The sequence below is a fragment of the Microcebus murinus genome, chromosome 13 (genome assembly GCF_040939455.1).
Source record: "Microcebus murinus isolate Inina chromosome 13, M.murinus_Inina_mat1.0, whole genome shotgun sequence".
Classification (NCBI taxonomy): Eukaryota; Metazoa; Chordata; class Mammalia; order Primates; family Cheirogaleidae; genus Microcebus; species Microcebus murinus.
In genome coordinates, this window is record NC_134116.1 from 613,488 (window position 1) to 735,383 (window position 121,896).

The window sequence follows — 121,896 nt, forward strand, 5'->3', positions numbered from 1 at the left end:
GGTTTGGAGGAGCAACTGATGCCCTTTGCACTTTGGGTAGCAAGTGTCTGAGGTGTCCCTGATCCCTGCACCATGGCCGGGGGGCGGGGGGGGGAGCAGGAGGAGGGGGGGCCGTGACCTGCAGTCGTGTTCCCGGGGTGGCACGGCATGTGGCTTCTTCCACGGGCTGCTTGGCCTGGGCCCCCTGCACCTGGGCCTTTGGAAGACTGGCCCTGTGCTTGCCAACACTTCCTGCAGGGACCCAGAGCTGGGAGGTTGTATCTCTCAGCCCTGGGTCGGGCAGAGCCCCAGCGGGCCAAGCCCACAACCTCTCTCAGCACGGGTCCCCCAGAAGGCTCCTTTGGGACCAGGATTCTCTTGCGGGTGACTCTTTAAGGTCTGGCCCCTGGATGGAGGGGCACCAGGAGTAGAGGAGCAGGAAGGGGAAGGGGGTGGCCATGCGAGGGCACACTTTCAGGCCAAGTCCCAGCTTCAGCCTGATCCTCCTGGGAACCCCGGGATGGACATCACACCCCCTGGTTGTCCCGCTCTGAGACCAGGAGCCGGGCTTCGCATTCCCACAGCAGCCAGTCGTGGGCTGAGGACACCTGGGGCGTTGGGAACTCCCTGGCCTCTCCTTGGTTTAACATCTGGAGCTGCTTGTGAATCGTGCCGCCACACACACCCGAGTGCAGGTGTCTTCCGCACAGACTGCGGGCCTCGCTCTTCTGAATGCCGCTAGCTCGCGACCCACCCACGGGTGAACCTGGTCAGGGTACTTTCTCTCAGGGGCAGACTCTCATCCGGGCGGGCTACCGGTGTCTCTGTTTGCTCCTTTCTTTCTTCCATTTCGGGAAAGGCTTCCTTACTGGGTGTGGAAATCTCCTATGCCTTTCCTCGCCTATTCTGTCAGCTTTAAAATTCTCTTTCAGGCCGGGCGCGGTGGCTCAAGCCTGTAATCCTAGCTCTCTGGGAGGCTGAGGCGGGCGGATTGCTCGAGGTCAGGAGTTCGAAACCAGCCTGAGCAAGAGCCAGACCCCGTCTCTACTGTAAATACAAAGACTTAATTGGCCAACTAATATATATAGGAAAATGAGCCAGGCATGGTGGCGCATGCCTGTAGTCCCAGCTACTTGGGAGGCTGAGGCAGAAGGATTGCTTGAGCCCAGGAGTTTGAGGTTGCTGTGAGCTAGGCTGACGCCACGGCACTCACTCTAGCCTAGGCAACAAAGCGAGACTCTGTCTCAAAAAAAAAAAAAAAAAAATTCTCTTTCAGTTGCCACCCTCACAGATGGATTAGGAAACTCTTTCCGGTGCACTCATTAGTGAAATGACCTCAATGAAGCTGGAATCCAATATCTAATCGCCGATTTTTGGCGAGTCCACACGCCAGGGTGGTTGGGGTCCAATGCAGCCCCGGCCAGGCCCAGGCCCCTTGGACTGGGCCACAGGAGGACACAGAGGAGGGTCCCGGCCCCCACGGTAGCGGTGCAGGCAGTTCCCCAAGGGCTTGGGCGTTTTCCAGAGGTAGGAGATGGAGGGGACTGATTTCTTCAGCGCCCCACAGACCAAGCCACCCCACCCCACCCATGGGACACATCCCGAGAGAGAGACGCCCCATACACTGGCTCCCCTCCCCCATGCGCTGTGCCCCAGCCCTGACCCGGGGGAATAGGCGGCCGCCCACCCACAGGGCGGGGGGCACAGCTGAAAGGGGTTGTGGGGGAGGGCGGCCCCTGGCTGGGGTCAAAGGGCGAGCGCCCCGCGCGCGTGCGCAGTCATTGGCTGCGCTGGGGGTGGGGGGCGGGGAGGTGAAGGAGGCCAGGCGAGGAGAGGAGGGGGGCTGGAAGGTCTCCACCTTGGCGAGTCCAGCCGTGGAGGCGCATCTTGTGTGAGTGTGAGTGAGTGTGAGTGTGAGTGTGAGTGAGTGTGAGTGTGTGTGTGTGTGTGTGTGTGTGTGTTGTCTGTGTGTCTGTGTGTCTGTGTGTGTAGAGAGACAGCCCCCCACCCCGGCCCGCCCCTCCCTGCCCGCCCCGCCCCGCCCGTCACCCCCCGTCCCTCGGAGCCCGACCGACCCGACCCGGCCGGCAAACTCAACAGGCCCCCGCGGGGCCTGGGGCGGGAGGAGGCGGCGGGGAAGCGCAGAGAGGCTCGGCTTCTTGAGCGGGGCAGGGGCGCCCTCCGCCGTCTACGGCCACACCACCCCGAACGCGCCCCATCTCGTCTGATCTCGGAAGCTAGGCAGGGTCGGGCCTGGGAATACCGGGTGCCGTAGGCTGCTTCTTTTTTTTTTTGGCCTCTTGTTCTGTCCCCTTTCCGGGAGCGCCGCGGAGGCCCGGGCTGGGGGTCACCCCCACCCTCAGCGCCCGCCGCGGTGCCTGGCGCCCCAGCCCGCACCGTGGGGCCTCCTCTCGTCCCGAGCCGCGACACCGCCGCCACGCGGCAGCATGCGTGGCATCTGGACTGTCAGGTCTCAGACCAAAAGTCTGCTCTGTGGGAACCGACACGCTGGAGGAAACCTTGAGAGGCTGAGAGGGGAGGGAGTTGCAGAAGAAGGCCAGGATGTCATTTTGAGGGAGTATGTGACCAGAACTCGTCCCGTTGCGTTTGGGGTTCTACGGGCTCCACGTAGGAATCTTTGGTGGTGGCACCTGATGTTGGGGGATCCGGAGTCACACCCAGACCTGCTCCACAGGCCTCCTTTGACTTTTCTCTTCGGATTCATTATTTTTAAAAAGTGTCTCTTATCTCTATTAGTGCATTTTCTTTTCTCTCTCTTTTCAAGCAGATGATGGGAGTCCAAGTATTCAGGTGACATGTGCTGCCCGTGCCCCCCTGCCCCCTGTGTTCTTATTCATTTACCTCTCATGTTGTTCCGGCGTATTGTGGGGGCACCAATGTTAAGGTCGGGTACATCGCCCTCTCCCCGCCTCCCCCCTCGGGTCAGAGCTTCAAGTGCGCCCATCCCCCAGTGGGTGCGCACCCACCCCATTCCTAATGGATGTGTATGCCCATGCCCTCCCCACGCCCGCCCGACACCCACCCGATGAAGGTGATTCCTCTGTGTCCACTTAGGTGTCCATCGGTTCGTACCCATTTGCCGGTGAGCGCGAGCACGTGGTGCTCGTGTGTCCATTCTTGGGATACTTGGCTTACTGGAACGGGTTCCAGCTCTGGCCAGGAGAACCACGAGAGGTGCCCTCTCACCGCTGCTCCTCATAGCCGAATGGCACTCCGTGGTGTCCACGCGCCACATTTTATTCACGCACTCGTGGGTCGATGGGCACTCGGGTCGCTTCCAGGTCTTTGCCATTGTGACTTGTGCCCTGACTCTAACCCTAACCCTTACCCAGGCCCCTCCTCGGCCCCTGCCTGACTGACTCCTTCCCACCCGGCCTGTCACCTGTCACCTGTCACCGTCCTCGGCCCCTGCCTGACGGGGCTCCTCCGTCGCCTGGGCCTTCCAAGGGCTTGGTGTGGACGCTGGTTCCAGGAGGCCCTCCCAGGAACCCGGTAGCAGGGCGGCCGCAGCGTCTCGCGCAACCCAACCGTCCGCCTGCCGCCCTCGCTAAGTGGCCTGCGGGGGACGTGCTCCCGCTGTGCCGCGGGGGCCCAGCCTGGTGTCTTCTCTGAGGCCCCGCGGCTGCCACTCCCCGCAAGGGGAGAGCCGCGCAGGTGGGGACCGCCTCCTCATGGGGACGTACACCCAGCTCTCCACGTCGTCGGATTCCGGGGCTCTCTGTCCTGGCAGAAGGCCCAGCTGGCCTGCGGGTCCTTAGAGTGGCAAAAACATCCGAAAACTGAGATTGAGGGTCCGGTGGGTGTCTGCACTTTTGTGCTGGGCACCCCAGGGAGGCCCGGGGGCTGGCTGGACAACGCGGTCTGCTGGGCGGGGGGTTTGGAGGAGCAACTGATGCCCTTTGCACTTTGGGTAGCAAGTGTCTGAGGTGTCCCTGATCCCTGCACCATGGCCGGGGGGCGGGGGGGGGAGCAGGAGGAGGGGGGGCCGTGACCTGCAGTCGTGTTCCCGGGGTGGCACGGCATGTGGCTTCTTCCACGGGCTGCTTGGCCTGGGCCCCCTGCACCTGGGCCTTTGGAAGACTGGCCCTGTGCTTGCCAACACTTCCTGCAGGGACCCAGAGCTGGGAGGTTGTATCTCTCAGCCCTGGGTCGGGCAGAGCCCCAGCGGGCCAAGCCCACAACCTCTCTCAGCACGGGTCCCCCAGAAGGCTCCTTTGGGACCAGGATTCTCTTGCGGGTGACTCTTTAAGGTCTGGCCCCTGGATGGAGGGGCACCAGGAGTAGAGGAGCAGGAAGGGGAAGGGGGTGGCCATGCGAGGGCACACTTTCAGGCCAAGTCCCAGCTTCAGCCTGATCCTCCTGGGAACCCCGGGATGGACATCACACCCCCTGGTTGTCCCGCTCTGAGACCAGGAGCCGGGCTTCGCATTCCCACAGCAGCCAGTCGTGGGCTGAGGACACCTGGGGCGTTGGGAACTCCCTGGCCTCTCCTTGGTTTAACATCTGGAGCTGCTTGTGAATCGTGCCGCCACACACACCCGAGTGCAGGTGTCTTCCGCACAGACTGCGGGCCTCGCTCTTCTGAATGCCGCTAGCTCGCGACCCACCCACGGGTGAACCTGGTCAGGGTACTTTCTCTCAGGGGCAGACTCTCATCCGGGCGGGCTACCGGTGTCTCTGTTTGCTCCTTTCTTTCTTCCATTTCGGGAAAGGCTTCCTTACTGGGTGTGGAAATCTCCTATGCCTTTCCTCGCCTATTCTGTCAGCTTTAAAATTCTCTTTCAGGCCGGGCGCGGTGGCTCAAGCCTGTAATCCTAGCTCTCTGGGAGGCTGAGGCGGGCGGATTGCTCGAGGTCAGGAGTTCGAAACCAGCCTGAGCAAGAGCCAGACCCCGTCTCTACTGTAAATACAAAGACTTAATTGGCCAACTAATATATATAGGAAAATGAGCCAGGCATGGTGGCGCATGCCTGTAGTCCCAGCTACTTGGGAGGCTGAGGCAGAAGGATTGCTTGAGCCCAGGAGTTTGAGGTTGCTGTGAGCTAGGCTGACGCCACGGCACTCACTCTAGCCTAGGCAACAAAGCGAGACTCTGTCTCAAAAAAAAAAAAAAAAAAATTCTCTTTCAGTTGCCACCCTCACAGATGGATTAGGAAACTCTTTCCGGTGCACTCATTAGTGAAATGACCTCAATGAAGCTGGAATCCAATATCTAATCGCCGATTTTTGGCGAGTCCACACGCCAGGGTGGTTGGGGTCCAATGCAGCCCCGGCCAGGCCCAGGCCCCTTGGACTGGGCCACAGGAGGACACAGAGGAGGGTCCCGGCCCCCACGGTAGCGGTGCAGGCAGTTCCCCAAGGGCTTGGGCGTTTTCCAGAGGTAGGAGATGGAGGGGACTGATTTCTTCAGCGCCCCACAGACCAAGCCACCCCACCCCACCCATGGGACACATCCCGAGAGAGAGACGCCCCATACACTGGCTCCCCTCCCCCATGCGCTGTGCCCCAGCCCTGACCCGGGGGAATAGGCGGCCGCCCACCCACAGGGCGGGGGGCACAGCTGAAAGGGGTTGTGGGGGAGGGCGGCCCCTGGCTGGGGTCAAAGGGCGAGCGCCCCGCGCGCGTGCGCAGTCATTGGCTGCGCTGGGGGTGGGGGGCGGGGAGGTGAAGGAGGCCAGGCGAGGAGAGGAGGGGGGCTGGAAGGTCTCCACCTTGGCGAGTCCAGCCGTGGAGGCGCATCTTGTGTGAGTGTGAGTGAGTGTGAGTGTGAGTGTGAGTGAGTGTGAGTGTGTGTGTGTGTGTGTGTGTGTGTGTGTTGTCTGTGTGTCTGTGTGTCTGTGTGTGTAGAGAGACAGCCCCCCACCCCGGCCCGCCCCTCCCTGCCCGCCCCGCCCCGCCCGTCACCCCCCGTCCCTCGGAGCCCGACCGACCCGACCCGGCCGGCAAACTCAACAGGCCCCCGCGGGGCCTGGGGCGGGAGGAGGCGGCGGGGAAGCGCAGAGAGGCTCGGCTTCTTGAGCGGGGCAGGGGCGCCCTCCGCCGTCTACGGCCACACCACCCCGAACGCGCCCCATCTCGTCTGATCTCGGAAGCTAGGCAGGGTCGGGCCTGGGAATACCGGGTGCCGTAGGCTGCTTCTTTTTTTTTTGGCCTCTTGTTCTGTCCCCTTTCCGGGAGCGCCGCGGAGGCCCGGGCTGGGGGTCACCCCCACCCTCAGCGCCCGCCGCGGTGCCTGGCGCCCCAGCCCGCACCGTGGGGCCTCCTCTCGTCCCGAGCCGCGACACCGCCGCCACGCGGCAGCATGCGTGGCATCTGGACTGTCAGGTCTCAGACCAAAAGTCTGCTCTGTGGGAACCGACACGCTGGAGGAAACCTTGAGAGGCTGAGAGGGGAGGGAGTTGCAGAAGAAGGCCAGGATGTCATTTTGAGGGAGTATGTGACCAGAACTCGTCCCGTTGCGTTTGGGGTTCTACGGGCTCCACGTAGGAATCTTTGGTGGTGGCACCTGATGTTGGGGGATCCGGAGTCACACCCAGACCTGCTCCACAGGCCTCCTTTGACTTTTCTCTTCGGATTCATTATTTTTAAAAAGTGTCTCTTATCTCTATTAGTGCATTTTCTTTTCTCTCTCTTTTCAAGCAGATGATGGGAGTCCAAGTATTCAGGTGACATGTGCTGCCCGTGCCCCCCTGCCCCCTGTGTTCTTATTCATTTACCTCTCATGTTGTTCCGGCGTATTGTGGGGGCACCAATGTTAAGGTCGGGTACATCGCCCTCTCCCCGCCTCCCCCCTCGGGTCAGAGCTTCAAGTGCGCCCATCCCCCAGTGGGTGCGCACCCACCCCATTCCTAATGGATGTGTATGCCCATGCCCTCCCCACGCCCGCCCGACACCCACCCGATGAAGGTGATTCCTCTGTGTCCACTTAGGTGTCCATCGGTTCGTACCCATTTGCCGGTGAGCGCGAGCACCTGGTGCTCGTGTGTCCATTCTTGGGATACTTGGCTTACTGGAACGGGTTCCAGCTCTGGCCAGGAGAACCACGAGAGGTGCCCTCTCACCGCTGCTCCTCATAGCCGAATGGCACTCCGTGGTGTCCACGCGCCACATTTTATTCACGCACTCGTGGGTCGCTGGGCACTCGGGTCGCTTCCAGGTCTTTGCGATTGTGACTTGTGCCCTGACTCTAACCCTAACCCTTACCCAGGCCCCTCCTCGGCCCCTGCCTGACTGACTCCTTCCCACCCGGCCTGTCACCTGTCACCTGTCACCGTCCTCGGCCCCTGCCTGACGGGGCTCCTCCGTCGCCTGGGCCTTCCAAGGGCTTGGTGTGGACGCTGGTTCCAGGACGCCCTCCCAGGAACCCGGTAGCAGGGCGGCCGCAGCGTCTCGCGCAACCCAACCGTCCGCCTGCCGCCCTCGCTAAGTGGCCTGCGGGGGACGTGCTCCCGCTGTGCCGCGGGGGCCCAGCCTGGAGTCTTCTCTGAGGCCCCGCGGCTGCCACTCCCCGCAAGGGGAGAGCCGCGCAGGTGGGGACCGCCTCCTCATGGGGACGTACACCCAGCTCTCCACGTCGTCGGATTCCGGGGCTCTCTGTCCTGGCAGAAGGCCCAGCTGGCCTGCGGGTCCTTAGAGTGGCAAAAACATCCGAAAACTGAGATTGAGGGTCCGGTGGGTGTCTGCACTTTTGTGCTGGGCACCCCAGGGAGGCCCGGGGGCTGGCTGGACAACGCGGTCTGCTGGGCGGGGGGTTTGGAGGAGCAACTGATGCCCTTTGCACTTTGGGTAGCAAGTGTCTGAGGTGTCCCTGATCCCTGCACCATGGCCGGGGGGCGGGGGGGGGAGCAGGAGGAGGGGGGGCCGTGACCTGCAGTCGTGTTCCCGGGGTGGCACGGCATGTGGCTTCTTCCACGGGCTGCTTGGCCTGGGCCCCCTGCACCTGGGCCTTTGGAAGACTGGCCCTGTGCTTGCCAACACTTCCTGCAGGGACCCAGAGCTGGGAGGTTGTATCTCTCAGCCCTGGGTCGGGCAGAGCCCCAGCGGGCCAAGCCCACAACCTCTCTCAGCACGGGTCCCCCAGAAGGCTCCTTTGGGACCAGGATTCTCTTGCGGGTGACTCTTTAAGGTCTGGCCCCTGGATGGAGGGGCACCAGGAGTAGAGGAGCAGGAAGGGGAAGGGGGTGGCCATGCGAGGGCACACTTTCAGGCCAAGTCCCAGCTTCAGCCTGATCCTCCTGGGAACCCCGGGATGGACATCACACCCCCTGGTTGTCCCGCTCTGAGACCAGGAGCCGGGCTTCGCATTCCCACAGCAGCCAGTCGTGGGCTGAGGACACCTGGGGCGTTGGGAACTCCCTGGCCTCTCCTTGGTTTAACATCTGGAGCTGCTTGTGAATCGTGCCGCCACACACACCCGAGTGCAGGTGTCTTCCGCACAGACTGCGGGCCTCGCTCTTCTGAATGCCGCTAGCTCGCGACCCACCAACGGGTGAACCTGGTCAGGGTACTTTCTCTCAGGGGCAGACTCTCATCCGGGCGGGCTACCGGTGTCTCTGTTTGCTCCTTTCTTTCTTCCATTTCGGGAAAGGCTTCCTTACTGGGTGTGGAAATCTCCTATGCCTTTCCTCGCCTATTCTGTCAGCTTTAAAATTCTCTTTCAGGCCGGGCGCGGTGGCTCAAGCCTGTAATCCTAGCTCTCTGGGAGGCTGAGGCGGGCGGATTGCTCGAGGTCAGGAGTTCGAAACCAGCCTGAGCAAGAGCCAGACCCCGTCTCTACTGTAAATACAAAGACTTAATTGGCCAACTAATATATATAGGAAAATGAGCCAGGCATGGTGGCGCATGCCTGTAGTCCCAGCTACTTGGGAGGCTGAGGCAGAAGGATTGCTTGAGCCCAGGAGTTTGAGGTTGCTGTGAGCTAGGCTGACGCCACGGCACTCACTCTAGCCTAGGCAACAAAGCGAGACTCTGTCTCAAAAAAAAAAAAAAAAAAATTCTCTTTCAGTTGCCACCCTCACAGATGGATTAGGAAACTCTTTCCGGTGCACTCATTAGTGAAATGACCTCAATGAAGCTGGAATCCAATATCTAATCGCCGATTTTTGGCGAGTCCACACGCCAGGGTGGTTGGGGTCCAATGCAGCCCCGGCCAGGCCCAGGCCCCTTGGACTGGGCCACAGGAGGACACAGAGGAGGGTCCCGGCCCCCACGGTAGTGGTGCAGGCAGTTCCCCAAGGGCTTGGGCGTTTTCCAGAGGTAGGAGATGGAGGGGACTGATTTCTTCAGCGCCCCACAGACCAAGCCACCCCACCCCACCCATGGGACACATCCCGAGAGAGAGACGCCCCATACACTGGCTCCCCTCCCCCATGCGCTGTGCCCCAGCCCTGACCCGGGGGAATAGGCGGCCGCCCACCCACAGGGCGGGGGGCACAGCTGAAAGGGGTTGTGGGGGAGGGCGGCCCCTGGCTGGGGTCAAAGGGCGAGCGCCCCGCGCGCGTGCGCAGTCATTGGCTGCGCTGGGGGTGGGGGGCGGGGAGGTGAAGGAGGCCAGGCGAGGAGAGGAGGGGGGCTGGAAGGTCTCCACCTTGGCGAGTCCAGCCGTGGAGGCGCATCTTGTGTGAGTGTGAGTGAGTGTGAGTGTGAGTGTGAGTGAGTGTGAGTGTGTGTGTGTGTGTGTGTGTGTGTGTGTTGTCTGTGTGTCTGTGTGTCTGTGTGTGTAGAGAGACAGCCCCCCACCCCGGCCCGCCCCTCCCTGCCCGCCCCGCCCCGCCCGTCACCCCCCGTCCCTCGGAGCCCGACCGACCCGACCCGGCCGGCAAACTCAACAGGCCCCCGCGGGGCCTGGGGCGGGAGGAGGCGGCGGGGAAGCGCAGAGAGGCTCGGCTTCTTGAGCGGGGCAGGGGCGCCCTCCGCCGTCTACGGCCACACCACCCCGAACGCGCCCCATCTCGTCTGATCTCGGAAGCTAGGCAGGGTCGGGCCTGGGAATACCGGGTGCCGTAGGCTGCTTCTTTTTTTTTTTGGCCTCTTGTTCTGTCCCCTTTCCGGGAGCGCCGCGGAGGCCCGGGCTGGGGGTCACCCCCACCCTCAGCGCCCGCCGCGGTGCCTGGCGCCCCAGCCCGCACCGTGGGGCCTCCTCTCGTCCCGAGCCGCGACACCGCCGCCACGCGGCAGCATGCGTGGCATCTGGACTGTCAGGTCTCAGACCAAAAGTCTGCTCTGTGGGAACCGACACGCTGGAGGAAACCTTGAGAGGCTGAGAGGGGAGGGAGTTGCAGAAGAAGGCCAGGATGTCATTTTGAGGGAGTATGTGACCAGAACTCGTCCCGTTGCGTTTGGGGTTCTACGGGCTCCACGTAGGAATCTTTGGTGGTGGCACCTGATGTTGGGGGATCCGGAGTCACACCCAGACCTGCTCCACAGGCCTCCTTTGACTTTTCTCTTCGGATTCATTATTTTTAAAAAGTGTCTCTTATCTCTATTAGTGCATTTTCTTTTCTCTCTCTTTTCAAGCAGATGATGGGAGTCCAAGTATTCAGGTGACATGTGCTGCCTGTGCCCCCCTGCCCCCTGTGTTCTTATTCATTTACCTCTCATGTTGTTCCGGCGTATTGTGGGGGCACCAATGTTAAGGTCGGGTACATCGCCCTCTCCCCGCCTCCCCCCTCGGGTCAGAGCTTCAAGTGCGCCCATCCCCCAGTGGGTGCGCACCCACCCCATTCCTAATGGATGTGTATGCCCATGCCCTCCCCACGCCCGCCCGACACCCACCCGATGAAGGTGATTCCTCTGTGTCCACTTAGGTGTCCATCGGTTCGTACCCATTTGCCGGTGAGCGCGAGCACGTGGTGCTCGTGTGTCCATTCTTGGGATACTTGGCTTACTGGAACGGGTTCCAGCTCTGGCCAGGAGAACCACGAGAGGTGCCCTCTCACCGCTGCTCCTCATAGCCGAATGGCACTCCGTGGTGTCCACGCGCCACATTTTATTCACGCACTCGTGGGTCGATGGGCACTCGGGTCGCTTCCAGGTCTTTGCCATTGTGACTTGTGCCCTGACTCTAACCCTAACCCTTACCCAGGCCCCTCCTCGGCCCCTGCCTGACTGACTCCTTCCCACCCGGCCTGTCACCTGTCACCTGTCACCGTCCTCGGCCCCTGCCTGACGGGGCTCCTCCGTCGCCTGGGCCTTCCAAGGGCTTGGTGTGGACGCTGGTTCCAGGAGGCCCTCCCAGGAACCCGGTAGCAGGGCGGCCGCAGCGTCTCGCGCAACCCAACCGTCCGCCTGCCGCCCTCGCTAAGTGGCCTGCGGGGGACGTGCTCCCGCTGTGCCGCGGGGGCCCAGCCTGGTGTCTTCTCTGAGGCCCCGCGGCTGCCACTCCCCGCAAGGGGAGAGCCGCGCAGGTGGGGACCGCCTCCTCATGGGGACGTACACCCAGCTCTCCACGTCGTCGGATTCCGGGGCTCTCTGTCCTGGCAGAAGGCCCAGCTGGCCTGCGGGTCCTTAGAGTGGCAAAAACATCCGAAAACTGAGATTGAGGGTCCGGTGGGTGTCTGCACTTTTGTGCTGGGCACCCCAGGGAGGCCCGGGGGCTGGCTGGACAACGCGGTCTGCTGGGCGGGGGGTTTGGAGGAGCAACTGATGCCCTTTGCACTTTGGGTAGCAAGTGTCTGAGGTGTCCCTGATCCCTGCACCATGGCCGGGGGGCGGGGGGGGGAGCAGGAGGAGGGGGGGCCGTGACCTGCAGTCGTGTTCCCGGGGTGGCACGGCATGTGGCTTCTTCCACGGGCTGCTTGGCCTGGGCCCCCTGCACCTGGGCCTTTGGAAGACTGGCCCTGTGCTTGCCAACACTTCCTGCAGGGACCCAGAGCTGGGAGGTTGTATCTCTCAGCCCTGGGTCGGGCAGAGCCCCAGCGGGCCAAGCCCACAACCTCTCTCAGCACGGGTCCCCCAGAAGGCTCCTTTGGGACCAGGATTCTCTTGCGGGTGACTCTTTAAGGTCTGGCCCCTGGATGGAGGGGCACCAGGAGTAGAGGAGCAGGAAGGGGAAGGGGGTGGCCATGCGAGGGCACACTTTCAGGCCAAGTCCCAGCTTCAGCCTGATCCTCCTGGGAACCCCGGGATGGACATCACACCCCCTGGTTGTCCCGCTCTGAGACCAGGAGCCGGGCTTCGCATTCCCACAGCAGCCAGTCGTGGGCTGAGGACACCTGGGGCGTTGGGAACTCCCTGGCCTCTCCTTGGTTTAACATCTGGAGCTGCTTGTGAATCGTGCCGCCACACACACCCGAGTGCAGGTGTCTTCCGCACAGACTGCGGGCCTCGCTCTTCTGAATGCCGCTAGCTCGCGACCCACCCACGGGTGAACCTGGTCAGGGTACTTTCTCTCAGGGGCAGACTCTCATCCGGGCGGGCTACCGGTGTCTCTGTTTGCTCCTTTCTTTCTTCCATTTCGGGAAAGGCTTCCTTACTGGGTGTGGAAATCTCCTATGCCTTTCCTCGCCTATTCTGTCAGCTTTAAAATTCTCTTTCAGGCCGGGCGCGGTGGCTCAAGCCTGTAATCCTAGCTCTCTGGGAGGCTGAGGCGGGCGGATTGCTCGAGGTCAGGAGTTCGAAACCAGCCTGAGCAAGAGCCAGACCCCGTCTCTACTGTAAATACAAAGACTTAATTGGCCAACTAATATATATAGGAAAATGAGCCAGGCATGGTGGCGCATGCCTGTAGTCCCAGCTACTTGGGAGGCTGAGGCAGAAGGATTGCTTGAGCCCAGGAGTTTGAGGTTGCTGTGAGCTAGGCTGACGCCACGGCACTCACTCTAGCCTAGGCAACAAAGCGAGACTCTGTCTCAAAAAAAAAAAAAAAAAAATTCTCTTTCAGTTGCCACCCTCACAGATGGATTAGGAAACTCTTTCCGGTGCACTCATTAGTGAAATGACCTCAATGAAGCTGGAATCCAATATCTAATCGCCGATTTTTGGCGAGTCCACACACCAGGGTGGTTGGGGTCCAATGCAGCCCCGGCCAGGCCCAGGCCCCTTGGACTGGGCCACAGGAGGACACAGAGGAGGGTCCCGGCCCCCACGGTAGCGGTGCAGGCAGTTCCCCAAGGGCTTGGGCGTTTTCCAGAGGTAGGAGATGGAGGGGACTGATTTCTTCAGCGCCCCACAGACCAAGCCACCCCACCCCACCCATGGGACACATCCCGAGAGAGAGACGCCCCATACACTGGCTCCCCTCCCCCATGCGCTGTGCCCCAGCCCTGACCCGGGGGAATAGGCGGCCGCCCACCCACAGGGCGGGGGGCACAGCTGAAAGGGGTTGTGGGGGAGGGCGGCCCCTGGCTGGGGTCAAAGGGCGAGCGCCCCGCGCGCGTGCGCAGTCATTGGCTGCGCTGGGGGTGGGGGGCGGGGAGGTGAAGGAGGCCAGGCGAGGAGAGGAGGGGGGCTGGAAGGTCTCCACCTTGGCGAGTCCAGCCGTGGAGGCGCATCTTGTGTGAGTGTGAGTGAGTGTGAGTGTGAGTGTGAGTGAGTGTGAGTGTGTGTGTGTGTGTGTGTGTGTGTGTGTTGTCTGTGTGTCTGTGTGTCTGTGTGTGTAGAGAGACAGCCCCCCACCCCGGCCCGCCCCTCCCTGCCCGCCCCGCCCCGCCCGTCACCCCCCGTCCCTCGGAGCCCGACCGACCCGACCCGGCCGGCAAACTCAACAGGCCCCCGCGGGGCCTGGGGCGGGAGGAGGCGGCGGGGAAGCGCAGAGAGGCTCGGCTTCTTGAGCGGGGCAGGGGCGCCCTCCGCCGTCTACGGCCACACCACCCCGAACGCGCCCCATCTCGTCTGATCTCGGAAGCTAGGCAGGGTCGGGCCTGGGAATACCGGGTGCCGTAGGCTGCTTCTTTTTTTTTTTGGCCTCTTGTTCTGTCCCCTTTCCGGGAGCGCCGCGGAGGCCCGGGCTGGGGGTCACCCCCACCCTCAGCGCCCGCCGCGGTGCCTGGCGCCCCAGCCCGCACCGTGGGGCCTCCTCTCGTCCCGAGCCGCGACACCGCCGCCACGCGGCAGCATGCGTGGCATCTGGACTGTCAGGTCTCAGACCAAAAGTCTGCTCTGTGGGAACCGACACGCTGGAGGAAACCTTGAGAGGCTGAGAGGGGAGGGAGTTGCAGAAGAAGGCCAGGATGTCATTTTGAGGGAGTATGTGACCAGAACTCGTCCCGTTGCGTTTGGGGTTCTACGGGCTCCACGTAGGAATCTTTGGTGGTGGCACCTGATGTTGGGGGATCCGGAGTCACACCCAGACCTGCTCCACAGGCCTCCTTTGACTTTTCTCTTCGGATTCATTATTTTTAAAAAGTGTCTCTTATCTCTATTAGTGCATTTTCTTTTCTCTCTCTTTTCAAGCAGATGATGGGAGTCCAAGTATTCAGGTGACATGTGCTGCCCGTGCCCCCCTGCCCCCTGTGTTCTTATTCATTTACCTCTCATGTTGTTCCGGCGTATTGTGGGGGCACCAATGTTAAGGTCGGGTACATCGCCCTCTCCCCGCCTCCCCCCTCGGGTCAGAGCTTCAAGTGCGCCCATCCCCCAGTGGGTGCGCACCCACCCCATTCCTAATGGATGTGTATGCCCATGCCCTCCCCACGCCCGCCCGACACCCACCCGATGAAGGTGATTCCTCTGTGTCCACTTAGGTGTCCATCGGTTCGTACCCATTTGCCGGTGAGCGCGAGCACGTGGTGCTCGTGTGTCCATTCTTGGGATACTTGGCTTACTGGAACGGGTTCCAGCTCTGGCCAGGAGAACCACGAGAGGTGCCCTCTCACCGCTGCTCCTCATAGCCGAATGGCACTCCGTGGTGTCCACGCGCCACATTTTATTCACGCACTCGTGGGTCGATGGGCACTCGGGTCGCTTCCAGGTCTTTGCCATTGTGACTTGTGCCCTGACTCTAACCCTAACCCTTACCCAGGCCCCTCCTCGGCCCCTGCCTGACTGACTCCTTCCCACCCGGCCTGTCACCTGTCACCTGTCACCGTCCTCGGCCCCTGCCTGACGGGGCTCCTCCGTCGCCTGGGCCTTCCAAGGGCTTGGTGTGGACGCTGGTTCCAGGAGGCCCTCCCAGGAACCCGGTAGCAGGGCGGCCGCAGCGTCTCGCGCAACCCAACCGTCCGCCTGCCGCCCTCGCTAAGTGGCCTGCGGGGGACGTGCTCCCGCTGTGCCGCGGGGGCCCAGCCTGGTGTCTTCTCTGAGGCCCCGCGGCTGCCACTCCCCGCAAGGGGAGAGCCGCGCAGGTGGGGACCGCCTCCTCATGGGGACGTACACCCAGCTCTCCACGTCGTCGGATTCCGGGGCTCTCTGTCCTGGCAGAAGGCCCAGCTGGCCTGCGGGTCCTTAGAGTGGCAAAAACATCCGAAAACTGAGATTGAGGGTCCGGTGGGTGTCTGCACTTTTGTGCTGGGCACCCCAGGGAGGCCCGGGGGCTGGCTGGACAACGCGGTCTGCTGGGCGGGGGGTTTGGAGGAGCAACTGATGCCCTTTGCACTTTGGGTAGCAAGTGTCTGAGGTGTCCCTGATCCCTGCACCATGGCCGGGGGGCGGGGGGGGGAGCAGGAGGAGGGGGGGCCGTGACCTGCAGTCGTGTTCCCGGGGTGGCACGGCATGTGGCTTCTTCCACGGGCTGCTTGGCCTGGGCCCCCTGCACCTGGGCCTTTGGAAGACTGGCCCTGTGCTTGCCAACACTTCCTGCAGGGACCCAGAGCTGGGAGGTTGTATCTCTCAGCCCTGGGTCGGGCAGAGCCCCAGCGGGCCAAGCCCACAACCTCTCTCAGCACGGGTCCCCCAGAAGGCTCCTTTGGGACCAGGATTCTCTTGCGGGTGACTCTTTAAGGTCTGGCCCCTGGATGGAGGGGCACCAGGAGTAGAGGAGCAGGAAGGGGAAGGGGGTGGCCATGCGAGGGCACACTTTCAGGCCAAGTCCCAGCTTCAGCCTGATCCTCCTGGGAACCCCGGGATGGACATCACACCCCCTGGTTGTCCCGCTCTGAGACCAGGAGCCGGGCTTCGCATTCCCACAGCAGCCAGTCGTGGGCTGAGGACACCTGGGGCGTTGGGAACTCCCTGGCCTCTCCTTGGTTTAACATCTGGAGCTGCTTGTGAATCGTGCCGCCACACACACCCGAGTGCAGGTGTCTTCCGCACAGACTGCGGGCCTCGCTCTTCTGAATGCCGCTAGCTCGCGACCCACCCACGGGTGAACCTGGTCAGGGTACTTTCTCTCAGGGGCAGACTCTCATCCGGGCGGGCTACCGGTGTCTCTGTTTGCTCCTTTCTTTCTTCCATTTCGGGAAAGGCTTCCTTACTGGGTGTGGAAATCTCCTATGCCTTTCCTCGCCTATTCTGTCAGCTTTAAAATTCTCTTTCAGGCCGGGCGCGGTGGCTCAAGCCTGTAATCCTAGCTCTCTGGGAGGCTGAGGCGGGCGGATTGCTCGAGGTCAGGAGTTCGAAACCAGCCTGAGCAAGAGCCAGACCCCGTCTCTACTGTAAATACAAAGACTTAATTGGCCAACTAATATATATAGGAAAATGAGCCAGGCATGGTGGCGCATGCCTGTAGTCCCAGCTACTTGGGAGGCTGAGGCAGAAGGATTGCTTGAGCCCAGGAGTTTGAGGTTGCTGTGAGCTAGGCTGACGCCACGGCACTCACTCTAGCCTAGGCAACAAAGCGAGACTCTGTCTCAAAAAAAAAAAAAAAAAAATTCTCTTTCAGTTGCCACCCTCACAGATGGATTAGGAAACTCTTTCCGGTGCACTCATTAGTGAAATGACCTCAATGAAGCTGGAATCCAATATCTAATCGCCGATTTTTGGCGAGTCCACACGCCAGGGTGGTTGGGGTCCAATGCAGCCCCGGCCAGGCCCAGGCCCCTTGGACTGGGCCACAGGAGGACACAGAGGAGGGTCCCGGCCCCCACGGTAGCGGTGCAGGCAGTTCCCCAAGGGCTTGGGCGTTTTCCAGAGGTAGGAGATGGAGGGGACTGATTTCTTCAGCGCCCCACAGACCAAGCCACCCCACCCCACCCATGGGACACATCCCGAGAGAGAGACGCCCCATACACTGGCTCCCCTCCCCCATGCGCTGTGCCCCAGCCCTGACCCGGGGGAATAGGCGGCCGCCCACCCACAGGGCGGGGGGCACAGCTGAAAGGGGTTGTGGGGGAGGGCGGCCCCTGGCTGGGGTCAAAGGGCGAGCGCCCCGCGCGCGTGCGCAGTCATTGGCTGCGCTGGGGGTGGGGGGCGGGGAGGTGAAGGAGGCCAGGCGAGGAGAGGAGGGGGGCTGGAAGGTCTCCACCTTGGCGAGTCCAGCCGTGGAGGCGCATCTTGTGTGAGTGTGAGTGAGTGTGAGTGTGAGTGTGAGTGAGTGTGAGTGTGTGTGTGTGTGTGTGTGTGTGTGTGTTGTCTGTGTGTCTGTGTGTCTGTGTGTGTAGAGAGACAGCCCCCCACCCCGGCCCGCCCCTCCCTGCCCGCCCCGCCCCGCCCGTCACCCCCCGTCCCTCGGAGCCCGACCGACCCGACCCGGCCGGCAAACTCAACAGGCCCCCGCGGGGCCTGGGGCGGGAGGAGGCGGCGGGGAAGCGCAGAGAGGCTCGGCTTCTTGAGCGGGGCAGGGGCGCCCTCCGCCGTCTACGGCCACACCACCCCGAACGCGCCCCATCTCGTCTGATCTCGGAAGCTAGGCAGGGTCGGGCCTGGGAATACCGGGTGCCGTAGGCTGCTTCTTTTTTTTTTTGGCCTCTTGTTCTGTCCCCTTTCCGGGAGCGCCGCGGAGGCCCGGGCTGGGGGTCACCCCCACCCTCAGCGCCCGCCGCGGTGCCTGGCGCCCCAGCCCGCACCGTGGGGCCTCCTCTCGTCCCGAGCCGCGACACCGCCGCCACGCGGCAGCATGCGTGGCATCTGGACTGTCAGGTCTCAGACCAAAAGTCTGCTCTGTGGGAACCGACACGCTGGAGGAAACCTTGAGAGGCTGAGAGGGGAGGGAGTTGCAGAAGAAGGCCAGGATGTCATTTTGAGGGAGTATGTGACCAGAACTCGTCCCGTTGCGTTTGGGGTTCTACGGGCTCCACGTAGGAATCTTTGGTGGTGGCACCTGATGTTGGGGGATCCGGAGTCACACCCAGACCTGCTCCACAGGCCTCCTTTGACTTTTCTCTTCGGATTCATTATTTTTAAAAAGTGTCTCTTATCTCTATTAGTGCATTTTCTTTTCTCTCTCTTTTCAAGCAGATGATGGGAGTCCAAGTATTCAGGTGACATGTGCTGCCCGTGCCCCCCTGCCCCCTGTGTTCTTATTCATTTACCTCTCATGTTGTTCCGGCGTATTGTGGGGGCACCAATGTTAAGGTCGGGTACATCGCCCTCTCCCCGCCTCCCCCCTCGGGTCAGAGCTTCAAGTGCGCCCATCCCCCAGTGGGTGCGCACCCACCCCATTCCTAATGGATGTGTATGCCCATGCCCTCCCCACGCCCGCCCGACACCCACCCGATGAAGGTGATTCCTCTGTGTCCACTTAGGTGTCCATCGGTTCGTACCCATTTGCCGGTGAGCGCGAGCACGTGGTGCTCGTGTGTCCATTCTTGGGATACTTGGCTTACTGGAACGGGTTCCAGCTCTGGCCAGGAGAACCACGAGAGGTGCCCTCTCACCGCTGCTCCTCATAGCCGAATGGCACTCCGTGGTGTCCACGCGCCACATTTTATTCACGCACTCGTGGGTCGATGGGCACTCGGGTCGCTTCCAGGTCTTTGCCATTGTGACTTGTGCCCTGACTCTAACCCTAACCCTTACCCAGGCCCCTCCTCGGCCCCTGCCTGACTGACTCCTTCCCACCCGGCCTGTCACCTGTCACCTGTCACCGTCCTCGGCCCCTGCCTGACGGGGCTCCTCCGTCGCCTGGGCCTTCCAAGGGCTTGGTGTGGACGCTGGTTCCAGGAGGCCCTCCCAGGAACCCGGTAGCAGGGCGGCCGCAGCGTCTCGCGCAACCCAACCGTCCGCCTGCCGCCCTCGCTAAGTGGCCTGCGGGGGACGTGCTCCCGCTGTGCCGCGGGGGCCCAGCCTGGTGTCTTCTCTGAGGCCCCGCGGCTGCCACTCCCCGCAAGGGGAGAGCCGCGCAGGTGGGGACCGCCTCCTCATGGGGACGTACACCCAGCTCTCCACGTCGTCGGATTCCGGGGCTCTCTGTCCTGGCAGAAGGCCCAGCTGGCCTGCGGGTCCTTAGAGTGGCAAAAACATCCGAAAACTGAGATTGAGGGTCCGGTGGGTGTCTGCACTTTTGTGCTGGGCACCCCAGGGAGGCCCGGGGGCTGGCTGGACAACGCGGTCTGCTGGGCGGGGGGTTTGGAGGAGCAACTGATGCCCTTTGCACTTTGGGTAGCAAGTGTCTGAGGTGTCCCTGATCCCTGCACCATGGCCGGGGGGCGGGGGGGGGAGCAGGAGGAGGGGGGGCCGTGACCTGCAGTCGTGTTCCCGGGGTGGCACGGCATGTGGCTTCTTCCACGGGCTGCTTGGCCTGGGCCCCCTGCACCTGGGCCTTTGGAAGACTGGCCCTGTGCTTGCCAACACTTCCTGCAGGGACCCAGAGCTGGGAGGTTGTATCTCTCAGCCCTGGGTCGGGCAGAGCCCCAGCGGGCCAAGCCCACAACCTCTCTCAGCACGGGTCCCCCAGAAGGCTCCTTTGGGACCAGGATTCTCTTGCGGGTGACTCTTTAAGGTCTGGCCCCTGGATGGAGGGGCACCAGGAGTAGAGGAGCAGGAAGGGGAAGGGGGTGGCCATGCGAGGGCACACTTTCAGGCCAAGTCCCAGCTTCAGCCTGATCCTCCTGGGAACCCCGGGATGGACATCACACCCCCTGGTTGTCCCGCTCTGAGACCAGGAGCCGGGCTTCGCATTCCCACAGCAGCCAGTCGTGGGCTGAGGACACCTGGGGCGTTGGGAACTCCCTGGCCTCTCCTTGGTTTAACATCTGGAGCTGCTTGTGAATCGTGCCGCCACACACACCCGAGTGCAGGTGTCTTCCGCACAGACTGCGGGCCTCGCTCTTCTGAATGCCGCTAGCTCGCGACCCACCCACGGGTGAACCTGGTCAGGGTACTTTCTCTCAGGGGCAGACTCTCATCCGGGCGGGCTACCGGTGTCTCTGTTTGCTCCTTTCTTTCTTCCATTTCGGGAAAGGCTTCCTTACTGGGTGTGGAAATCTCCTATGCCTTTCCTCGCCTATTCTGTCAGCTTTAAAATTCTCTTTCAGGCCGGGCGCGGTGGCTCAAGCCTGTAATCCTAGCTCTCTGGGAGGCTGAGGCGGGCGGATTGCTCGAGGTCAGGAGTTCGAAACCAGCCTGAGCAAGAGCCAGACCCCGTCTCTACTGTAAATACAAAGACTTAATTGGCCAACTAATATATATAGGAAAATGAGCCAGGCATGGTGGCGCATGCCTGTAGTCCCAGCTACTTGGGAGGCTGAGGCAGAAGGATTGCTTGAGCCCAGGAGTTTGAGGTTGCTGTGAGCTAGGCTGACGCCACGGCACTCACTCTAGCCTAGGCAACAAAGCGAGACTCTGTCTCAAAAAAAAAAAAAAAAAAATTCTCTTTCAGTTGCCACCCTCACAGATGGATTAGGAAACTCTTTCCGGTGCACTCATTAGTGAAATGACCTCAATGAAGCTGGAATCCAATATCTAATCGCCGATTTTTGGCGAGTCCACACGCCAGGGTGGTTGGGGTCCAATGCAGCCCCGGCCAGGCCCAGGCCCCTTGGACTGGGCCACAGGAGGACACAGAGGAGGGTCCCGGCCCCCACGGTAGCGGTGCAGGCAGTTCCCCAAGGGCTTGGGCGTTTTCCAGAGGTAGGAGATGGAGGGGACTGATTTCTTCAGCGCCCCACAGACCAAGCCACCCCACCCCACCCATGGGACACATCCCGAGAGAGAGACGCCCCATACACTGGCTCCCCTCCCCCATGCGCTGTGCCCCAGCCCTGACCCGGGGGAATAGGCGGCCGCCCACCCACAGGGCGGGGGGCACAGCTGAAAGGGGTTGTGGGGGAGGGCGGCCCCTGGCTGGGGTCAAAGGGCGAGCGCCCCGCGCGCGTGCGCAGTCATTGGCTGCGCTGGGGGTGGGGGGCGGGGAGGTGAAGGAGGCCAGGCGAGGAGAGGAGGGGGGCTGGAAGGTCTCCACCTTGGCGAGTCCAGCCGTGGAGGCGCATCTTGTGTGAGTGTGAGTGAGTGTGAGTGTGAGTGTGAGTGAGTGTGAGTGTGTGTGTGTGTGTGTGTGTGTGTGTTGTCTGTGTGTCTGTGTGTCTGTGTGTGTAGAGAGACAGCCCCCCACCCCGGCCCGCCCCTCCCTGCCCGCCCCGCCCCGCCCGTCACCCCCCGTCCCTCGGAGCCCGACCGACCCGACCCGGCCGGCAAACTCAACAGGCCCCCGCGGGGCCTGGGGCGGGAGGAGGCGGCGGGGAAGCGCAGAGAGGCTCGGCTTCTTGAGCGGGGCAGGGGCGCCCTCCGCCGTCTACGGCCACACCACCCCGAACGCGCCCCATCTCGTCTGATCTCGGAAGCTAGGCAGGGTCGGGCCTGGGAATACCGGGTGCCGTAGGCTGCTTCTTTTTTTTTTTGGCCTCTTGTTCTGTCCCCTTTCCGGGAGCGCCGCGGAGGCCCGGGCTGGGGGTCACCCCCACCCTCAGCGCCCGCCGCGGTGCCTGGCGCCCCAGCCCGCACCGTGGGGCCTCCTCTCGTCCCGAGCCGCGACACCGCCGCCACGCGGCAGCATGCGTGGCATCTGGACTGTCAGGTCTCAGACCAAAAGTCTGCTCTGTGGGAACCGACACGCTGGAGGAAACCTTGAGAGGCTGAGAGGGGAGGGAGTTGCAGAAGAAGGCCAGGATGTCATTTTGAGGGAGTATGTGACCAGAACTCGTCCCGTTGCGTTTGGGGTTCTACGGGCTCCACGTAGGAATCTTTGGTGGTGGCACCTGATGTTGGGGGATCCGGAGTCACACCCAGACCTGCTCCACAGGCCTCCTTTGACTTTTCTCTTCGGATTCATTATTTTTAAAAAGTGTCTCTTATCTCTATTAGTGCATTTTCTTTTCTCTCTCTTTTCAAGCAGATGATGGGAGTCCAAGTATTCAGGTGACATGTGCTGCCCGTGCCCCCCTGCCCCCTGTGTTCTTATTCATTTACCTCTCATGTTGTTCCGGCGTATTGTGGGGGCACCAATGTTAAGGTCGGGTACATCGCCCTCTCCCCGCCTCCCCCCTCGGGTCAGAGCTTCAAGTGCGCCCATCCCCCAGTGGGTGCGCACCCACCCCATTCCTAATGGATGTGTATGCCCATGCCCTCCCCACGCCCGCCCGACACCCACCCGATGAAGGTGATTCCTCTGTGTCCACTTAGGTGTCCATCGGTTCGTACCCATTTGCCGGTGAGCGCGAGCACCTGGTGCTCGTGTGTCCATTCTTGGGATACTTGGCTTACTGGAACGGGTTCCAGCTCTGGCCAGGAGAACCACGAGAGGTGCCCTCTCACCGCTGCTCCTCATAGCCGAATGGCACTCCGTGGTGTCCACGCGCCACATTTTATTCACGCACTCGTGGGTCGCTGGGCACTCGGGTCGCTTCCAGGTCTTTGCGATTGTGACTTGTGCCCTGACTCTAACCCTAACCCTTACCCAGGCCCCTCCTCGGCCCCTGCCTGACTGACTCCTTCCCACCCGGCCTGTCACCTGTCACCTGTCACCGTCCTCGGCCCCTGCCTGACGGGGCTCCTCCGTCGCCTGGGCCTTCCAAGGGCTTGGTGTGGACGCTGGTTCCAGGACGCCCTCCCAGGAACCCGGTAGCAGGGCGGCCGCAGCGTCTCGCGCAACCCAACCGTCCGCCTGCCGCCCTCGCTAAGTGGCCTGCGGGGGACGTGCTCCCGCTGTGCCGCGGGGGCCCAGCCTGGAGTCTTCTCTGAGGCACCGCGGCTGCCACTCCCCGCAAGGGGAGAGCCGCGCAGGTGGGGACCGCCTCCTCATGGGGACGTACACCCAGCTCTCCACGTCGTCGGATTCCGGGGCTCTCTGTCCTGGCAGAAGGCCCAGCTGGCCTGCGGGTCCTTAGAGTGGCAAAAACATCCGAAAACTGAGATTGAGGGTCCGGTGGGTGTCTGCACTTTTGTGCTGGGCACCCCAGGGAGGCCCGGGGGCTGGCTGGACAACGCGGTCTGCTGGGCGGGGGGTTTGGAGGAGCAACTGATGCCCTTTGCACTTTGGGTAGCAAGTGTCTGAGGTGTCCCTGATCCCTGCACCATGGCCGGGGGGCGGGGGGGGGAGCAGGAGGAGGGGGGGCCGTGACCTGCAGTCGTGTTCCCGGGGTGGCACGGCATGTGGCTTCTTCCACGGGCTGCTTGGCCTGGGCCCCCTGCACCTGGGCCTTTGGAAGACTGGCCCTGTGCTTGCCAACACTTCCTGCAGGGACCCAGAGCTGGGAGGTTGTATCTCTCAGCCCTGGGTCGGGCAGAGCCCCAGCGGGCCAAGCCCACAACCTCTCTCAGCACGGGTCCCCCAGAAGGCTCCTTTGGGACCAGGATTCTCTTGCGGGTGACTCTTTAAGGTCTGGCCCCTGGATGGAGGGGCACCAGGAGTAGAGGAGCAGGAAGGGGAAGGGGGTGGCCATGCGAGGGCACACTTTCAGGCCAAGTCCCAGCTTCAGCCTGATCCTCCTGGGAACCCCGGGATGGACATCACACCCCCTGGTTGTCCCGCTCTGAGACCAGGAGCCGGGCTTCGCATTCCCACAGCAGCCAGTCGTGGGCTGAGGACACCTGGGGCGTTGGGAACTCCCTGGCCTCTCCTTGGTTTAACATCTGGAGCTGCTTGTGAATCGTGCCGCCACACACACCCGAGTGCAGGTGTCTTCCGCACAGACTGCGGGCCTCGCTCTTCTGAATGCCGCTAGCTCGCGACCCACCCACGGGTGAACCTGGTCAGGGTACTTTCTCTCAGGGGCAGACTCTCATCCGGGCGGGCTACCGGTGTCTCTGTTTGCTCCTTTCTTTCTTCCATTTCGGGAAAGGCTTCCTTACTGGGTGTGGAAATCTCCTATGCCTTTCCTCGCCTATTCTGTCAGCTTTAAAATTCTCTTTCAGGCCGGGCGCGGTGGCTCAAGCCTGTAATCCTAGCTCTCTGGGAGGCTGAGGCGGGCGGATTGCTCGAGGTCAGGAGTTCGAAACCAGCCTGAGCAAGAGCCAGACCCCGTCTCTACTGTAAATACAAAGACTTAATTGGCCAACTAATATATATAGGAAAATGAGCCAGGCATGGTGGCGCATGCCTGTAGTCCCAGCTACTTGGGAGGCTGAGGCAGAAGGATTGCTTGAGCCCAGGAGTTTGAGGTTGCTGTGAGCTAGGCTGACGCCACGGCACTCACTCTAGCCTAGGCAACAAAGCGAGACTCTGTCTCAAAAAAAAAAAAAAAAAATTCTCTTTCAGTTGCCACCCTCACAGATGGATTAGGAAACTCTTTCCGGTGCACTCATTAGTGAAATGACCTCAATGAAGCTGGAATCCAATATCTAATCGCCGATTTTTGGCGAGTCCACACGCCAGGGTGGTTGGGGTCCAATGCAGCCCCGGCCAGGCCCAGGCCCCTTGGACTGGGCCACAGGAGGACACAGAGGAGGGTCCCGGCCCCCACGGTAGCGGTGCAGGCAGTTCCCCAAGGGCTTGGGCGTTTTCCAGAGGTAGGAGATGGAGGGGACTGATTTCTTCAGCGCCCCACAGACCAAGCCACCCCACCCCACCCATGGGACACATCCCGAGAGAGAGACGCCCCATACACTGGCTCCCCTCCCCCATGCGCTGTGCCCCAGCCCTGACCCGGGGGAATAGGCGGCCGCCCACCCACAGGGCGGGGGGCACAGCTGAAAGGGGTTGTGGGGGAGGGCGGCCCCTGGCTGGGGTCAAAGGGCGAGCGCCCCGCGCGCGTGCGCAGTCATTGGCTGCGCTGGGGGTGGGGGGCGGGGAGGTGAAGGAGGCCAGGCGAGGAGAGGAGGGGGGCTGGAAGGTCTCCACCTTGGCGAGTCCAGCCGTGGAGGCGCATCTTGTGTGAGTGTGAGTGAGTGTGAGTGTGAGTGTGACTGAGTGTGAGTGTGTGTGTGTGTGTGTGTGTGTGTTGTCTGTGTGTCTGTGTGTCTGTGTGTGTAGAGAGACAGCCCCCCACCCCGGCCCGCCCCTCCCTGCCCGCCCCGCCCCGCCCGTCACCCCCCCGTCCCTCGGAGCCCGACCGACCCGACCCGGCCGGCAAACTCAACAGGCCCCCGCGGGGCCTGGGGCGGGAGGAGGCGGCAGGGAAGCGCAGAGAGGCTCGGCTTCTTGAGCGGGGCAGGGGCGCCCTCCGCCCCTGTCTACGGCCACACCACCCCGAACGCGCCCCATCTCGTCTGATCTCGGAAGCTAAGCAGGGTCGGGCCTGGGAATACCGGGTGCCCTAGGCTGCTTCTTTTTTTTTTGGCCTCTTGTTCTGTCCCCTTTCCGGGAGCGCCGCGGAGGCCCGGGCTGGGGGTCACCCCCACCCTCAGCGCCCGCCGCGGTGCCTGGCGCCCCAGCCCGCATCGTGGGGCCTCCTCTCGTCCCGAGCCGCGACACCGCCCGCGGCAGCATGCGTGGCATGTGGACTGTCAGGTGTCAGACCAAAAGTCTGCTCTGTGGGAACCGACACGCTGGAGGAAACCTTGAGAGTCTGAGAGGGGAGGGAGTTCCAGAAGAAGGCCAGGATGTCATTTTGAGGGAGTATGTGACCAGAACTCGTCCCGTTGCGTTTGGGGTTCTACGGGCTCCACGTAGGAATCTTTGGTGGTGGCACCTGATGTTGGGGGATCCGGAGTCACACCCAGACCTGCTCCACAGGCCTCCTTTGACTTTTCTCTTCGGATTCATTATTTTTAAAAAGTGTCTCTTATCTCTATTAGTGCATTTTCTTTTCCCTCTCTTTTCAAGCAATGATGGGAGTCCAAGTATTCAGGTGACATGTGTTGCCCGTGGCCCCCCTCCTCCCTGTGTTCTTATTCATTTACCTCTCATGTTGTTCCGGCGTATTGTGGGGGCACCAATGTTAAGGTCGGGTACATCGCCCTCTCCCCGCCTCCCCCCTCGGGTCAGAGCTTCAAGTGCGCCCATCCCCCAGTGGGTGCGCACCCACCCCATTCCTAATGGATGTGTATGCCCATGCCCTCCCCACGCCCGCCCGACACCCACCCGATGAAGGTGATTCCTCTGTGTCCACTTAGGTGTCCATCGGTTCGTACCCATTTGCCGGTGAGCGCGAGCACCTGGTGCTCGTGTGTCCATTCTTGGGATACTTGGCTTACTGGAACGGGTTCCAGCTCTGGCCAGGAGAACCACGAGAGGTGCCCTCTCACCGCTGTTCCTCATAGCCGAATGGCACTCCGTGGTGTCCACGCGCCACATTTTATTCACGCACTCGTGGGTCGATGGGCACTCAGGTCGCTTCCAGGTCTTTGCCATTGTGACTTGTGCCCTGACTCTAACCCTAACCCTTACCCAGGCCCCTCCTCGGCCCCTGCCTGACTGACTCCTTCCCACCCGGCCTGTCACCTGTCACCTGTCACCGTCCTCGGCCCCTGCCTGACGGGGCTCCTCCGTCGCCTGGGCCTTCCAAGGGCTTGGTGTGGACGCTGGTTCCAGGAGGCCCTCCCAGGAACCCGGTAGCAGGGCGGCCGCAGCATCTCACGCAACCCAACAGTCGTCCTACCGCCCTCGCTAAGTGGCCTGCGGGGGACGTGCTCCCGCTGTACCGCGGGGGCCCAGCCTGGTGTCTTCTCTGAGGCCCCGCGGCTGCCACTCCCTGCAAGGGGAGAGCCGCGCAGGTGGGGACCGCCTCCTCATGGGGACGTGCACCCAGCTCTCCACGTCGGATTCCGGGGCTCTCTGTCCTGCCAGAAGGCCCAGCTGGCCTGAGGGTCCTTAGAGTGGCAAAAACATCCGAAAACTGAGATTGAGGGTCCGGTGGGTGTCTGCACTTTTGTGCTGGGCACCCCAGGGAGGCCCGGGGGCTGGCTGGACAACGCGGTCTGCTGGGCGGGGGGTTTGGAGGAGCAACTGATGCCCTTTGCACTTTGGGTAGCAAGTGTCTGAGGTGTCCCTGATCCCTGCACCATGGCCGGGTTTCGGGGGGGGGGGAGCAGGAGGAGGGGGGGCCGTGACCTGCAGTCGTGTTCCCGGGGTGGCACGGCATGTGGCTTCTTCCACCGGCTGCTTGGCCTGGGCCCACTGCACCTGGGCCTTTGGAAGACTGGCCCTGTGCTTGCCAACACTTCCTGCAGGGACTTTTCTCTTCGGATTCATTATTTTTAAAAAGTGTCTCTTATCTCTATGATTGCATTTTCTTTTCTCTCTCTTTTCAAGCAGATGATGGGAGTCCAAGTATTAAGGTGACATGTGTTGCCCGTGCCCCCCTCCCTCCTGTGTTCTTATTCATTTACCTCTGATGTTGTTGCAGCGTATTGTGGGGGTACCAATGTTAAGGTCGGGTACGTTGCCCTCTCCCAGCCTCCCCCCTCGGGTCAGAGCCTCAAGTGGGCCCATCCCCCAGTCGGTGCGCACCCACCCCATTCCTAATGGAGGTGTATGCCCATCCCCTCCCCCCACCCGCCCGACACCCACCCGATGAAGGTGATTCCTCTGTGTCCACTTAGGTGTCCATCGGTTCGTACCCATTTGCTGGTGAGCGCGAGCACGTGGTGCTCGTGTGTCCATTCTTGGGCTACCTGGCTTACTGGAACGGGTTCCAGCTCTGGCCAGGAGAACCACGAGAGGTGCCCTCTCACCGCTGCTCCTCCTAGCTGAATAGCACTCCGTGGTGTCCACGCGCCACATTTCATTTACGCACTCGTGGGTCGCTGGGCACTCGGGTCGCTTCCAGGTCTTTGCGATTGTGACTTGTGCCCTGACTCTAACCCTAACCCTTACCCAGCCCGTCTCCTCCTCGGCCCCTGCCTGACTGACTCCTTCCCGCCCGGCCTGTCACCTGTCACCGTCCTCTGCCCCTGCCTGACACGCTCCTCCCCGCCCGGGCCGTCACCGTCCTCGGCCCCTGCCTGACGGGGCTCCTCCGTCGCCTGGGCCTTCCAAGGGCTTGGTGTGGACGCTGGTTCCAGGACGCCCTCCCAGGAACCCGGTAGCAGGGCGGCCGCAGCGTCTCGCGCCACCCAACCGTCCGCCGGCCGGCGGCCGGCGCTAAGTGGCCTGCGGGGGACGTGCCCCCACTGTGGGGCGGGCGTCCAGCCTGGTGTCTTCTCTGAGGCCCCGTGGCTGCTTTTCCCCCCCGCAAGGGGAGAGCCGCGGAGGTGGGGACCGCCTCCTCGTGGGGACGTACACCCGGCTCTCCACGTCGGATTCCGGGGCTCTCTGTCCTGCCAGAAGGCCCAGCTGGCCTGCGGGTCCTTAGAGTGGCAAAAACATCCGAAAACTGAGATTGAGGGTCCGGTGGTTGTCTGCACTTTTGTGCTGGGCACCCCAGGGAGGCCCGGGGGCTGGCTGGACAACGCGGTCTGCTGGGCAGGGGGGGGGTGTGGAGGAGCAACTGATGCCCTTTGCACTTTGGGTAGCAAGTGTCTGAGGTGTCTCTGAGCCCTGCGCCATGTCGGGGGGTGGGGGTGGGAGGTCGGGGGGGTGGAGGAGCAGGAGGAGGAGGAGGAGGAGGTGGGAAGGGCCGTGGCCTGCAGTCGTGTTCCCGGGGTGGCTTCTTCCACAGGCTGCTTGGCCTGGGCTCCCTGCACCTGGGCCTTTGGAGGACTGGCCCTGTGCTTGCCAACGCTTCCCCTGCAGGGACCCAGAGCTGGGAGGTTGCACCTCTCAGCCCTGGGTCGGGCAGAGCCCCAGCGGGCCATGCCCACAACCTCTCTCAGCACGGGTCCCCCAGAAGGCTCCTTTGGGACCAGGATTCTCTTGCGGGTGACTCTTTAAGGTCTGGCCCCTGGATGGAGGGGCACCAGGAGTAGAGGAGCAGGAAGGGGAAGCGGGTGGCCATGCGAGGGGACACTTTCAGGCCAAGTCCCAGCTTCAGCCTGATCCTCCTGGGAACCCCGGGGTGCACGTCACACCTCCTGGTTGTCCCGCTCTGAGACAAGGAGCCGGGCTTCGCATTCCCCCAGCAGCCAGTCGTGGGCTGAGGACACCTGGGGCGTTGGGAACTCCCTGGCTTCTCCTTGGCTTAACATCTGGAGCTGCTTGTGAATCGTGCCGCCACACACACCCGAGTGCAGGTGTCTTCTGCACAGACTGCGGGCCTCGCTCTTCTGAATGCCGCTAGCTCGCCACCCACCCACGGGTGAACCTGGTCAGGGTACTTTCTCTCGGGGGCAGACTCTGATCCTGGCGGGCTACCGGTGTTTCTGTTTGCTCGTTTCTTTCTTCCATTTCGGGAAAGGCTTCCTTACTGGGTGTGGAAATCTCCTATGCCTTTCCTCGCCTATTCTGTCAGCTTTAAAATTCTCTTTCAGTTGCCACCCTCACAGATGGATTAGGAAACTCTTTCCGGTGCACTCATTAGTGAAATGACCTCAATGAAGCTGGAATCCAATATCTAATCGCCGATTTTTAGCGAGTCCACACGCCAGGGTGGTCGGGGTCCAATGCAGCCCCGGCCAGGCCCAGGCCCCTTGGACCGGGCCACAGGAGGACACAGAGGAGGGTCCCGGTCCCCACGGTCGCGTTGCCGGCAGTTCTCCAAGGGCTTGGGCGTTTTCCAGAGGTAGGAGATGGAGGGGACTGATTTCTTCAGCGCCCCACAAACCACGCCACCCCACCCATGGGACACATCCCTAGAGAGAGAGAGAGAGACGCCCCATACACTCGCTCCCCTCCCCCATGCGCAGTGCCCCAGCCCGGGCCCGGGGGAATAGGCGGCAGCCCACCCACAGGGTGGGGGGCGCAGCTGAAAGGGGTTGTCGGGGAGGGCGGCCCCTGCCTGGGGTCAAAGGGCGGGCGACCCGCGCGTGCGCAATCGGCGGCGGCGGCGGCGGCGGCGGCGGCGGCGGTGGGGGCGGCCACGAGCTGGGGGTGGGGGGCGGGTAGGTGAAGGAGGCTGGAAGGTCTCCACCTTGGCGAGTCCAGCAGTGGAGGCGCATCTTGTGTGAGTGTGAGTGAGTGAGTGTGAGTGTGAGTGTGTGTGTGTGTGTGTGTGTGTGTGTATAGAGAGACAGCCCCCCACACCGGCCCGCCGCTCCCTGCCCGCCCCGCCCCGCCCCGCCTGTCACCCCCGTCCCACGGAGCCCGCCGGACCCGGCCGGTGAACTCAACAGGCCCGGCCCGGCGCCGGTCAGCGCCGGCGCGGGGCCTGGGGCGGGAGGAGGCGGCGGGGAAGCGCAGAGAGGCTCGGCTTCTTGAGCGGGGCAGGGGCGCCCTCCGCCGTCTAGGGCCACACCACCCTGAACGCGCCCGATCTCGTCTGGTCTCGCAAGCTAAGCAGGGTCGGGCCTGGTTAGTACTTGGATGGGAGACCGCCTGGGAATACCGGGTGCCGTAGGCTTCTTCTTTTTTTTTTTTTTTGTTTTGCCTCTTGTTCTGTCCCCTTTCTGGGAGCGAGGCGGCGGCCCGGGGTGGGGGTCACCCCCACCCTCAGCGCCCGCCGCGGTGCCTGGCGCCCCAGCCCGCACCGTGGGGCCTCCTCTTGTCCCAAGCCGCGACACCGCCGTCACGCGGCAGCATGCGTGGCTTCTGGACTGTCAGGTCTCAGACCAAAGGTCTGCTCTGTGGGAACCGACACGCTGGAGGAAACCTTGAGAGTCTGAGAGGGGAGGGAGTTCCAGAAGAAGGCCAGGATGTCATTTTGAGGGAGTATGTGACCAGAACTCGTCCCGTTGCTTTTGGGGTTCTATGGGCTACACGTAGGAATCTTTGGTGGTGGCACCTGATGTTGGGGGATCCGGAGTCACACCCAGACCTGCTCCACAGGCCTCCTTTTACTTTTCTCTTCGGATTCATTATTTTTAAAAAGTGTCTCTTATCTCTATGATTGCATTTTCTTTTCTCTCTCTTTTCAAGCAGATGATGGGAGTCCAAGTATTAAGGTGACATGTGTTGCCCGTGCCCCCCTCCCCCCTGTGTTCTTATTCATTTACCTCTGATGTTGTTGCAGCGTATTGTGGGGGTACCAATGTTAAGGTCGGGTACGTTGCCCTCTCCCAGCCTCCCCCCTCGGGTCAGAGCCTCAAGTGCGCCCATCCCCCAGTCGGTGCGCACCCACCCCATTCCTAATGGAGGTGTATGCCCATCCCCTCCCCCCACCCGCCCGACACCCACCCGATGAAGGTGATTCCTCTGTGTCCACTTAGGTGTCCATCGGTTCGTACCCATTTGCTGGTGAGCGCGAGCACGTGGTGCTCGTGTGTCCATTCTTGGGCTACCTGGCTTACTGGAACGGGTTCCAGCTCTGGCCAGGAGAACCACGAGAGGTGCCCTCTCACCGCTGCTCCTCCTAGCTGAATAGCACTCCGTGGTGTCCACGCGCCACATTTCATTTACGCACTCGTGGGTCGCTGGGCACTCGGGTCGCTTCCAGGTCTTTGCGATTGTGACTTGTGCCCTGACTCTAACCCTAACCCTTACCCAGCCCGTCTCCTCCTCGGCCCCTGCCTGACTGACTCCTTCCCGCCCGGCCTGTCACCTGTCACCGTCCTCTGCCCCTGCCTGACACGCTCCTCCCCGCCCAGGCCGTCACCGTCCTCGGCCCCTGCCTGACGGGGCTCCTCCGTCGCCTGGGCCTTCCAAGGGCTTGGTGTGGACGCTGGTTCCAGGACGCCCTCCCAGGAACCCGGTAGCAGGGCGGCCGCAGCGTCTCGCGCCACCCAACCGTCCGCCGGCCGGCGGCCGGCGCTAAGTGGCCTGCGGGGGACGTGCCCCCACTGTGGGGCGGGCGCCCAGCCTGGTGTCTTCTCTGAGGCCCCGTGGCTGCTTTTCCCCCCCGCAAGGGGAGAGCCGCGGAGGTGGGGACCGCCTCCTCGTGGGGACGTACACCCGGCTCTCCACGTCGGATTCCGGGGCTCTCTGTCCTGCCAGAAGGCCCAGCTGGCCTGCGGGTCCTTAGAGTGGCAAAAACATCCGAAAACTGAGATTGAGGGTCCGGTGGTTGTCTGCACTTTTGTGCTGGGCACCCCAGGGAGGCCCGGGGGCTGGCTGGACAACGCGGTCTGCTGGGCAGGGGGGGGGTGTGGAGGAGCAACTGATGCCCTTTGCACTTTGGGTAGCAAGTGTCTGAGGTGTCTCTGAGCCCTGCGCCATGTCGGGGGGGTGGCGGTGGGAGGTCGGGGGGGTGGAGGAGCAGGAGGAGGAGGAGGAGGAGGTGGGAAGGGCCGTGGCCTGCAGTCGTGTTCCCGGGGTGGCTTCTTCCACAGGCTGCTTGGCCTGGGCTCCCTGCACCTGGGCCTTTGGAGGACTGGCCCTGTGCTTGCCAACGCTTCCCCTGCAGGGACCCAGAGCTGGGAGGTTGCACCTCTCAGCCCTGGGTCGGGCAGAGCCCCAGCGGGCCATGCCCACAACCTCTCTCAGCACGGGTCCCCCAGAAGGCTCCTTTGGGACCAGGATTCTCTTGCGGGTGACTCTTTAAGGTCTGGCCCCTGGATGGAGGGGCACCAGGAGTAGAGGAGCAGGAAGGGGAAGCGGGTGGCCATGCGAGGGGACACTTTCAGGCCAAGTCCCAGCTTCAGCCTGATCCTCCTGGGAACCCCGGGGTGCACGTCACACCTCCTGGTTGTCCCGCTCTGAGACAAGGAGCCGGGCTTCGCATTCCCCCAGCAGCCAGTCGTGGGCTGAGGACACCTGGGGCGTTGGGAACTCCCTGGCTTCTCCTTGGCTTAACATCTGGAGCTGCTTGTGAATCGTGCCGCCACACACACCCGAGTGCAGGTGTCTTCTGCACAGACTGCGGGCCTCGCTCTTCTGAATGCCGCTAGCTCGCCACCCACCCACGGGTGAACCTGGTCAGGGTACTTTCTCTCGGGGGCAGACTCTGATCCTGGCGGGCTACCGGTGTTTCTGTTTGCTCGTTTCTTTCTTCCATTTCGGGAAAGGCTTCCTTACTGGGTGTGGAAATCTCCTATGCCTTTCCTCGCCTATTCTGTCAGCTTTAAAATTCTCTTTCAGTTGCCACCCTCACAGATGGATTAGGAAACTCTTTCCGGTGCACTCATTAGTGAAATGACCTCAATGAAGCTGGAATCCAATATCTAATCGCCGATTTTTAGCGAGTCCACACGCCAGGGTGGTCGGGGTCCAATGCAGCCCCGGCCAGGCCCAGGCCCCTTGGACCGGGCCACAGGAGGACACAGAGGAGGGTCCCGGCCCCCACGGTCGCGTTGCCGGCAGTTCTCCAAGGGCTTGGGCGTTTTCCAGAGGTAGGAGATGGAGGGGACTGATTTCTTCAGCGCCCCACAAACCACGCCACCCCACCCATGGGACACATCCCTAGAGAGAGAGAGAGACGCCCCATACACTCGCTCCCCTCCCCCATGCGCAGTGCCCCAGCCCGGGCCCGGGGGAATAGGCGGCAGCCCACCCACAGGGTGGGGGGCGCAGCTGAAAGGGGTTGTCGGGGAGGGCGGCCCCTGCCTGGGGTCAAAGGGCGGGCGACCCGCGCGTGCGCAATCGGCGGCGGCGGCGGCGGCGGTGGGGGCGGCCACGAGCTGGGGGTGGGGGGTGGGGGGCGGGTAGGTGAAGGAGGCTGGAAGGTCTCCACCTTGGCGAGTCCAGCAGTGGAGGCGCATCTTGTGTGAGTGTGAGTGAGTGAGTGTGAGTGTGAGTGTGTGTGTGTGTGTGTGTGTGTGTGTGTATAGAGAGACAGCCCCCCACCCCGGCCCGCCGCTCCCTGCCCGCCCCGCCCCGCCCCGCCTGTCACCCCCGTCCCACGGAGCCCGCCGGACCCGGCCGGTGAACTCAACAGGCCCGGCCCGGCGCCGGTCAGCGCCGGCGCGGGGCCTGGGGCGGGAGGAGGCGGCGGGGAAGCGCAGAGAGGCTCGGCTTCTTGAGCGGGGCAGGGGCGCCCTCCGCCGTCTAGGGCCACACCACCCTGAACGCGCCCGATCTCGTCTGGTCTCGGAAGCTAAGCAGGGTCGGGCCTGGTTAGTACTTGGATGGGAGACCGCCTGGGAATACCGGGTGCCGTAGGCTTCTTCTTTTTTTTTTTTTTGTTTTGCCTCTTGTTCTGTCCCCTTTCTGGGAGCGAGGCGGCGGCCCGGGGTGGGGGTCACCCCCACCCTCAGCGCCCGCCGCGGTGCCTGGCGCCCCAGCCCGCACCGTGGGGCCTCCTCTTGTCCCAAGCCGCGACACCGCCGTCACGCGGCAGCATGCGTGGCTTCTGGACTGTCAGGTCTCAGACCAAAGGTCTGCTCTGTGGGAACCGACACGCTGGAGGAAACCTTGAGAGTCTGAGAGGGGAGGGAGTTCCAGAAGAAGGCCAGGATGTCATTTTGAGGGAGTATGTGACCAGAACTCGTCCCGTTGCTTTTGGGGTTCTATGGGCTACACGTAGGAATCTTTGGTGGTGGCACCTGATGTTGGGGGATCCGGAGTCACACCCAGACCTGCTCCACAGGCCTCCTTTTACTTTTCTCTTCGGATTCATTATTTTTAAAAAGTGTCTCTTATCTCTATGATTGCATTTTCTTTTCTCTCTCTTTTCAAGCAGATGATGGGAGTCCAAGTATTAAGGTGACATGTGTTGCCCGTGCCCCCCTCCCCCCTGTGTTCTTATTCATTTACCTCTGATGTTGTTGCAGCGTATTGTGGGGGTACCAATGTTAAGGTCGGGTACGTTGCCCTCTCCCAGCCTCCCCCCTCGGGTCAGAGCCTCAAGTGCGCCCATCCCCCAGTCGGTGCGGTGCGCACCCACCCCATTCCTAATGGAGGTGTATGCCCATCCCCTCCCCCCACCCGCCCGACACCCACCCGATGAAGGTGATTCCTCTGTGTCCACTTAGGTGTCCATCGGTTCGTACCCATTTGCTGGTGAGCGCGAGCACGTGGTGCTCGTGTGTCCATTCTTGGGCTACCTGGCTTACTGGAACGGGTTCCAGCTCTGGCCAGGAGAACCACGAGAGGTGCCCTCTCACCGCTGCTCCTCCTAGCTGAATAGCACTCCGTGGTGTCCACGCGCCACATTTCATTTACGCACTCGTGGGTCGCTGGGCACTCGGGTCGCTTCCAGGTCTTTGCGATTGTGACTTGTGCCCTGACTCTAACCCTAACCCTTACCCAGCCCGTCTCCTCCTCGGCCCCTGCCTGACTGACTCCTTCCCGCCCGGCCTGTCACCTGTCACCGTCCTCTGCCCCTGCCTGACACGCTCCTCCCCGCCCGGGCCGTCACCGTCCTCGGCCCCTGCCTGACGGGGCTCCTCCGTCGCCTGGGCCTTCCAAGGGCTTGGTGTGGACGCTGGTTCCAGGACGCCCTCCCAGGAACCCGGTAGCAGGGCGGCCGCAGCGTCTCGCGCCACCCAACCGTCCGCCGGCCGGCGGCCGGCGCTAAGTGGCCTGCGGGGGACGTGCCCCCACTGTGGGGCGGGCGCCCAGCCTGGTGTCTTCTCTGAGGCCCCGTGGCTGCTTTTCCCCCCCGCAAGGGGAGAGCCGCGGAGGTGGGGACCGCCTCCTCGTGGGGACGTACACCCGGCTCTCCACGTCGGATTCCGGGGCTCTCTGTCCTGCCAGAAGGCCCAGCTGGCCTGCGGGTCCTTAGAGTGGCAAAAACATCCGAAAACTGAGATTGAGGGTCCGGTGGTTGTCTGCACTTTTGTGCTGGGCACCCCAGGGAGGCCCGGGGGCTGGCTGGACAACGCGGTCTGCTGGGCAGGGGGGGGGGTGTGGAGGAGCAACTGATGCCCTTTGCACTTTGGGTAGCAAGTGTCTGAGGTGTCTCTGAGCCCTGCGCCATGTCGGGGGGGTGGGGGTGGGAGGTCGGGGGGGTGGAGGAGCAGGAGGAGGAGGAGGAGGAGGTGGGAAGGGCCGTGGCCTGCAGTCGTGTTCCCGGGGTGGCTTCTTCCACAGGCTGCTTGGCCTGGGCTCCCTGCACCTGGGCCTTTGGAGGACTGGCCCTGTGCTTGCCAACGCTTCCCCTGCAGGGACCCAGAGCTGGGAGGTTGCACCTCTCAGCCCTGGGTCGGGCAGAGCCCCAGCGGGCCATGCCCACAACCTCTCTCAGCACGGGTCCCCCAGAAGGCTCCTTTGGGACCAGGATTCTCTTGCGGGTGACTCTTTAAGGTCTGGCCCCTGGATGGAGGGGCACCAGGAGTAGAGGAGCAGGAAGGGGAAGCGGGTGGCCATGCGAGGGGACACTTTCAGGCCAAGTCCCAGCTTCAGCCTGATCCTCCTGGGAACCCCGGGGTGCACGTCACACCTCCTGGTTGTCCCGCTCTGAGACAAGGAGCCGGGCTTCGCATTCCCCCAGCAGCCAGTCGTGGGCTGAGGACACCTGGGGCGTTGGGAACTCCCTGGCTTCTCCTTGGCTTAACATCTGGAGCTGCTTGTGAATCGTGCCGCCACACACACCCGAGTGCAGGTGTCTTCTGCACAGACTGCGGGCCTCGCTCTTCTGAATGCCGCTAGCTCGCCACCCACCCACGGGTGAACCTGGTCAGGGTACTTTCTCTCGGGGGCAGACTCTGATCCTGGCGGGCTACCGGTGTTTCTGTTTGCTCGTTTCTTTCTTCCATTTCGGGAAAGGCTTCCTTACTGGGTGTGGAAATCTCCTATGCCTTTCCTCGCCTATTCTGTCAGCTTTAAAATTCTCTTTCAGTTGCCACCCTCACAGATGGATTAGGAAACTCTTTCCGGTGCACTCATTAGTGAAATGACCTCAATGAAGCTGGAATCCAATATCTAATCGCCGATTTTTAGCGAGTCCACACGCCAGGGTGGTCGGGGTCCAATGCAGCCCCGGCCAGGCCCAGGCCCCTTGGACCGGGCCACAGGAGGACACAGAGGAGGGTCCCGGCCCCCACGGTCGCGTTGCCGGCAGTTCTCCAAGGGCTTGGGCGTTTTCCAGAGGTAGGAGATGGAGGGGACTGATTTCTTCAGCGCCCCACAAACCACGCCACCCCACCCATGGGACACATCCCTAGAGAGAGAGAGAGACGCCCCATACACTCGCTCCCCTCCCCCATGCGCAGTGCCCCAGCCCGGGCCCGGGGTGAATAGGCGGCAGCCCACCCACAGGGTGGGGGGCGCAGCTGAAAGGGGTTGTCGGGGAGGGCGGCCCCTGCCTGGGGTCAAAGGGCGGGCGACCCGCGCGTGCGCAATCGGCGGCGGCGGCGGCGGCGGCGGGGGCGGCCACGAGCTGGGGGTGGGGGGCGGGTAGGTGAAGGAGGCTGGAAGGTCTCCACCTTGGCGAGTCCAGCAGTGGAGGCGCATCTTGTGTGAGTGTGAGTGAGTGAGTGTGAGTGTGAGTGTGTGTGTGTGTGTGTGTGTGTGTGTGTGTATAGAGAGACAGCCCCCCACCCCGGCCCGCCGCTCCCTGCCCGCCCCGCCCCGCCCCGCCTGTCACCCCCGTCCCACGGAGCCCGCCGGACCCGGCCGGTGAACTCAACAGGCCCGGCCCGGCGCCGGTCAGCGCCGGCGCGGGGCCTGGGGCGGGAGGAGGCGGCGGGGAAGCGCAGAGAGGCTCGGCTTCTTGAGCGGGGCAGGGGCGCCCTCCGCCGTCTAGGGCCACACCACCCTGAACGCGCCCGATCTCGTCTGGTCTCGGAAGCTAAGCAGGGTCGGGCCTGGTTAGTACTTGGATGGGAGACCGCCTGGGAATACCGGGTGCCGTAGGCTTCTTCTTTTTTTTTTTTTTGTTTTGCCTCTTGTTCTGTCCCCTTTCTGGGAGCGAGGCGGCGGCCCGGGGTGGGGGTCACCCCCACCCTCAGCGCCCGCCGCGGTGCCTGGCGCCCCAGCCCGCACCGTGGGGCCTCCTCTTGTCCCAAGCCGCGACACCGCCGTCACGCGGCAGCATGCGTGGCTTCTGGACTGTCAGGTCTCAGACCAAAGGTCTGCTCTGTGGGAACCGACACGCTGGAGGAAACCTTGAGAGTCTGAGAGGGGAGGGAGTTCCAGAAGAAGGCCAGGATGTCATTTTGAGGGAGTATGTGACCAGAACTCGTCCCGTTGCTTTTGGGGTTCTATGGGCTACACGTAGGAATCTTTGGTGGTGGCACCTGATGTTGGGGGATCCGGAGTCACACCCAGACCTGCTCCACAGGCCTCCTTTTACTTTTCTCTTCGGATTCATTATTTTTAAAAAGTGTCTCTTATCTCTATGATTGCATTTTCTTTTCTCTCTCTTTTCAAGCAGATGATGGGAGTCCAAGTATTAAGGTGACATGTGTTGCCCGTGCCCCCCTCCCCCCTGTGTTCTTATTCATTTACCTCTGATGTTGTTGCAGCGTATTGTGGGGGTACCAATGTTAAGGTCGGGTACGTTGCCCTCTCCCAGCCTCCCCCCTCGGGTCAGAGCCTCAAGTGCGCCCATCCCCCAGTCGGTGCGCACCCACCCCATTCCTAATGGAGGTGTATGCCCATCCCCTCCCCCCACCCGCCCGACACCCACCCGATGAAGGTGATTCCTCTGTGTCCACTTAGGTGTCCATCGGTTCGTACCCATTTGCTGGTGAGCGCGAGCACGTGGTGCTCGTGTGTCCATTCTTGGGCTACCTGGCTTACTGGAACGGGTTCCAGCTCTGGCCAGGAGAACCACGAGAGGTGCCCTCTCACCGCTGCTCCTCCTAGCTGAATAGCACTCCGTGGTGTCCACGCGCCACATTTCATTTACGCACTCGTGGGTCGCTGGGCACTCGGGTCGCTTCCAGGTCTTTGCGATTGTGACTTGTGCCCTGACTCTAACCCTAACCCTTACCCAGCCCGTCTCCTCCTCGGACCCTGCCTGACTGACTCCTTCCCGCCCGGCCTGTCACCTGTCACCGTCCTCTGCCCCTGCCTGACACGCTCCTCCCCGCCCGGGCCGTCACCGTCCTCGGCCCCTGCCTGACGGGGCTCCTCTGTCGCCTGGGCCTTCCAAGGGCTTGGTGTGGACGCTGGTTCCAGGACGCCCTCCCAGGAACCCGGTAGCAGGGCGGCCGCAGCGTCTCGCGCCACCCAACCGTCCGCCGGCCGGCGGCCGGCGCTAAGTGGCCTGCGGGGGACGTGCCCCCACTGTGGGGCGGGCGCCCAGCCTGGTGTCTTCTCTGAGGCCCCGTGGCTGCTTTTCCCCCCCGCAAGGGGAGAGCCGCGGAGGTGGGGACCGCCTCCTCGTGGGGACGTACACCCGGCTCTCCACGTCGGATTCCGGGGCTCTCTGTCCTGCCAGAAGGCCCAGCTGGCCTGCGGGTCCTTAGAGTGGCAAAAACATCCGAAAACTGAGATTGAGGGTCCGGTGGTTGTCTGCACTTTTGTGCTGGGCACCCCAGGGAGGCCCGGGGGCTGGCTGGACAACGCGGTCTGCTGGGCAGGGGGGGGGGTGTGGAGGAGCAACTGATGCCCTTTGCACTTTGGGTAGCAAGTGTCTGAGGTGTCTCTGAGCCCTGCGCCATGTCGGGGGGGTGGGGGTGGGAGGTCGGGGGGGTGGAGGAGCAGGAGGAGGAGGAGGAGGAGGTGGGAAGGGCCGTGGCCTGCAGTCGTGTTCCCGGGGTGGCTTCTTCCACAGGCTGCTTGGCCTGGGCTCCCTGCACCTGGGCCTTTGGAGGACTGGCCCTGTGCTTGCCAACGCTTCCCCTGCAGGGACCCAGAGCTGGGAGGTTGCACCTCTCAGCCCTGGGTCGGGCAGAGCCCCAGCGGGCCATGCCCACAACCTCTCTCAGCACGGGTCCCCCAGAAGGCTCCTTTGGGACCAGGATTCTCTTGCGGGTGACTCTTTAAGGTCTGGCCCCTGGATGGAGGGGCACCAGGAGTAGAGGAGCAGGAAGGGGAAGCGGGTGGCCATGCGAGGGGACACTTTCAGGCCAAGTCCCAGCTTCAGCCTGATCCTCCTGGGAACCCCGGGGTGCACGTCACACCTCCTGGTTGTCCCGCTCTGAGACAAGGAGCCGGGCTTCGCATTCCCCCAGCAGCCAGTCGTGGGCTGAGGACACCTGGGGCGTTGGGAACTCCCTGGCTTCTCCTTGGCTTAACATCTGGAGCTGCTTGTGAATCGTGCCGCCACACACACCCGAGTGCAGGTGTCTTCTGCACAGACTGCGGGCCTCGCTCTTCTGAATGCCGCTAGCTCGCCACCCACCCACGGGTGAACCTGGTCAGGGTACTTTCTCTCGGGGGCAGACTCTGATCCTGGCGGGCTACCGGTGTTTCTGTTTGCTCGTTTCTTTCTTCCATTTCGGGAAAGGCTTCCTTACTGGGTGTGGAAATCTCCTATGCCTTTCCTCGCCTATTCTGTCAGCTTTAAAATTCTCTTTCAGTTGCCACCCTCACAGATGGATTAGGAAACTCTTTCCGGTGCACTCATTAGTGAAATGACCTCAATGAAGCTGGAATCCAATATCTAATCGCCGATTTTTAGCGAGTCCACACGCCAGGGTGGTCGGGGTCCAATGCAGCCCCGGCCAGGCCCAGGCCCCTTGGACCGGGCCACAGGAGGACACAGAGGAGGGTCCCGGCCCCCACGGTCGCGTTGCCGGCAGTTCTCCAAGGGCTTGGGCGTTTTCCAGAGGTAGGAGATGGAGGGGACTGATTTCTTCAGCGCCCCACAAACCACGCCACCCCACCCATGGGACACATCCCTAGAGAGAGAGAGAGACGCCCCATACACTCGCTCCCCTCCCCCATGCGCAGTGCCCCAGCCCGGGCCCGGGGTGAATAGGCGGCAGCCCACCCACAGGGTGGGGGGCGCAGCTGAAAGGGGTTGTCGGGGAGGGCGGCCCCTGCCTGGGGTCAAAGGGCGGGCGACCCGCGCGTGCGCAATCGGCGGCGGCGGCGGCGGCGGCGGTGGGGGCGGCCACGAGCTGGGGGTGGGGGGTGGGGGGCGGGTAGGTGAAGGAGGCTGGAAGGTCTCCACCTTGGCGAGTCCAGCAGTGGAGGCGCATCTTGTGTGAGTGTGAGTGAGTGAGTGTGAGTGTGAGTGTGTGTGTGTGTGTGTGTGTGTGTGTGTATAGAGAGACAGCCCCCCACCCCGGCCCGCCGCTCCCTGCCCGCCCCGCCCCGCCCCGCCTGTCACCCCCGTCCCACGGAGCCCGCCGGACCCGGCCGGTGAACTCAACAGGCCCGGCCCGGCGCCGGTCAGCGCCGGCGCGGGGCCTGGGGCGGGAGGAGGCGGCGGGGAAGCGCAGAGAGGCTCGGCTTCTTGAGCGGGGCAGGGGCGCCCTCCGCCGTCTAGGGCCACACCACCCTGAACGCGCCCGATCTCGTCTGGTCTCGGAAGCTAAGCAGGGTCGGGCCTGGTTAGTACTTGGATGGGAGACCGCCTGGGAATACCGGGTGCCGTAGGCTTCTTCTTTTTTTTTTTTTTGTTTTGCCTCTTGTTCTGTCCCCTTTCTGGGAGCGAGGCGGCGGCCCGGGGTGGGGGTCACCCCCACCCTCAGCGCCCGCCGCGGTGCCTGGCGCCCCAGCCCGCACCGTGGGGCCTCCTCTTGTCCCAAGCCGCGACACCGCCGTCACGCGGCAGCATGCGTGGCTTCTGGACTGTCAGGTCTCAGACCAAAGGTCTGCTCTGTGGGAACCGACACGCTGGAGGAAACCTTGAGAGTCTGAGAGGGGAGGGAGTTCCAGAAGAAGGCCAGGATGTCATTTTGAGGGAGTATGTGACCAGAACTCGTCCCGTTGCTTTTGGGGTTCTATGGGCTACACGTAGGAATCTTTGGTGGTGGCACCTGATGTTGGGGGATCCGGAGTCACACCCAGACCTGCTCCACAGGCCTCCTTTTACTTTTCTCTTCGGATTCATTATTTTTAAAAAGTGTCTCTTATCTCTATGATTGCATTTTCTTTTCTCTCTCTTTTCAAGCAGATGATGGGAGTCCAAGTATTAAGGTGACATGTGTTGCCCGTGCCCCCCTCCCCCCTGTGTTCTTATTCATTTACCTCTGATGTTGTTGCAGCGTATTGTGGGGGTACCAATGTTAAGGTCGGGTACGTTGCCCTCTCCCAGCCTCCCCCCTCGGGTCAGAGCCTCAAGTGCGCCCATCCCCCAGTCGGTGCGCACCCACCCCATTCCTAATGGAGGTGTATGCCCATCCCCTCCCCCCACCCGCCCGACACCCACCCGATGAAGGTGATTCCTCTGTGTCCACTTAGGTGTCCATCGGTTCGTACCCATTTGCTGGTGAGCGCGAGCACGTGGTGCTCGTGTGTCCATTCTTGGGCTACCTGGCTTACTGGAACGGGTTCCAGCTCTGGCCAGGAGAACCACGAGAGGTGCCCTCTCACCGCTGCTCCTCCTAGCTGAATAGCACTCCGTGGTGTCCACGCGCCACATTTCATTTACGCACTCGTGGGTCGCTGGGCACTCGGGTCGCTTCCAGGTCTTTGCGATTGTGACTTGTGCCCTGACTCTAACCCTAACCCTTACCCAGCCCGTCTCCTCCTCGGCCCCTGCCTGACTGACTCCTTCCCGCCCGGCCTGTCACCTGTCACCGTCCTCTGCCCCTGCCTGACACGCTCCTCCCCGCCCGGGCCGTCACCGTCCTCGGCCCCTGCCTGACGGGGCTCCTCCGTCGCCTGGGCCTTCCAAGGGCTTGGTGTGGACGCTGGTTCCAGGACGCCCTCCCAGGAACCCGGTAGCAGGGCGGCCGCAGCGTCTCGCGCCACCCAACCGTCCGCCGGCCGGCGGCCGGCGCTAAGTGGCCTGCGGGGGACGTGCCCCCACTGTGGGGCGGGCGCCCAGCCTGGTGTCTTCTCTGAGGCCCCGTGGCTGCTTTTCCCCCCCGCAAGGGGAGAGCCGCGGAGGTGGGGACCGCCTCCTCGTGGGGACGTACACCCGGCTCTCCACGTCGGATTCCGGGGCTCTCTGTCCTGCCAGAAGGCCCAGCTGGCCTGCGGGTCCTTAGAGTGGCAAAAACATCCGAAAACTGAGATTGAGGGTCCGGTGGTTGTCTGCACTTTTGTGCTGGGCACCCCAGGGAGGCCCGGGGGCTGGCTGGACAACGCGGTCTGCTGGGCAGGGGGGGGGGTGTGGAGGAGCAACTGATGCCCTTTGCACTTTGGGTAGCAAGTGTCTGAGGTGTCTCTGAGCCCTGCGCCATGTCGGGGGGGTGGGGGTGGGAGGTCGGGGGGGTGGAGGAGCAGGAGGAGGAGGAGGAGGAGGTGGGAAGGGCCGTGGCCTGCAGTCGTGTTCCCGGGGTGGCTTCTTCCACAGGCTGCTTGGCCTGGGCTCCCTGCACCTGGGCCTTTGGAGGACTGGCCCTGTGCTTGCCAACGCTTCCCCTGCAGGGACCCAGAGCTGGGAGGTTGCACCTCTCAGCCCTGGGTCGGGCAGAGCCCCAGCGGGCCATGCCCACAACCTCTCTCAGCACGGGTCCCCCAGAAGGCTCCTTTGGGACCAGGATTCTCTTGCGGGTGACTCTTTAAGGTCTGGCCCCTGGATGGAGGGGCACCAGGAGTAGAGGAGCAGGAAGGGGAAGCGGGTGGCCATGCGAGGGGACACTTTCAGGCCAAGTCCCAGCTTCAGCCTGATCCTCCTGGGAACCCCGGGGTGTACGTCACACCTCCTGGTTGTCCCGCTCTGAGACAAGGAGCCGGGCTTCGCATTCCCCCAGCAGCCAGTCGTGGGCTGAGGACACCTGGGGCGTTGGGAACTCCCTGGCTTCTCCTTGGCTTAACATCTGGAGCTGCTTGTGAATCGTGCCGCCACACACACCCGAGTGCAGGTGTCTTCTGCACAGACTGCGGGCCTCGCTCTTCTGAATGCCGCTAGCTCGCCACCCACCCACGGGTGAACCTGGTCAGGGTACTTTCTCTCGGGGGCAGACTCTGATCCTGGCGGGCTACCGGTGTTTCTGTTTGCTCGTTTCTTTCTTCCATTTCGGGAAAGGCTTCCTTACTGGGTGTGGAAATCTCCTATGCCTTTCCTCGCCTATTCTGTCAGCTTTAAAATTCTCTTTCAGTTGCCACCCTCACAGATGGATTAGGAAACTCTTTCCGGTGCACTCATTAGTGAAATGACCTCAATGAAGCTGGAATCCAATATCTAATCGCCGATTTTTAGCGAGTCCACACGCCAGGGTGGTCGGGGTCCAATGCAGCCCCGGCCAGGCCCAGGCCCCTTGGACCGGGCCACAGGAGGACACAGAGGAGGGTCCCGGCCCCCACGGTCGCGTTGCCGGCAGTTCTCCAAGGGCTTGGGCGTTTTCCAGAGGTAGGAGATGGAGGGGACTGATTTCTTCAGCGCCCCACAAACCACGCCACCCCACCCATGGGACACATCCCTAGAGAGAGAGAGAGACGCCCCATACACTCGCTCCCCTCCCCCATGCGCAGTGCCCCAGCCCGGGCCCGGGGTGAATAGGCGGCAGCCCACCCACAGGGTGGGGGGCGCAGCTGAAAGGGGTTGTCGGGGAGGGCGGCCCCTGCCTGGGGTCAAAGGGCGGGCGACCCGCGCGTGCGCAATCGGCGGCGGCGGCGGCGGCGGTGGGGGCGGCCACGAGCTGGGGGTGGGGGGTGGGGGGCGGGTAGGTGAAGGAGGCTGGAAGGTCTCCACCTTGGCGAGTCCAGCAGTGGAGGCGCATCTTGTGTGAGTGTGAGTGAGTGAGTGTGAGTGTGAGTGTGTGTGTGTGTGTGTGTGTGTGTGTGTATAGAGAGACAGCCCCCCACCCCGGCCCGCCGCTCCCTGCCCGCCCCGCCCCGCCCCGCCTGTCACCCCCGTCCCACGGAGCCCGCCGGACCCGGCCGGTGAACTCAACAGGCCCGGCCCGGCGCCGGTCAGCGCCGGCGCGGGGCCTGGGGCGGGAGGAGGCGGCGGGGAAGCGCAGAGAGGCTCGGCTTCTTGAGCGGGGCAGGGGCGCCCTCCGCCGTCTAGGGCCACACCACCCTGAACGCGCCCGATCTCGTCTGGTCTCGGAAGCTAAGCAGGGTCGGGCCTGGTTAGTACTTGGATGGGAGACCGCCTGGGAATACCGGGTGCCGTAGGCTTCTTCTTTTTTTTTTTTTTGTTTTGCCTCTTGTTCTGTCCCCTTTCTGGGAGCGAGGCGGCGGCCCGGGGTGGGGGTCACCCCCACCCTCAGCGCCCGCCGCGGTGCCTGGCGCCCCAGCCCGCACCGTGGGGCCTCCTCTTGTCCCAAGCCGCGACACCGCCGTCACGCGGCAGCATGCGTGGCTTCTGGACTGTCAGGTCTCAGACCAAAGGTCTGCTCTGTGGGAACCGACACGCTGGAGGAAACCTTGAGAGTCTGAGAGGGGAGGGAGTTCCAGAAGAAGGCCAGGATGTCATTTTGAGGGAGTATGTGACCAGAACTCGTCCCGTTGCTTTTGGGGTTCTATGGGCTACACGTAGGAATCTTTGGTGGTGGCACCTGATGTTGGGGGATCCGGAGTCACACCCAGACCTGCTCCACAGGCCTCCTTTTACTTTTCTCTTCGGATTCATTATTTTTAAAAAGTGTCTCTTATCTCTATGATTGCATTTTCTTTTCTCTCTCTTTTCAAGCAGATGATGGGAGTCCAAGTATTAAGGTGACATGTGTTGCCCGTGCCCCCCTCCCCCCTGTGTTCTTATTCATTTACCTCTGATGTTGTTGCAGCGTATTGTGGGGGTACCAATGTTAAGGTCGGGTACGTTGCCCTCTCCCAGCCTCCCCCCTCGGGTCAGAGCCTCAAGTGCGCCCATCCCCCAGTCGGTGCGCACCCACCCCATTCCTAATGGAGGTGTATGCCCATCCCCTCCCCCCACCCGCCCGACACCCACCCGATGAAGGTGATTCCTCTGTGTCCACTTAGGTGTCCATCGGTTCGTACCCATTTGCTGGTGAGCGCGAGCACGTGGTGCTCGTGTGTCCATTCTTGGGCTACCTGGCTTACTGGAACGGGTTCCAGCTCTGGCCAGGAGAACCACGAGAGGTGCCCTCTCACCGCTGCTCCTCCTAGCTGAATAGCACTCCGTGGTGTCCACGCGCCACATTTCATTTACGCACTCGTGGGTCGCTGGGCACTCGGGTCGCTTCCAGGTCTTTGCGATTGTGACTTGTGCCCTGACTCTAACCCTAACCCTTACCCAGCCCGTCTCCTCCTCGGCCCCTGCCTGACTGACTCCTTCCCGCCCGGCCTGTCACCTGTCACCGTCCTCTGCCCCTGCCTGACACGCTCCTCCCCGCCCGGGCCGTCACCGTCCTCGGCCCCTGCCTGACGGGGCTCCTCCGTCGCCTGGGCCTTCCAAGGGCTTGGTGTGGACGCTGGTTCCAGGACGCCCTCCCAGGAACCCGGTAGCAGGGCGGCCGCAGCGTCTCGCGCCACCCAACCGTCCGCCGGCCGGCGGCCGGCGCTAAGTGGCCTGCGGGGGACGTGCCCCCACTGTGGGGCGGGCGCCCAGCCTGGTGTCTTCTCTGAGGCCCCGTGGCTGCTTTTCCCCCCCGCAAGGGGAGAGCCGCGGAGGTGGGGACCGCCTCCTCGTGGGGACGTACACCCGGCTCTCCACGTCGGATTCCGGGGCTCTCTGTCCTGCCAGAAGGCCCAGCTGGCCTGCGGGTCCTTAGAGTGGCAAAAACATCCGAAAACTGAGATTGAGGGTCCGGTGGTTGTCTGCACTTTTGTGCTGGGCACCCCAGGGAGGCCCGGGGGCTGGCTGGACAACGCGGTCTGCTGGGCAGGGGGGGGGGTGTGGAGGAGCAACTGATGCCCTTTGCACTTTGGGTAGCAAGTGTCTGAGGTGTCTCTGAGCCCTGCGCCATGTCGGGGGGGTGGGGGTGGGAGGTCGGGGGGGTGGAGGAGCAGGAGGAGGAGGAGGAGGAGGTGGGAAGGGCCGTGGCCTGCAGTCGTGTTCCCGGGGTGGCTTCTTCCACAGGCTGCTTGGCCTGGGCTCCCTGCACCTGGGCCTTTGGAGGACTGGCCCTGTGCTTGCCAACGCTTCCCCTGCAGGGACCCAGAGCTGGGAGGTTGCACCTCTCAGCCCTGGGTCGGGCAGAGCCCCAGCGGGCCATGCCCACAACCTCTCTCAGCACGGGTCCCCCAGAAGGCTCCTTTGGGACCAGGATTCTCTTGCGGGTGACTCTTTAAGGTCTGGCCCCTGGATGGAGGGGCACCAGGAGTAGAGGAGCAGGAAGGGGAAGCGGGTGGCCATGCGAGGGGACACTTTCAGGCCAAGTCCCAGCTTCAGCCTGATCCTCCTGGGAACCCCGGGGTGCACGTCACACCTCCTGGTTGTCCCGCTCTGAGACAAGGAGCCGGGCTTCGCATTCCCCCAGCAGCCAGTCGTGGGCTGAGGACACCTGGGGCGTTGGGAACTCCCTGGCTTCTCCTTGGCTTAACATCTGGAGCTGCTTGTGAATCGTGCCGCCACACACACCCGAGTGCAGGTGTCTTCTGCACAGACTGCGGGCCTCGCTCTTCTGAATGCCGCTAGCTCGCCACCCACCCACGGGTGAACCTGGTCAGGGTACTTTCTCTCGGGGGCAGACTCTGATCCTGGCGGGCTACCGGTGTTTCTGTTTGCTCGTTTCTTTCTTCCATTTCGGGAAAGGCTTCCTTACTGGGTGTGGAAATCTCCTATGCCTTTCCTCGCCTATTCTGTCAGCTTTAAAATTCTCTTTCAGTTGCCACCCTCACAGATGGATTAGGAAACTCTTTCCGGTGCACTCATTAGTGAAATGACCTCAATGAAGCTGGAATCCAATATCTAATCGCCGATTTTTAGCGAGTCCACACGCCAGGGTGGTCGGGGTCCAATGCAGCCCCGGCCAGGCCCAGGCCCCTTGGACCGGGCCACAGGAGGACACAGAGGAGGGTCCCGGCCCCCACGGTCGCGTTGCCGGCAGTTCTCCAAGGGCTTGGGCGTTTTCCAGAGGTAGGAGATGGAGGGGACTGATTTCTTCAGCGCCCCACAAACCACGCCACCCCACCCATGGGACACATCCCTAGAGAGAGAGAGAGACGCCCCATACACTCGCTCCCCTCCCCCATGCGCAGTGCCCCAGCCCGGGCCCGGGGTGAATAGGCGGCAGCCCACCCACAGGGTGGGGGGCGCAGCTGAAAGGGGTTGTCGGGGAGGGCGGCCCCTGCCTGGGGTCAAAGGGCGGGCGACCCGCGCGTGCGCAATCGGCGGCGGCGGCGGCGGCGGTGGGGGCGGCCACGAGCTGGGGGTGGGGGGTGGGGGGCGGGTAGGTGAAGGAGGCTGGAAGGTCTCCACCTTGGCGAGTCCAGCAGTGGAGGCGCATCTTGTGTGAGTGTGAGTGAGTGAGTGTGAGTGTGAGTGTGTGTGTGTGTGTGTGTGTGTGTGTGTATAGAGAGACAGCCCCCCACCCCGGCCCGCCGCTCCCTGCCCGCCCCGCCCCGCCCCGCCTGTCACCCCCGTCCCACGGAGCCCGCCGGACCCGGCCGGTGAACTCAACAGGCCCGGCCCGGCGCCGGTCAGCGCCGGCGCGGGGCCTGGGGCGGGAGGAGGCGGCGGGGAAGCGCAGAGAGGCTCGGCTTCTTGAGCGGGGCAGGGGCGCCCTCCGCCGTCTAGGGCCACACCACCCTGAACGCGCCCGATCTCGTCTGGTCTCGGAAGCTAAGCAGGGTCGGGCCTGGTTAGTACTTGGATGGGAGACCGCCTGGGAATACCGGGTGCCGTAGGCTTCTTCTTTTTTTTTTTTTTGTTTTGCCTCTTGTTCTGTCCCCTTTCTGGGAGCGAGGCGGCGGCCCGGGGTGGGGGTCACCCCCACCCTCAGCGCCCGCCGCGGTGCCTGGCGCCCCAGCCCGCACCGTGGGGCCTCCTCTTGTCCCAAGCCGCGACACCGCCGTCACGCGGCAGCATGCGTGGCTTCTGGACTGTCAGGTCTCAGACCAAAGGTCTGCTCTGTGGGAACCGACACGCTGGAGGAAACCTTGAGAGTCTGAGAGGGGAGGGAGTTCCAGAAGAAGGCCAGGATGTCATTTTGAGGGAGTATGTGACCAGAACTCGTCCCGTTGCTTTTGGGGTTCTATGGGCTACACGTAGGAATCTTTGGTGGTGGCACCTGATGTTGGGGGATCCGGAGTCACACCCAGACCTGCTCCACAGGCCTCCTTTTACTTTTCTCTTCGGATTCATTATTTTTAAAAAGTGTCTCTTATCTCTATGATTGCATTTTCTTTTCTCTCTCTTTTCAAGCAGATGATGGGAGTCCAAGTATTAAGGTGACATGTGTTGCCCGTGCCCCCCTCCCCCCTGTGTTCTTATTCATTTACCTCTGATGTTGTTGCAGCGTATTGTGGGGGTACCAATGTTAAGGTCGGGTACGTTGCCCTCTCCCAGCCTCCCCCCTCGGGTCAGAGCCTCAAGTGCGCCCATCCCCCAGTCGGTGCGCACCCACCCCATTCCTAATGGAGGTGTATGCCCATCCCCTCCCCCCACCCGCCCGACACCCACCCGATGAAGGTGATTCCTCTGTGTCCACTTAGGTGTCCATCGGTTCGTACCCATTTGCTGGTGAGCGCGAGCACGTGGTGCTCGTGTGTCCATTCTTGGGCTACCTGGCTTACTGGAACGGGTTCCAGCTCTGGCCAGGAGAACCACGAGAGGTGCCCTCTCACCGCTGCTCCTCCTAGCTGAATAGCACTCCGTGGTGTCCACGCGCCACATTTCATTTACGCACTCGTGGGTCGCTGGGCACTCGGGTCGCTTCCAGGTCTTTGCGATTGTGACTTGTGCCCTGACTCTAACCCTAACCCTTACCCAGCCCGTCTCCTCCTCGGCCCCTGCCTGACTGACTCCTTCCCGCCCGGCCTGTCACCTGTCACCGTCCTCTGCCCCTGCCTGACACGCTCCTCCCCGCCCGGGCCGTCACCGTCCTCGGCCCCTGCCTGACGGGGCTCCTCCGTCGCCTGGGCCTTCCAAGGGCTTGGTGTGGACGCTGGTTCCAGGACGCCCTCCCAGGAACCCGGTAGCAGGGCGGCCGCAGCGTCTCGCGCCACCCAACCGTCCGCCGGCCGGCGGCCGGCGCTAAGTGGCCTGCGGGGGACGTGCCCCCACTGTGGGGCGGGCGCCCAGCCTGGTGTCTTCTCTGAGGCCCCGTGGCTGCTTTTCCCCCCCGCAAGGGGAGAGCCGCGGAGGTGGGGACCGCCTCCTCGTGGGGACGTACACCCGGCTCTCCACGTCGGATTCCGGGGCTCTCTGTCCTGCCAGAAGGCCCAGCTGGCCTGCGGGTCCTTAGAGTGGCAAAAACATCCGAAAACTGAGATTGAGGGTCCGGTGGTTGTCTGCACTTTTGTGCTGGGCACCCCAGGGAGGCCCGGGGGCTGGCTGGACAACGCGGTCTGCTGGGCAGGGGGGGGGGTGTGGAGGAGCAACTGATGCCCTTTGCACTTTGGGTAGCAAGTGTCTGAGGTGTCTCTGAGCCCTGCGCCATGTCGGGGGGGTGGGGGTGGGAGGTCGGGGGGGTGGAGGAGCAGGAGGAGGAGGAGGAGGAGGTGGGAAGGGCCGTGGCCTGCAGTCGTGTTCCCGGGGTGGCTTCTTCCACAGGCTGCTTGGCCTGGGCTCCCTGCACCTGGGCCTTTGGAGGACTGGCCCTGTGCTTGCCAACGCTTCCCCTGCAGGGACCCAGAGCTGGGAGGTTGCACCTCTCAGCCCTGGGTCGGGCAGAGCCCCAGCGGGCCATGCCCACAACCTCTCTCAGCACGGGTCCCCCAGAAGGCTCCTTTGGGACCAGGATTCTCTTGCGGGTGACTCTTTAAGGTCTGGCCCCTGGATGGAGGGGCACCAGGAGTAGAGGAGCAGGAAGGGGAAGCGGGTGGCCATGCGAGGGGACACTTTCAGGCCAAGTCCCAGCTTCAGCCTGATCCTCCTGGGAACCCCGGGGTGCACGTCACACCTCCTGGTTGTCCCGCTCTGAGACAAGGAGCCGGGCTTCGCATTCCCCCAGCAGCCAGTCGTGGGCTGAGGACACCTGGGGCGTTGGGAACTCCCTGGCTTCTCCTTGGCTTAACATCTGGAGCTGCTTGTGAATCGTGCCGCCACACACACCCGAGTGCAGGTGTCTTCTGCACAGACTGCGGGCCTCGCTCTTCTGAATGCCGCTAGCTCGCCACCCACCCACGGGTGAACCTGGTCAGGGTACTTTCTCTCGGGGGCAGACTCTGATCCTGGCGGGCTACCGGTGTTTCTGTTTGCTCGTTTCTTTCTTCCATTTCGGGAAAGGCTTCCTTACTGGGTGTGGAAATCTCCTATGCCTTTCCTCGCCTATTCTGTCAGCTTTAAAATTCTCTTTCAGTTGCCACCCTCACAGATGGATTAGGAAACTCTTTCCGGTGCACTCATTAGTGAAATGACCTCAATGAAGCTGGAATCCAATATCTAATCGCCGATTTTTAGCGAGTCCACACGCCAGGGTGGTCGGGGTCCAATGCAGCCCCGGCCAGGCCCAGGCCCCTTGGACCGGGCCACAGGAGGACACAGAGGAGGGTCCCGGCCCCCACGGTCGCGTTGCCGGCAGTTCTCCAAGGGCTTGGGCGTTTTCCAGAGGTAGGAGATGGAGGGGACTGATTTCTTCAGCGCCCCACAAACCACGCCACCCCACCCATGGGACACATCCCTAGAGAGAGAGAGAGACGCCCCATACACTCGCTCCCCTCCCCCATGCGCAGTGCCCCAGCCCGGGCCCGGGGTGAATAGGCGGCAGCCCACCCACAGGGTGGGGGGCGCAGCTGAAAGGGGTTGTCGGGGAGGGCGGCCCCTGCCTGGGGTCAAAGGGCGGGCGACCCGCGCGTGCGCAATCGGCGGCGGCGGCGGCGGCGGCGGCGGTGGCGGCGGGGGCGGCCACGAGCTGGGGGTGGGGGGCGGGTAGGTGAAGGAGGCTGGAAGGTCTCCACCTTGGCGAGTCCAGCAGTGGAGGCGCATCTTGTGTGAGTGTGAGTGAGTGAGTGTGAGTGTGAGTGTGTGTGTGTGTGTGTGTGTGTGTGTGTGTGTGTGTGTGTATAGAGAGACAGCCCCCCACCCCGGCCCGCCGCTCCCTGCCCGCCCCGCCCCACCCCGCCTGTCACCCCCGTCCCACGGAGCCCGCTGGACCCGGCCGGTGAACTCAACAGGCCCGGCCCGGCGCCGGTCAGCGCCGGCGCGGGGCCTGGGGCGGGAGGAGGCGGCGGGGAAGCGCAGAGAGGCTCGGCTTCTTGAGCGGGGCAGGGGCGCCCTCCGCCGTCTAGGGCCACACCACCCTGAACGCGCCCGATCTCGTCTGGTCTCGGAAGCTAAGCAGGGTCGGGCCTGGTTAGTACTTGGATGGGAGACCGCCTGGGAATACCGGGTGCCGTAGGCTTCTTCTTTTTTTTTTTTTTGTTTTGCCTCTTGTTCTGTCCCCTTTCTGGGAGCGAGGCGGCGGCCCGGGGTGGGGGTCACCCCCACCCTCAGCGCCCGCCGCGGTGCCTGGCGCCCCAGCCCGCACCGTGGGGCCTCCTCTTGTCCCAAGCCGCGACACCGCCGTCACGCGGCAGCATGCGTGGCTTCTGGACTGTCAGGTCTCAGACCAAAGGTCTGCTCTGTGGGAACCGACACGCTGGAGGAAACCTTGAGAGTCTGAGAGGGGAGGGAGTTCCAGAAGAAGGCCAGGATGTCATTTTGAGGGAGTATGTGACCAGAACTCGTCCCGTTGCTTTTGGGGTTCTATGGGCTACACGTAGGAATCTTTGGTGGTGCCACCTGATGTTGGGGGATCCGGAGTCACACCCAGACCTGCTCCACAGGCCTCCTTTTACTTTTCTCTTCGGATTCATTATTTTTAAAAAGTGTCTCTTATCTCTATGATTGCATTTTCTTTTCTCTCTCTTTTCAAGCAGATGATGGGAGTCCAAGTATTAAGGTGACATGTGTTGCCCGTGCCCCCCTCCCCCCTGTGTTGTTATTCATTTACCTCTGATGTTGTTGCAGCGTATTGTGGGGGTACCAATGTTAAGGTCGGGTACGTTGCCCTCTCCCAGCCTCCCCCCTCAGGTCAGAGCCTCAAGTGCGCCCATCCCCCAGTCGGTGCGCACCCACCCCATTCCTAATGGAGGTGTATGCCCATCCCCTCCCCCCACCCGCCCGACACCCACCCGATGAAGGTGATTCCTCTGTGTCCACTTAGGTGTCCATCGGTTCGTACCCATTTGCTGGTGAGCGCGAGCACGTGGTGCTCGTGTGTCCATTCTTGGGCTACCTGGCTTACTGGAACGGGTTCCAGCTCTGGCCAGGAGAACCACGAGAGGTGCCCTCTCACCGCTGCTCCTCCTAGCTGAATAGCACTCCGTGGTGTCCACGCGCCACATTTCATTTACGCACTCGTGGGTCGCTGGGCACTCGGGTCGCTTCCAGGTCTTTGCGATTGTGACTTGTGCCCTGACTCTAACCCTAACCCTTACCCAGCCCGTCTCCTCCTCGGCCCCTGCCTGACTGACTCCTTCCCGCCCGGCCTGTCACCTGTCACCGTCCTCTGCCCCTGCCTGACACGCTCCTCCCCGCCCGGGCCGTCACCGTCCTCGGCCCCTGCCTGACGGGGCTCCTCCGTCGCCTGGGCCTTCCAAGGGCTTGGTGTGGACGCTGGTTCCAGGACGCCCTCCCAGGAACCCGGTAGCAGGGCGGCCGCAGCGTCTCGCGCCACCCAACCGTCCGCCGGCCGGCGGCCGGCGCTAAGTGGCCTGCGGGGGACGTGCCCCCACTGTGGGGCGGGCGCCCAGCCTGGTGTCTTCTCTGAGGCCCCGTGGCTGCTTTTCCCCCCCGCAAGGGGAGAGCCGCGGAGGTGGGGACCGCCTCCTCGTGGGGACGTACACCCGGCTCTCCACGTCGGATTCCGGGGCTCTCTGTCCTGCCAGAAGGCCCAGCTGGCCTGCGGGTCCTTAGAGTGGCAAAAACATCCGAAAACTGAGATTGAGGGTCCGGTGGTTGTCTGCACTTTTGTGCTGGGCACCCCAGGGAGGCCCGGGGGCTGGCTGGACAACGCGGTCTGCTGGGCAGGGGGGGGGGTGTGGAGGAGCAACTGATGCCCTTTGCACTTTGGGTAGCAAGTGTCTGAGGTGTCTCTGAGCCCTGCGCCATGTCGGGGGGGTGGGGGTGGGAGGTCGGGGGGGTGGAGGAGCAGGAGGAGGAGGAGGAGGAGGTGGGAAGGGCCGTGGCCTGCAGTCGTGTTCCCGGGGTGGCTTCTTCCACAGGCTGCTTGGCCTGGGCTCCCTGCACCTGGGCCTTTGGAGGACTGGCCCTGTGCTTGCCAACGCTTCCCCTGCAGGGACCCAGAGCTGGGAGGTTGCACCTCTCAGCCCTGGGTCGGGCAGAGCCCCAGCGGGCCATGCCCACAACCTCTCTCAGCACGGGTCCCCCAGAAGGCTCCTTTGGGACCAGGATTCTCTTGCGGGTGACTCTTTAAGGTCTGGCCCCTGGATGGAGGGGCACCAGGAGTAGAGGAGCAGGAAGGGGAAGCGGGTGGCCATGCGAGGGGACACTTTCAGGCCAAGTCCCAGCTTCAGCCTGATCCTCCTGGGAACCCCGGGGTGTACGTCACACCTCCTGGTTGTCCCGCTCTGAGACAAGGAGCCGGGCTTCGCATTCCCCCAGCAGCCAGTCGTGGGCTGAGGACACCTGGGGCGTTGGGAACTCCCTGGCTTCTCCTTGGCTTAACATCTGGAGCTGCTTGTGAATCGTGCCGCCACACACACCCGAGTGCAGGTGTCTTCTGCACAGACTGCGGGCCTCGCTCTTCTGAATGCCGCTAGCTCGCCACCCACCCACGGGTGAACCTGGTCAGGGTACTTTCTCTCGGGGGCAGACTCTGATCCTGGCGGGCTACCGGTGTTTCTGTTTGCTCGTTTCTTTCTTCCATTTCGGGAAAGGCTTCCTTACTGGGTGTGGAAATCTCCTATGCCTTTCCTCGCCTATTCTGTCAGCTTTAAAATTCTCTTTCAGTTGCCACCCTCACAGATGGATTAGGAAACTCTTTCCGGTGCACTCATTAGTGAAATGACCTCAATGAAGCTGGAATCCAATATCTAATCGCCGATTTTTAGCGAGTCCACACGCCAGGGTGGTCGGGGTCCAATGCAGCCCCGGCCAGGCCCAGGCCCCTTGGACCGGGCCACAGGAGGACACAGAGGAGGGTCCCGGCCCCCACGGTCGCGTTGCCGGCAGTTCTCCAAGGGCTTGGGCGTTTTCCAGAGGTAGGAGATGGAGGGGACTGATTTCTTCAGCGCCCCACAAACCACGCCACCCCACCCATGGGACACATCCCTAGAGAGAGAGAGAGACGCCCCATACACTCGCTCCCCTCCCCCATGCGCAGTGCCCCAGCCCGGGCCCGGGGTGAATAGGCGGCAGCCCACCCACAGGGTGGGGGGCGCAGCTGAAAGGGGTTGTCGGGGAGGGCGGCCCCTGCCTGGGGTCAAAGGGCGGGCGACCCGCGCGTGCGCAATCGGCGGCGGCGGCGGCGGCGGGGGCGGCCACGAGCTGGGGGTGGGGGGCGGGTAGGTGAAGGAGGCTGGAAGGTCTCCACCTTGGCGAGTCCAGCAGTGGAGGCGCATCTTGTGTGAGTGTGAGTGAGTGAGTGTGAGTGTGAGTGTGTGTGTGTGTGTGTGTGTGTGTGTGTGTGTATAGAGAGACAGCCCCCCACCCCGGCCCGCCGCTCCCTGCCCGCCCCGCCCCGCCTGTCACCCCCGTCCCACGGAGCCCGCCGGACCCGGCCGGTGAACTCAACAGGCCCGGCCCGGCGCCGGTCAGCGCCGGCGCGGGGCCTGGGGCGGGAGGAGGCGGCGGGGAAGCGCAGAGAGGCTCGGCTTCTTGAGCGGGGCAGGGGCGCCCTCCGCCGTCTAGGGCCACACCACCCTGAACGCGCCCGATCTCGTCTGGTCTCGGAAGCTAAGCAGGGTCGGGCCTGGTTAGTACTTGGATGGGAGACCGCCTGGGAATACCGGGTGCCGTAGGCTTCTTCTTCTTTTTTTTTTTGTTTTGCCTCTTGTTCTGTCCCCTTTCTGGGAGCGAGGCGGCGGCCCGGGGTGGGGGTCACCCCCACCCTCAGCGCCCGCCGCGGTGCCTGGCGCCCCAGCCCGCACCGTGGGGCCTCCTCTTGTCCCAAGCCGCGACACCGCCGTCACGCGGCAGCATGCGTGGCTTCTGGACTGTCAGGTCTCAGACCAAAGGTCTGCTCTGTGGGAACCGACACGCTGGAGGAAACCTTGAGAGTCTGAGAGGGGAGGGAGTTCCAGAAGAAGGCCAGGATGTCATTTTGAGGGAGTATGTGACCAGAACTCGTCCCGTTGCTTTTGGGGTTCTATGGGCTACACGTAGGAATCTTTGGTGGTGGCACCTGATGTTGGGGGATCCGGAGTCACACCCAGACCTGCTCCACAGGCCTCCTTTTACTTTTCTCTTCGGATTCATTATTTTTAAAAAGTGTCTCTTATCTCTATGATTGCATTTTCTTTTCTCTCTCTTTTCAAGCAGATGATGGGAGTCCAAGTATTAAGGTGACATGTGTTGCCCGTGCCCCCCTCCCCCCTGTGTTCTTATTCATTTACCTCTGATGTTGTTGCAGCGTATTGTGGGGGTACCAATGTTAAGGTCGGGTACGTTGCCCTCTCCCAGCCTCCCCCCTCGGGTCAGAGCCTCAAGTGCGCCCATCCCCCAGTCGGTGCGCACCCACCCCATTCCTAATGGAGGTGTATGCCCATCCCCTCCCCCCACCCGCCCGACACCCACCCGATGAAGGTGATTCCTCTGTGTCCACTTAGGTGTCCATCGGTTCGTACCCATTTGCTGGTGAGCGCGAGCACGTGGTGCTCGTGTGTCCATTCTTGGGCTACCTGGCTTACTGGAACGGGTTCCAGCTCTGGCCAGGAGAACCACGAGTGGTGCCCTCTCACCGCTGCTCCTCCTAGCTGAATAGCACTCCGTGGTGTCCACGCGCCACATTTCATTTACGCACTCGTGGGTCGCTGGGCACTCGGGTCGCTTCCAGGTCTTTGCGATTGTGACTTGTGCCCTGACTCTAACCCTAACCCTTACCCAGCCCGTCTCCTCCTCGGCCCCTGCCTGACTGACTCCTTCCCGCCCGGCCTGTCACCTGTCACCGTCCTCTGCCCCTGCCTGACACGCTCCTCCCCGCCCGGGCCGTCACCGTCCTCGGCCCCTGCCTGACGGGGCTCCTCCGTCGCCTGGGCCTTCCAAGGGCTTGGTGTGGACGCTGGTTCCAGGACGCCCTCCCAGGAACCCGGTAGCAGGGCGGCCGCAGCGTCTCGCGCCACCCAACCGTCCGCCGGCCGGCGGCCGGCGCTAAGTGGCCTGCGGGGGACGTGCCCCCACTGTGGGGCGGGCGCCCAGCCTGGTGTCTTCTCTGAGGCCCCGTGGCTGCTTTTCCCCCCCGCAAGGGGAGAGCCGCGGAGGTGGGGACCGCCTCCTCGTGGGGACGTACACCCGGCTCTCCACGTCGGATTCCGGGGCTCTCTGTCCTGCCAGAAGGCCCAGCTGGCCTGCGGGTCCTTAGAGTGGCAAAAACATCCGAAAACTGAGATTGAGGGTCCGGTGGTTGTCTGCACTTTTGTGCTGGGCACCCCAGGGAGGCCCGGGGGCTGGCTGGACAACGCGGTCTGCTGGGCAGGGGGGGGGGTGTGGAGGAGCAACTGATGCCCTTTGCACTTTGGGTAGCAAGTGTCTGAGGTGTCTCTGAGCCCTGCGCCATGTCGGGGGGGTGGGGGTGGGAGGTCGGGGGGGTGGAGGAGCAGGAGGAGGAGGAGGAGGAGGTGGGAAGGGCCGTGGCCTGCAGTCGTGTTCCCGGGGTGGCTTCTTCCACAGGCTGCTTGGCCTGGGCTCCCTGCACCTGGGCCTTTGGAGGACTGGCCCTGTGCTTGCCAACGCTTCCCCTGCAGGGACCCAGAGCTGGGAGGTTGCACCTCTCAGCCCTGGGTCGGGCAGAGCCCCAGCGGGCCATGCCCACAACCTCTCTCAGCACGGGTCCCCCAGAAGGCTCCTTTGGGACCAGGATTCTCTTGCGGGTGACTCTTTAAGGTCTGGCCCCTGGATGGAGGGGCACCAGGAGTAGAGGAGCAGGAAGGGGAAGCGGGTGGCCATGCGAGGGGACACTTTCAGGCCAAGTCCCAGCTTCAGCCTGATCCTCCTGGGAACCCCGGGGTGTACGTCACACCTCCTGGTTGTCCCGCTCTGAGACAAGGAGCCGGGCTTCGCATTCCCCCAGCAGCCAGTCGTGGGCTGAGGACACCTGGGGCGTTGGGAACTCCCTGGCTTCTCCTTGGCTTAACATCTGGAGCTGCTTGTGAATCGTGCCGCCACACACACCCGAGTGCAGGTGTCTTCTGCACAGACTGCGGGCCTCGCTCTTCTGAATGCCGCTAGCTCGCCACCCACCCACGGGTGAACCTGGTCAGGGTACTTTCTCTCGGGGGCAGACTCTGATCCTGGCGGGCTACCGGTGTTTCTGTTTGCTCGTTTCTTTCTTCCATTTCGGGAAAGGCTTCCTTACTGGGTGTGGAAATCTCCTATGCCTTTCCTCGCCTATTCTGTCAGCTTTAAAATTCTCTTTCAGTTGCCACCCTCACAGATGGATTAGGAAACTCTTTCCGGTGCACTCATTAGTGAAATGACCTCAATGAAGCTGGAATCCAATATCTAATCGCCGATTTTTAGCGAGTCCACACGCCAGGGTGGTCGGGGTCCAATGCAGCCCCGGCCAGGCCCAGGCCCCTTGGACCGGGCCACAGGAGGACACAGAGGAGGGTCCCGGCCCCCACGGTCGCGTTGCCGGCAGTTCTCCAAGGGCTTGGGCGTTTTCCAGAGGTAGGAGATGGAGGGGACTGATTTCTTCAGCGCCCCACAAACCACGCCACCCCACCCATGGGACACATCCCTAGAGAGAGAGAGAGACGCCCCATACACTCGCTCCCCTCCCCCATGCGCAGTGCCCCAGCCCGGGCCCGGGGTGAATAGGCGGCAGCCCACCCACAGGGTGGGGGGCGCAGCTGAAAGGGGTTGTCGGGGAGGGCGGCCCCTGCCTGGGGTCAAAGGGCGGGCGACCCGCGCGTGCGCAATCGGCGGCGGCGGCGGCGGCGGCGGCGGTGGCGGCGGGGGCGGCCACGAGCTGGGGGTGGGGGGCGGGTAGGTGAAGGAGGCTGGAAGGTCTCCACCTTGGCGAGTCCAGCAGTGGAGGCGCATCTTGTGTGAGTGTGAGTGAGTGAGTGTGAGTGTGAGTGTGTGTGTGTGTGTGTGTGTGTGTGTGTGTGTATAGAGAGACAGCCCCCCACCCCGGCCCGCCGCTCCCTGCCCGCCCCGCCCCACCCCGCCTGTCACCCCCGTCCCACGGAGCCCGCCGGACCCGGCCGGTGAACTCAACAGGCCCGGCCCGGCGCCGGTCAGCGCCGGCGCGGGGCCTGGGGCGGGAGGAGGCGGCGGGGAAGCGCAGAGAGGCTCGGCTTCTTGAGCGGGGCAGGGGCGCCCTCCGCCGTCTAGGGCCACACCACCCTGAACGCGCCCGATCTCGTCTGGTCTCGGAAGCTAAGCAGGGTCGGGCCTGGTTAGTACTTGGATGGGAGACCGCCTGGGAATACCGGGTGCCGTAGGCTTCTTCTTCTTTTTTTTTTTGTTTTGCCTCTTGTTCTGTCCCCTTTCTGGGAGCGAGGCGGCGGCCCGGGGTGGGGGTCACCCCCACCCTCAGCGCCCGCCGCGGTGCCTGGCGCCCCAGCCCGCACCGTGGGGCCTCCTCTTGTCCCAAGCCGCGACACCGCCGTCACGCGGCAGCATGCGTGGCTTCTGGACTGTCAGGTCTCAGACCAAAGGTCTGCTCTGTGGGAACCGACACGCTGGAGGAAACCTTGAGAGTCTGAGAGGGGAGGGAGTTCCAGAAGAAGGCCAGGATGTCATTTTGAGGGAGTATGTGACCAGAACTCGTCCCGTTGCTTTTGGGGTTCTATGGGCTACACGTAGGAATCTTTGGTGGTGGCACCTGATGTTGGGGGATCCGGAGTCACACCCAGACCTGCTCCACAGGCCTCCTTTTACTTTTCTCTTCGGATTCATTATTTTTAAAAAGTGTCTCTTATCTCTATGATTGCATTTTCTTTTCTCTCTCTTTTCAAGCAGATGATGGGAGTCCAAGTATTAAGGTGACATGTGTTGCCCGTGCCCCCCTCCCCCCTGTGTTCTTATTCATTTACCTCTGATGTTGTTGCAGCGTATTGTGGGGGTACCAATGTTAAGGTCGGGTACGTTGCCCTCTCCCAGCCTCCCCCCTCGGGTCAGAGCCTCAAGTGCGCCCATCCCCCAGTCGGTGCGCACCCACCCCATTCCTAATGGAGGTGTATGCCCATCCCCTCCCCCCACCCGCCCGACACCCACCCGATGAAGGTGATTCCTCTGTGTCCACTTAGGTGTCCATCGGTTCGTACCCATTTGCTGGTGAGCGCGAGCACGTGGTGCTCGTGTGTCCATTCTTGGGCTACCTGGCTTACTGGAACGGGTTCCAGCTCTGGCCAGGAGAACCACGAGAGGTGCCCTCTCACCGCTGCTCCTCCTAGCTGAATAGCACTCCGTGGTGTCCACGCGCCACATTTCATTTACGCACTCGTGGGTCGCTGGGCACTCGGGTCGCTTCCAGGTCTTTGCGATTGTGACTTGTGCCCTGACTCTAACCCTAACCCTTACCCAGCCCGTCTCCTCCTCGGCCCCTGCCTGACTGACTCCTTCCCGCCCGGCCTGTCACCTGTCACCGTCCTCTGCCCCTGCCTGACACGCTCCTCCCCGCCCGGGCCGTCACCGTCCTCGGCCCCTGCCTGACGGGGCTCCTCCGTCGCCTGGGCCTTCCAAGGGCTTGGTGTGGACGCTGGTTCCAGGACGCCCTCCCAGGAACCCGGTAGCAGGGCGGCCGCAGCGTCTCGCGCCACCCAACCGTCCGCCGGCCGGCGGCCGGCGCTAAGTGGCCTGCGGGGGACGTGCCCCCACTGTGGGGCGGGCGCCCAGCCTGGTGTCTTCTCTGAGGCCCCGTGGCTGCTTTTCCCCCCCGCAAGGGGAGAGCCGCGGAGGTGGGGACCGCCTCCTCGTGGGGACGTACACCCAGCTCTCCACGTCGGATTCCGGGGCTCTCTGTCCTGCCAGAAGGCCCAGCTGGCCTGCGGGTCCTTAGAGTGGCAAAAACATCCGAAAACTGAGATTGAGGGTCCGGTGGTTGTCTGCACTTTTGTGCTGGGCACCCCAGGGAGGCCCGGGGGCTGGCTGGACAACGCGGTCTGCTGGGCAGGGGGGGGGGTGTGGAGGAGCAACTGATGCCCTTTGCACTTTGGGTAGCAAGTGTCTGAGGTGTCTCTGAGCCCTGCGCCATGTCGGGGGGGTGGGGGTGGGAGGTCGGGGGGGTGGAGGAGCAGGAGGAGGAGGAGGAGGAGGTGGGAAGGGCCGTGGCCTGCAGTCGTGTTCCCGGGGTGGCTTCTTCCACAGGCTGCTTGGCCTGGGCTCCCTGCACCTGGGCCTTTGGAGGACTGGCCCTGTGCTTGCCAACGCTTCCCCTGCAGGGACCCAGAGCTGGGAGGTTGCACCTCTCAGCCCTGGGTCGGGCAGAGCCCCAGCGGGCCATGCCCACAACCTCTCTCAGCACGGGTCCCCCAGAAGGCTCCTTTGGGACCAGGATTCTCTTGCGGGTGACTCTTTAAGGTCTGGCCCCTGGATGGAGGGGCACCAGGAGTAGAGGAGCAGGAAGGGGAAGCGGGTGGCCATGCGAGGGGACACTTTCAGGCCAAGTCCCAGCTTCAGCCTGATCCTCCTGGGAACCCCGGGGTGTACGTCACACCTCCTGGTTGTCCCGCTCTGAGACAAGGAGCCGGGCTTCGCATTCCCCCAGCAGCCAGTCGTGGGCTGAGGACACCTGGGGCGTTGGGAACTCCCTGGCTTCTCCTTGGCTTAACATCTGGAGCTGCTTGTGAATCGTGCCGCCACACACACCCGAGTGCAGGTGTCTTCTGCACAGACTGCGGGCCTCGCTCTTCTGAATGCCGCTAGCTCGCCACCCACCCACGGGTGAACCTGGTCAGGGTACTTTCTCTCGGGGGCAGACTCTGATCCTGGCGGGCTACCGGTGTTTCTGTTTGCTCGTTTCTTTCTTCCATTTCGGGAAAGGCTTCCTTACTGGGTGTGGAAATCTCCTATGCCTTTCCTCGCCTATTCTGTCAGCTTTAAAATTCTCTTTCAGTTGCCACCCTCACAGATGGATTAGGAAACTCTTTCCGGTGCACTCATTAGTGAAATGACCTCAATGAAGCTGGAATCCAATATCTAATCGCCGATTTTTAGCGAGTCCACACGCCAGGGTGGTCGGGGTCCAATGCAGCCCCGGCCAGGCCCAGGCCCCTTGGACCGGGCCACAGGAGGACACAGAGGAGGGTCCCGGCCCCCACGGTCGCGTTGCCGGCAGTTCTCCAAGGGCTTGGGCGTTTTCCAGAGGTAGGAGATGGAGGGGACTGATTTCTTCAGCGCCCCACAAACCACGCCACCCCACCCATGGGACACATCCCTAGAGAGAGAGAGAGACGCCCCATACACTCGCTCCCCTCCCCCATGCGCAGTGCCCCAGCCCGGGCCCGGGGTGAATAGGCGGCAGCCCACCCACAGGGTGGGGGGCGCAGCTGAAAGGGGTTGTCGGGGAGGGCGGCCCCTGCCTGGGGTCAAAGGGCGGGCGACCCGCGCGTGCGCAATCGGCGGCGGCGGCGGCGGCGGGGGCGGCCACGAGCTGGGGGTGGGGGGCGGGTAGGTGAAGGAGGCTGGAAGGTCTCCACCTTGGCGAGTCCAGCAGTGGAGGCGCATCTTGTGTGAGTGTGAGTGAGTGAGTGTGAGTGTGAGTGTGTGTGTGTGTGTGTGTGTGTGTGTGTATAGAGAGACAGCCCCCCACCCCGGCCCGCCGCTCCCTGCCCGCCCCGCCCCACCCCGCCTGTCACCCCCGTCCCACGGAGCCCGCCGGACCCGGCCGGTGAACTCAACAGGCCCGGCCCGGCGCCGGTCAGCGCCGGCGCGGGGCCTGGGGCGGGAGGAGGCGGCGGGGAAGCGCAGAGAGGCTCGGCTTCTTGAGCGGGGCAGGGGCGCCCTCCGCCGTCTAGGGCCACACCACCCTGAACGCGCCCGATCTCGTCTGGTCTCGGAAGCTAAGCAGGGTCGGGCCTGGTTAGTACTTGGATGGGAGACCGCCTGGGAATACCGGGTGCCGTAGGCTTCTTCTTTTTTTTTTTTTTGTTTTGCCTCTTGTTCTGTCCCCTTTCTGGGAGCGAGGCGGCGGCCCGGGGTGGGGGTCACCCCCACCCTCAGCGCCCGCCGCGGTGCCTGGCGCCCCAGCCCGCACCGTGGGGCCTCCTCTTGTCCCAAGCCGCGACACCGCCGTCACGCGGCAGCATGCGTGGCTTCTGGACTGTCAGGTCTCAGACCAAAGGTCTGCTCTGTGGGAACCGACACGCTGGAGGAAACCTTGAGAGTCTGAGAGGGGAGGGAGTTCCAGAAGAAGGCCAGGATGTCATTTTGAGGGAGTATGTGACCAGAACTCGTCCCGTTGCTTTTGGGGTTCTATGGGCTACACGTAGGAATCTTTGGTGGTGGCACCTGATGTTGGGGGATCCGGAGTCACACCCAGACCTGCTCCACAGGCCTCCTTTTACTTTTCTCTTCGGATTCATTATTTTTAAAAAGTGTCTCTTATCTCTATGATTGCATTTTCTTTTCTCTCTCTTTTCAAGCAGATGATGGGAGTCCAAGTATTAAGGTGACATGTGTTGCCCGTGCCCCCCTCCCCCCTGTGTTCTTATTCATTTACCTCTGATGTTGTTGCAGCGTATTGTGGGGGTACCAATGTTAAGGTCGGGTACGTTGCCCTCTCCCAGCCTCCCCCCTCGGGTCAGAGCCTCAAGTGCGCCCATCCCCCAGTCGGTGCGCACCCACCCCATTCCTAATGGAGGTGTATGCCCATCCCCTCCCCCCACCCGCCCGACACCCACCCGATGAAGGTGATTCCTCTGTGTCCACTTAGGTGTCCATCGGTTCGTACCCATTTGCTGGTGAGCGCGAGCACGTGGTGCTCGTGTGTCCATTCTTGGGCTACCTGGCTTACTGGAACGGGTTCCAGCTCTGGCCAGGAGAACCACGAGAGGTGCCCTCTCACCGCTGCTCCTCCTAGCTGAATAGCACTCCGTGGTGTCCACGCGCCACATTTCATTTACGCACTCGTGGGTCGCTGGGCACTCGGGTCGCTTCCAGGTCTTTGCGATTGTGACTTGTGCCCTGACTCTAACCCTAACCCTTACCCAGCCCGTCTCCTCCTCGGCCCCTGCCTGACTGACTCCTTCCCGCCCGGCCTGTCACCTGTCACCGTCCTCTGCCCCTGCCTGACACGCTCCTCCCCGCCTGGGCCGTCACCGTCCTCGGCCCCTGCCTGACGGGGCTCCTCCGTCGCCTGGGCCTTCCAAGGGCTTGGTGTGGACGCTGGTTCCAGGACGCCCTCCCAGGAACCCGGTAGCAGGGCGGCCGCAGCGTCTCGCGCCACCCAACCGTCCGCCGGCCGGCGGCCGGCGCTAAGTGGCCTGCGGGGGACGTGCCCCCACTGTGGGGCGGGCGCCCAGCCTGGTGTCTTCTCTGAGGCCCCGTGGCTGCTTTTCCCCCCCGCAAGGGGAGAGCCGCGGAGGTGGGGACCGCCTCCTCGTGGGGACGTACACCCGGCTCTCCACGTCGGATTCCGGGGCTCTCTGTCCTGCCAGAAGGCCCAGCTGGCCTGCGGGTCCTTAGAGTGGCAAAAACATCCGAAAACTGAGATTGAGGGTCCGGTGGTTGTCTGCACTTTTGTGCTGGGCACCCCAGGGAGGCCCGGGGGCTGGCTGGACAACGCGGTCTGCTGGGCGGGGGGGGGGTGTGGAGGAGCAACTGATGCCCTTTGCACTTTGGGTAGCAAGTGTCTGAGGTGTCTCTGAGCCCTGCGCCATGTCGGGGGGGTGGGGGTGGGAGGTCGGGGGGGTGGAGGAGCAGGAGGAGGAGGAGGAGGAGGTGGGAAGGGCCGTGGCCTGCAGTCGTGTTCCCGGGGTGGCTTCTTCCACAGGCTGCTTGGCCTGGGCTCCCTGCACCTGGGCCTTTGGAGGACTGGCCCTGTGCTTGCCAACGCTTCCCCTGCAGGGACCCAGAGCTGGGAGGTTGCACCTCTCAGCCCTGGGTCGGGCAGAGCCCCAGCGGGCCATGCCCACAACCTCTCTCAGCACGGGTCCCCCAGAAGGCTCCTTTGGGACCAGGATTCTCTTGCGGGTGACTCTTTAAGGTCTGGCCCCTGGATGGAGGGGCACCAGGAGTAGAGGAGCAGGAAGGGGAAGCGGGTGGCCATGCGAGGGGACACTTTCAGGCCAAGTCCCAGCTTCAGCCTGATCCTCCTGGGAACCCCGGGGTGTACGTCACACCTCCTGGTTGTCCCGCTCTGAGACAAGGAGCCGGGCTTCGCATTCCCCCAGCAGCCAGTCGTGGGCTGAGGACACCTGGGGCGTTGGGAACTCCCTGGCTTCTCCTTGGCTTAACATCTGGAGCTGCTTGTGAATCGTGCCGCCACACACACCCGAGTGCAGGTGTCTTCTGCACAGACTGCGGGCCTCGCTCTTCTGAATGCCGCTAGCTCGCCACCCACCCACGGGTGAACCTGGTCAGGGTACTTTCTCTCGGGGGCAGACTCTGATCCTGGCGGGCTACCGGTGTTTCTGTTTGCTCGTTTCTTTCTTCCATTTCGGGAAAGGCTTCCTTACTGGGTGTGGAAATCTCCTATGCCTTTCCTCGCCTATTCTGTCAGCTTTAAAATTCTCTTTCAGTTGCCACCCTCACAGATGGATTAGGAAACTCTTTCCGGTGCACTCATTAGTGAAATGACCTCAATGAAGCTGGAATCCAATATCTAATCGCCGATTTTTAGCGAGTCCACACGCCAGGGTGGTCGGGGTCCAATGCAGCCCCGGCCAGGCCCAGGCCCCTTGGACCGGGCCACAGGAGGACACAGAGGAGGGTCCCGGCCCCCACGGTCGCGTTGCCGGCAGTTCTCCAAGGGCTTGGGCGTTTTCCAGAGGTAGGAGATGGAGGGGACTGATTTCTTCAGCGCCCCACAAACCACGCCACCCCACCCATGGGACACATCCCTAGAGAGAGAGAGAGACGCCCCATACACTCGCTCCCCTCCCCCATGCGCAGTGCCCCAGCCCGGGCCCGGGGTGAATAGGCGGCAGCCCACCCACAGGGTGGGGGGCGCAGCTGAAAGGGGTTGTCGGGGAGGGCGGCCCCTGCCTGGGGTCAAAGGGCGGGCGACCCGCGCGTGCGCAATCGGCGGCGGCGGCGGCGGCGGGGGCGGCCACGAGCTGGGGGTGGGGGGCGGGTAGGTGAAGGAGGCTGGAAGGTCTCCACCTTGGCGAGTCCAGCAGTGGAGGCGCATCTTGTGTGAGTGTGAGTGAGTGAGTGTGAGTGTGAGTGTGTGTGTGTGTGTGTGTGTGTGTGTGTATAGAGAGACAGCCCCCCACCCCGGCCCGCCGCTCCCTGCCCGCCCCGCCCCACCCCGCCTGTCACCCCCGTCCCACGGAGCCCGCCGGACCCGGCCGGTGAACTCAACAGGCCCGGCCCGGCGCCGGTCAGCGCCGGCGCGGGGCCTGGGGCGGGAGGAGGCGGCGGGGAAGCGCAGAGAGGCTCGGCTTCTTGAGCGGGGCAGGGGCGCCCTCCGCCGTCTAGGGCCACACCACCCTGAACGCGCCCGATCTCGTCTGGTCTCGGAAGCTAAGCAGGGTCGGGCCTGGTTAGTACTTGGATGGGAGACCGCCTGGGAATACCGGGTGCCGTAGGCTTCTTCTTTTTTTTTTTTTTGTTTTGCCTCTTGTTCTGTCCCCTTTCTGGGAGCGAGGCGGCGGCCCGGGGTGGGGGTCACCCCCACCCTCAGCGCCCGCCGCGGTGCCTGGCGCCCCAGCCCGCACCGTGGGGCCTCCTCTTGTCCCAAGCCGCGACACCGCCGTCACGCGGCAGCATGCGTGGCTTCTGGACTGTCAGGTCTCAGACCAAAGGTCTGCTCTGTGGGAACCGACACGCTGGAGGAAACCTTGAGAGTCTGAGAGGGGAGGGAGTTCCAGAAGAAGGCCAGGATGTCATTTTGAGGGAGTATGTGACCAGAACTCGTCCCGTTGCTTTTGGGGTTCTATGGGCTACACGTAGGAATCTTTGGTGGTGGCACCTGATGTTGGGGGATCCGGAGTCACACCCAGACCTGCTCCACAGGCCTCCTTTTACTTTTCTCTTCGGATTCATTATTTTTAAAAAGTGTCTCTTATCTCTATGATTGCATTTTCTTTTCTCTCTCTTTTCAAGCAGATGATGGGAGTCCAAGTATTAAGGTGACATGTGTTGCCCGTGCCCCCCTCCCCCCTGTGTTCTTATTCATTTACCTCTGATGTTGTTGCAGCGTATTGTGGGGGTACCAATGTTAAGGTCGGGTACGTTGCCCTCTCCCAGCCTCCCCCCTCGGGTCAGAGCCTCAAGTGCGCCCATCCCCCAGTCGGTGCGCACCCACCCCATTCCTAATGGAGGTGTATGCCCATCCCCTCCCCCCACCCGCCCGACACCCACCCGATGAAGGTGATTCCTCTGTGTCCACTTAGGTGTCCATCGGTTCGTACCCATTTGCTGGTGAGCGCGAGCACGTGGTGCTCGTGTGTCCATTCTTGGGCTACCTGGCTTACTGGAACGGGTTCCAGCTCTGGCCAGGAGAACCACGAGAGGTGCCCTCTCACCGCTGCTCCTCCTAGCTGAATAGCACTCCGTGGTGTCCACGCGCCACATTTCATTTACGCACTCGTGGGTCGCTGGGCACTCGGGTCGCTTCCAGGTCTTTGCGATTGTGACTTGTGCCCTGACTCTAACCCTAACCCTTACCCAGCCCGTCTCCTCCTCGGCCCCTGCCTGACTGACTCCTTCCCGCCCGGCCTGTCACCTGTCACCGTCCTCTGCCCCTGCCTGACACGCTCCTCCCCGCCTGGGCCGTCACCGTCCTCGGCCCCTGCCTGACGGGGCTCCTCCGTCGCCTGGGCCTTCCAAGGGCTTGGTGTGGACGCTGGTTCCAGGACGCCCTCCCAGGAACCCGGTAGCAGGGCGGCCGCAGCGTCTCGCGCCACCCAACCGTCCGCCGGCCGGCGGCCGGCGCTAAGTGGCCTGCGGGGGACGTGCCCCCACTGTGGGGCGGGCGCCCAGCCTGGTGTCTTCTCTGAGGCCCCGTGGCTGCTTTTCCCCCCCGCAAGGGGAGAGCCGCGGAGGTGGGGACCGCCTCCTCGTGGGGACGTACACCCGGCTCTCCACGTCGGATTCCGGGGCTCTCTGTCCTGCCAGAAGGCCCAGCTGGCCTGCGGGTCCTTAGAGTGGCAAAAACATCCGAAAACTGAGATTGAGGGTCCGGTGGTTGTCTGCACTTTTGTGCTGGGCACCCCAGGGAGGCCCGGGGGCTGGCTGGACAACGCGGTCTGCTGGGCGGGGGGGGGGTGTGGAGGAGCAACTGATGCCCTTTGCACTTTGGGTAGCAAGTGTCTGAGGTGTCTCTGAGCCCTGCGCCATGTCGGGGGGGTGGGGGTGGGAGGTCGGGGGGGTGGAGGAGCAGGAGGAGGAGGAGGAGGAGGTGGGAAGGGCCGTGGCCTGCAGTCGTGTTCCCGGGGTGGCTTCTTCCACAGGCTGCTTGGCCTGGGCTCCCTGCACCTGGGCCTTTGGAGGACTGGCCCTGTGCTTGCCAACGCTTCCCCTGCAGGGACCCAGAGCTGGGAGGTTGCACCTCTCAGCCCTGGGTCGGGCAGAGCCCCAGCGGGCCATGCCCACAACCTCTCTCAGCACGGGTCCCCCAGAAGGCTCCTTTGGGACCAGGATTCTCTTGCGGGTGACTCTTTAAGGTCTGGCCCCTGGATGGAGGGGCACCAGGAGTAGAGGAGCAGGAAGGGGAAGCGGGTGGCCATGCGAGGGGACACTTTCAGGCCAAGTCCCAGCTTCAGCCTGATCCTCCTGGGAACCCCGGGGTGTACGTCACACCTCCTGGTTGTCCCGCTCTGAGACAAGGAGCCGGGCTTCGCATTCCCCCAGCAGCCAGTCGTGGGCTGAGGACACCTGGGGCGTTGGGAACTCCCTGGCTTCTCCTTGGCTTAACATCTGGAGCTGCTTGTGAATCGTGCCGCCACACACACCCGAGTGCAGGTGTCTTCTGCACAGACTGCGGGCCTCGCTCTTCTGAATGCCGCTAGCTCGCCACCCACCCACGGGTGAACCTGGTCAGGGTACTTTCTCTCGGGGGCAGACTCTGATCCTGGCGGGCTACCGGTGTTTCTGTTTGCTCGTTTCTTTCTTCCATTTCGGGAAAGGCTTCCTTACTGGGTGTGGAAATCTCCTATGCCTTTCCTCGCCTATTCTGTCAGCTTTAAAATTCTCTTTCAGTTGCCACCCTCACAGATGGATTAGGAAACTCTTTCCGGTGCACTCATTAGTGAAATGACCTCAATGAAGCTGGAATCCAATATCTAATCGCCGATTTTTAGCGAGTCCACACGCCAGGGTGGTCGGGGTCCAATGCAGCCCCGGCCAGGCCCAGGCCCCTTGGACCGGGCCACAGGAGGACACAGAGGAGGGTCCCGGCCCCCACGGTCGCGTTGCCGGCAGTTCTCCAAGGGCTTGGGCGTTTTCCAGAGGTAGGAGATGGAGGGGACTGATTTCTTCAGCGCCCCACAAACCACGCCACCCCACCCATGGGACACATCCCTAGAGAGAGAGAGAGACGCCCCATACACTCGCTCCCCTCCCCCATGCGCAGTGCCCCAGCCCGGGCCCGGGGTGAATAGGCGGCAGCCCACCCACAGGGTGGGGGGCGCAGCTGAAAGGGGTTGTCGGGGAGGGCGGCCCCTGCCTGGGGTCAAAGGGCGGGCGACCCGCGCGTGCGCAATCGGCGGCGGCGGCGGCGGCGGCGGCGGCGGCGGGGGCGGCCACGAGCTGGGGGTGGGGGGCGGGTAGGTGAAGGAGGCTGGAAGGTCTCCACCTTGGCGAGTCCAGCAGTGGAGGCGCATCTTGTGTGAGTGTGAGTGAGTGAGTGTGAGTGTGAGTGTGTGTGTGTGTGTGTGTGTATAGAGAGACAGCCCCCCACCCCGGCCCGCCGCTCCCTGCCCGCCCCGCCCCGCCCCGCCTGTCACCCCCGTCCCACGGAGCCCGCCGGACCCGGCCGGTGAACTCAACAGGCCCGGCCCGGCGCCGGTCAGCGCCGGCGCGGGGCCTGGGGCGGGAGGAGGCGGCGGGGAAGCGCAGAGAGGCTCGGCTTCTTGAGCGGGGCAGGGGCGCCCTCCGCCGTCTAGGGCCACACCACCCTGAACGCGCCCGATCTCGTCTGGTCTCGGAAGCTAAGCAGGGTCGGGCCTGGTTAGTACTTGGATGGGAGACCGCCTGGGAATACCGGGTGCCGTAGGCTTCTTCTTCTTTTTTTTTTTGTTTTGCCTCTTGTTCTGTCCCCTTTCTGGGAGCGAGGCGGCGGCCCGGGGTGGGGGTCACCCCCACCCTCAGCGCCCGCCGCGGTGCCTGGCGCCCCAGCCCGCACCGTGGGGCCTCCTCTTGTCCCAAGCCGCGACACCGCCGTCACGCGGCAGCATGCGTGGCTTCTGGACTGTCAGGTCTCAGACCAAAGGTCTGCTCTGTGGGAACCGACACGCTGGAGGAAACCTTGAGAGTCTGAGAGGGGAGGGAGTTCCAGAAGAAGGCCAGGATGTCATTTTGAGGGAGTATGTGACCAGAACTCGTCCCGTTGCTTTTGGGGTTCTATGGGCTACACGTAGGAATCTTTGGTGGTGGCACCTGATGTTGGGGGATCCGGAGTCACACCCAGACCTGCTCCACAGGCCTCCTTTTACTTTTCTCTTCGGATTCATTATTTTTAAAAAGTGTCTCTTATCTCTATGATTGCATTTTCTTTTCTCTCTCTTTTCAAGCAGATGATGGGAGTCCAAGTATTAAGGTGACATGTGTTGCCCGTGCCCCCCTCCCCCCTGTGTTGTTATTCATTTACCTCTGATGTTGTTGCAGCGTATTTTGGGGGTACCAATGTTAAGGTCGGGTACGTTGCCCTCTCCCAGCCTCCCCCCTCGGGTCAGAGCCTCAAGTGCGCCCATCCCCCAGTCGGTGCGCACCCACCCCATTCCTAATGGAGGTGTATGCCCATCCCCTCCCCCCACCCGCCCGACACCCACCCGATGAAGGTGATTCCTCTGTGTCCACTTAGGTGTCCATCGGTTCGTACCCATTTGCTGGTGAGCGCGAGCACGTGGTGCTCGTGTGTCCATTCTTGGGCTACCTGGCTTACTGGAACGGGTTCCAGCTCTGGCCAGGAGAACCACGAGAGGTGCCCTCTCACCGCTGCTCCTCCTAGCTGAATAGCACTCCGTGGTGTCCACGCGCCACATTTCATTTACGCACTCGTGGGTCGCTGGGCACTCGGGTCGCTTCCAGGTCTTTGCGATTGTGACTTGTGCCCTGACTCTAACCCTAACCCTTACCCAGCCCGTCTCCTCCTCGGCCCCTGCCTGACTGACTCCTTCCCGCCCGGCCTGTCACCTGTCACCGTCCTCTGCCCCTGCCTGACACGCTCCTCCCCGCCCGGGCCGTCACCGTCCTCGGCCCCTGCCTGACGGGGCTCCTCCGTCGCCTGGGCCTTCCAAGGGCTTGGTGTGGACGCTGGTTCCAGGACGCCCTCCCAGGAACCCGGTAGCAGGGCGGCCGCAGCGTCTCGCGCCACCCAACCGTCCGCCGGCCGGCGGCCGGCGCTAAGTGGCCTGCGGGGGACGTGCCCCCACTGTGGGGCGGGCGCCCAGCCTGGTGTCTTCTCTGAGGCCCCGTGGCTGCTTTTCCCCCCCGCAAGGGGAGAGCCGCGGAGGTGGGGACCGCCTCCTCGTGGGGACGTACACCCGGCTCTCCACGTCGGATTCCGGGGCTCTCTGTCCTGCCAGAAGGCCCAGCTGGCCTGCGGGTCCTTAGAGTGGCAAAAACATCCGAAAACTGAGATTGAGGGTCCGGTGGTTGTCTGCACTTTTGTGCTGGGCACCCCAGGGAGGCCCGGGGGCTGGCTGGACAACGCGGTCTGCTGGGCAGGGGGGGGGGTGTGGAGGAGCAACTGATGCCCTTTGCACTTTGGGTAGCAAGTGTCTGAGGTGTCTCTGAGCCCTGCGCCATGTCGGGGGGGTGGGGGTGGGAGGTCGGGGGGGTGGAGGAGCAGGAGGAGGAGGAGGAGGAGGTGGGAAGGGCCGTGGCCTGCAGTCGTGTTCCCGGGGTGGCTTCTTCCACAGGCTGCTTGGCCTGGGCTCCCTGCACCTGGGCCTTTGGAGGACTGGCCCTGTGCTTGCCAACGCTTCCCCTGCAGGGACCCAGAGCTGGGAGGTTGCACCTCTCAGCCCTGGGTCGGGCAGAGCCCCAGCGGGCCATGCCCACAACCTCTCTCAGCACGGGTCCCCCAGAAGGCTCCTTTGGGACCAGGATTCTCTTGCGGGTGACTCTTTAAGGTCTGGCCCCTGGATGGAGGGGCACCAGGAGTAGAGGAGCAGGAAGGGGAAGCGGGTGGCCATGCGAGGGGACACTTTCAGGCCAAGTCCCAGCTTCAGCCTGATCCTCCTGGGAACCCCGGGGTGTACGTCACACCTCCTGGTTGTCCCGCTCTGAGACAAGGAGCCGGGCTTCGCATTCCCCCAGCAGCCAGTCGTGGGCTGAGGACACCTGGGGCGTTGGGAACTCCCTGGCTTCTCCTTGGCTTAACATCTGGAGCTGCTTGTGAATCGTGCCGCCACACACACCCGAGTGCAGGTGTCTTCTGCACAGACTGCGGGCCTCGCTCTTCTGAATGCCGCTAGCTCGCCACCCACCCACGGGTGAACCTGGTCAGGGTACTTTCTCTCGGGGGCAGACTCTGATCCTGGCGGGCTACCGGTGTTTCTGTTTGCTCGTTTCTTTCTTCCATTTCGGGAAAGGCTTCCTTACTGGGTGTGGAAATCTCCTATGCCTTTCCTCGCCTATTCTGTCAGCTTTAAAATTCTCTTTCAGTTGCCACCCTCACAGATGGATTAGGAAACTCTTTCCGGTGCACTCATTAGTGAAATGACCTCAATGAAGCTGGAATCCAATATCTAATCGCCGATTTTTAGCGAGTCCACACGCCAGGGAGGTCGGGGTCCAATGCAGCCCCGGCCAGGCCCAGGCCCCTTGGACCGGGCCACAGGAGGACACAGAGGAGGGTCCCGGCCCCCACGGTCGCGTTGCCGGCAGTTCTCCAAGGGCTTGGGCGTTTTCCAGAGGTAGGAGATGGAGGGGACTGATTTCTTCAGCGCCCCACAAACCACGCCACCCCACCCATGGGACACATCCCTAGAGAGAGAGAGAGACGCCCCATACACTCGCTCCCCTCCCCCATGCGCAGTGCCCCAGCCCGGGCCCGGGGTGAATAGGCGGCAGCCCACCCACAGGGTGGGGGGCGCAGCTGAAAGGGGTTGTCGGGGAGGGCGGCCCCTGCCTGGGGTCAAAGGGCGGGCGACCCGCGCGTGCGCAATCGGCGGCGGCGGCGGCGGCGGTGGGGGCGGCCACGAGCTGGGGGTGGGGGGCGGGTAGGTGAAGGAGGCTGGAAGGTCTCCACCTTGGCGAGTCCAGCAGTGGAGGCGCATCTTGTGTGAGTGTGAGTGTGAGTGTGTGTGTGTGTGTGTGTGTGTGTGTGTATAGAGAGACAGCCCCCCACCCCGGCCCGCCGCTCCCTGCCCGCCCCGCCCCGCCCCGCCTGTCACCCCCGTCCCACGGAGCCCGCCGGACCCGGCCGGTGAACTCAACAGGCCCGGCCCGGCGCCGGTCAGCGCCGGCGCGGGGCCTGGGGCGGGAGGAGGCGGCGGGGAAGCGCAGAGAGGCTCGGCTTCTTGAGCGGGGCAGGGGCGCCCTCCGCCGTCTAGGGCCACACCACCCTGAACGCGCCCGATCTCGTCTGGTCTCGGAAGCTAAGCAGGGTCGGGCCTGGTTAGTACTTGGATGGGAGACCGCCTGGGAATACCGGGTGCCGTAGGCTTCTTCTTCTTTTTTTTTTTGTTTTGCCTCTTGTTCTGTCCCCTTTCTGGGAGCGAGGCGGCGGCCCGGGGTGGGGGTCACCCCCACCCTCAGCGCCCGCCGCGGTGCCTGGCGCCCCAGCCCGCACCGTGGGGCCTCCTCTTGTCCCAAGCCGCGACACCGCCGTCACGCGGCAGCATGCGTGGCTTCTGGACTGTCAGGTCTCAGACCAAAGGTCTGCTCTGTGGGAACCGACACGCTGGAGGAAACCTTGAGAGTCTGAGAGGGGAGGGAGTTCCAGAAGAAGGCCAGGATGTCATTTTGAGGGAGTATGTGACCAGAACTCGTCCCGTTGCTTTTGGGGTTCTATGGGCTACACGTAGGAATCTTTGGTGGTGGCACCTGATGTTGGGGGATCCGGAGTCACACCCAGACCTGCTCCACAGGCCTCCTTTTACTTTTCTCTTCGGATTCATTATTTTTAAAAAGTGTCTCTTATCTCTATGATTGCATTTTCTTTTCTCTCTCTTTTCAAGCAGATGATGGGAGTCCAAGTATTAAGGTGACATGTGTTGCCCGTGCCCCCCTCCCCCCTGTGTTGTTATTCATTTACCTCTGATGTTGTTGCAGCGTATTGTGGGGGTACCAATGTTAAGGTCGGGTACGTTGCCCTCTCCCAGCCTCCCCCCTCGGGTCAGAGCCTCAAGTGCGCCCATCCCCCAGTCGGTGCGCACCCACCCCATTCCTAATGGAGGTGTATGCCCATCCCCTCCCCCCACCCGCCCGACACCCACCCGATGAAGGTGATTCCTCTGTGTCCACTTAGGTGTCCATCGGTTCGTACCCATTTGCTGGTGAGCGCGAGCACGTGGTGCTCGTGTGTCCATTCTTGGGCTACCTGGCTTACTGGAACGGGTTCCAGCTCTGGCCAGGAGAACCACGAGAGGTGCCCTCTCACCGCTGCTCCTCCTAGCTGAATAGCACTCCGTGGTGTCCACGCGCCACATTTCATTTACGCACTCGTGGGTCGCTGGGCACTCGGGTCGCTTCCAGGTCTTTGCGATTGTGACTTGTGCCCTGACTCTAACCCTAACCCTTACCCAGCCCGTCTCCTCCTCGGCCCCTGCCTGACTGACTCCTTCCCGCCCGGCCTGTCACCTGTCACCGTCCTCTGCCCCTGCCTGACACGCTCCTCCCCGCCCGGGCCGTCACCGTCCTCGGCCCCTGCCTGACGGGGCTCCTCCGTCGCCTGGGCCTTCCAAGGGCTTGGTGTGGACGCTGGTTCCAGGACGCCCTCCCAGGAACCCGGTAGCAGGGCGGCCGCAGCGTCTCGCGCCACCCAACCGTCCGCCGGCCGGCGGCCGGCGCTAAGTGGCCTGCGGGGGACGTGCCCCCACTGTGGGGCGGGCGCCCAGCCTGGTGTCTTCTCTGAGGCCCCGTGGCTGCTTTTCCCCCCCGCAAGGGGAGAGCCGCGGAGGTGGGGACCGCCTCCTCGTGGGGACGTACACCCGGCTCTCCACGTCGGATTCCGGGGCTCTCTGTCCTGCCAGAAGGCCCAGCTGGCCTGCGGGTCCTTAGAGTGGCAAAAACATCCGAAAACTGAGATTGAGGGTCCGGTGGTTGTCTGCACTTTTGTGCTGGGCACCCCAGGGAGGCCCGGGGGCTGGCTGGACAACGCGGTCTGCTGGGCAGGGGGGGGGGTGTGGAGGAGCAACTGATGCCCTTTGCACTTTGGGTAGCAAGTGTCTGAGGTGTCTCTGAGCCCTGCGCCATGTCGGGGGGGTGGGGGTGGGAGGTCGGGGGGGTGGAGGAGCAGGAGGAGGAGGAGGAGGAGGTGGGAAGGGCCGTGGCCTGCAGTCGTGTTCCCGGGGTGGCTTCTTCCACAGGCTGCTTGGCCTGGGCTCCCTGCACCTGGGCCTTTGGAGGACTGGCCCTGTGCTTGCCAACGCTTCCCCTGCAGGGACCCAGAGCTGGGAGGTTGCACCTCTCAGCCCTGGGTCGGGCAGAGCCCCAGCGGGCCATGCCCACAACCTCTCTCAGCACGGGTCCCCCAGATGGCTCCTTTGGGACCAGGATTCTCTTGCGGGTGACTCTTTAAGGTCTGGCCCCTGGATGGAGGGGCACCAGGAGTAGAGGAGCAGGAAGGGGAAGCGGGTGGCCATGCGAGGGGACACTTTCAGGCCAAGTCCCAGCTTCAGCCTGATCCTCCTGGGAACCCCGGGGTGTACGTCACACCTCCTGGTTGTCCCGCTCTGAGACAAGGAGCCGGGCTTCGCATTCCCCCAGCAGCCAGTCGTGGGCTGAGGACACCTGGGGCGTTGGGAACTCCCTGGCTTCTCCTTGGCTTAACATCTGGAGCTGCTTGTGAATCGTGCCGCCACACACACCCGAGTGCAGGTGTCTTCTGCACAGACTGCGGGCCTCGCTCTTCTGAATGCCGCTAGCTCGCCACCCACCCACGGGTGAACCTGGTCAGGGTACTTTCTCTCGGGGGCAGACTCTGATCCTGGCGGGCTACCGGTGTTTCTGTTTGCTCGTTTCTTTCTTCCATTTCGGGAAAGGCTTCCTTACTGGGTGTGGAAATCTCCTATGCCTTTCCTCGCCTATTCTGTCAGCTTTAAAATTCTCTTTCAGTTGCCACCCTCACAGATGGATTAGGAAACTCTTTCCGGTGCACTCATTAGTGAAATGACCTCAATGAAGCTGGAATCCAATATCTAATCGCCGATTTTTAGCGAGTCCACACGCCAGGGAGGTCGGGGTCCAATGCAGCCCCGGCCAGGCCCAGGCCCCTTGGACCGGGCCACAGGAGGACACAGAGGAGGGTCCCGGCCCCCACGGTCGCGTTGCCGGCAGTTCTCCAAGGGCTTGGGCGTTTTCCAGAGGTAGGAGATGGAGGGGACTGATTTCTTCAGCGCCCCACAAACCACGCCACCCCACCCATGGGACACATCCCTAGAGAGAGAGAGAGACGCCCCATACACTCGCTCCCCTCCCCCATGCGCAGTGCCCCAGCCCGGGCCCGGGGTGAATAGGCGGCAGCCCACCCACAGGGTGGGGGGCGCAGCTGAAAGGGGTTGTCGGGGAGGGCGGCCCCTGCCTGGGGTCAAAGGGCGGGCGACCCGCGCGTGCGCAATCGGCGGCGGCGGCGGCGGCGGTGGGGGCGGCCACGAGCTGGGGGTGGGGGGCGGGTAGGTGAAGGAGGCTGGAAGGTCTCCACCTTGGCGAGTCCAGCAGTGGAGGCGCATCTTGTGTGAGTGTGAGTGTGAGTGTGTGTGTGTGTGTGTGTGTGTGTGTGTATAGAGAGACAGCCCCCCACCCCGGCCCGCCGCTCCCTGCCCGCCCCGCCCCGCCCCGCCTGTCACCCCCGTCCCACGGAGCCCGCCGGACCCGGCCGGTGAACTCAACAGGCCCGGCCCGGCGCCGGTCAGCGCCGGCGCGGGGCCTGGGGCGGGAGGAGGCGGCGGGGAAGCGCAGAGAGGCTCGGCTTCTTGAGCGGGGCAGGGGCGCCCTCCGCCGTCTAGGGCCACACCACCCTGAACGCGCCCGATCTCGTCTGGTCTCGGAAGCTAAGCAGGGTCGGGCCTGGTTAGTACTTGGATGGGAGACCGCCTGGGAATACCGGGTGCCGTAGGCTTCTTCTTCTTTTTTTTTTTGTTTTGCCTCTTGTTCTGTCCCCTTTCTGGGAGCGAGGCGGCGGCCCGGGGTGGGGGTCACCCCCACCCTCAGCGCCCGCCGCGGTGCCTGGCGCCCCAGCCCGCACCGTGGGGCCTCCTCTTGTCCCAAGCCGCGACACCGCCGTCACGCGGCAGCATGCGTGGCTTCTGGACTGTCAGGTCTCAGACCAAAGGTCTGCTCTGTGGGAACCGACACGCTGGAGGAAACCTTGAGAGTCTGAGAGGGGAGGGAGTTCCAGAAGAAGGCCAGGATGTCATTTTGAGGGAGTATGTGACCAGAACTCGTCCCGTTGCTTTTGGGGTTCTATGGGCTACACGTAGGAATCTTTGGTGGTGGCACCTGATGTTGGGGGATCCGGAGTCACACCCAGACCTGCTCCACAGGCCTCCTTTTACTTTTCTCTTCGGATTCATTATTTTTAAAAAGTGTCTCTTATCTCTATGATTGCATTTTCTTTTCTCTCTCTTTTCAAGCAGATGATGGGAGTCCAAGTATTAAGGTGACATGTGTTGCCCGTGCCCCCCTCCCCCCTGTGTTCTTATTCATTTACCTCTGATGTTGTTGCAGCGTATTGTGGGGGTACCAATGTTAAGGTCGGGTACGTTGCCCTCTCCCAGCCTCCCCCCTCGGGTCAGAGCCTCAAGTGCGCCCATCCCCCAGTCGGTGCGCACCCACCCCATTCCTAATGGAGGTGTATGCCCATCCCCTCCCCCCACCCGCCCGACACCCACCCGATGAAGGTGATTCCTCTGTGTCCACTTAGGTGTCCATCGGTTCGTACCCATTTGCTGGTGAGCGCGAGCACGTGGTGCTCGTGTGTCCATTCTTGGGCTACCTGGCTTACTGGAACGGGTTCCAGCTCTGGCCAGGAGAACCACGAGAGGTGCCCTCTCACCGCTGCTCCTCCTAGCTGAATAGCACTCCGTGGTGTCCACGCGCCACATTTCATTTACGCACTCGTGGGTCGCTGGGCACTCGGGTCGCTTCCAGGTCTTTGCGATTGTGACTTGTGCCCTGACTCTAACCCTAACCCTTACCCAGCCCGTCTCCTCCTCGGCCCCTGCCTGACTGACTCCTTCCCGCCCGGCCTGTCACCTGTCACCGTCCTCTGCCCCTGCCTGACACGCTCCTCCCCGCCCGGGCCGTCACCGTCCTCGGCCCCTGCCTGACGGGGCTCCTCCGTCGCCTGGGCCTTCCAAGGGCTTGGTGTGGACGCTGGTTCCAGGACGCCCTCCCAGGAACCCGGTAGCAGGGCGGCCGCAGCGTCTCGCGCCACCCAACCGTCCGCCGGCCGGCGGCCGGCGCTAAGTGGCCTGCGGGGGACGTGCCCCCACTGTGGGGCGGGCGCCCAGCCTGGTGTCTTCTCTGAGGCCCCGTGGCTGCTTTTCCCCCCCGCAAGGGGAGAGCCGCGGAGGTGGGGACCGCCTCCTCGTGGGGACGTACACCCGGCTCTCCACGTCGGATTCCGGGGCTCTCTGTCCTGCCAGAAGGCCCAGCTGGCCTGCGGGTCCTTAGAGTGGCAAAAACATCCGAAAACTGAGATTGAGGGTCCGGTGGTTGTCTGCACTTTTGTGCTGGGCACCCCAGGGAGGCCCGGGGGCTGGCTGGACAACGCGGTCTGCTGGGCAGGGGGGGGGGTGTGGAGGAGCAACTGATGCCCTTTGCACTTTGGGTAGCAAGTGTCTGAGGTGTCTCTGAGCCCTGCGCCATGTCGGGGGGGTGGGGGTGGGAGGTCGGGGGGGTGGAGGAGCAGGAGGAGGAGGAGGAGGAGGTGGGAAGGGCCGTGGCCTGCAGTCGTGTTCCCGGGGTGGCTTCTTCCACAGGCTGCTTGGCCTGGGCTCCCTGCACCTGGGCCTTTGGAGGACTGGCCCTGTGCTTGCCAACGCTTCCCCTGCAGGGACCCAGAGCTGGGAGGTTGCACCTCTCAGCCCTGGGTCGGGCAGAGCCCCAGCGGGCCATGCCCACAACCTCTCTCAGCACGGGTCCCCCAGAAGGCTCCTTTGGGACCAGGATTCTCTTGCGGGTGACTCTTTAAGGTCTGGCCCCTGGATGGAGGGGCACCAGGAGTAGAGGAGCAGGAAGGGGAAGCGGGTGGCCATGCGAGGGGACACTTTCAGGCCAAGTCCCAGCTTCAGCCTGATCCTCCTGGGAACCCCGGGGTGTACGTCACACCTCCTGGTTGTCCCGCTCTGAGACAAGGAGCCGGGCTTCGCATTCCCCCAGCAGCCAGTCGTGGGCTGAGGACACCTGGGGCGTTGGGAACTCCCTGGCTTCTCCTTGGCTTAACATCTGGAGCTGCTTGTGAATCGTGCCGCCACACACACCCGAGTGCAGGTGTCTTCTGCACAGACTGCGGGCCTCGCTCTTCTGAATGCCGCTAGCTCGCCACCCACCCACGGGTGAACCTGGTCAGGGTACTTTCTCTCGGGGGCAGACTCTGATCCTGGCGGGCTACCGGTGTTTCTGTTTGCTCGTTTCTTTCTTCCATTTCGGGAAAGGCTTCTTTACTGGGTGTGGAAATCTCCTATGCCTTTCCTCGCCTATTCTGTCAGCTTTAAAATTCTCTTTCAGTTGCCACCCTCACAGATGGATTAGGAAACTCTTTCCGGTGCACTCATTAGTGAAATGACCTCAATGAAGCTGGAATCCAATATCTAATCGCCGATTTTTAGCGAGTCCACACGCCAGGGTGGTCGGGGTCCAATGCAGCCCCGGCCAGGCCCAGGCCCCTTGGACCGGGCCACAGGAGGACACAGAGGAGGGTCCCGGCCCCCACGGTCGCGTTGCCGGCAGTTCTCCAAGGGCTTGGGCGTTTTCCAGAGGTAGGAGATGGAGGGGACTGATTTCTTCAGCGCCCCACAAACCACGCCACCCCACCCATGGGACACATCCCTAGAGAGAGAGAGAGACGCCCCATACACTCGCTCCCCTCCCCCATGCGCAGTGCCCCAGCCCGGGCCCGGGGGAATAGGCGGCAGCCCACCCACAGGGTGGGGGGCGCAGCTGAAAGGGGTTGTCGGGGAGGGCGGCCCCTGCCTGGGGTCAAAGGGCGGGCGACCCGCGCGTGCGCAATCGGCGGCGGCGGCGGCGGCGGTGGGGGCGGCCACGAGCTGGGGGTGGGGGGCGGGTAGGTGAAGGAGGCTGGAAGGTCTCCACCTTGGCGAGTCCAGCAGTGGAGGCGCATCTTGTGTGAGTGTGAGTGTGAATGTGTGTGTGTGTGTGTGTGTGTGTGTGTATAGAGAGACAGCCCCCCACCCCGGCCCGCCGCTCCCTGCCCGCCCCGCCCCGCCCCGCCTGTCACCCCCGTCCCACGGAGCCCGCCGGACCCGGCCGGTGAACTCAACAGGCCCGGCCCGGCGCCGGTCAGCGCCGGCGCGGGGCCTAGGGCGGGAGGAGGCGGCGGGGAAGCGCAGAGAGGCTCGGCTTCTTGAGCGGGGCAGGGGCGCCCTCCGCCGTCTAGGGCCACACCACCCTGAACGCGCCCGATCTCGTCTGGTCTCGGAAGCTAAGCAGGGTCAGGCCTGGTTAGTACTTGGATGGGAGACCGCCTGGGAATACCGGGTGCCGTAGGCTTCTTCTTTTTTTTTTTTTGTTTTGCCTCTTGTTCTGTCCCCTTTCTGGGAGCGAGGCGGCGGCCCGGGGTGGGGGTCACCCCCACCCTCAGCGCCCGCCGCGGTGCCTGGCGCCCCAGCCCGCACCGTGGGGCCTCCTCTTGTCCCAAGCCGCGACACCGCCGTCACGCGGCAGCATGCGTGGCTTCTGGACTGTCAGGTCTCAGACCAAAGGTCTGCTCTGTGGGAACCGACACGCTGGAGGAAACCTTGAGAGTCTGAGAGGGGAGGGAGTTCCAGAAGAAGGCCAGGATGTCATTTTGAGGGAGTATGTGACCAGAACTCGTCCCGTTGCTTTTGGGGTTCTATGGGCTACACGTAGGAATCTTTGGTGGTGCCACCTGATGTTGGGGGATCCGGAGTCACACCCAGACCTGCTCCACAGGCCTCCTTTTACTTTTCTCTTCGGATTCATTATTTTTAAAAAGTGTCTCTTATCTCTATGATTGCATTTTCTTTTCTCTCTCTTTTCAAGCAGATGATGGGAGTCCAAGTATTAAGGTGACATGTGTTGCCCGTGCCCCCCTCCCCCCTGTGTTGTTATTCATTTACCTCTGATGTTGTTGCAGCGTATTGTGGGGGTACCAATGTTAAGGTCGGGTACGTTGCCCTCTCCCAGCCTCCCCCCTCGGGTCAGAGCCTCAAGTGCGCCCATCCCCCAGTCGGTGCGCACCCACCCCATTCCTAATGGAGGTGTATGCCCATCCCCTCCCCCCACCCGCCCGACACCCACCCGATGAAGGTGATTCCTCTGTGTCCACTTAGGTGTCCATCGGTTCGTACCCATTTGCTGGTGAGCGCGAGCACGTGGTGCTCGTGTGTCCATTCTTGGGCTACCTGGCTTACTGGAACGGGTTCCAGCTCTGGCCAGGAGAACCACGAGAGGTGCCCTCTCACCGCTGCTCCTCCTAGCTGAATAGCACTCCGTGGTGTCCACGCGCCACATTTCATTTACGCACTCGTGGGTCGCTGGGCACTCGGGTCGCTTCCAGGTCTTTGCGATTGTGACTTGTGCCCTGACTCTAACCCTAACCCTTACCCAGCCCGTCTCCTCCTCGGCCCCTGCCTGACTGACTCCTTCCCGCCCGGCCTGTCACCTGTCACCGTCCTCTGCCCCTGCCTGACACGCTCCTCCCCGCCCGGGCCGTCACCGTCCTCGGCCCCTGCCTGACGGGGCTCCTCCGTCGCCTGGGCCTTCCAAGGGCTTGGTGTGGACGCTGGTTCCAGGACGCCCTCCCAGGAACCCGGTAGCAGGGCGGCCGCAGCGTCTCGCGCCACCCAACCGTCCGCCGGCCGGCGGCCGGCGCTAAGTGGCCTGCGGGGGACGTGCCCCCACTGTGGGGCGGGCGCCCAGCCTGGTGTCTTCTCTGAGGCCCCGTGGCTGCTTTTCCCCCCCGCAAGGGGAGAGCCGCGGAGGTGGGGACCGCCTCCTCGTGGGGACGTACACCCGGCTCTCCACGTCGGATTCCGGGGCTCTCTGTCCTGCCAGAAGGCCCAGCTGGCCTGCGGGTCCTTAGAGTGGCAAAAACATCCGAAAACTGAGATTGAGGGTCCGGTGGTTGTCTGCACTTTTGTGCTGGGCACCCCAGGGAGGCCCGGGGGCTGGCTGGACAACGCGGTCTGCTGGGCAGGGGGGGGGGTGTGGAGGAGCAACTGATGCCCTTTGCACTTTGGGTAGCAAGTGTCTGAGGTGTCTCTGAGCCCTGCGCCATGTCGGGGGGGTGGGGGTGGGAGGTCGGGGGGGTGGAGGAGCAGGAGGAGGAGGAGGAGGAGGTGGGAAGGGCCGTGGCCTGCAGTCGTGTTCCCGGGGTGGCTTCTTCCACAGGCTGCTTGGCCTGGGCTCCCTGCACCTGGGCCTTTGGAGGACTGGCCCTGTGCTTGCCAACGCTTCCCCTGCAGGGACCCAGAGCTGGGAGGTTGCACCTCTCAGCCCTGGGTCGGGCAGAGCCCCAGCGGGCCATGCCCACAACCTCTCTCAGCACGGGTCCCCCAGAAGGCTCCTTTGGGACCAGGATTCTCTTGCGGGTGACTCTTTAAGGTCTGGCCCCTGGATGGAGGGGCACCAGGAGTAGAGGAGCAGGAAGGGGAAGCGGGTGGCCATGCGAGGGGACACTTTCAGGCCAAGTCCCAGCTTCAGCCTGATCCTCCTGGGAACCCCGGGGTGTACGTCACACCTCCTGGTTGTCCCGCTCTGAGACAAGGAGCCGGGCTTCGCATTCCCCCAGCAGCCAGTCGTGGGCTGAGGACACCTGGGGCGTTGGGAACTCCCTGGCTTCTCCTTGGCTTAACATCTGGAGCTGCTTGTGAATCGTGCCGCCACACACACCCGAGTGCAGGTGTCTTCTGCACAGACTGCGGGCCTCGCTCTTCTGAATGCCGCTAGCTCGCCACCCACCCACGGGTGAACCTGGTCAGGGTACTTTCTCTCGGGGGCAGACTCTGATCCTGGCGGGCTACCGGTGTTTCTGTTTGCTCGTTTCTTTCTTCCATTTCGGGAAAGGCTTCCTTACTGGGTGTGGAAATCTCCTATGCCTTTCCTCGCCTATTCTGTCAGCTTTAAAATTCTCTTTCAGTTGCCACCCTCACAGATGGATTAGGAAACTCTTTCCGGTGCACTCATTAGTGAAATGACCTCAATGAAGCTGGAATCCAATATCTAATCGCCGATTTTTAGCGAGTCCACACGCCAGGGTGGTCGGGGTCCAATGCAGCCCCGGCCAGGCCCAGGCCCCTTGGACCGGGCCACAGGAGGACACAGAGGAGGGTCCCGGCCCCCACGGTCGCGTTGCCGGCAGTTCTCCAAGGGCTTGGGCGTTTTCCAGAGGTAGGAGATGGAGGGGACTGATTTCTTCAGCGCCCCACAAACCACGCCACCCCACCCATGGGACACATCCCTAGAGAGAGAGAGAGACGCCCCATACACTCGCTCCCCTCCCCCATGCGCAGTGCCCCAGCCCGGGCCCGGGGGAATAGGCGGCAGCCCACCCACAGGGTGGGGGGCGCAGCTGAAAGGGGTTGTCGGGGAGGGCGGCCCCTGCCTGGGGTCAAAGGGCGGGCGACCCGCGCGTGCGCAATCGGCGGCGGCGGCGGCGGTGGGGGCGGCCACGAGCTGGGGGTGGGGGGCGGGTAGGTGAAGGAGGCTGGAAGGTCTCCACCTTGGCGAGTCCAGCAGTGGAGGCGCATCTTGTGTGAGTGTGAGTGAGTGAGTGTGAGTGTGAGTGTGTGTGTGTGTGTGTGTGTATAGAGAGACAGCCCCCCACCCCGGCCCGCCGCTCCCTGCCCGCCCCGCCCCGCCCCGCCTGTCACCCCCGTCCCACGGAGCCCGCCGGACCCGGCCGGTGAACTCAACAGGCCCGGCCCGGCGCCGGTCAGCGCCGGCGCGGGGCCTGGGGCGGGAGGAGGCGGCGGGGAAGCGCAGAGAGGCTCGGCTTCTTGAGCGGGGCAGGGGCGCCCTCCGCCGTCTAGGGCCACACCACCCTGAACGCGCCCGATCTCGTCTGGTCTCGGAAGCTAAGCAGGGTCGGGCCTGGTTAGTACTTGGATGGGAGACCGCCTGGGAATACCGGGTGCCGTAGGCTTCTTCTTCTTTTTTTTTTTGTTTTGCCTCTTGTTCTGTCCCCTTTCTGGGAGCGAGGCGGCGGCCCGGGGTGGGGGTCACCCCCACCCTCAGCGCCCGCCGCGGTGCCTGGCGCCCCAGCCCGCACCGTGGGGCCTCCTCTTGTCCCAAGCCGCGACACCGCCGTCACGCGGCAGCATGCGTGGCTTCTGGACTGTCAGGTCTCAGACCAAAGGTCTGCTCTGTGGGAACCGACACGCTGGAGGAAACCTTGAGAGTCTGAGAGGGGAGGGAGTTCCAGAAGAAGGCCAGGATGTCATTTTGAGGGAGTATGTGACCAGAACTCGTCCCGTTGCTTTTGGGGTTCTATGGGCTACACGTAGGAATCTTTGGTGGTGGCACCTGATGTTGGGGGATCCGGAGTCACACCCAGACCTGCTCCACAGGCCTCCTTTTACTTTTCTCTTCGGATTCATTATTTTTAAAAAGTGTCTCTTATCTCTATGATTGCATTTTCTTTTCTCTCTCTTTTCAAGCAGATGATGGGAGTCCAAGTATTAAGGTGACATGTGTTGCCCGTGCCCCCCTCCCCCCTGTGTTCTTATTCATTTACCTCTGATGTTGTTGCAGCGTATTGTGGGGGTACCAATGTTAAGGTCGGGTACGTTGCCCTCTCCCAGCCTCCCCCCTCGGGTCAGAGCCTCAAGTGCGCCCATCCCCCAGTCGGTGCGCACCCACCCCATTCCTAATGGAGGTGTATGCCCATCCCCTCCCCCCACCCGCCCGACACCCACCCGATGAAGGTGATTCCTCTGTGTCCACTTAGGTGTCCATCGGTTCGTACCCATTTGCTGGTGAGCGCGAGCACGTGGTGCTCGTGTGTCCATTCTTGGGCTACCTGGCTTACTGGAACGGGTTCCAGCTCTGGCCAGGAGAACCACGAGAGGTGCCCTCTCACCGCTGCTCCTCCTAGCTGAATAGCACTCCGTGGTGTCCACGCGCCACATTTCATTTACGCACTCGTGGGTCGCTGGGCACTCGGGTCGCTTCCAGGTCTTTGCGATTGTGACTTGTGCCCTGACTCTAACCCTAACCCTTACCCAGCCCGTCTCCTCCTCGGCCCCTGCCTGACTGACTCCTTCCCGCCCGGCCTGTCACCTGTCACCGTCCTCTGCCCCTGCCTGACACGCTCCTCCCCGCCCGGGCCGTCACCGTCCTCGGCCCCTGCCTGACGGGGCTCCTCCGTCGCCTGGGCCTTCCAAGGGCTTGGTGTGGACGCTGGTTCCAGGACGCCCTCCCAGGAACCCGGTAGCAGGGCGGCCGCAGCGTCTCGCGCCACCCAACCGTCCGCCGGCCGGCGGCCGGCGCTAAGTGGCCTGCGGGGGACGTGCCCCCACTGTGGGGCGGGCGCCCAGCCTGGTGTCTTCTCTGAGGCCCCGTGGCTGCTTTTCCCCCCCGCAAGGGGAGAGCCGCGGAGGTGGGGACCGCCTCCTCGTGGGGACGTACACCCGGCTCTCCACGTCGGATTCCGGGGCTCTCTGTCCTGCCAGAAGGCCCAGCTGGCCTGCGGGTCCTTAGAGTGGCAAAAACATCCGAAAACTGAGATTGAGGGTCCGGTGGTTGTCTGCACTTTTGTGCTGGGCACCCCAGGGAGGCCCGGGGGCTGGCTGGACAACGCGGTCTGCTGGGCAGGGGGGGGGGTGTGGAGGAGCAACTGATGCCCTTTGCACTTTGGGTAGCAAGTGTCTGAGGTGTCTCTGAGCCCTGCGCCATGTCGGGGGGGTGGGGGTGGGAGGTCGGGGGGGTGGAGGAGCAGGAGGAGGAGGAGGAGGAGGTGGGAAGGGCCGTGGCCTGCAGTCGTGTTCCCGGGGTGGCTTCTTCCACAGGCTGCTTGGCCTGGGCTCCCTGCACCTGGGCCTTTGGAGGACTGGCCCTGTGCTTGCCAACGCTTCCCCTGCAGGGACCCAGAGCTGGGAGGTTGCACCTCTCAGCCCTGGGTCGGGCAGAGCCCCAGCGGGCCATGCCCACAACCTCTCTCAGCACGGGTCCCCCAGATGGCTCCTTTGGGACCAGGATTCTCTTGCGGGTGACTCTTTAAGGTCTGGCCCCTGGATGGAGGGGCACCAGGAGTAGAGGAGCAGGAAGGGGAAGCGGGTGGCCATGCGAGGGGACACTTTCAGGCCAAGTCCCAGCTTCAGCCTGATCCTCCTGGGAACCCCGGGGTGTACGTCACACCTCCTGGTTGTCCCGCTCTGAGACAAGGAGCCGGGCTTCGCATTCCCCCAGCAGCCAGTCGTGGGCTGAGGACACCTGGGGCGTTGGGAACTCCCTGGCTTCTCCTTGGCTTAACATCTGGAGCTGCTTGTGAATCGTGCCGCCACACACACCCGAGTGCAGGTGTCTTCTGCACAGACTGCGGGCCTCGCTCTTCTGAATGCCGCTAGCTCGCCACCCACCCACGGGTGAACCTGGTCAGGGTACTTTCTCTCGGGGGCAGACTCTGATCCTGGCGGGCTACCGGTGTTTCTGTTTGCTCGTTTCTTTCTTCCATTTCGGGAAAGGCTTCCTTACTGGGTGTGGAAATCTCCTATGCCTTTCCTCGCCTATTCTGTCAGCTTTAAAATTCTCTTTCAGTTGCCACCCTCACAGATGGATTAGGAAACTCTTTCCGGTGCACTCATTAGTGAAATGACCTCAATGAAGCTGGAATCCAATATCTAATCGCCGATTTTTAGCGAGTCCACACGCCAGGGAGGTCGGGGTCCAATGCAGCCCCGGCCAGGCCCAGGCCCCTTGGACCGGGCCACAGGAGGACACAGAGGAGGGTCCCGGCCCCCACGGTCGCGTTGCCGGCAGTTCTCCAAGGGCTTGGGCGTTTTCCAGAGGTAGGAGATGGAGGGGACTGATTTCTTCAGCGCCCCACAAACCACGCCACCCCACCCATGGGACACATCCCTAGAGAGAGAGAGAGACGCCCCATACACTCGCTCCCCTCCCCCATGCGCAGTGCCCCAGCCCGGGCCCGGGGGAATAGGCGGCAGCCCACCCACAGGGTGGGGGGCGCAGCTGAAAGGGGTTGTCGGGGAGGGCGGCCCCTGCCTGGGGTCAAAGGGCGGGCGACCCGCGCGTGCGCAATCGGCGGCGGCGGCGGCGGCGGCGGTGGGGGCGGCCACGAGCTGGGGGTGGGGGGCGGGTAGGTGAAGGAGGCTGGAAGGTCTCCACCTTGGCGAGTCCAGCAGTGGAGGCGCATCTTGTGTGAGTGTGAGTGTGAATGTGTGTGTGTGTGTGTGTGTGTGTGTGTGTATAGAGAGACAGCCCCCCACCCCGGCCCGCCGCTCCCTGCCCGCCCCGCCCCGCCCCGCCTGTCACCCCCGTCCCACGGAGCCCGCCGGACCCGGCCGGTGAACTCAACAGGCCCGGCCCGGCGCCGGTCAGCGCCGGCGCGGGGCCTGGGGCGGGAGGAGGCGGCGGGGAAGCGCAGAGAGGCTCGGCTTCTTGAGCGGGGCAGGGGCGCCCTCCGCCGTCTAGGGCCACACCACCCTGAACGCGCCCGATCTCGTCTGGTCTCGGAAGCTAAGCAGGGTCAGGCCTGGTTAGTACTTGGATGGGAGACCGCCTGGGAATACCGGGTGCCGTAGGCTTCTTCTTTTTTTTTTTTTGTTTTGCCTCTTGTTCTGTCCCCTTTCTGGGAGCGAGGCGGCGGCCCGGGGTGGGGGTCACCCCCACCCTCAGCGCCCGCCGCGGTGCCTGGCGCCCCAGCCCGCACCGTGGGGCCTCCTCTTGTCCCAAGCCGCGACACCGCCGTCACGCGGCAGCATGCGTGGCTTCTGGACTGTCAGGTCTCAGACCAAAGGTCTGCTCTGTGGGAACCGACACGCTGGAGGAAACCTTGAGAGTCTGAGAGGGGAGGGAGTTCCAGAAGAAGGCCAGGATGTCATTTTGAGGGAGTATGTGACCAGAACTCGTCCCGTTGCTTTTGGGGTTCTATGGGCTACACGTAGGAATCTTTGGTGGTGGCACCTGATGTTGGGGGATCCGGAGTCACACCCAGACCTGCTCCACAGGCCTCCTTTGACTTTTCTCTTCGGATTCATTATTTTTAAAAAGTGTCTCTTATCTCTATGATTGCATTTTCTTTTCTCTCTCTTTTCAAGCAGATGATGGGAGTCCAAGTATTAAGGTGACATGTGTTGCCCGTGCCCCCCTCCCCCCTGTGTTCTTATTCATTTACCTCTCATGTTGTTGCAGCGTATTGTGGGGGTACCAATGTTAAGGTCGGGTACGTTGCCCTCTCCCAGCCTCCCCCCTCGGGTCAGAGCCTCAAGTGCGCCCATCCCCCAGTCGGTGCGCACCCACCCCATTCCTAATGGAGGTGTATGCCCATCCCCTCCCCCCACCCGCCCGACACCCACCCGATGAAGGTGATTCCTCTGTGTCCACTTAGGTGTCCATCGGTTCGTACCCATTTGCTGGTGAGCGCGAGCACGTGGTGCTCGTGTGTCCATTCTTGGGCTACCTGGCTTACTGGAACGGGTTCCAGCTCTGGCCAGGAGAACCACGAGAGGTGCCCTCTCACCGCTGCTCCTCCTAGCTGAATAGCACTCCGTGGTGTCCACGCGCCACATTTCATTTACGCACTCGTGGGTCGCTGGGCACTCGGGTCGCTTCCAGGTCTTTGCGATTGTGACTTGTGCCCTGACTCTAACCCTAACCCTTACCCAGCCCGTCTCCTCCTCGGCCCCTGCCTGACTGACTCCTTCCCGCCCGGCCTGTCACCTGTCACCGTCCTCTGCCCCTGCCTGACACGCTCCTCCCCGCCCGGGCCGTCACCGTCCTCGGCCCCTGCCTGACGGGGCTCCTCCGTCGCCTGGGCCTTCCAAGGGCTTGGTGTGGACGCTGGTTCCAGGACGCCCTCCCAGGAACCCGGTAGCAGGGCGGCCGCAGCGTCTCGCGCCACCCAACCGTCCGCCGGCCGGCGGCCGGCGCTAAGTGGCCTGCGGGGGACGTGCCCCCACTGTGGGGCGGGCGCCCAGCCTGGTGTCTTCTCTGAGGCCCCGTGGCTGCTTTTCCCCCCCGCAAGGGGAGAGCCGCGGAGGTGGGGACCGCCTCCTCGTGGGGACGTACACCCGGCTCTCCACGTCGGATTCCGGGGCTCTCTGTCCTGCCAGAAGGCCCAGCTGGCCTGCGGGTCCTTAGAGTGGCAAAAACATCCGAAAACTGAGATTGAGGGTCCGGTGGTTGTCTGCACTTTTGTGCTGGGCACCCCAGGGAGGCCCGGGGGCTGGCTGGACAACGCGGTCTGCTGGGCAGGGGGGGGGGTGTGGAGGAGCAACTGATGCCCTTTGCACTTTGGGTAGCAAGTGTCTGAGGTGTCTCTGAGCCCTGCGCCATGTCGGGGGGGTGGGGGTGGGAGGTCGGGGGGGTGGAGGAGCAGGAGGAGGAGGAGGAGGAGGTGGGAAGGGCCGTGGCCTGCAGTCGTGTTCCCGGGGTGGCTTCTTCCACAGGCTGCTTGGCCTGGGCTCCCTGCACCTGGGCCTTTGGAGGACTGGCCCTGTGCTTGCCAACGCTTCCCCTGCAGGGACCCAGAGCTGGGAGGTTGCACCTCTCAGCCCTGGGTCGGGCAGAGCCCCAGCGGGCCATGCCCACAACCTCTCTCAGCACGGGTCCCCCAGAAGGCTCCTTTGGGACCAGGATTCTCTTGCGGGTGACTCTTTAAGGTCTGGCCCCTGGATGGAGGGGCACCAGGAGTAGAGGAGCAGGAAGGGGAAGCGGGTGGCCATGCGAGGGGACACTTTCAGGCCAAGTCCCAGCTTCAGCCTGATCCTCCTGGGAACCCCGGGGTGTACGTCACACCTCCTGGTTGTCCCGCTCTGAGACAAGGAGCCGGGCTTCGCATTCCCCCAGCAGCCAGTCGTGGGCTGAGGACACCTGGGGCGTTGGGAACTCCCTGGCTTCTCCTTGGCTTAACATCTGGAGCTGCTTGTGAATCGTGCCGCCACACACACCCGAGTGCAGGTGTCTTCTGCACAGACTGCGGGCCTCGCTCTTCTGAATGCCGCTAGCTCGCCACCCACCCACGGGTGAACCTGGTCAGGGTACTTTCTCTCGGGGGCAGACTCTGATCCTGGCGGGCTACCGGTGTTTCTGTTTGCTCGTTTCTTTCTTCCATTTCGGGAAAGGCTTCTTTACTGGGTGTGGAAATCTCCTATGCCTTTCCTCGCCTATTCTGTCAGCTTTAAAATTCTCTTTCAGTTGCCACCCTCACAGATGGATTAGGAAACTCTTTCCGGTGCACTCATTAGTGAAATGACCTCAATGAAGCTGGAATCCAATATCTAATCGCCGATTTTTAGCGAGTCCACACGCCAGGGTGGTCGGGGTCCAATGCAGCCCCGGCCAGGCCCAGGCCCCTTGGACCGGGCCACAGGAGGACACAGAGGAGGGTCCCGGCCCCCACGGTCGCGTTGCCGGCAGTTCTCCAAGGGCTTGGGCGTTTTCCAGAGGTAGGAGATGGAGGGGACTGATTTCTTCAGCGCCCCACAAACCACGCCACCCCACCCATGGGACACATCCCTAGAGAGAGAGAGAGACGCCCCATACACTCGCTCCCCTCCCCCATGCGCAGTGCCCCAGCCCGGGCCCGGGGGAATAGGCGGCAGCCCACCCACAGGGTGGGGGGCGCAGCTGAAAGGGGTTGTCGGGGAGGGCGGCCCCTGCCTGGGGTCAAAGGGCGGGCGACCCGCGCGTGCGCAATCGGCGGCGGCGGCGGCGGTGGGGGCGGCCACGAGCTGGGGGTGGGGGGCGGGTAGGTGAAGGAGGCTGGAAGGTCTCCACCTTGGCGAGTCCAGCAGTGGAGGCGCATCTTGTGTGAGTGTGAGTGAGTGAGTGTGAGTGTGAGTGTGTGTGTGTGTGTGTGTGTGTGTGTGTATAGAGAGACAGCCCCCCACCCCGGCCCGCCGCTCCCTGCCCGCCCCGCCCCGCCCCGCCTGTCACCCCCGTCCCACGGAGCCCGCCGGACCCGGCCGGTGAACTCAACAGGCCCGGCCCGGCGCCGGTCAGCGCCGGCGCGGGGCCTGGGGCGGGAGGAGGCGGCGGGGAAGCGCAGAGAGGCTCGGCTTCTTGAGCGGGGCAGGGGCGCCCTCCGCCGTCTAGGGCCACACCACCCTGAACGCGCCCGATCTCGTCTGGTCTCGGAAGCTAAGCAGGGTCGGGCCTGGTTAGTACTTGGATGGGAGACCGCCTGGGAATACCGGGTGCCGTAGGCTTCTTCTTCTTTTTTTTTTTGTTTTGCCTCTTGTTCTGTCCCCTTTCTGGGAGCGAGGCGGCGGCCCGGGGTGGGGGTCACCCCCACCCTCAGCGCCCGCCGCGGTGCCTGGCGCCCCAGCCCGCACCGTGGGGCCTCCTCTTGTCCCAAGCCGCGACACCGCCGTCACGCGGCAGCATGCGTGGCTTCTGGACTGTCAGGTCTCAGACCAAAGGTCTGCTCTGTGGGAACCGACACGCTGGAGGAAACCTTGAGAGTCTGAGAGGGGAGGGAGTTCCAGAAGAAGGCCAGGATGTCATTTTGAGGGAGTATGTGACCAGAACTCGTCCCGTTGCTTTTGGGGTTCTATGGGCTACACGTAGGAATCTTTGGTGGTGGCACCTGATGTTGGGGGATCCGGAGTCACACCCAGACCTGCTCCACAGGCCTCCTTTTACTTTTCTCTTCGGATTCATTATTTTTAAAAAGTGTCTCTTATCTCTATGATTGCATTTTCTTTTCTCTCTCTTTTCAAGCAGATGATGGGAGTCCAAGTATTAAGGTGACATGTGTTGCCCGTGCCCCCCTCCCCCCTGTGTTGTTATTCATTTACCTCTGATGTTGTTGCAGCGTATTGTGGGGGTACCAATGTTAAGGTCGGGTACGTTGCCCTCTCCCAGCCTCCCCCCTCGGGTCAGAGCCTCAAGTGCGCCCATCCCCCAGTCGGTGCGCACCCACCCCATTCCTAATGGAGGTGTATGCCCATCCCCTCCCCCCACCCGCCCGACACCCACCCGATGAAGGTGATTCCTCTGTGTCCACTTAGGTGTCCATCGGTTCGTACCCATTTGCTGGTGAGCGCGAGCACGTGGTGCTCGTGTGTCCATTCTTGGGCTACCTGGCTTACTGGAACGGGTTCCAGCTCTGGCCAGGAGAACCACGAGAGGTGCCCTCTCACCGCTGCTCCTCCTAGCTGAATAGCACTCCGTGGTGTCCACGCGCCACATTTCATTTACGCACTCGTGGGTCGCTGGGCACTCGGGTCGCTTCCAGGTCTTTGCGATTGTGACTTGTGCCCTGACTCTAACCCTAACCCTTACCCAGCCCGTCTCCTCCTCGGCCCCTGCCTGACTGACTCCTTCCCGCCCGGCCTGTCACCTGTCACCGTCCTCTGCCCCTGCCTGACACGCTCCTCCCCGCCCGGGCCGTCACCGTCCTCGGCCCCTGCCTGACGGGGCTCCTCCGTCGCCTGGGCCTTCCAAGGGCTTGGTGTGGACGCTGGTTCCAGGACGCCCTCCCAGGAACCCGGTAGCAGGGCGGCCGCAGCGTCTCGCGCCACCCAACCGTCCGCCGGCCGGCGGCCGGCGCTAAGTGGCCTGCGGGGGACGTGCCCCCACTGTGGGGCGGGCGCCCAGCCTGGTGTCTTCTCTGAGGCCCCGTGGCTGCTTTTCCCCCCCGCAAGGGGAGAGCCGCGGAGGTGGGGACCGCCTCCTCGTGGGGACGTACACCCGGCTCTCCACGTCGGATTCCGGGGCTCTCTGTCCTGCCAGAAGGCCCAGCTGGCCTGCGGGTCCTTAGAGTGGCAAAAACATCCGAAAACTGAGATTGAGGGTCCGGTGGTTGTCTGCACTTTTGTGCTGGGCACCCCAGGGAGGCCCGGGGGCTGGCTGGACAACGCGGTCTGCTGGGCAGGGGGGGGGGTGTGGAGGAGCAACTGATGCCCTTTGCACTTTGGGTAGCAAGTGTCTGAGGTGTCTCTGAGCCCTGCGCCATGTCGGGGGGGTGGGGGTGGGAGGTCGGGGGGGTGGAGGAGCAGGAGGAGGAGGAGGAGGAGGTGGGAAGGGCCGTGGCCTGCAGTCGTGTTCCCGGGGTGGCTTCTTCCACAGGCTGCTTGGCCTGGGCTCCCTGCACCTGGGCCTTTGGAGGACTGGCCCTGTGCTTGCCAACGCTTCCCCTGCAGGGACCCAGAGCTGGGAGGTTGCACCTCTCAGCCCTGGGTCGGGCAGAGCCCCAGCGGGCCATGCCCACAACCTCTCTCAGCACGGGTCCCCCAGAAGGCTCCTTTGGGACCAGGATTCTCTTGCGGGTGACTCTTTAAGGTCTGGCCCCTGGATGGAGGGGCACCAGGAGTAGAGGAGCAGGAAGGGGAAGCGGGTGGCCATGCGAGGGGACACTTTCAGGCCAAGTCCCAGCTTCAGCCTGATCCTCCTGGGAACCCCGGGGTGTACGTCACACCTCCTGGTTGTCCCGCTCTGAGACAAGGAGCCGGGCTTCGCATTCCCCCAGCAGCCAGTCGTGGGCTGAGGACACCTGGGGCGTTGGGAACTCCCTGGCTTCTCCTTGGCTTAACATCTGGAGCTGCTTGTGAATCGTGCCGCCACACACACCCGAGTGCAGGTGTCTTCTGCACAGACTGCGGGCCTCGCTCTTCTGAATGCCGCTAGCTCGCCACCCACCCACGGGTGAACCTGGTCAGGGTACTTTCTCTCGGGGGCAGACTCTGATCCTGGCGGGCTACCGGTGTTTCTGTTTGCTCGTTTCTTTCTTCCATTTCGGGAAAGGCTTCTTTACTGGGTGTGGAAATCTCCTATGCCTTTCCTCGCCTATTCTGTCAGCTTTAAAATTCTCTTTCAGTTGCCACCCTCACAGATGGATTAGGAAACTCTTTCCGGTGCACTCATTAGTGAAATGACCTCAATGAAGCTGGAATCCAATATCTAATCGCCGATTTTTAGCGAGTCCACACGCCAGGGTGGTCGGGGTCCAATGCAGCCCCGGCCAGGCCCAGGCCCCTTGGACCGGGCCACAGGAGGACACAGAGGAGGGTCCCGGCCCCCACGGTCGCGTTGCCGGCAGTTCTCCAAGGGCTTGGGCGTTTTCCAGAGGTAGGAGATGGAGGGGACTGATTTCTTCAGCGCCCCACAAACCACGCCACCCCACCCATGGGACACATCCCTAGAGAGAGAGAGAGACGCCCCATACACTCGCTCCCCTCCCCCATGCGCAGTGCCCCAGCCCGGGCCCGGGGGAATAGGCGGCAGCCCACCCACAGGGTGGGGGGCGCAGCTGAAAGGGGTTGTCGGGGAGGGCGGCCCCTGCCTGGGGTCAAAGGGCGGGCGACCCGCGCGTGCGCAATCGGCGGCGGCGGCGGCGGTGGGGGCGGCCACGAGCTGGGGGTGGGGGGCGGGTAGGTGAAGGAGGCTGGAAGGTCTCCACCTTGGCGAGTCCAGCAGTGGAGGCGCATCTTGTGTGAGTGTGAGTGAGTGAGTGTGAGTGTGAGTGTGTGTGTGTGTGTGTGTGTGTGTGTGTATAGAGAGACAGCCCCCCACCCCGGCCCGCCGCTCCCTGCCCGCCCCGCCCCGCCCCGCCTGTCACCCCCGTCCCACGGAGCCCGCCGGACCCGGCCGGTGAACTCAACAGGCCCGGCCCGGCGCCGGTCAGCGCCGGCGCGGGGCCTGGGGCGGGAGGAGGCGGCGGGGAAGCGCAGAGAGGCTCGGCTTCTTGAGCGGGGCAGGGGCGCCCTCCGCCGTCTAGGGCCACACCACCCTGAACGCGCCCGATCTCGTCTGGTCTCGGAAGCTAAGCAGGGTCGGGCCTGGTTAGTACTTGGATGGGAGACCGCCTGGGAATACCGGGTGCCGTAGGCTTCTTCTTCTTTTTTTTTTTGTTTTGCCTCTTGTTCTGTCCCCTTTCTGGGAGCGAGGCGGCGGCCCGGGGTGGGGGTCACCCCCACCCTCAGCGCCCGCCGCGGTGCCTGGCGCCCCAGCCCGCACCGTGGGGCCTCCTCTTGTCCCAAGCCGCGACACCGCCGTCACGCGGCAGCATGCGTGGCTTCTGGACTGTCAGGTCTCAGACCAAAGGTCTGCTCTGTGGGAACCGACACGCTGGAGGAAACCTTGAGAGTCTGAGAGGGGAGGGAGTTCCAGAAGAAGGCCAGGATGTCATTTTGAGGGAGTATGTGACCAGAACTCGTCCCGTTGCTTTTGGGGTTCTATGGGCTACACGTAGGAATCTTTGGTGGTGGCACCTGATGTTGGGGGATCCGGAGTCACACCCAGACCTGCTCCACAGGCCTCCTTTTACTTTTCTCTTCGGATTCATTATTTTTAAAAAGTGTCTCTTATCTCTATGATTGCATTTTCTTTTCTCTCTCTTTTCAAGCAGATGATGGGAGTCCAAGTATTAAGGTGACATGTGTTGCCCGTGCCCCCCTCCCCCCTGTGTTGTTATTCATTTACCTCTGATGTTGTTGCAGCGTATTGTGGGGGTACCAATGTTAAGGTCGGGTACGTTGCCCTCTCCCAGCCTCCCCCCTCGGGTCAGAGCCTCAAGTGCGCCCATCCCCCAGTCGGTGCGCACCCACCCCATTCCTAATGGAGGTGTATGCCCATCCCCTCCCCCCACCCGCCCGACACCCACCCGATGAAGGTGATTCCTCTGTGTCCACTTAGGTGTCCATCGGTTCGTACCCATTTGCTGGTGAGCGCGAGCACGTGGTGCTCGTGTGTCCATTCTTGGGCTACCTGGCTTACTGGAACGGGTTCCAGCTCTGGCCAGGAGAACCACGAGAGGTGCCCTCTCACCGCTGCTCCTCCTAGCTGAATAGCACTCCGTGGTGTCCACGCGCCACATTTCATTTACGCACTCGTGGGTCGCTGGGCACTCGGGTCGCTTCCAGGTCTTTGCGATTGTGACTTGTGCCCTGACTCTAACCCTAACCCTTACCCAGCCCGTCTCCTCCTCGGCCCCTGCCTGACTGACTCCTTCCCGCCCGGCCTGTCACCTGTCACCGTCCTCTGCCCCTGCCTGACACGCTCCTCCCCGCCCGGGCCGTCACCGTCCTCGGCCCCTGCCTGACGGGGCTCCTCCGTCGCCTGGGCCTTCCAAGGGCTTGGTGTGGACGCTGGTTCCAGGACGCCCTCCCAGGAACCCGGTAGCAGGGCGGCCGCAGCGTCTCGCGCCACCCAACCGTCCGCCGGCCGGCGGCCGGCGCTAAGTGGCCTGCGGGGGACGTGCCCCCACTGTGGGGCGGGCGCCCAGCCTGGTGTCTTCTCTGAGGCCCCGTGGCTGCTTTTCCCCCCCGCAAGGGGAGAGCCGCGGAGGTGGGGACCGCCTCCTCGTGGGGACGTACACCCGGCTCTCCACGTCGGATTCCGGGGCTCTCTGTCCTGCCAGAAGGCCCAGCTGGCCTGCGGGTCCTTAGAGTGGCAAAAACATCCGAAAACTGAGATTGAGGGTCCGGTGGTTGTCTGCACTTTTGTGCTGGGCACCCCAGGGAGGCCCGGGGGCTGGCTGGACAACGCGGTCTGCTGGGCAGGGGGGGGAGTGTGGAGGAGCAACTGATGCCCTTTGCACTTTGGGTAGCAAGTGTCTGAGGTGTCTCTGAGCCCTGCGCCATGTCGGGGGGGTGGGGGTGGGAGGTCGGGGGGGTGGAGGAGCAGGAGGAGGAGGAGGAGGAGGTGGGAAGGGCCGTGGCCTGCAGTCGTGTTCCCGGGGTGGCTTCTTCCACAGGCTGCTTGGCCTGGGCTCCCTGCACCTGGGCCTTTGGAGGACTGGCCCTGTGCTTGCCAACGCTTCCCCTGCAGGGACCCAGAGCTGGGAGGTTGCACCTCTCAGCCCTGGGTCGGGCAGAGCCCCAGCGGGCCATGCCCACAACCTCTCTCAGCACGGGTCCCCCAGAAGGCTCCTTTGGGACCAGGATTCTCTTGCGGGTGACTCTTTAAGGTCTGGCCCCTGGATGGAGGGGCACCAGGAGTAGAGGAGCAGGAAGGGGAAGCGGGTGGCCATGCGAGGGGACACTTTCAGGCCAAGTCCCAGCTTCAGCCTGATCCTCCTGGGAACCCCGGGGTGTACGTCACACCTCCTGGTTGTCCCGCTCTGAGACAAGGAGCCGGGCTTTGCATTCCCCCAGCAGCCAGTCGTGGGCTGAGGACACCTGGGGCGTTGGGAACTCCCTGGCTTCTCCTTGGCTTAACATCTGGAGCTGCTTGTGAATCGTGCCGCCACACACACCCGAGTGCAGGTGTCTTCTGCACAGACTGCGGGCCTCGCTCTTCTGAATGCCGCTAGCTCGCCACCCACCCACGGGTGAACCTGGTCAGGGTACTTTCTCTCGGGGGCAGACTCTGATCCTGGCGGGCTACCGGTGTTTCTGTTTGCTCGTTTCTTTCTTCCATTTCGGGAAAGGCTTCTTTACTGGGTGTGGAAATCTCCTATGCCTTTCCTCGCCTATTCTGTCAGCTTTAAAATTCTCTTTCAGTTGCCACCCTCACAGATGGATTAGGAAACTCTTTCCGGTGCACTCATTAGTGAAATGACCTCAATGAAGCTGGAATCCAATATCTAATCGCCGATTTTTAGCGAGTCCACACGCCAGGGTGGTCGGGGTCCAATGCAGCCCCGGCCAGGCCCAGGCCCCTTGGACCGGGCCACAGGAGGACACAGAGGAGGGTCCCGGCCCCCACGGTCGCGTTGCCGGCAGTTCTCCAAGGGCTTGGGCGTTTTCCAGAGGTAGGAGATGGAGGGGACTGATTTCTTCAGCGCCCCACAAACCACGCCACCCCACCCATGGGACACATCCCTAGAGAGAGAGAGAGACGCCCCATACACTCGCTCCCCTCCCCCATGCGCAGTGCCCCAGCCCGGGCCCGGGGGAATAGGCGGCAGCCCACCCACAGGGTGGGGGGCGCAGCTGAAAGGGGTTGTCGGGGAGGGCGGCCCCTGCCTGGGGTCAAAGGGCGGGCGACCCGCGCGTGCGCAATCGGCGGCGGCGGCGGCGGTGGGGGCGGCCACGAGCTGGGGGTGGGGGGCGGGTAGGTGAAGGAGGCTGGAAGGTCTCCACCTTGGCGAGTCCAGCAGTGGAGGCGCATCTTGTGTGAGTGTGAGTGAGTGAGTGTGAGTGTGAGTGTGTGTGTGTGTGTGTGTGTGTGTGTGTATAGAGAGACAGCCCCCCACCCCGGCCCGCCGCTCCCTGCCCGCCCCGCCCCGCCCCGCCTGTCACCCCCGTCCCACGGAGCCCGCCGGACCCGGCCGGTGAACTCAACAGGCCCGGCCCGGCGCCGGTCAGCGCCGGCGCGGGGCCTGGGGCGGGAGGAGGCGGCGGGGAAGCGCAGAGAGGCTCGGCTTCTTGAGCGGGGCAGGGGCGCCCTCCGCCGTCTAGGGCCACACCACCCTGAACGCGCCCGATCTCGTCTGGTCTCGGAAGCTAAGCAGGGTCGGGCCTGGTTAGTACTTGGATGGGAGACCGCCTGGGAATACCGGGTGCCGTAGGCTTCTTCTTCTTTTTTTTTTTGTTTTGCCTCTTGTTCTGTCCCCTTTCTGGGAGCGAGGCGGCGGCCCGGGGTGGGGGTCACCCCCACCCTCAGCGCCCGCCGCGGTGCCTGGCGCCCCAGCCCGCACCGTGGGGCCTCCTCTTGTCCCAAGCCGCGACACCGCCGTCACGCGGCAGCATGCGTGGCTTCTGGACTGTCAGGTCTCAGACCAAAGGTCTGCTCTGTGGGAACCGACACGCTGGAGGAAACCTTGAGAGTCTGAGAGGGGAGGGAGTTCCAGAAGAAGGCCAGGATGTCATTTTGAGGGAGTATGTGACCAGAACTCGTCCCGTTGCTTTTGGGGTTCTATGGGCTACACGTAGGAATCTTTGGTGGTGGCACCTGATGTTGGGGGATCCGGAGTCACACCCAGACCTGCTCCACAGGCCTCCTTTTACTTTTCTCTTCGGATTCATTATTTTTAAAAAGTGTCTCTTATCTCTATGATTGCATTTTCTTTTCTCTCTCTTTTCAAGCAGATGATGGGAGTCCAAGTATTAAGGTGACATGTGTTGCCCGTGCCCCCCTCCCCCCTGTGTTCTTATTCATTTACCTCTGATGTTGTTGCAGCGTATTGTGGGGGTACCAATGTTAAGGTCGGGTACGTTGCCCTCTCCCAGCCTCCCCCCTCGGGTCAGAGCCTCAAGTGCGCCCATCCCCCAGTCGGTGCGCACCCACCCCATTCCTAATGGAGGTGTATGCCCATCCCCTCCCCCCACCCGCCCGACACCCACCCGATGAAGGTGATTCCTCTGTGTCCACTTAGGTGTCCATCGGTTCGTACCCATTTGCTGGTGAGCGCGAGCACGTGGTGCTCGTGTGTCCATTCTTGGGCTACCTGGCTTACTGGAACGGGTTCCAGCTCTGGCCAGGAGAACCACGAGAGGTGCCCTCTCACCGCTGCTCCTCCTAGCTGAATAGCACTCCGTGGTGTCCACGCGCCACATTTCATTTACGCACTCGTGGGTCGCTGGGCACTCGGGTCGCTTCCAGGTCTTTGCGATTGTGACTTGTGCCCTGACTCTAACCCTAACCCTTACCCAGCCCGTCTCCTCCTCGGCCCCTGCCTGACTGACTCCTTCCCGCCCGGCCTGTCACCTGTCACCGTCCTCTGCCCCTGCCTGACACGCTCCTCCCCGCCCGGGCCGTCACCGTCCTCGGCCCCTGCCTGACGGGGCTCCTCCGTCGCCTGGGCCTTCCAAGGGCTTGGTGTGGACGCTGGTTCCAGGACGCCCTCCCAGGAACCCGGTAGCAGGGCGGCCGCAGCGTCTCGCGCCACCCAACCGTCCGCCGGCCGGCGGCCGGCGCTAAGTGGCCTGCGGGGGACGTGCCCCCACTGTGGGGCGGGCGCCCAGCCTGGTGTCTTCTCTGAGGCCCCGTGGCTGCTTTTCCCCCCCGCAAGGGGAGAGCCGCGGAGGTGGGGACCGCCTCCTCGTGGGGACGTACACCCGGCTCTCCACGTCGGATTCCGGGGCTCTCTGTCCTGCCAGAAGGCCCAGCTGGCCTGCGGGTCCTTAGAGTGGCAAAAACATCCGAAAACTGAGATTGAGGGTCCGGTGGTTGTCTGCACTTTTGTGCTGGGCACCCCAGGGAGGCCCGGGGGCTGGCTGGACAACGCGGTCTGCTGGGCAGGGGGGGGGGGTGTGGAGGAGCAACTGATGCCCTTTGCACTTTGGGTAGCAAGTGTCTGAGGTGTCTCTGAGCCCTGCGCCATGTCGGGGGGGTGGGGGTGGGAGGTCGGGGGGGTGGAGGAGCAGGAGGAGGAGGAGGAGGAGGTGGGAAGGGCCGTGGCCTGCAGTCGTGTTCCCGGGGTGGCTTCTTCCACAGGCTGCTTGGCCTGGGCTCCCTGCACCTGGGCCTTTGGAGGACTGGCCCTGTGCTTGCCAACGCTTCCCCTGCAGGGACCCAGAGCTGGGAGGTTGCACCTCTCAGCCCTGGGTCGGGCAGAGCCCCAGCGGGCCATGCCCACAACCTCTCTCAGCACGGGTCCCCCAGAAGGCTCCTTTGGGACCAGGATTCTCTTGCGGGTGACTCTTTAAGGTCTGGCCCCTGGATGGAGGGGCACCAGGAGTAGAGGAGCAGGAAGGGGAAGCGGGTGGCCATGCGAGGGGACACTTTCAGGCCAAGTCCCAGCTTCAGCCTGATCCTCCTGGGAACCCCGGGGTGTACGTCACACCTCCTGGTTGTCCCGCTCTGAGACAAGGAGCCGGGCTTCGCATTCCCCCAGCAGCCAGTCGTGGGCTGAGGACACCTGGGGCGTTGGGAACTCCCTGGCTTCTCCTTGGCTTAACATCTGGAGCTGCTTGTGAATCGTGCCGCCACACACACCCGAGTGCAGGTGTCTTCTGCACAGACTGCGGGCCTCGCTCTTCTGAATGCCGCTAGCTCGCCACCCACCCACGGGTGAACCTGGTCAGGGTACTTTCTCTCGGGGGCAGACTCTGATCCTGGCGGGCTACCGGTGTTTCTGTTTGCTCGTTTCTTTCTTCCATTTCGGGAAAGGCTTCTTTACTGGGTGTGGAAATCTCCTATGCCTTTCCTCGCCTATTCTGTCAGCTTTAAAATTCTCTTTCAGTTGCCACCCTCACAGATGGATTAGGAAACTCTTTCCGGTGCACTCATTAGTGAAATGACCTCAATGAAGCTGGAATCCAATATCTAATCGCCGATTTTTAGCGAGTCCACACGCCAGGGTGGTCGGGGTCCAATGCAGCCCCGGCCAGGCCCAGGCCCCTTGGACCGGGCCACAGGAGGACACAGAGGAGGGTCCCGGCCCCCACGGTCGCGTTGCCGGCAGTTCTCCAAGGGCTTGGGCGTTTTCCAGAGGTAGGAGATGGAGGGGACTGATTTCTTCAGCGCCCCACAAACCACGCCACCCCACCCATGGGACACATCCCTAGAGAGAGAGAGAGACGCCCCATACACTCGCTCCCCTCCCCCATGCGCAGTGCCCCAGCCCGGGCCCGGGGGAATAGGCGGCAGCCCACCCACAGGGTGGGGGGCGCAGCTGAAAGGGGTTGTCGGGGAGGGCGGCCCCTGCCTGGGGTCAAAGGGCGGGCGACCCGCGCGTGCGCAATCGGCGGCGGCGGCGGCGGTGGGGGCGGCCACGAGCTGGGGGTGGGGGGCGGGTAGGTGAAGGAGGCTGGAAGGTCTCCACCTTGGCGAGTCCAGCAGTGGAGGCGCATCTTGTGTGAGTGTGAGTGAGTGAGTGTGAGTGTGAGTGTGTGTGTGTGTGTGTGTGTGTGTGTGTATAGAGAGACAGCCCCCCACCCCGGCCCGCCGCTCCCTGCCCGCCCCGCCCCGCCCCGCCTGTCACCCCCGTCCCACGGAGCCCGCCGGACCCGGCCGGTGAACTCAACAGGCCCGGCCCGGCGCCGGTCAGCGCCGGCGCGGGGCCTGGGGCGGGAGGAGGCGGCGGGGAAGCGCAGAGAGGCTCGGCTTCTTGAGCGGGGCAGGGGCGCCCTCCGCCGTCTAGGGCCACACCACCCTGAACGCGCCCGATCTCGTCTGGTCTCGGAAGCTAAGCAGGGTCGGGCCTGGTTAGTACTTGGATGGGAGACCGCCTGGGAATACCGGGTGCCGTAGGCTTCTTCTTCTTTTTTTTTTTGTTTTGCCTCTTGTTCTGTCCCCTTTCTGGGAGCGAGGCGGCGGCCCGGGGTGGGGGTCACCCCCACCCTCAGCGCCCGCCGCGGTGCCTGGCGCCCCAGCCCGCACCGTGGGGCCTCCTCTTGTCCCAAGCCGCGACACCGCCGTCACGCGGCAGCATGCGTGGCTTCTGGACTGTCAGGTCTCAGACCAAAGGTCTGCTCTGTGGGAACCGACACGCTGGAGGAAACCTTGAGAGTCTGAGAGGGGAGGGAGTTCCAGAAGAAGGCCAGGATGTCATTTTGAGGGAGTATGTGACCAGAACTCGTCCCGTTGCTTTTGGGGTTCTATGGGCTACACGTAGGAATCTTTGGTGGTGGCACCTGATGTTGGGGGATCCGGAGTCACACCCAGACCTGCTCCACAGGCCTCCTTTTACTTTTCTCTTCGGATTCATTATTTTTAAAAAGTGTCTCTTATCTCTATGATTGCATTTTCTTTTCTCTCTCTTTTCAAGCAGATGATGGGAGTCCAAGTATTAAGGTGACATGTGTTGCCCGTGCCCCCCTCCCCCCTGTGTTCTTATTCATTTACCTCTGATGTTGTTGCAGCGTATTGTGGGGGTACCAATGTTAAGGTCGGGTACGTTGCCCTCTCCCAGCCTCCCCCCTCGGGTCAGAGCCTCAAGTGCGCCCATCCCCCAGTCGGTGCGCACCCACCCCATTCCTAATGGAGGTGTATGCCCATCCCCTCCCCCCACCCGCCCGACACCCACCCGATGAAGGTGATTCCTCTGTGTCCACTTAGGTGTCCATCGGTTCGTACCCATTTGCTGGTGAGCGCGAGCACGTGGTGCTCGTGTGTCCATTCTTGGGCTACCTGGCTTACTGGAACGGGTTCCAGCTCTGGCCAGGAGAACCACGAGAGGTGCCCTCTCACCGCTGCTCCTCCTAGCTGAATAGCACTCCGTGGTGTCCACGCGCCACATTTCATTTACGCACTCGTGGGTCGCTGGGCACTCGGGTCGCTTCCAGGTCTTTGCGATTGTGACTTGTGCCCTGACTCTAACCCTAACCCTTACCCAGCCCGTCTCCTCCTCGGCCCCTGCCTGACTGACTCCTTCCCGCCCGGCCTGTCACCTGTCACCGTCCTCTGCCCCTGCCTGACACGCTCCTCCCCGCCCGGGCCGTCACCGTCCTCGGCCCCTGCCTGACGGGGCTCCTCCGTCGCCTGGGCCTTCCAAGGGCTTGGTGTGGACGCTGGTTCCAGGACGCCCTCCCAGGAACCCGGTAGCAGGGCGGCCGCAGCGTCTCGCGCCACCCAACCGTCCGCCGGCCGGCGGCCGGCGCTAAGTGGCCTGCGGGGGACGTGCCCCCACTGTGGGGCGGGCGCCCAGCCTGGTGTCTTCTCTGAGGCCCCGTGGCTGCTTTTCCCCCCCGCAAGGGGAGAGCCGCGGAGGTGGGGACCGCCTCCTCGTGGGGACGTACACCCGGCTCTCCACGTCGGATTCCGGGGCTCTCTGTCCTGCCAGAAGGCCCAGCTGGCCTGCGGGTCCTTAGAGTGGCAAAAACATCCGAAAACTGAGATTGAGGGTCCGGTGGTTGTCTGCACTTTTGTGCTGGGCACCCCAGGGAGGCCCGGGGGCTGGCTGGACAACGCGGTCTGCTGGGCAGGGGGGGGGGGTGTGGAGGAGCAACTGATGCCCTTTGCACTTTGGGTAGCAAGTGTCTGAGGTGTCTCTGAGCCCTGCGCCATGTCGGGGGGGTGGGGGTGGGAGGTCGGGGGGGTGGAGGAGCAGGAGGAGGAGGAGGAGGAGGTGGGAAGGGCCGTGGCCTGCAGTCGTGTTCCCGGGGTGGCTTCTTCCACAGGCTGCTTGGCCTGGGCTCCCTGCACCTGGGCCTTTGGAGGACTGGCCCTGTGCTTGCCAACGCTTCCCCTGCAGGGACCCAGAGCTGGGAGGTTGCACCTCTCAGCCCTGGGTCGGGCAGAGCCCCAGCGGGCCATGCCCACAACCTCTCTCAGCACGGGTCCCCCAGAAGGCTCCTTTGGGACCAGGATTCTCTTGCGGGTGACTCTTTAAGGTCTGGCCCCTGGATGGAGGGGCACCAGGAGTAGAGGAGCAGGAAGGGGAAGCGGGTGGCCATGCGAGGGGACACTTTCAGGCCAAGTCCCAGCTTCAGCCTGATCCTCCTGGGAACCCCGGGGTGTACGTCACACCTCCTGGTTGTCCCGCTCTGAGACAAGGAGCCGGGCTTCGCATTCCCCCAGCAGCCAGTCGTGGGCTGAGGACACCTGGGGCGTTGGGAACTCCCTGGCTTCTCCTTGGCTTAACATCTGGAGCTGCTTGTGAATCGTGCCGCCACACACACCCGAGTGCAGGTGTCTTCTGCACAGACTGCGGGCCTCGCTCTTCTGAATGCCGCTAGCTCGCCACCCACCCACGGGTGAACCTGGTCAGGGTACTTTCTCTCGGGGGCAGACTCTGATCCTGGCGGGCTACCGGTGTTTCTGTTTGCTCGTTTCTTTCTTCCATTTCGGGAAAGGCTTCTTTACTGGGTGTGGAAATCTCCTATGCCTTTCCTCGCCTATTCTGTCAGCTTTAAAATTCTCTTTCAGTTGCCACCCTCACAGATGGATTAGGAAACTCTTTCCGGTGCACTCATTAGTGAAATGACCTCAATGAAGCTGGAATCCAATATCTAATCGCCGATTTTTAGCGAGTCCACACGCCAGGGTGGTCGGGGTCCAATGCAGCCCCGGCCAGGCCCAGGCCCCTTGGACCGGGCCACAGGAGGACACAGAGGAGGGTCCCGGCCCCCACGGTCGCGTTGCCGGCAGTTCTCCAAGGGCTTGGGCGTTTTCCAGAGGTAGGAGATGGAGGGGACTGATTTCTTCAGCGCCCCACAAACCACGCCACCCCACCCATGGGACACATCCCTAGAGAGAGAGAGAGACGCCCCATACACTCGCTCCCCTCCCCCATGCGCAGTGCCCCAGCCCGGGCCCGGGGGAATAGGCGGCAGCCCACCCACAGGGTGGGGGGCGCAGCTGAAAGGGGTTGTCGGGGAGGGCGGCCCCTGCCTGGGGTCAAAGGGCGGGCGACCCGCGCGTGCGCAATCGGCGGCGGCGGCGGCGGTGGGGGCGGCCACGAGCTGGGGGTGGGGGGCGGGTAGGTGAAGGAGGCTGGAAGGTCTCCACCTTGGCGAGTCCAGCAGTGGAGGCGCATCTTGTGTGAGTGTGAGTGAGTGAGTGTGAGTGTGAGTGTGTGTGTGTGTGTGTGTGTGTGTGTGTATAGAGAGACAGCCCCCCACCCCGGCCCGCCGCTCCCTGCCCGCCCCGCCCCGCCCCGCCTGTCACCCCCGTCCCACGGAGCCCGCCGGACCCGGCCGGTGAACTCAACAGGCCCGGCCCGGCGCCGGTCAGCGCCGGCGCGGGGCCTGGGGCGGGAGGAGGCGGCGGGGAAGCGCAGAGAGGCTCGGCTTCTTGAGCGGGGCAGGGGCGCCCTCCGCCGTCTAGGGCCACACCACCCTGAACGCGCCCGATCTCGTCTGGTCTCGGAAGCTAAGCAGGGTCGGGCCTGGTTAGTACTTGGATGGGAGACCGCCTGGGAATACCGGGTGCCGTAGGCTTCTTCTTCTTTTTTTTTTTGTTTTGCCTCTTGTTCTGTCCCCTTTCTGGGAGCGAGGCGGCGGCCCGGGGTGGGGGTCACCCCCACCCTCAGCGCCCGCCGCGGTGCCTGGCGCCCCAGCCCGCACCGTGGGGCCTCCTCTTGTCCCAAGCCGCGACACCGCCGTCACGCGGCAGCATGCGTGGCTTCTGGACTGTCAGGTCTCAGACCAAAGGTCTGCTCTGTGGGAACCGACACGCTGGAGGAAACCTTGAGAGTCTGAGAGGGGAGGGAGTTCCAGAAGAAGGCCAGGATGTCATTTTGAGGGAGTATGTGACCAGAACTCGTCCCGTTGCTTTTGGGGTTCTATGGGCTACACGTAGGAATCTTTGGTGGTGGCACCTGATGTTGGGGGATCCGGAGTCACACCCAGACCTGCTCCACAGGCCTCCTTTTACTTTTCTCTTCGGATTCATTATTTTTAAAAAGTGTCTCTTATCTCTATGATTGCATTTTCTTTTCTCTCTCTTTTCAAGCAGATGATGGGAGTCCAAGTATTAAGGTGACATGTGTTGCCCGTGCCCCCCTCCCCCCTGTGTTCTTATTCATTTACCTCTGATGTTGTTGCAGCGTATTGTGGGGGTACCAATGTTAAGGTCGGGTACGTTGCCCTCTCCCAGCCTCCCCCCTCGGGTCAGAGCCTCAAGTGCGCCCATCCCCCAGTCGGTGCGCACCCACCCCATTCCTAATGGAGGTGTATGCCCATCCCCTCCCCCCACCCGCCCGACACCCACCCGATGAAGGTGATTCCTCTGTGTCCACTTAGGTGTCCATCGGTTCGTACCCATTTGCTGGTGAGCGCGAGCACGTGGTGCTCGTGTGTCCATTCTTGGGCTACCTGGCTTACTGGAACGGGTTCCAGCTCTGGCCAGGAGAACCACGAGAGGTGCCCTCTCACCGCTGCTCCTCCTAGCTGAATAGCACTCCGTGGTGTCCACGCGCCACATTTCATTTACGCACTCGTGGGTCGCTGGGCACTCGGGTCGCTTCCAGGTCTTTGCGATTGTGACTTGTGCCCTGACTCTAACCCTAACCCTTACCCAGCCCGTCTCCTCCTCGGCCCCTGCCTGACTGACTCCTTCCCGCCCGGCCTGTCACCTGTCACCGTCCTCTGCCCCTGCCTGACACGCTCCTCCCCGCCCGGGCCGTCACCGTCCTCGGCCCCTGCCTGACGGGGCTCCTCCGTCGCCTGGGCCTTCCAAGGGCTTGGTGTGGACGCTGGTTCCAGGACGCCCTCCCAGGAACCCGGTAGCAGGGCGGCCGCAGCGTCTCGCGCCACCCAACCGTCCGCCGGCCGGCGGCCGGCGCTAAGTGGCCTGCGGGGGACGTGCCCCCACTGTGGGGCGGGCGCCCAGCCTGGTGTCTTCTCTGAGGCCCCGTGGCTGCTTTTCCCCCCCGCAAGGGGAGAGCCGCGGAGGTGGGGACCGCCTCCTCGTGGGGACGTACACCCGGCTCTCCACGTCGGATTCCGGGGCTCTCTGTCCTGCCAGAAGGCCCAGCTGGCCTGCGGGTCCTTAGAGTGGCAAAAACATCCGAAAACTGAGATTGAGGGTCCGGTGGTTGTCTGCACTTTTGTGCTGGGCACCCCAGGGAGGCCCGGGGGCTGGCTGGACAACGCGGTCTGCTGGGCAGGGGGGGGGGGTGTGGAGGAGCAACTGATGCCCTTTGCACTTTGGGTAGCAAGTGTCTGAGGTGTCTCTGAGCCCTGCGCCATGTCGGGGGGGTGGGGGTGGGAGGTCGGGGGGGTGGAGGAGCAGGAGGAGGAGGAGGAGGAGGTGGGAAGGGCCGTGGCCTGCAGTCGTGTTCCCGGGGTGGCTTCTTCCACAGGCTGCTTGGCCTGGGCTCCCTGCACCTGGGCCTTTGGAGGACTGGCCCTGTGCTTGCCAACGCTTCCCCTGCAGGGACCCAGAGCTGGGAGGTTGCACCTCTCAGCCCTGGGTCGGGCAGAGCCCCAGCGGGCCATGCCCACAACCTCTCTCAGCACGGGTCCCCCAGAAGGCTCCTTTGGGACCAGGATTCTCTTGCGGGTGACTCTTTAAGGTCTGGCCCCTGGATGGAGGGGCACCAGGAGTAGAGGAGCAGGAAGGGGAAGCGGGTGGCCATGCGAGGGGACACTTTCAGGCCAAGTCCCAGCTTCAGCCTGATCCTCCTGGGAACCCCGGGGTGTACGTCACACCTCCTGGTTGTCCCGCTCTGAGACAAGGAGCCGGGCTTCGCATTCCCCCAGCAGCCAGTCGTGGGCTGAGGACACCTGGGGCGTTGGGAACTCCCTGGCTTCTCCTTGGCTTAACATCTGGAGCTGCTTGTGAATCGTGCCGCCACACACACCCGAGTGCAGGTGTCTTCTGCACAGACTGCGGGCCTCGCTCTTCTGAATGCCGCTAGCTCGCCACCCACCCACGGGTGAACCTGGTCAGGGTACTTTCTCTCGGGGGCAGACTCTGATCCTGGCGGGCTACCGGTGTTTCTGTTTGCTCGTTTCTTTCTTCCATTTCGGGAAAGGCTTCTTTACTGGGTGTGGAAATCTCCTATGCCTTTCCTCGCCTATTCTGTCAGCTTTAAAATTCTCTTTCAGTTGCCACCCTCACAGATGGATTAGGAAACTCTTTCCGGTGCACTCATTAGTGAAATGACCTCAATGAAGCTGGAATCCAATATCTAATCGCCGATTTTTAGCGAGTCCACACGCCAGGGTGGTCGGGGTCCAATGCAGCCCCGGCCAGGCCCAGGCCCCTTGGACCGGGCCACAGGAGGACACAGAGGAGGGTCCCGGCCCCCACGGTCGCGTTGCCGGCAGTTCTCCAAGGGCTTGGGCGTTTTCCAGAGGTAGGAGATGGAGGGGACTGATTTCTTCAGCGCCCCACAAACCACGCCACCCCACCCATGGGACACATCCCTAGAGAGAGAGAGAGACGCCCCATACACTCGCTCCCCTCCCCCATGCGCAGTGCCCCAGCCCGGGCCCGGGGGAATAGGCGGCAGCCCACCCACAGGGTGGGGGGCGCAGCTGAAAGGGGTTGTCGGGGAGGGCGGCCCCTGCCTGGGGTCAAAGGGCGGGCGACCCGCGCGTGCGCAATCGGCGGCGGCGGCGGCGGTGGGGGCGGCCACGAGCTGGGGGTGGGGGGCGGGTAGGTGAAGGAGGCTGGAAGGTCTCCACCTTGGCGAGTCCAGCAGTGGAGGCGCATCTTGTGTGAGTGTGAGTGAGTGAGTGTGAGTGTGAGTGTGTGTGTGTGTGTGTGTGTGTGTGTGTATAGAGAGACAGCCCCCCACCCCGGCCCGCCGCTCCCTGCCCGCCCCGCCCCGCCCCGCCTGTCACCCCCGTCCCACGGAGCCCGCCGGACCCGGCCGGTGAACTCAACAGGCCCGGCCCGGCGCCGGTCAGCGCCGGCGCGGGGCCTGGGGCGGGAGGAGGCGGCGGGGAAGCGCAGAGAGGCTCGGCTTCTTGAGCGGGGCAGGGGCGCCCTCCGCCGTCTAGGGCCACACCACCCTGAACGCGCCCGATCTCGTCTGGTCTCGGAAGCTAAGCAGGGTCGGGCCTGGTTAGTACTTGGATGGGAGACCGCCTGGGAATACCGGGTGCCGTAGGCTTCTTCTTCTTTTTTTTTTTGTTTTGCCTCTTGTTCTGTCCCCTTTCTGGGAGCGAGGCGGCGGCCCGGGGTGGGGGTCACCCCCACCCTCAGCGCCCGCCGCGGTGCCTGGCGCCCCAGCCCGCACCGTGGGGCCTCCTCTTGTCCCAAGCCGCGACACCGCCGTCACGCGGCAGCATGCGTGGCTTCTGGACTGTCAGGTCTCAGACCAAAGGTCTGCTCTGTGGGAACCGACACGCTGGAGGAAACCTTGAGAGTCTGAGAGGGGAGGGAGTTCCAGAAGAAGGCCAGGATGTCATTTTGAGGGAGTATGTGACCAGAACTCGTCCCGTTGCTTTTGGGGTTCTATGGGCTACACGTAGGAATCTTTGGTGGTGGCACCTGATGTTGGGGGATCCGGAGTCACACCCAGACCTGCTCCACAGGCCTCCTTTTACTTTTCTCTTCGGATTCATTATTTTTAAAAAGTGTCTCTTATCTCTATGATTGCATTTTCTTTTCTCTCTCTTTTCAAGCAGATGATGGGAGTCCAAGTATTAAGGTGACATGTGTTGCCCGTGCCCCCCTCCCCCCTGTGTTCTTATTCATTTACCTCTGATGTTGTTGCAGCGTATTGTGGGGGTACCAATGTTAAGGTCGGGTACGTTGCCCTCTCCCAGCCTCCCCCCTCGGGTCAGAGCCTCAAGTGCGCCCATCCCCCAGTCGGTGCGCACCCACCCCATTCCTAATGGAGGTGTATGCCCATCCCCTCCCCCCACCCGCCCGACACCCACCCGATGAAGGTGATTCCTCTGTGTCCACTTAGGTGTCCATCGGTTCGTACCCATTTGCTGGTGAGCGCGAGCACGTGGTGCTCGTGTGTCCATTCTTGGGCTACCTGGCTTACTGGAACGGGTTCCAGCTCTGGCCAGGAGAACCACGAGAGGTGCCCTCTCACCGCTGCTCCTCCTAGCTGAATAGCACTCCGTGGTGTCCACGCGCCACATTTCATTTACGCACTCGTGGGTCGCTGGGCACTCGGGTCGCTTCCAGGTCTTTGCGATTGTGACTTGTGCCCTGACTCTAACCCTAACCCTTACCCAGCCCGTCTCCTCCTCGGCCCCTGCCTGACTGACTCCTTCCCGCCCGGCCTGTCACCTGTCACCGTCCTCTGCCCCTGCCTGACACGCTCCTCCCCGCCCGGGCCGTCACCGTCCTCGGCCCCTGCCTGACGGGGCTCCTCCGTCGCCTGGGCCTTCCAAGGGCTTGGTGTGGACGCTGGTTCCAGGACGCCCTCCCAGGAACCCGGTAGCAGGGCGGCCGCAGCGTCTCGCGCCACCCAACCGTCCGCCGGCCGGCGGCCGGCGCTAAGTGGCCTGCGGGGGACGTGCCCCCACTGTGGGGCGGGCGCCCAGCCTGGTGTCTTCTCTGAGGCCCCGTGGCTGCTTTTCCCCCCCGCAAGGGGAGAGCCGCGGAGGTGGGGACCGCCTCCTCGTGGGGACGTACACCCGGCTCTCCACGTCGGATTCCGGGGCTCTCTGTCCTGCCAGAAGGCCCAGCTGGCCTGCGGGTCCTTAGAGTGGCAAAAACATCCGAAAACTGAGATTGAGGGTCCGGTGGTTGTCTGCACTTTTGTGCTGGGCACCCCAGGGAGGCCCGGGGGCTGGCTGGACAACGCGGTCTGCTGGGCAGGGGGGGGGGGTGTGGAGGAGCAACTGATGCCCTTTGCACTTTGGGTAGCAAGTGTCTGAGGTGTCTCTGAGCCCTGCGCCATGTCGGGGGGGTGGGGGTGGGAGGTCGGGGGGGTGGAGGAGCAGGAGGAGGAGGAGGAGGAGGTGGGAAGGGCCGTGGCCTGCAGTCGTGTTCCCGGGGTGGCTTCTTCCACAGGCTGCTTGGCCTGGGCTCCCTGCACCTGGGCCTTTGGAGGACTGGCCCTGTGCTTGCCAACGCTTCCCCTGCAGGGACCCAGAGCTGGGAGGTTGCACCTCTCAGCCCTGGGTCGGGCAGAGCCCCAGCGGGCCATGCCCACAACCTCTCTCAGCACGGGTCCCCCAGAAGGCTCCTTTGGGACCAGGATTCTCTTGCGGGTGACTCTTTAAGGTCTGGCCCCTGGATGGAGGGGCACCAGGAGTAGAGGAGCAGGAAGGGGAAGCGGGTGGCCATGCGAGGGGACACTTTCAGGCCAAGTCCCAGCTTCAGCCTGATCCTCCTGGGAACCCCGGGGTGTACGTCACACCTCCTGGTTGTCCCGCTCTGAGACAAGGAGCCGGGCTTCGCATTCCCCCAGCAGCCAGTCGTGGGCTGAGGACACCTGGGGCGTTGGGAACTCCCTGGCTTCTCCTTGGCTTAACATCTGGAGCTGCTTGTGAATCGTGCCGCCACACACACCCGAGTGCAGGTGTCTTCTGCACAGACTGCGGGCCTCGCTCTTCTGAATGCCGCTAGCTCGCCACCCACCCACGGGTGAACCTGGTCAGGGTACTTTCTCTCGGGGGCAGACTCTGATCCGGGCGGGCTACCGGTGTTTCTGTTTGCTCGTTTCTTTCTTCCATTTCGGGAAAGGCTTCCTTACTGGGTGTGGAAATCTCCTATGCCTTTCCTCGCCTATTCTGTCAGCTTTAAAATTCTCTTTCAGTTGCCACCCTCACAGATGGATTAGGAAACTCTTTCCGGTGCACTCATTAGTGAAATGACCTCAATGAAGCTGGAATCCAATATCTAATCGCCGATTTTTAGCGAGTCCACACGCCAGGGAGGTCGGGGTCCAATGCAGCCCCGGCCAGGCCCAGGCCCCTTGGACCGGGCCACAGGAGGACACAGAGGAGGGTCCCGGCCCCCACGGTCGCGTTGCCGGCAGTTCTCCAAGGGCTTGGGCGTTTTCCAGAGGTAGGAGATGGAGGGGACTGATTTCTTCAGCGCCCCACAAACCACGCCACCCCACCCATGGGACACATCCCTAGAGAGAGAGAGAGACGCCCCATACACTCGCTCCCCTCCCCCATGCGCAGTGCCCCAGCCCGGGCCCGGGGTGAATAGGCGGCAGCCCACCCACAGGGTGGGGGGCGCAGCTGAAAGGGGTTGTCGGGGAGGGCGGCCCCTGCCTGGGGTCAAAGGGCGGGCGACCCGCGCGTGCGCAATCGGCGGCGGCGGCGGCGGTGGGGGCGGCCACGAGCTGGGGGTGGGGGGCGGGTAGGTGAAGGAGGCTGGAAGGTCTCCACCTTGGCGAGTCCAGCAGTGGAGGCGCATCTTGTGTGAGTGTGAGTGTGAGTGTGTGTGTGTGTGTGTGTGTGTGTGTGTATAGAGAGACAGCCCCCCACCCCGGCCCGCCGCTCCCTGCCCGCCCCGCCCCGCCCCGCCTGTCACCCCCGTCCCACGGAGCCCGCCGGACCCAGCCGGTGAACTCAACAGGCCCGGCCCGGCGCCGGTCAGCGCCGGCGCGGGGCCTGGGGCGGGAGGAGGCGGCGGGGAAGCGCAGAGAGGCTCGGCTTCTTGAGCGGGGCAGGGGCGCCCTCCGCCGTCTAGGGCCACACCACCCTGAACGCGCCCGATCTCGTCTGGTCTCGGAAGCTAAGCAGGGTCGGGCCTGGTTAGTACTTGGATGGGAGACCGCCTGGGAATACCGGGTGCCGTAGGCTTCTTCTTTTTTTTTTTTTTGTTTTGCCTCTTGTTCTGTCCCCTTTCTGGGAGCGAGGCGGCGGCCCGGGGTGGGGGTCACCCCCACCCTCAGCGCCCGCCGCGGTGCCTGGCGCCCCAGCCCGCACCGTGGGGCCTCCTCTTGTCCCAAGCCGCGACACCGCCGTCACGCGGCAGCATGCGTGGCTTCTGGACTGTCAGGTCTCAGACCAAAGGTCTGCTCTGTGGGAACCGACACGCTGGAGGAAACCTTGAGAGTCTGAGAGGGGAGGGAGTTCCAGAAGAAGGCCAGGATGTCATTTTGAGGGAGTATGTGACCAGAACTCGTCCCGTTGCTTTTGGGGTTCTATGGGCTACACGTAGGAATCTTTGGTGGTGGCACCTGATGTTGGGGGATCCGGAGTCACACCCAGACCTGCTCCACAGGCCTCCTTTTACTTTTCTCTTCGGATTCATTATTTTTAAAAAGTGTCTCTTATCTCTATGATTGCATTTTCTTTTCTCTCTCTTTTCAAGCAGATGATGGGAGTCCAAGTATTAAGGTGACATGTGTTGCCCGTGCCCCCCTCCCCCCTGTGTTCTTATTCATTTACCTCTGATGTTGTTGCAGCGTATTGTGGGGGTACCAATGTTAAGGTCGGGTACGTTGCCCTCTCCCAGCCTCCCCCCTCGGGTCAGAGCCTCAAGTGCGCCCATCCCCCAGTCGGTGCGCACCCACCCCATTCCTAATGGAGGTGTATGCCCATCCCCTCCCCCCACCCGCCCGACACCCACCCGATGAAGGTGATTCCTCTGTGTCCACTTAGGTGTCCATCGGTTCGTACCCATTTGCTGGTGAGCGCGAGCACGTGGTGCTCGTGTGTCCATTCTTGGGCTACCTGGCTTACTGGAACGGGTTCCAGCTCTGGCCAGGAGAACCACGAGAGGTGCCCTCTCACCGCTGCTCCTCCTAGCTGAATAGCACTCCGTGGTGTCCACGCGCCACATTTCATTTACGCACTCGTGGGTCGCTGGGCACTCGGGTCGCTTCCAGGTCTTTGCGATTGTGACTTGTGCCCTGACTCTAACCCTAACCCTTACCCAGCCCGTCTCCTCCTCGGCCCCTGCCTGACTGACTCCTTCCCGCCCGGCCTGTCACCTGTCACCGTCCTCTGCCCCTGCCTGACACGCTCCTCCCCGCCCGGGCCGTCACCGTCCTCGGCCCCTGCCTGACGGGGCTCCTCCGTCGCCTGGGCCTTCCAAGGGCTTGGTGTGGACGCTGGTTCCAGGACGCCCTCCCAGGAACCCGGTAGCAGGGCGGCCGCAGCGTCTCGCGCCACCCAACCGTCCGCCGGCCGGCGGCCGGCGCTAAGTGGCCTGCGGGGGACGTGCCCCCACTGTGGGGCGGGCGCCCAGCCTGGTGTCTTCTCTGAGGCCCCGTGGCTGCTTTTCCCCCCCGCAAGGGGAGAGCCGCGGAGGTGGGGACCGCCTCCTCGTGGGGACGTACACCCGGCTCTCCACGTCGGATTCCGGGGCTCTCTGTCCTGCCAGAAGGCCCAGCTGGCCTGCGGGTCCTTAGAGTGGCAAAAACATCCGAAAACTGAGATTGAGGGTCCGGTGGTTGTCTGCACTTTTGTGCTGGGCACCCCAGGGAGGCCCGGGGGCTGGCTGGACAACGCGGTCTGCTGGGCGGGGGGGGGGTGTGGAGGAGCAACTGATGCCCTTTGCACTTTGGGTAGCAAGTGTCTGAGGTGTCTCTGAGCCCTGCGCCATGTCGGGGGGGTGGGGGTGGGAGGTCGGGGGGTGGAGGAGCAGGAGGAGGAGGAGGAGGAGGTGGGAAGGGCCGTGGCCTGCAGTCGTGTTCCCGGGGTGGCTTCTTCCACAGGCTGCTTGGCCTGGGCTCCCTGCACCTGGGCCTTTGGAGGACTGGCCCTGTGCTTGCCAACGCTTCCCCTGCAGGGACCCAGAGCTGGGAGGTTGCACCTCTCAGCCCTGGGTCGGGCAGAGCCCCAGCGGGCCATGCCCACAACCTCTCTCAGCACGGGTCCCCCAGAAGGCTCCTTTGGGACCAGGATTCTCTTGCGGGTGACTCTTTAAGGTCTGGCCCCTGGATGGAGGGGCACCAGGAGTAGAGGAGCAGGAAGGGGAAGCGGGTGGCCATGCGAGGGGACACTTTCAGGCCAAGTCCCAGCTTCAGCCTGATCCTCCTGGGAACCCCGGGGTGTACGTCACACCTCCTGGTTGTCCCGCTCTGAGACAAGGAGCCGGGCTTCGCATTCCCCCAGCAGCCAGTCGTGGGCTGAGGACACCTGGGGCGTTGGGAACTCCCTGGCTTCTCCTTGGCTTAACATCTGGAGCTGCTTGTGAATCGTGCCGCCACACACACCCGAGTGCAGGTGTCTTCTGCACAGACTGCGGGCCTCGCTCTTCTGAATGCCGCTAGCTCGCCACCCACCCACGGGTGAACCTGGTCAGGGTACTTTCTCTCGGGGGCAGACTCTGATCCTGGCGGGCTACCGGTGTTTCTGTTTGCTCGTTTCTTTCTTCCATTTCGGGAAAGGCTTCCTTACTGGGTGTGGAAATCTCCTATGCCTTTCCTCGCCTATTCTGTCAGCTTTAAAATTCTCTTTCAGTTGCCACCCTCACAGATGGATTAGGAAACTCTTTCCGGTGCACTCATTAGTGAAATGACCTCAATGAAGCTGGAATCCAATATCTAATCGCCGATTTTTAGCGAGTCCACACGCCAGGGTGGTCGGGGTCCAATGCAGCCCCGGCCAGGCCCAGGCCCCTTGGACCGGGCCACAGGAGGACACAGAGGAGGGTCCCGGCCCCCACGGTCGCGTTGCCGGCAGTTCTCCAAGGGCTTGGGCGTTTTCCAGAGGTAGGAGATGGAGGGGACTGATTTCTTCAGCGCCCCACAAACCACGCCACCCCACCCATGGGACACATCCCTAGAGAGAGAGAGAGACGCCCCATACACTCGCTCCCCTCCCCCATGCGCAGTGCCCCAGCCCGGGCCCGGGGTGAATAGGCGGCAGCCCACCCACAGGGTGGGGGGCGCAGCTGAAAGGGGTTGTCGGGGAGGGCGGCCCCTGCCTGGGGTCAAAGGGCGGGCGACCCGCGCGTGCGCAATCGGCGGCGGCGGCGGCGGCGGCGGGGGCGGCCACGAGCTGGGGGTGGGGGGCGGGTAGGTGAAGGAGGCTGGAAGGTCTCCACCTTGGCGAGTCCAGCAGTGGAGGCGCATCTTGTGTGAGTGTGAGTGAGTGAGTGTGAGTGTGAGTGTGTGTGTGTGTGTGTGTGTGTGTGTGTATAGAGAGACAGCCCCCCACCCCGGCCCGCCGCTCCCTGCCCGCCCCGCCCCGCCCCGCCTGTCACCCCCGTCCCACGGAGCCCGCCGGACCCGGCCGGTGAACTCAACAGGCCCGGCCCGGCGCCGGTCAGCGCCGGCGCGGGGCCTGGGGCGGGAGGAGGCGGCGGGGAAGCACAGAGAGGCTCGGCTTCTTGAGCGGGGCAGGGGCGCCCTCCGCCGTCTAGGGCCACACCACCCTGAACGCGCCCGATCTCGTCTGGTCTCGGAAGCTAAGCAGGGTCGGGCCTGGTTAGTACTTGGATGGGAGACCGCCTGGGAATACCGGGTGCCGTAGGCTTCTTCTTCTTTTTTTTTTTGTTTTGCCTCTTGTTCTGTCCCCTTTCTGGGAGCGAGGCGGCGGCCCGGGGTGGGGGTCACCCCCACCCTCAGCGCCCGCCGCGGTGCCTGGCGCCCCAGCCCGCACCGTGGGGCCTCCTCTTGTCCCAAGCCGCGACACCGCCGTCACGCGGCAGCATGCGTGGCTTCTGGACTGTCAGGTCTCAGACCAAAGGTCTGCTCTGTGGGAACCGACACGCTGGAGGAAACCTTGAGAGTCTGAGAGGGGAGGGAGTTCCAGAAGAAGGCCAGGATGTCATTTTGAGGGAGTATGTGACCAGAACTCGTCCCGTTGCTTTTGGGGTTCTATGGGCTACACGTAGGAATCTTTGGTGGTGGCACCTGATGTTGGGGGATCCGGAGTCACACCCAGACCTGCTCCACAGGCCTCCTTTTACTTTTCTCTTCGGATTCATTATTTTTAAAAAGTGTCTCTTATCTCTATGATTGCATTTTCTTTTCTCTCTCTTTTCAAGCAGATGATGGGAGTCCAAGTATTAAGGTGACATGTGTTGCCCGTGCCCCCCTCCCCCCTGTGTTCTTATTCATTTACCTCTGATGTTGTTGCAGCGTATTGTGGGGGTACCAATGTTAAGGTCGGGTACGTTGCCCTCTCCCAGCCTCCCCCCTCGGGTCAGAGCCTCAAGTGCGCCCATCCCCCAGTCGGTGCGCACCCACCCCATTCCTAATGGAGGTGTATGCCCATCCCCTCCCCCCACCCGCCCGACACCCACCCGATGAAGGTGATTCCTCTGTGTCCACTTAGGTGTCCATCGGTTCGTACCCATTTGCTGGTGAGCGCGAGCACGTGGTGCTCGTGTGTCCATTCTTGGGCTACCTGGCTTACTGGAACGGGTTCCAGCTCTGGCCAGGAGAACCACGAGAGGTGCCCTCTCACCGCTGCTCCTCCTAGCTGAATAGCACTCCGTGGTGTCCACGCGCCACATTTCATTTACGCACTCGTGGGTCGCTGGGCACTCGGGTCGCTTCCAGGTCTTTGCGATTGTGACTTGTGCCCTGACTCTAACCCTAACCCTTACCCAGCCCGTCTCCTCCTCGGCCCCTGCCTGACTGACTCCTTCCCGCCCGGCCTGTCACCTGTCACCGTCCTCTGCCCCTGCCTGACACGCTCCTCCCCGCCCGGGCCGTCACCGTCCTCGGCCCCTGCCTGACGGGGCTCCTCCGTCGCCTGGGCCTTCCAAGGGCTTGGTGTGGACGCTGGTTCCAGGACGCCCTCCCAGGAACCCGGTAGCAGGGCGGCCGCAGCGTCTCGCGCCACCCAACCGTCCGCCGGCCGGCGGCCGGCGCTAAGTGGCCTGCGGGGGACGTGCCCCCACTGTGGGGCGGGCGCCCAGCCTGGTGTCTTCTCTGAGGCCCCGTGGCTGCTTTTCCCCCCCGCAAGGGGAGAGCCGCGGAGGTGGGGACCGCCTCCTCGTGGGGACGTACACCCGGCTCTCCACGTCGGATTCCGGGGCTCTCTGTCCTGCCAGAAGGCCCAGCTGGCCTGCGGGTCCTTAGAGTGGCAAAAACATCCGAAAACTGAGATTGAGGGTCCGGTGGTTGTCTGCACTTTTGTGCTGGGCACCCCAGGGAGGCCCGGGGGCTGGCTGGACAACGCGGTCTGCTGGGCAGGGGGGGGGGGTGTGGAGGAGCAACTGATGCCCTTTGCACTTTGGGTAGCAAGTGTCTGAGGTGTCTCTGAGCCCTGCGCCATGTCGGGGGGGTGGGGGTGGGAGGTCGGGGGGGTGGAGGAGCAGGAGGAGGAGGAGGAGGAGGTGGGAAGGGCCGTGGCCTGCAGTCGTGTTCCCGGGGTGGCTTCTTCCACAGGCTGCTTGGCCTGGGCTCCCTGCACCTGGGCCTTTGGAGGACTGGCCCTGTGCTTGCCAACGCTTCCCCTGCAGGGACCCAGAGCTGGGAGGTTGCACCTCTCAGCCCTGGGTCGGGCAGAGCCCCAGCGGGCCATGCCCACAACCTCTCTCAGCACGGGTCCCCCAGAAGGCTCCTTTGGGACCAGGATTCTCTTGCGGGTGACTCTTTAAGGTCTGGCCCCTGGATGGAGGGGCACCAGGAGTAGAGGAGCAGGAAGGGGAAGCGGGTGGCCATGCGAGGGGACACTTTCAGGCCAAGTCCCAGCTTCAGCCTGATCCTCCTGGGAACCCCAGGGTGTACGTCACACCTCCTGGTTGTCCCGCTCTGAGACAAGGAGCCGGGCTTCGCATTCCCCCAGCAGCCAGTCGTGGGCTGAGGACACCTGGGGCGTTGGGAACTCCCTGGCTTCTCCTTGGCTTAACATCTGGAGCTGCTTGTGAATCGTGCCGCCACACACACCCGAGTGCAGGTGTCTTCTGCACAGACTGCGGGCCTCGCTCTTCTGAATGCCGCTAGCTCGCCACCCACCCACGGGTGAACCTGGTCAGGGTACTTTCTCTCGGGGGCAGACTCTGATCCTGGCGGGCTACCGGTGTTTCTGTTTGCTCGTTTCTTTCTTCCATTTCGGGAAAGGCTTCCTTACTGGGTGTGGAAATCTCCTATGCCTTTCCTCGCCTATTCTGTCAGCTTTAAAATTCTCTTTCAGTTGCCACCCTCACAGATGGATTAGGAAACTCTTTCCGGTGCACTCATTAGTGAAATGACCTCAATGAAGCTGGAATCCAATATCTAATCGCCGATTTTTAGCGAGTCCACACGCCAGGGTGGTCGGGGTCCAATGCAGCCCCGGCCAGGCCCAGGCCCCTTGGACCGGGCCACAGGAGGACACAGAGGAGGGTCCCGGCCCCCACGGTCGCGTTGCCGGCAGTTCTCCAAGGGCTTGGGCGTTTTCCAGAGGTAGGAGATGGAGGGGACTGATTTCTTCAGCGCCCCACAAACCACGCCACCCCACCCATGGGACACATCCCTAGAGAGAGAGAGAGACGCCCCATACACTCGCTCCCCTCCCCCATGCGCAGTGCCCCAGCCCGGGCCCGGGGGAATAGGCGGCAGCCCACCCACAGGGTGGGGGGCGCAGCTGAAAGGGGTTGTCGGGGAGGGCGGCCCCTGCCTGGGGTCAAAGGGCGGGCGACCCGCGCGTGCGCAATCGGCGGCGGCGGCGGCGGCGGCGGCGGCGGCGGCGGCGGCGGGGGCGGCCACGAGCTGGGGGTGGGGGGCGGGTAGGTGAAGGAGGCTGGAAGGTCTCCACCTTGGCGAGTCCAGCAGTGGAGGCGCATCTTGTGTGAGTGTGAGTGAGTGAGTGTGAGTGTGAGTGTGTGTGTGTGTGTGTGTGTGTGTGTGTATAGAGAGACAGCCCCCCCACCCCGGCCCGCCGCTCCCTGCCCGCCCCGCCCCGCCCCGCCTGTCACCCCCGTCCCACGGAGCCCGCCGGACCCGGCCGGTGAACTCAACAGGCCCGGCCCGGCGCCGGTCAGCGCCGGCGCGGGGCCTGGGGCGGGAGGAGGCGGCGGGGAAGCGCAGAGAGGCTCGGCTTCTTGAGCGGGGCAGGGGCGCCCTCCGCCGTCTAGGGCCACACCACCCTGAACGCGCCCGATCTCGTCTGGTCTCGGAAGCTAAGCAGGGTCGGGCCTGGTTAGTACTTGGATGGGAGACCGCCTGGGAATACCGGGTGCCGTAGGCTTCTTCTTCTTTTTTTTTTTGTTTTGCCTCTTGTTCTGTCCCCTTTCTGGGAGCGAGGCGGCGGCCCGGGGTGGGGGTCACCCCCACCCTCAGCGCCCGCCGCGGTGCCTGGCGCCCCAGCCCGCACCGTGGGGCCTCCTCTTGTCCCAAGCCGCGACACCGCCGTCACGCGGCAGCATGCGTGGCTTCTGGACTGTCAGGTCTCAGACCAAAGGTCTGCTCTGTGGGAACCGACACGCTGGAGGAAACCTTGAGAGTCTGAGAGGGGAGGGAGTTCCAGAAGAAGGCCAGGATGTCATTTTGAGGGAGTATGTGACCAGAACTCGTCCCGTTGCTTTTGGGGTTCTATGGGCTACACGTAGGAATCTTTGGTGGTGGCACCTGATGTTGGGGGATCCGGAGTCACACCCAGACCTGCTCCACAGGCCTCCTTTTACTTTTCTCTTCGGATTCATTATTTTTAAAAAGTGTCTCTTATCTCTATGATTGCATTTTCTTTTCTCTCTCTTTTCAAGCAGATGATGGGAGTCCAAGTATTAAGGTGACATGTGTTGCCCGTGCCCCCCTCCCCCCTGTGTTCTTATTCATTTACCTCTGATGTTGTTGCAGCGTATTGTGGGGGTACCAATG

At 63.3% G+C, this 121,896-nt stretch overlaps 26 non-coding genes across 26 annotated transcripts; all 26 read left to right on the forward strand.

Annotated features, from left to right (window-relative positions):
* The first annotated feature begins 30,444 nt into the window (after positions 1–30,444).
* Positions 30,445–30,563, forward strand: LOC142875028 (5S ribosomal RNA). The gene has a single exon (XR_012922606.1). It is a non-coding gene; the product is annotated as a 5S ribosomal RNA (ribosomal RNA).
* Positions 30,564–34,079: 3,516 nt separating this feature from the next.
* LOC142874990 (5S ribosomal RNA) lies at positions 34,080–34,198 on the forward strand. The gene has a single exon (XR_012922570.1). It is a non-coding gene; the product is annotated as a 5S ribosomal RNA (ribosomal RNA).
* Positions 34,199–37,715: 3,517 nt separating this feature from the next.
* LOC142875112 (5S ribosomal RNA) lies at positions 37,716–37,834 on the forward strand. Its single transcript, XR_012922622.1, has one exon. It is a non-coding gene; the product is annotated as a 5S ribosomal RNA (ribosomal RNA).
* A 3,520-nt stretch (positions 37,835–41,354) lies between these two features.
* LOC142875231 (5S ribosomal RNA) lies at positions 41,355–41,473 on the forward strand. The gene has a single exon (XR_012922638.1). It is a non-coding gene; the product is annotated as a 5S ribosomal RNA (ribosomal RNA).
* A 3,517-nt stretch (positions 41,474–44,990) lies between these two features.
* Positions 44,991–45,109, forward strand: LOC142875243 (5S ribosomal RNA). Its single transcript, XR_012922649.1, has one exon. It is a non-coding gene; the product is annotated as a 5S ribosomal RNA (ribosomal RNA).
* Positions 45,110–48,626: 3,517 nt separating this feature from the next.
* LOC142875353 (5S ribosomal RNA) lies at positions 48,627–48,745 on the forward strand. Its single transcript, XR_012922735.1, has one exon. It is a non-coding gene; the product is annotated as a 5S ribosomal RNA (ribosomal RNA).
* Positions 48,746–52,279: 3,534 nt separating this feature from the next.
* LOC142874997 (5S ribosomal RNA) lies at positions 52,280–52,398 on the forward strand. The gene has a single exon (XR_012922577.1). It is a non-coding gene; the product is annotated as a 5S ribosomal RNA (ribosomal RNA).
* A 3,506-nt stretch (positions 52,399–55,904) lies between these two features.
* Positions 55,905–56,023, forward strand: LOC142875009 (5S ribosomal RNA). Its single transcript, XR_012922588.1, has one exon. It is a non-coding gene; the product is annotated as a 5S ribosomal RNA (ribosomal RNA).
* A 3,526-nt stretch (positions 56,024–59,549) lies between these two features.
* On the forward strand, positions 59,550–59,668 carry LOC142875021 (5S ribosomal RNA). Its single transcript, XR_012922600.1, has one exon. It is a non-coding gene; the product is annotated as a 5S ribosomal RNA (ribosomal RNA).
* A 3,507-nt stretch (positions 59,669–63,175) lies between these two features.
* LOC142875033 (5S ribosomal RNA) lies at positions 63,176–63,294 on the forward strand. Its single transcript, XR_012922609.1, has one exon. It is a non-coding gene; the product is annotated as a 5S ribosomal RNA (ribosomal RNA).
* A 3,506-nt stretch (positions 63,295–66,800) lies between these two features.
* LOC142875045 (5S ribosomal RNA) lies at positions 66,801–66,919 on the forward strand. The gene has a single exon (XR_012922611.1). It is a non-coding gene; the product is annotated as a 5S ribosomal RNA (ribosomal RNA).
* A 3,510-nt stretch (positions 66,920–70,429) lies between these two features.
* On the forward strand, positions 70,430–70,548 carry LOC142875057 (5S ribosomal RNA). The gene has a single exon (XR_012922613.1). It is a non-coding gene; the product is annotated as a 5S ribosomal RNA (ribosomal RNA).
* A 3,496-nt stretch (positions 70,549–74,044) lies between these two features.
* LOC142875070 (5S ribosomal RNA) lies at positions 74,045–74,163 on the forward strand. The gene has a single exon (XR_012922615.1). It is a non-coding gene; the product is annotated as a 5S ribosomal RNA (ribosomal RNA).
* A 3,496-nt stretch (positions 74,164–77,659) lies between these two features.
* Positions 77,660–77,778, forward strand: LOC142875082 (5S ribosomal RNA). The gene has a single exon (XR_012922617.1). It is a non-coding gene; the product is annotated as a 5S ribosomal RNA (ribosomal RNA).
* Positions 77,779–81,273: 3,495 nt separating this feature from the next.
* LOC142875026 (5S ribosomal RNA) lies at positions 81,274–81,392 on the forward strand. Its single transcript, XR_012922604.1, has one exon. It is a non-coding gene; the product is annotated as a 5S ribosomal RNA (ribosomal RNA).
* A 3,497-nt stretch (positions 81,393–84,889) lies between these two features.
* Positions 84,890–85,008, forward strand: LOC142875094 (5S ribosomal RNA). Its single transcript, XR_012922619.1, has one exon. It is a non-coding gene; the product is annotated as a 5S ribosomal RNA (ribosomal RNA).
* A 3,500-nt stretch (positions 85,009–88,508) lies between these two features.
* On the forward strand, positions 88,509–88,627 carry LOC142875027 (5S ribosomal RNA). Its single transcript, XR_012922605.1, has one exon. It is a non-coding gene; the product is annotated as a 5S ribosomal RNA (ribosomal RNA).
* A 3,505-nt stretch (positions 88,628–92,132) lies between these two features.
* Positions 92,133–92,251, forward strand: LOC142875106 (5S ribosomal RNA). The gene has a single exon (XR_012922620.1). It is a non-coding gene; the product is annotated as a 5S ribosomal RNA (ribosomal RNA).
* Positions 92,252–95,757: 3,506 nt separating this feature from the next.
* On the forward strand, positions 95,758–95,876 carry LOC142875119 (5S ribosomal RNA). Its single transcript, XR_012922624.1, has one exon. It is a non-coding gene; the product is annotated as a 5S ribosomal RNA (ribosomal RNA).
* Positions 95,877–99,382: 3,506 nt separating this feature from the next.
* On the forward strand, positions 99,383–99,501 carry LOC142875131 (5S ribosomal RNA). Its single transcript, XR_012922625.1, has one exon. It is a non-coding gene; the product is annotated as a 5S ribosomal RNA (ribosomal RNA).
* Positions 99,502–103,008: 3,507 nt separating this feature from the next.
* On the forward strand, positions 103,009–103,127 carry LOC142875143 (5S ribosomal RNA). The gene has a single exon (XR_012922627.1). It is a non-coding gene; the product is annotated as a 5S ribosomal RNA (ribosomal RNA).
* A 3,507-nt stretch (positions 103,128–106,634) lies between these two features.
* On the forward strand, positions 106,635–106,753 carry LOC142875155 (5S ribosomal RNA). The gene has a single exon (XR_012922628.1). It is a non-coding gene; the product is annotated as a 5S ribosomal RNA (ribosomal RNA).
* A 3,507-nt stretch (positions 106,754–110,260) lies between these two features.
* Positions 110,261–110,379, forward strand: LOC142875167 (5S ribosomal RNA). The gene has a single exon (XR_012922629.1). It is a non-coding gene; the product is annotated as a 5S ribosomal RNA (ribosomal RNA).
* A 3,494-nt stretch (positions 110,380–113,873) lies between these two features.
* LOC142875180 (5S ribosomal RNA) lies at positions 113,874–113,992 on the forward strand. Its single transcript, XR_012922631.1, has one exon. It is a non-coding gene; the product is annotated as a 5S ribosomal RNA (ribosomal RNA).
* A 3,508-nt stretch (positions 113,993–117,500) lies between these two features.
* LOC142875192 (5S ribosomal RNA) lies at positions 117,501–117,619 on the forward strand. The gene has a single exon (XR_012922633.1). It is a non-coding gene; the product is annotated as a 5S ribosomal RNA (ribosomal RNA).
* Positions 117,620–121,148: 3,529 nt separating this feature from the next.
* LOC142875204 (5S ribosomal RNA) lies at positions 121,149–121,267 on the forward strand. Its single transcript, XR_012922634.1, has one exon. It is a non-coding gene; the product is annotated as a 5S ribosomal RNA (ribosomal RNA).
* Positions 121,268–121,896: the final 629 nt, after the last annotated feature.